Consider the following 144,179-nt stretch of genomic DNA (forward strand, 5'->3'; position numbering starts at 1 on the left):
TGTAAATTTAATTATTCAGTGCAAACATCTTCACCTGGCAAAGCCTCTTCACAGCCTCCTCTGTATGGGCAACCTCTCGTGCTTTCTGCTTTGTCTATACGCACACAGCTTTGTATCGTGGTCTCAAGCCAGGAACTGTGTCTGTGTACAGCTCCAAAGAAAATACAACCAATTTCACAGCAACAAACAATAATTTCCCTATCCTGTTTACTCAGAATTAGCCTCTTGGAGTCGCATGTGACAGGAGTGGAGCAGGGGTCTCCATTGGTTAAGTACTGAGCTAAATATGGAGTCTTTAATGTTTTTGCATGCTTAAGCAAGCCGTGATATGTGTTTTTAGAACCCTTCTAATAAATGAGCTCACTGTGTTCACAGTGGCTGGTTAATGTTTCTGATAAGTTATGGAACTGGAAGTGTGTCACTGTTTAAATGGCCTATAGGCTATGTCACTCGGACTGTAATTGAAATCATCATTATTACACTTTTTTTGCACAAAAAAGTAATAGTTTGACCATTTGGGAATACGTCATTCAAATTATTGATGACAATTGTATGAGAAGAGGCATACCACTCTCACATCTGTCCGTTAAAGCTGGCTAGCTAAGTAGGAAGCTACAGCCGGCAGCTTGTTAGCTTAGCTTAGTATAAAGACTGTAAACAGGAATAAACAGCTACGGTAGTATAGCACACTAATAAACACATTCTTGCTCGACTAATCTGTACAGAAAGGGTAAAAACAACAAGTTGTGGTTGAATGAAGAGGTGATTGACTTCACATCCTTCCTTGTACAACCACAAACTGTCATTGTTGCACTTAGCGGTGCTGGTAGGTGGACTTTGAGTCAGGCTAGCTGTTTACCTGTTTACAGTCTTTATGCTAAGCTAAGCTAACCAGCGGCGGGTTGAAGCTTCAGCTGACAGTTACCAGAGTGGTATCAAACTTCTCATCAAACTCCAGTCAAAAAAAACAATAAGCACATTTCCCAAAATGTCAAACTATTCCTTTGACAATGATATCAGAGTAAGAACTCTTCCGTGGTTGTGAAGCTTCAGCTAGCCTTAACTCCTCTGATAGAACTCAACAACACTTTCTATTGAGTCCCTTGCCTTGCAAATCCTAGGACACCAGGTTATTGTTTACCACCAACCGCGGTGACATGTCACAACTTCAGAGGGGATTGTGCTCATTGTAGCCTGGCACAATGACTTGCAGTCCCACTCCACCAGAAATAGCAACTTGTCCTCATTTCGGAGTCAAATGCCAAGAGCAAGAAAACAGCATTCCTGTAAAACAATAGCATTCCAGTCTTGCTTCATCATGCTTCTTTACAGAAGGACTCTGCTTAAAGACGTGCATGTGCTGAGCTCAAACGTTATAAGCAACCTTTAATCATGCTCTCAGAGATGCTCTTAACTTGGCAGCAGAGTGAGTGTGAAGGACATGCTATGTCAAAGAATGCAATTCTTTCTTCAGCTGTGATTGCAATGCCTCGTCTCCTTTCCTGTGTATCCAAACACTTTCCTTCATCAGATCATGTTCAAACACTTCTTTAATTACAGCATAACACATAGAGGTGGTTGGACTGGCAACCCCTCACACACAAGCAACGGAATTAATGACTGGAAAGTTTGCTTTGGAAACGTCTCAACGGCAACATGGTAAAGCAAAACTGCCACTTGGAAACCATTGCAGGCAAGTCAGTCAAATTAAAATGGACAATCCATTAAATTCAAACACAGAACTCCGTGTGGAAAACATGAACGTGTTGTAGGAAGGAAAAAGGACGTAATAGTGAAACTTAGTATCTCGTATGTATTAGTAAGACTTTGCGGTCATACAGCACACTTTTCTGTGTTTCAATGTGGAGGCTGCTTGTAGCTGAAAAGAACGTATGTTCAGGCAGGTGGTTGAAAGTTGCCAAAATGCTATTTTTCCTATTCCTGTGACTGAGTATGACTTAGGCAACAGCTGTTTCTCATCAGCAAAACTTCAGCCTTCTCTGAGTTTATAATGCAGCGCAACCCCACAGGGAAGACTGTTGCTTCTACTGTATGAGCAAGAGTAAATCATGTTGCTCAAGGGACGGTGCTGCAGATATTTCCCTCATGTAATAAATAAAATGAACGTCAAAAAGAGGATTATGCCAGAAGAAGAGCAGCAGATCCCTGCATGTCTCTCAAAATGACATCACACATTGGAGGCCTCTTCACAAATCACTTTTCATCTAGAAATATGCTAACTCCATCATTAAAAGTATGATCGTCCTGCGTCTGCTCTGAACCTGGGAAAGTTGAAGAAGGTGTCCTGGCAGGGGATCAGACACAATTAAAGGCTGTTCCTCCATCTGATTGGCTTCACATTGTCTGCCAAGGCCAGCTACCTGCAAGGTTCTGCTGATATCAAAGGCAGGTAACCTGGTCTGAATCCAGCTGTCACTGAGTTTTCTGTTCATCTGGCCCGAGGGAACATCTGTCCCTCTCAGTGAACTGAATCCAAAGTCTCATTAAGGAGGAGTAGGGGTGGTGGGGATGGTGCTTAACTCATTCTGGCAGTCAGGCTCATTGAAATAACATATTCTCTGAATGTCTGGTGCGAAACCAAACCTAAACCTAGGTTTGGGCATGAAACACCAAAACCATACGCACTGAAAACTGAATTCAAAACTGAGCCTTCAGGTTGCTACTCTGTTTGCACTACATTATTAGCTCCCAATTGTTCATCATTCTTTTCCAACATTCCAGCCTGCATTGCACCATTTGTCTTGGTAGCTTCTCTATTCACAACCTACAGGGTTTTCAGCCCATTGTCGACCTGAAGCCACAGTGACTGGAGGATAAAAGCCCCCATAAAGTCCTCTCAACACACTCATACCTGATACTGCACGCAAACAAAGAACTGCAGATTCCTCAAGCCTCCAGCCAGGAGGGCTGCGAGCGCACAGTGAGGACATCCTTTGTAAGGATTTGGACAACATTTATCAGAAAAGACACATTTTAGTGTTTTTTCCCCTCATTTTACAATTGTCTTGTGTAGTTTAAAGACCTCCCAGGGTCCAGCATATTAATGAATAATCCAGAGTAATTCCACTGAGGCTCAGTTTTAGAGAACAGTAGTAGGGTCACACTAATAAATCAAGTCACTTTACACAATATAAAAAGAGACAAATGTTGATTGTGTGCTTGGAAAGATTAATACACAATTGCCCTTTAAGCACAATACTGTCTTCTTCTGATTGAATACATCCTAGTGGACAAAAAATATATCTTACTTTATCTGACATTTAGTCACTTTCTTGCCAAGTGTTGGATGAGAAAATTGATACCACTTTCATGTTTGTATGTTGTATGAATCTACTTGCCAGCAGCCAGTTAGCTTAGCTTAAGACTGGGAAGAAGGGGAAACAGCTAGCCTAACTCTGTAGGTAACCAAAGTAGCATACCAGCAAATTTAAAAACTCACTTACTAACACATTACATCCAATGTGTTTAATCCATACAAAAGTGCTATGAACAGTTAACGGTTATATGGGGGGTTGTGTGCTGCTATTTCTTGGCAGGGTGCAGTGACTGACTGGAGTCTTGGCATCACCGTGAGGTTGCTGCACAACCAGTGGAGACTCAAGGAAGTTTTAGCTTTTTTTTGTGCTGGTAGACAGATTGTGTTACCTTGAGACAGAGCCAGGATAGCAGTTTTCCAATATCTTGTCTTTAGGCCAAGCTAAGCTAACTACCTCCTGGCTGAACTTATCAGACAGATAGGAGAGCGGTATTGAGCTCTGGGGTTTAGCCCGCTCAGAGGTTTTCAGAGGAGGGCCATGCATGTGGGTCACCCTAACAATGGCGGCGCATGTAGATGCAGCGGCCCGAAGTTTACTTTGCTACATTTTCGTTTTGAATTCAAGGAAGCGCGGGGATTGGATAAAGTGCAGCCCACCTTGAGACGATCACTGCCCACGGCATCTTCCGACCGCCCATCCAGACCAGCCAGACCAAACCAGGCGGAAACCTCTGGTTCTGTAAACTGAAGCCAATTAGGAAGTGTCTTAAACTTGCATTCTCTCTCCTGGCCATCCTCTGGTTGCAAAAACAAGCCTAATTGTATGGAAGTGTATGAGAAAATGACAATGCATTAAAAACAATACACTACAAGAATGCACTACTGCTTTTGTTTTATGTTTTTCTTGTGTAGCAAATCGGCTACAATTGCATTTCATTGTGTAACCCTGTGTTGCATAATGACAATGAATATCCTTGAATCTACAAGAGGAAATAAGCATATTTCCCAAAATATCAAACCTTCTTTCTGTGGAACTGTGCTAATGGTAGTAATTATTTCTCTCGACTATGTGATTGACATCCCAGTGGAAGAGGGATGACATGGCACCTCAGGGAATATGGATCATTGTAAAACTGCTTCAGCTTGTATGACTTGTGTGTTGTGGCTAATAACCTATGTCACTTCCAGGATAAAAAAAAACGAGGATTGAAACTTAAATGCCTAATCACTTGTTGGTGGAACAATACATCAACTGAGAGCAGAGGTGCAAAAGACAACTAACCAAACCAAACCAACAATTGAAGATTTACAAGTTCAGTAGTTCACATCACCCACATTACTATTCAACCCACATACCAAGTATACTCTCTTGTTCAAAGAATTACACTCCCTACATCAACTTTTCATTAAATATACATAAATCCAACATGGTTTAATAAAGTGGACTACAGTGAATCTGCCTTAAAATGCAGAATGATAAATACTCAATCTATATGTAAATATGAGGTACATAGGAGAAAAAAAAAAAAGTCACAACGCAGGAAAAATGCATTAGCTGCCCTATTTGATCAGAGCCCCAGGAGCTGAAGTTCTGATTTTTAATGGAATCTGAGGAGGGGAGAGTGTCAGAGCCGAGGCAGGGAGGTGAGAGTATGAAAGCGTTCACAGGAGAGCTGGCTATCTGAGAGGACACCGGATAACAGAATGGACCTGAAAGATTACTCGCACTGAGTGGAAATGGATTTATTGCATTTGGAGGTCTCAGCAGCTTTTCTGCACTCCCACAATCACAAAAAAAAGAAGAGAAAGTCATGGTTCACGTCAAATAAAAAATAACTTTCTCGTTTGACACTCAAACGGTGGTTTTCTATTATGCCTCGCAGCCACTCGACTAAAGCAAAGCCTATTGAAAGTATTAAACAACATAATTGGTTAAGTTTGAGTATTCTTCAAACACCTTAAGATGTTTTACTTGATTGAACAAAACACCTACCGACCATCATATTTCACCTTTTTATATTCTAACAAAGCCCTACATTATAAACATGTTTGGCTGTACTAAGCAACATGGTGTTGTTTTACAGATATTTTTACCATATTCACATCTTAGTTTAGCGCGTTGGCTAACATTTGCGTATTAGCACGCAGGTATTTGGGCATAAACAAAGTATTGGACTTTGTCTTGATCGTGGCGCTAGATGAAAAGTCAGTGGATCACCAAAGTAAGTCCAATGTGTGGATGGGCTTTAATGGCAAAACTTTTTACTCAAAACCACAAATGTCAATCTCATGGCGGCTCCAGAGGAAAACTCATCTTCAAACTAGCCTACTCAAAGTCATTTGGATTCATCCTCTGGGCGCCATGAATATTTCAGGCGGTGTTCAAAATGACTCCCTATTTACCACATTTTGCAGTATATTGACTGTCTGCCATTTAATTTCAATGTCTGAAGTCTGAGTGAGAAAATGTATCCACCATATAGTGCAAAGAACAAATCCACAAGGTCCACGGCATGGACTTTCTGCGAAAGAATCCCACAATGCAATGCTCCGCATTTTATAGATGAGAAAATTACCCCTGTGGGACTCAACAGCTGTCAGTGATGACACAAAAGGAGGACGATTCGCAAGTGTCTGAAATCTCAATCTCAATTGAAATGTAGAGTTTGTAATCTTCTTCAAAAACAATTTTGAGATGTTTTTTTAAATCTAGCAAACTCTTACAAGTTTCAAAAAATGACGTACCCTAGCTTTAATGTCTATTATATAAAAAGTAGTTATGATGCAGGACGGCTGATTATCTGCTGCTGCTTTCAGCAAAATGTTACTTGTTTTAAAAGGAAGTCCACGAATGTAAAGATATTGACATCAGAATGTGATGGGGGAAAAAAAAAAATCAAAACAGCCGAATTGAAAATCACATTGAGTGAAACACACTAAATATTCGAGGTTAAGCAACGAAGTTGAGGAATGTATTTGTCTATGGGGTCTTATTAAGCCGGGCTGTTACAGGGTGGGTGTGCCTGTCACCATCTGTCTTTTACAGGGTGCAGAGCAGTAAGGGATGGTGATGTGTGCCATGCAGCTCTGTATGAATCATGTGACATTCCACACATGGTGATTAGTGCCACATTATGGTCCACACTGGGACCTGGATGAAGTGCTTGCAGATGCATGTCAATGCTAAAGCTTCAAACCTCTAATCCCCAAACTATAGTTTAACAACAACTTATTTACATCTCATAAAACAGAGGCTTTTAATTTCCCCGGGACAAATTACCACACAGTTTCGCTCAGCTAAAGACAGCGGTGCTCTGATGTCATCGCTGTCCCAAGAACAAAGACGACTCGCTGGCAAACAACGACAAGAAAGCAACTGACTGCCTGGGCCAATGAGAAATCCTGTCTTAAATATGAATGCCTGTTTTCATGCCGCACATATGTATTAAAACACAGAGAACACATTATAGAGCTTTATAGAGCTCCACCCACGCTTCATTTTAGAGTCCACCAAGTCAGGCTGCATCTGCTTTGTAATTCTCTGCTGAATTTTAGATTTAATATCTTGCTGTTCAAAACTCCTTCTGATACAGGTGCTGTAAATCAGACGTGAAAGGACCTTCACCTTGAGAACCAAATGTTGGCAGCTTGATGGGTTTAGTGAGATGCTCTGTGGGTGCCCTGTAAATGCTGTGTATCATAAACATTATGATCTTAAAAGTTTAAATGCTGGAAGTAGACTAAAAACCATCACAGGCCTGCCTGGAAGATATAAAACAGTTTATAATGACACAGGGAATAAGAGGGCAGAGGAAGGAAACGGGGATGCTTCAGCCTTGATAGAGATAGCACAATAGTTACTAAAGCGCCCAGTGGGCATGCTAAACAAACCCAGATGCACACATGTAACACATACAACATTATATAATCTTCGATTGGACAGACAAACATTTTCTCACTGTAAAAAAAAACATCCCGGTGACTTACACGGATAACAAGGTGACACATCTGCGCAGGATGTGTAAAACAAATGATTTTAAGGCTGCATAAACTAGGTGTTGTGTGTTCGCTCGTCGCCGTCAGACGATGGAGCAAAAGTAAAGCACAGGCTTTCTACACCGACTGCTGAGTGAGACTGTCCAGGGCCGTTTGCTGGAAAGAGGGGAGTGAATCAGCCTAAGTAAGCGACAGCAGCTTCAATCACGAACCGTTTATGTGCATTAGACAGGTAGGCGTTCTGCAGACAGGAAGCTGAATAGACGCTTGTGGTGTGAAACAAAAAACAAAAAAAAACGTGGAATATTAAATCAGAGTAAAAAAAAAATCCCTGTTAAAAAATGAGTTACATCCTCATAATCTAAGACGCCCATCAAGGTTTAAGAGAGGATTTATGAAGCCAAGGGTTGTCGCAATTAAACAGAGTGAAAGTGATGTGGGAGTGAATCACGTCTGCACAAATATTCTATAATTCAAATGTATAGCAGCCCTTGTAATTTTGGTGACGAACGGTCATTCACAGGACTGACCAACGGGTTTGGACATTTAGGAAATAGCAGAGTTGTGACAGGTGGTATAGGTGCAAAACATGTTGGATTACCTAATGAGCCCATTGGCTCGTAATGGAGTGGAACTACATTAATAGTATGTCACGCCTTTGGGTCTTCTCCGTGACCTCCTCACATAAATCCTTGTGGCAGGTTTGTAACCACCACTTAATCCCTGGCGGTCGTTGCAATTGTAAACCACACACATACGAATGTGAACTTCCCATGCGGACACACACACAGAACACACGTCTCAACTGATGGAATTCATCGGATAACACCTAGATCTGTCCACACGTTTAAACTACTGCCCTGGCGTACTCTGAATGGCAGCAGCTGTTCATTAAAAAAAACTGCGTTTAAGAAATAAGATTAATTAAGGTGTTCTTGCTTTAACAGCACAGGCCTCCTCTCTCCAGCGGCTCGGCGCTCCAGCTGTGAGAACACGGCTCACTTTATTGCCCCCTAGTTTGTGACGCACTCCCCGGGCCCGTCTTTAACATTCTGCTTAGCACAGTGTTAGATTTCTACGCATCGTTTTCTGCCAAGAAACACTGAGGAGGTGTTAATCATCCATTATGGGGTCTGTAAGTAACAATAGCTGCTTAATGGATATTACAGAACCACATCTATCCACGAAGGTAGCACCAAGTTAAGCCTGAATAATAAAATGGAGTGAACAGTGGGTGCATTTAGGCTGCCAGATGAGCAGCTCCTTTCGCAATACTTTGCGGACGAAGGTGCTGTGAACTTTCAAGGCAAGAATTGGTGAGGCAGGAGGTTAAAACTAAGCTGTAATCACTCATACACTCGGTGCAACTCTAAAACGCTTACCATTGACATTTGCCAGGCCTGCACCAAAACATAACCCTACAATAATCACTGCGTTAAGAAAAGGGGGCTAAAGCAGGTTTATGATGCACCGAAAGAGAACTTCAGGTTAAACTGCAGAGTTTTCAGTCTGCAGAGACTTTTAAGCTCCCATCCTTTACTATTTATTATCCTTCCAAAGTCCTCTGCTTCCACCTAGTGGGGACTATCTACATTGACCACTGGATGCCACACTTGAAAACCTTAAAAATAAAAACAAATTTATTAGCAATCAGAGGGTGGGGGGGGGTGGGGGGGGGGGGGGGGGGGGGTGCATACATCTACAGGAGCATTTGTTGGAATAAAAATGCAAAATCTTATTTACAAAGTCTGCAATTGAATGTGAATAAGTTCAGCACATGCACATACAAATTGCAAATAGGCTATATTATTATTATTATTATTATTACACAGGTAACAAAAGCTTTCCCCCCAAAATAAACCACACAGTTACCCACATTTTAAAGCCCCTCACTGCTGCTGTGGTCCAAACGATCGACATTTAGGATTACTACGATCGCCGACAGATGCAGAACATACACAATGCTCTGCATCTGTGTGCGTGACGGATTTGTAGAAAAAATTACAGTAAAATGCAGAAGCGATGTAGGTCTACGTAGAGCATTGTAGCAGTTATCAGCAACACTCACACACGGAAAACAAAAAAAACTAAAATGCTTAAATTGATCAGGATGCACTGGCCAAGCAAAGGGGCAGATTAATATACAGCGATACCGTGAGGAATAAGTCCCGTCGCTGAAAGGAAATGACATGTCAATCGCCTTTTGAGGAGACTGCGTCGTCCTCGGGCTGCTAAGGCTTCTACAAAAAGACATCAGGATTCAGACAAGGGCGTGGCAACTGGCAAGGCATTTATGACATCAAGCGACGCGTTGGAACTAATGGATTGTCTTCGGTTCTCCGTGAGCTCAGGCTTCACGACTAACACTGGCTTTCTGTTATCCAACCCGAACAAAATAGGGATTATCCAACAGACACTTTGGGAAAACCCATCGCTGTGTTCAGACAACATTCTTAAAAATCATTCAACAACAACCTGAGAACTGCAAGAAAGAGTTTCGAGCTACATTAAAGTGTCACAGGCTACAGGTGAAACCGCATTCAAATCACCCGTCAACTAGGAAAAAAACAAACAAATGTAACATTTTCTCATTCACCTCGCATCATCCACCGCTTCATTCCTCATTAATTCCATTGTTAGTACAGTGCTGTGTTAGTACAGTACTGTCTTTTCTCAAGACATCGTAAAGCGTTTGTGCGATTACAAAACATAAAACGAGATCGTTCGAGGGTTTTGGCGTTAAGAGTAATCAGGGGATTTCTGCTGCGTCTGGACCAAGTGTTTCATAATAGTGGGTCAGAAGTGGCATTGGGCAATAACTGGTTGGAACGCTCCCTCAGTCAAAGGCACTTTAAACTCTGCTGACCCATCATAGGATTTTGCCTCAGACAAAACAAACACTCACAGTCTGACCTTCTATTCATCCTTACATTATGTGTAAACTTTGACTTAAGTCACATAATAAAATCGATACTTCCAGCAAAATAAAAAAAAAAAAAAGCAGCAGGGTACATTGCAAAGATCCCATCAGGAATTTACGGTTTTAGCACAAGCTAACCATCGTCATTTGGCAAATAACTGTTAAAAACTACAATCGCAACCTCGTAAACCCCGACGGAACGGGTGTCTACATGTGGGATTAGGAGGAGGTCCGTCCTAGTGTAGCTGGGGGGACGGCACACCGTAACATCATTAGATTGTTGTGTCGAAAGGAACAGAAACCCATTTAAAAGAAAAAGAGAAAGAAACTCAAGACAGATCATGTTCATAGTGACCAGCGATAAGGCATGACGACTGAAACAACTCTTCAAGACTCCGGATAGCTGGGGTTGGCGGTAGTGCTGTACAGGGGTGGCTACACATCTATGGTAGTGTACTGGGGTGGTGCAGGTGGTGACGGTAGTGAGCAGATAGCTGGAATACTTCACAGAGGCAGTGGAGAGGATGGCTGTCGAGGACCCATGACCATTAGGGGGCTGAGGCCAGAGCTGCGACTGGGGAGGGCTTCAGTTTCAGCTCCTCCGTGACTTTGAATGCTGGATGAGCCACTGCAGCGTGATATCTACAGAGGGAGGGATAGTACGACATTTTTGTGAGCTCAGCAGGCCCACATATCACTAAACATTTGTATATGTATATATATATATATATATATATGTGGTAGGATGTAGAATCATTTCAACTGTGATCTGCTCCTTGCCTATATTGTCCTTCTCTTTGCAGGAGACGGAATAGCAGCAGATCTCTCGGTCCTGAATGCCAGATAGATTCCTGGGAAAAGGAAAGAAGGACACATGAAACCTTTAAGTACACATTAGAGTCTTATGTTTAAGTGGATAAACTTTACTGGCACATGCAGTGAAATGCTTGCATGGTAGGCTGTGTTAACTTAAAGCAGAGCAGTTTTGCAATGCTAGCAAGCTGAAGTTGGGGAAATACAGTAGACCGCACAAAAGGCAGGATTAGCATTTGATTGGGTGTGTTTTAGCCTGTTCTGATCCAATAAATATGCAATGAAAGGCCCAAAATTGATCCCAGTTGTTCCCCTGATACAATGATTCACCTTCACTTTATGGCCAGAAGTCTGCGGTCTCTTTCCAGATCTATGGGCATTAATATGCTGCTTCCAACAGCCTCCATTCATCTGGGAAGGTTTTTCTTAATATCATTTATTTAAGTATTTTAGATTTACCAGTTAGTTTTGGTCATGCTGTGTATAATTTAATGTATTGGAAATGCCCGATATCATAACTTTCGGATCACCACCGGGATGCTTTACATCAGAGGCAAGTCCGGAGGTTTGTGCAGGATTATCAACAGAAGTACTGTGGTTTTGAGTGCCTCACATTTTTTCAATGAGCTGCTTCTCATCGAGTGCGTTGGGTAGGTCTCGTTTGTTGCCCAGTACTAGAACCTGAAATGTTGGGAGAAAAAAAAAAGGGGCTGATCAATATCCAGCACAGTAATGTATCCCACAGTGTGAAGACACAGAATCCTTACTGTTAGGATCAAATAAACTGTGCGTGTGTGGCGTCAGGTCACAGCACCTATCGATTTAGCACATCAAAGCCTGTCGAATCAATTAGCCCGTCAGCTTAGATATTGAAAACTCATTAAATAGAATCCTGGCCTGGGCTCAAATTACCACTTTGTGTTTCATCAAGCCTGCGTCACTGCAACCCATCAGTTACTAATTACGACTTTAATCCCCGCTTGCGATCAGAGTCGCTACACTTTCAGTAATCGTGAGTTTTTTGGACTAAAGACCACAAAAGCGTTCTCTTACGGGAATTCCTTGTAGCTGTGGTTTGTCTAAAAGGTTGTGCAGTTCATTTCGGGAAGCTTCTATCTTCTCTTGGTCTGCTGCATCCACCATGTAACTGCAGAGGGGAAAAAATAAAAGAGACTTAGAGTTTGGTAACACTAAAAATACCCATTTCACTGAATCAAAGTTGAAAACCAAATATTTAACCTCTTACGACAAAGTTTGTAATGACACAAATATGAAATGCATATTACACATGTATACACATACTGAATAAGCAGAGTGTTGCATTAGTGTGTGTGTGTGTGTGTGTGTGTGTGTGAGATGGTCGTTCTGTTTTTCAGGATCCCAGGAAGCCAAATAGTAAACGTGTGGTCACGAAGGCCACCTGCCGCACGTGGTGGTGTCCCCAAACTTACACAATAGCATTGACTCCTCGACAGTAGCGCTCCCACATGCTTCTGAAGCGAGGCTGTCCCCCTATGTCCCATATCTGAGGCGAGAAAGCACAGAATCAAAAATACACATCTTAAGGGAGACAAAGGCCGGTTTAAAATAGAAACAGTGAACGCATCCAGCTGGACGTTTTCTGCTCATTAACTGACCTTTATTGTCACGTTGCCTTTAGTGACCTTCCGCATGTTGAAGCCGACTGTGGGAATCATGTCCTCGCTGAACTGGCCTGACTGCACGAGACAAAGAGGCCGCATGTTAGCGATTACTGCAACTAGCAACTGAAATATTAGGGGATGAAATGCATTTCCATTTTGGTGCTATTTCATTTCTACCATTTGTGTCCTGACACTCTGTACAAAGCCAGTGTCTCTACATCACCAAAATAAAAGCTTGTCCACGTGTATTTACGTCTGTGTAGTTTCTTCGTATTCAGAAGTCGCACGATAAAGCTGAGCTGAAGTGAATCACTTTGATGAAAACAATAGTTAATCAGCTGCTTGTTGTCCTTTTACTCCATGAATCACTGTTAAGATGATGGCATCTACACATCAGCCTTCAACGGAGCTTTCTGCAACCAGCCAGCGCTTTGTAACTTAACATTCCACCGGCTTAACGTGCCGTACAAGGCATTTCATCCTAAAAGTGGCTCTACTCTAAAGCCAACGGGGTCGGCTTTGATAAGAAAAATGTCTGAAAGAAATTCAATAATAACTTTGGCTCTATGGCTCATACACCAGTCCAAAGGTCCCACAAAGTGAAGGAGATGGCAGTTTGTTTGTTTTTCTAACGTAATCACCAGACTTGACCACTACAGATTCAGAGGAATACAAATTGTAGTCTTGAGATGCATCCAGGAGAGGAGGAGCAGACAGTGCTGTGAACTACAACTAGACTTCCTAAGACTACAGAGTGATCTGTCACCTAGATACACAGACGTAAATAACAGTGGACGACAGGATCTAACCCTTTACCACACACACACACAGACACACACACACAGACACACACACAAAAGGCTGTGGCAAGCTAGACATGAAAACACAGTGCTAGCTATAAGACAACGTGCCATAAATGTAAACTTAACAACAGAGGAAGGGATGAAGAATTAACAGGACCCGATGACATTAATGCATTTAATTATGCAACGTTGACATACAATAGTATATCACACGCATATACTATATATCTAATCACGCCATAGTTATAATCTATTCATAATAACACAGACAGCTGACAGCTATCATGGCTCCAGGCCTCGGTCGCGAGAGGACACAGTTATGACACGAGTGTTTACAAAGTTAGCTCGTGGCAACTGCATGTCGTTGATGTTGTGACACACCGGCAGCTTTCTACGAAGCTGCGACAACTCCGTTCACATGACCGGTTTCATAAGTATGCGCACAGTCATACCGACAACTTCGTCACTCTAGCTATAGCCAAACAACAAGTCACTAGAGACGGTCACCAGTGCTCCAGCTGTGCCCCAATGTTTGGAACAATAACGTGAATGTCGCAGCGAATATATTTTATTCGTAATATATTAAAGAATAAACCTTTCCCCAGGTAGTAACGTGAGCCCGGGGCCCCAACACTGACACTGCTTGTTTAGCGTCACTTACTGCAATCACATTGACGAATGTGGTTTTTCCGGAGTACTGAAGTCCCACCAGTGTGAGCTCCATCTCCTCTTTCCAAAAGATGGACCGGAACCAGTCCAGCAGTCTGTTAATGAGGGCCAGCATCTTGGATGACAAGGTGGTCGCAGTGCTTCTGTAGTCGTCTGGACGGGAGCTTGGCTGGCTAGCAGCAGTCTACACAGGAAGTAGCTTTGCTGCTTTGTCATATCATGTGATCACACTGAACAAGCGCATGGACGGAAGGTGCACGCGTGCCTGCTGAGAAGTTCATGCACCTCGCGGGAGCGCGCGCACTGAAAGCGGAACTTGACTGACATTGAGTCACTTTACTTTTGAGAGGACACGTTTGTGTTTTTAGACAGTTACTAACCTTCAGGGTTCTCCGAGCAGCTCGCAACTGAATCAGGTGTCTGGACAGCAGAGGCTTCAACACAGGACAACACACAAACTGCTCAAAGACTAAAGGAAAAGCCTATATAGTCAATGTAGAGCAGGTGTATACTTCTTATTGGATAATTGATTGAGCAGGATTTTAAATCTATTGTACAATGGATCCAAAGGTGGGCTTTGCCATAGTCAATGTCCAAGTGCCACACCCACCGCTGATTAGTAATTGTGTTTACTAATGCCACACTGTAAACACACTCTGTTACAAGTAAAAGTCCTGCAATGAAAAAAGTAAAATGTATTTAAATAAGAGTCAAACTGCTCAATACAGAAAAAAGTTAAACTATTATAATTATTATTACTTGAGTTTTAATGTATAACCAGGGTTTTACTGTTAGTTGGTTGAGGTGAAGAACATTTTTAACTGTTTTGTATAGAAGTGTAACTAATGTGTATTTTTATTCGACCCATGGATTCATCTGCCGATTCATTTCTTGATCAATAAATTGGTTGTTTGGTTTACAAAAAAATCGGAAAAGAATGTCACAAGTTCTCACAAGGTATCATCTTTACAAAAAAAAATGTAAATTATAGGGCTCTGGGATGGGTAGCTGGGAGGCACGGGCCCCTGCTGAGCTGGGAGAAGGGGACCTGGTGGTTTGAAGCTTGTGGATTGGGTCAAGAGGGAGTGGGTCAGGACTGTCCCATTGTCTTTCAAAGCGACAGTAAAACGTTCAGCTCGTTTGCCAGGCGGAGGTCATTCATGGAGTGGGGGGCTGTGGTTTTTGGGCTTGTAGTTGGTGATCTGTCTGAGACCTCTCCAGACAGAAGCAAAGTCACTCGCTGAGCGCTGGTGTTGCAGTTTCTCAGAGTACTGTCGTTTAGCGTCTCTCGCCGCCTTGCTAAACCTGTATTTTGACTCTGTAAACAAGTCCTTGTTTAACCGTAGATTAGGGTTTGGTTGTGAACCAGAGTTTGTTGTTGTTATAACTCACCCTGGTGCTCGTTGGAACACAGCTGTCTTCACAGAAGCGGATGTCTGACGTCACCGCCTCTGTCTCACCGCCTCTGTGTACTCATACAGACTGTTGGTAGCAGTCCTGAAAACATCCCAGTTTGTACAGTCCAAGCGCAGCCGAAGATCCTCCTTAGCTTCACTGGTCCACTGCTTTGATTTCCTGACAACTAATTTCTGCCTGTATGCAGGAATCAGATGGAGCACAACATGGTCAGAGTGTCCCAGTGCAGCACGAGGGACGGCATGATAGGTATTTGGGGAGTTCATGGCTGAGGTTTCCTTTGTTAAAGTCGCCATGGACAATAACTAGAGAGTCTGGGTTGTTCCGCTCCACACACAGTATCTGGTCGGCGAGCATGCACTGTGCCTCCTGCACGTTGGAACTTATTATTTTGATGTGTAACATACTTATTAGGAACATTCTGTGCGTATTAATGGCACTGCCCCATTGGTTTTGGGAGTCAAAATTGTTCCTTTGGGAAGTAAGCACAATGCAACTTTTCTTTTACCTTACCAATCCAGTACGCTGACTTCCAAAATCAAAAATATTGATTTTGGAAGTTATTATCTATCAGTGTTACATAATCATGAAGAACACTGTGTTTGTATAGGGGAGTTCCACAATGGTTTTGGATGTAACATATTACCTCTCCAAATAACTATGCTGATTTCCAAAACCTGTACTTTTACTTCCACAACAAACATGAAAGGTGTGTATCCATTTCGCAGCATTGCTTATTGATTTTCTATCAGTGTAACATTAAGAGGAACATTGTGTGTATCCATTGGTTTGGAAGTTACATTACATTGGGAAGTTTCATTATTGTTTTGGAAGACACATTTCTGTGTCTTTCACCTTCCCAAATTACAATGCTAACTTTCAAAACCAATACTTTCACTTTCACAACCAATATCCAAATTTAGTTTCAAAACTATTCTCTGTAAGTGTCATACAGTATATTGGAAACATTGTGTGTATAAGTGGCAGTGCGCTTTTGGTTTTGGAACTACGCATTTTACTTTGGGAAATCTCCTCCCAATCTAGTATGCTAACTTTCAAAAGCTATACTTTTACATCCAAAACCAAAATGAATATTCTGCTTTCACTGTGCACCATGTCAGCTTGAATTTGGAAAGTATTATCAATTGGTGTAACTTCATTATTTGGAAACGCATCTGTGCATAAACGGCAGTATCGTTTTGGTTATTTAAGCTAGCTAAGCTTCCTCGTGAGCTCCTTATTTGTGAAAACAAATCTTGTATAACCTGCATGGCTAATTTGACCGTTAGCCCGCTCAAGTGAATTAGTAAATGGCCTTCACAAAGAGGAAAATGTGAACCACAAAGAACAGTCAGTAACTCAAATAAGCTTACCAGAGAAGTGGTTCACCTGAGACCCGAATAGGCCCAATTATCATCGTACTTGTAGGCCTGTCCTGGCGTTTCCATCCTTGTTTATTCCAACTTGTGCCATTTTTCAGTGTCATTAAGAAATTCTGTGTCACTCAACACTTCATCAGCTGACTCCGGATGGTAGCAATCAAGTAAACATTTTATTAAGCTTGACATATAAATTCCAGTTACAAAAGGTGACAAAAATGATCAGAGCAATTTTTATTAGCGACAGAAAAGCACCGTCACCCTCACACTGCTTGAGTCCAACTCCCTTCTAATCGTTGATTATTCAATCTCCACGTGATCGTGAGTCTACAGGTGGACACTGCAGTAAAACATCTGTGCGGTGTCGAGCGCTCAAGGCCCGTCAGTTCGGTGGGCAGCCCTTGAAAGAGATGAGTGAGAGAGGGCCTCATTTTCAGTGAGACATCACCACTTCATTGCTTAATATTAATATATATGAGACAAACAAATAGATGCATTTAAGATGTAGTTGTGAAAGATGAAATTACCTGTGGCCTTATTAGTGTGTTGTACTTCTCGGGGGCTGCTGCACTCATTATTGTTGTGTAAACCGTACCTCTGGGGATTATCAACATAGAAGACAATAGATACCATCAAATATCATGCAATGTATAAACTATAACAACAAGCTATGTAAAGCTTCCTTGAAAAAATTGGCATATAATAATCATTAATGTGCCCAAAATATAAAACCCTCAATGTTTTCATAGAAACTCAGCTATTGCTGTTCTACATTGTACTTGCTATGTGCTGAAGCCTGGTGTCAAACAAAGGCCGATTGACATTATTGGTGGTATGCACACAGCTAACCCATCTCAGCAACATGAACAGTCATGTGACTCCTTGAAACAAAGAATGTGAGCATAATGGACGGGTAAAGTTTTCCTTACCCATTACACACCGGATACAGCGACAGAACCTATAAGGAAAGAGGAGATTGTAAAATGTGCTGTACGCGATATTTCTCAGTATCATGTGTACTTTGGTCCCCTGAAGTATTGATGTATTAGTGCACACTTGCCTGATAAAGGGTCTTCATGTTGATGTGATCTTGGCCGGTAGCATTTAGTGCTTTGTTGGCTGCGTCTCTACAAAATGAATACATAAGAAGAGCATGATAGCAGCGACAGCAACGATATCGGGCGAGTATTCATCGTGCGTAATGACTCACCTTCGGTGGTCCCTCGCTGGTGGCGGGAGCCAGTGGTCAAAGTTTGTCTCCACTCTGTACCATCTAAAACGGGAACGCACCATTTTTACGTTTCGGGTTCGGTTGTGCAGTCACACTGAACACACACTTTGATATAACAGATTCTTGCCTACCCTCCGGTCAGGGGATCCAGTGGCCAGATATCAGCGGCAACTATTCGGGCTCTGGTGATGACGACCCCTTCTCCTGCTCGCACCCCACCCACGATGTAATACACCCCGGTGATGATGGGAATCTTGGAGAGACGCATCACGGCATCCTGAAAGTCCTCTGCATTCTCCAGTGTCTGCAAAGGTTACACACGACCAGACTGTGTCCAAAATCATTCACTCATTCACTACTCCCTGCACACTATCTATAAGGCTCTATGTAGAGGACTATATAGTGCGCAATATACATCGGTAAAATAAAGAACAACACTACTCGCGTCACTTAAAAAGTTTGCTTTCACAGGCTTTGGGGCCTGAATTTTTCACTTGTATCTGTAAACAAACTCTCTTAACTTTTATTTTAATAACTATTCTAATTATTTTATGTTACTTATTGTATTTATTTCTCATATGTTGCTTCTTTGCTCAATGTTGTATAACTTCTAAACCATTTAAAATCCTTTATCATTGTTTGTCTGCCATTTATAACCTTTGTTTTGAAATGTGCTTTATAAATAAGGTTATTATTATTATTACTAATTACTAATAAATACATACTGTAAGCTATTTTGTTGAGTTGCCACTTATCAAAGTGCTCTGAGTAAATGTAAGTTCCCGGTGGATAGCAGTGATGCAACGTTTACTGTATGTCTAGGGCTTTTATTGTGAAAGGTAAAAAACGGAAGAAGTAAAGTATGCACATGCAGTTGTGAATGTGGGGGCAACAGGTACTTTGTGCCAGGTATTATTTTCGCGCCATAAATCATGAATTTGTCTCAATCGCGCTGCTCTTTCTCCTCTCGTCCGTCTGCCATTTTTCCTCAACCAAAACGGCGAACTTGCTATAGTGAGTAGGAACTGATTTTAGACGCAGCCCTAGTAAAAGTTTCAGTTCCTCATGCAGTAAACTTCCTCACACTTAGTTCCGTAACATACTGTACTCACCTCCCTCACCAGCCAGCTGACTGGGGATCTCCGTAAAATGAAAGCCGACACCACATTCTTCCACCAGTTATACCAGTGTTCACTGCCTGATGATCACAAACGCACACATGAAAACAAAAAGGAGCAATAAAATCTGAATTTTGCAACATTTCTGGACGAAGAAGTGAGGTTTTACCTCGCTGGTCGCCAGAGACGGTAAACTTGTTAGGACTCTGTCCCGTCCACAGGCCAATGTATCCAGCAAATGAAGTTCCACGGTACGCCACCTAATTGGGTGTGTCAAAAAAAACAACATACAGAATTGTATCACCTCATCATGACAAAATAAAATTGAAATATAACTTCCGGAGGTACAAAAGTTATTTAAGTGCTGTGGGTGCATACTGTACCTCTCCATTCTTGAGGAATATTACATCCATAGTCAGATTCCTCAGAACAGGATGTGGATAATCAAGGTTCCTGCCGTGGTACACGTGCCCATTTTTGTCCTGCGCTACGATGCTAGTGCAAAATCTAGGAATGCACAAAGGTTGTTCGCATGCATGAGAAGGTCGTTCGCGTTTAATCCAGCGTACCTGTAAGGCATTGTAAGCCGCTGCGTTGTACACACGTTTCTATTATAGAGGTGTAATTAGGTTTAAAATCACACATACGCAGATATTTCATAGGCAAAGTTGAGAATGATGACATCTGAAATGTTTCCCAGGTGTGAGGCCAAGCCACGGATCTCCCCTGCATACGGCTGAGGAATGAACTTTTCCAGGTCCTTCACCAAAGGTGCAACTGCGTGATGAAGCCATTTCGGAACTGTAGTGCTGACAACAACAAAAAAAGAAGAAAACATGTTTGTGTCAGCACTGGAAGATAAACACAATAAAACAATGCAGAAGTTAGGTCACTGCTGATTCAAGGCTGCCATAATGTAATCAATATTAAGTGAATATAAAGAAAACATAGTGTTAGCATGTTTCTACCAGAATTATTTTCTAATATTTGTGGGTAAGTCCCTGATTATCACAGTACTGTACCGTGTTGTTTCCCCTTCACACTGACACAGTGACAGTTGGGCATGGCCCAACGCAGTAATGTCAAATATACTCTTTTACAAAATATCTGTTCACGTCTCCCATTGGACTTAATAGACTCAAGACCTGCCGCTTGTCTCCTAAACGGGCCGTGGCGGCGGTGAAACCCACATGAAATAGAAACAGGAAGCTGACTCTCACTGCAAAGTCCAAGCCCTCAGGAAGAGCGCTGGGCTTTGAAGCTATCACACGGTGGCCAAACTATGGAATTATAATTTCCCAGGTCCAGCGCCTGATGCCCTCGGGCCCAAAAAGACTTTACATTGGGAAAAGAGACGTCTGTTACTCAGCAGATAATTTTTTTGAGTAGAATTAACTCCCCAGTACTAACACGTGTATAGCCCTTATATTAATTATTCGGTCCTACAAGTTGTAAAATGCACTAATAGCCGAATCCAGAGTTATTTGTCTGGGCGTGGTTAACCCAGTAGTTTTACGAAAATCAGTTAGCTAGGGCATTCGCAAACTTTTCGTTGTCACAATGTCACAATGTCCGGACGATGAGTGGCTTGTGAAAAATGGGTCCAATATTTACTTTCGTGACTATGGAGCGAAGGAATCGGTCATAATTTATGTTCCTGTTAACTTCTCCCATATAGACCCAGGACCTGCAGTCAGTCTCCTAAAAGAGGCGTGGCAGCGGTGATACCCAGGTGAGACAAACACAGGAAACGGACTCCTTCCTATGGTGTCTCTGGTAAAGTCACAGATACAAGTTGTTCATCTCTACTTTACTTTCCTGTAACTTTTACAATATTAGTATTTATTTATGTTCCTTAAAAGGACACAGAAGGAACAGTAAAGAAAGTATCTATCTTTCAGGACCTTCAGCCCTCCTCAGAGGCCGTCGTTACCATAATAACACACCTTCAGGAACACAATTCAGATGGTTGGTGTCACAACAACAACACCAGTTTGTTTTTCTCATAGAATTATGACTTTGTAAAGCGACAAATTTGTTATTTACAATTTTGCAACTTTAATCTCAGAGAATAAGCTATTTCTTCTCATAAATGTACGACTTTAATCTGGTTTCTTCTGAAAATATTGACCCCCTCCCGTGGCTCCGTTTATATAAATGGACCTACAATGGCTCTAATGCTCCGTAGTAGTCGTCTGTTAACTAAGAATGTTTATAATTTGATCCTAATAAACTTATTTTCAACACCCTCCTCATGAATCATCAATAGGTTAGTTATGCACCGAGTCACTCGCTACTAAGTTTCTGCAACACGTGACACACGTTGAGCATTACATCGTAATAAACAACCTACTTTCTAGAGATGAAACAAAAAGTAGAACTCGGAAACTTACTCGATAACCTCCGCGGCGGCTTTCCTCAGGTAGTCTACGTCAAAGACTTTGACCAGAGGGTTCCATCGCACCTCTGGATCTTCATCCAGGCTGATGTTCACTGTGGGGGGGGCGACCTGTGCCCCGCACGAGACCACCGCGAGTCCGAGCAGCAACTCCACAGCCCGCAGCATGATCATCGCGACTGGTTCCAGTCCGAGCCAGGCGGAGCCACGCGGAGACGCTGCCGCCGGAGACGTGCCTGTGTTTTGCAGAACAAGGGTGAGACTTCCGATCCGAGTTTTTCAGAGTAAGAGCTGGTTAATAGACAGGTTATAAAACACCGAGCTTACGCAAACCAATGGCTTTTGGCTTTATAATGATAATAATCATAATAGCAATGAATTATAAGACAAATGAAGAAAAACACAGCGAAAAGGCAACACGTTGTACCCGAAGTATCAAAAGTAGACTACTCTTAATGTAGAATGGTCCCTGTCAGTGTTACGTTATTGCATATTTGTTATTAATGCATTATGTGAGCAGTATGCTGGTCGAGGTAAAGCTAATTGTACTGCTTCATTTAATGTTGGGTAGTTAAATCTATAAAAATGCAACATGTTCCATGAACTGATAGTAAAATATTCTTGTGAAAAGTCACACATAAATGTAGCTGTTAAATAAATGTACTGGGTGAGTAAAAAGTACAATAATTCAATTTGAACTGCAGACGGGTAGAATTAAACAGTTGAGTACAAGTATCTCAAATCTGTAGGCCTACATGACATCGACTAAATGTATCACTTCCCCCACACTAAATAACTGATGGTGTACTTTTCTTGCTCCACTTGTGGAACTTGAAAGAGTTCTAAACAGGAAGTCCATAAAATAAATCAGGGTAACTGTTGACAGAGGAACTCTTTGGTTTGGTGTCAACATATTGATACTTTTTGGTATTCTGCATGTCACGATGGTGTCATTCATTCTGGTGGGTTATGTTTGGGATGGGTTAAATGCAGAGGTCAACATTTGTGTATGTGTATATGTACATGACAATACAAATACATTATTATTATCATTATTTTAAGCAGCGATGAAACAGCAAATAATGTGCATTTGCTACTCAAACTGTCACAACTGAACAATCAAAGGCGGGACATTTAATGGATTAAATTCTGGATGAAGGACTCTTTGGAATAATGATACATTTGATTGTAGAATACTTTGGACTCACTGCCTGATGATCACAAACACACATACAGACATGAAAACAAAAAGGAACAATAACACCTGAATATTGCAATGTAATTGTATAATACACATTGTGCATAATGAATAATGAAACATTTGTGAGAGGTAACTGGGCTAAAGTACACTTTTATTTTAATAGAAATCTGACTGCAAACCTTATTGTTCTTGCCAGTGGAATGGAGTAATGCTGGTTGGCTCTAATCTGCCAAACAGGATTGCTGTCTTTGTCAAGTGAGCAAGTGATGCACTTTTCATGTCTATGCACCCTGTAATGGTGAGTGTGAGCGGTGTTGTATGTGTCCAGCTTCTAGTAGTAAGAAAGGGAAACATTTTATATTATGACTGCATGACGCTGGTGTAAACAAGTGACCTTTATTCCCTGCTTGGTAGATCACCTACTGGGAACCTGCCCTGCCGCACCCACTGGGGAACTGTGCACCACCAGCTACTTGAATGAAAGTGCAGTTGAACCTGCTAAATTATTCATGTGGGTTCACCAAGCCGTTGAGAGGTAGTTTGAATGTCGAAATAATATCCTATAATAACAATTTATTGAGTTTTCCACAAGCACCCCACCATTAAGTTGTCATAAGCTCTTCTTATACGTTACTTGAATCAAAGGGCCACTGATGCACCATGGGTATGTGGTACACGCAGGCACAGGAGTCCATTGTTCATGTAAAGTTTCTGTGTTTCTTATGATTTATTTATCTAATAACAAGCAAGCAAACGAAAGAACAAACAGATTGTGCCTATCGCTGCCTCTCCTGCTCATGTTTAAAAAAAAACAAAGCCTACCCCGGTGCATGCTGGTCCTATACCTGCCTACTCATAAACATAAACTGCAGGTGCCCATAGTATTACCCAATGCATAGACAAAACTAAAGTATATGCTAATTATGCAAAGAAATGAATTAATAAATACACCAAACAACTAATTAGACTAAACAAATAACCAACAATTTTTTATTTTTTTAAAAGCTACCCAAAGAAAAATCAGAAAATCTAACCCAGGAGATCCAGCTGCTCCTCCTCCTCAACAGTACACACCCACACACACACACACACACACACACACACACACACACAGCTGACAGTGTCATGTGAACCAATAATTTTGTCTTTGGTGACTGGAAAATTGAAATGAATGGGAATGTGTTATCCCAGGCCTCATTTGGCCAGACAACGCCTTGGGGTCCTTCCGGAAGAGTCTCGAACACCCTGCTACGTCTGCTGTCCATGAGAACCAGCCGCTGATGAGTGGAAAGAGGATAATGGACGGATGGACAGTTTAAAGTTTAGAGTTTAAACTTCTGGTGTCGCATATTAGGATAACATAAAACAGTCCTATCTGCAATTGTGTGTACTAGAAACTGAGCAGTCACACAACAAGTTTTATGAATAACAAAACAGTGCGACAAGCAGAGATATCCGAATTGAAATGAGCTAACAGTAACGTATTGTCTCTGCAAGGTGCAACTTGATACAGCTGATGAGCTTCTGCATCAGGCTCTTCTGAAAGCATCTTTACCTCAGTCTCCATGTGGCTGCATGAAAGGAGGTTGTTCAACCTTCTCTTTAAGGTCATCCTGATCTTTGATTAGCCCCCCCCCCCCCCCCCCCCCCCCCCCAACGCCCCCCTCACAGTGCACACTCTGTTCCCTGCAACAACAGCCACAGAGGCCGAATCATCGCACTCAATTAGCTCCTCGGCCACCGTGTGCTTTGTGACACCACGTTTTCAAGTTAGACATTTATCCGCCTGCATCTCAATAACAAGGTCATTCATTTCTGTGTTTCTTGGAAGCCAGTCTTGATCTCGTGTTCAACCTCTTTTTTTTCACACTGGTGTCAGTGTTTTCTGCAGCGGTTTCCACCTCAGGCGGCGAGGGCCCATTCTGCCTCAGCTCAATCACCAATTGCCTTCCAGTCGGTCGTAAATTCATTTAGATAGGATCGTGAACCGATTGAAGATGGCATAACAAAACAATATGAATAAAGAGATTCATTCAAAATCCTTTTGCTCCTGTGGTATTTTAACTTAGTTTTTTTTTTGGTCAACGGTAAGAATAGAGTTTAATCACATGAAGTCAAATACTGTTCAGTAGTTTTAAACCCTTAGCAATTTATTTGGCCACTTGGGGGCAGCAGGAACAAGTTGTAAACATAACAATGTCATTTTGTTTGCCATATTACACTGTAAAAGTTAATAGGGGGGAAATTAGCTAGCAGACAGTTGTTGTTTTTTATTTATTTTTTACATCTAGTTCACTATACAAGCAACATTAGCTTTGATTTGGAGTCGGGTCTCTTTCCAGTTGCTGCATGTAAGTCCAGTATTTCCTGTCCTTTCCACTCTGGTCAGCTTTCAATCAGCTCATGATATGAAATAAATACTAAATGCTCCACTGTGTTCACCAGCTGGCTGACAAAATGTGTCGTTTTGCTGCTTGGTGCCGAGCAGGTAGTGTACAGTCAAACCAAAACAATGAACTGAAAGAAGCTGAGAGGAACTACAGAGTCGGGTGATAATAGATCATTCACATTGTGAATAGACCGACAGTTGTATATTTCTATTACATTGTTACTGACGTAGTCTAAGTTGGGGCTCCTGAAGGCGTCACGTAAGGAGGATTCATTCTTTGGTGTGACGCACTAATTCCACAAGGTGGCGCTGGTACTGTATTTATGAGCACACCGGCACCGTTAGCAGGCCTGTGTTGGAATCACTTCACTGGTCTGCTGACCAAATTACAAAATACTGTTGTGATTCCAAGAAAAGAAAGAGGAAAAAAAAAGCCATTTCCACATTTCTCAGGGAGGCATGGTGGGTGGAGAGCATATGATAACGGCCTTTTCATTTTCACTATTACGACAACTACAGCAGTGTTACCGCCCAGGAAACAGGCTCCCAAACACAGCAGAAGGTTGGGGGGAGACTGGAATTCCATGTTATTAAATCTGAAAGTAAATCAAAGACATAAAGTCCTTTCTCCCACAACCTCAAATACCATTTCTATCCTCTGTGGTGTCAAGTTGCCAGACACATTTTCGGCTCCTACTCAGCACAATTTCAGTATTGTTACAGTGGCTGCCATACGTTATATAATCCTGATTAACTGTATGGGAGAGAACTGACTAAACCACAAAGTAATATACAGATAATTCAGTGAATGTGTAGTTTAATGTCTACATTTCTGCAGACAACCAAAACTGTATTATCTCTAGTTTAGAAATCAATAATGTAGATTACATTATACGTTTTTATTCGTGTATAATATTCAGGACAGTATTTAGAAAGCAAACTAAAGCCCACAGTCCAAATTGTGATGTGCTGAACGTTGTGCTGTTAAAGACTTAGATTTAAAAAATGTGAAAAAAACAATCAACTTCCCAAATTAAATTTCTTAGAAAGGGTTTAGAATTTGAAATGTTTACAGCCAGTAATCTAAGACACGCTATTGATTTACAGAGGCAGCGCTGCTTTGTGGGTTATGTAAGCGTTATGTAAGTGCGTGTTGTTATGAGGAGCTGTCAGGTTGTCTGGCTGCAACACGTGCAAGCCGTCAGTCACTGAAACCCAAATTCCACGGGGTGGGAGGAGGAAAAGAAAAAGCTTTATTAATATTTTAATATATATCAATAATACTTTATATACAAAATATGTACAACAAACAACCTTTTGTTACATTTCAAAATAAAAATCCCAAGTACCTCTCTCTATACAAAACTATTATTTTTCTTTGAACTTTACATTCACTCTCTTTGCCACGGACATTTAAAGCAAAAATACATTGAAACACCTGCCAATGGTTTGTTTGTGTGTGTGTCTGTCTGCGTTACGCGAGTAAAGGCAACAGCATGAGCTAAGATCAGGCCTTAACTTGACTGGGAATTTGCGGGCGAGATGCAAATCTGGTCGAGCACGACGCTGCAATGCTGCACACCTTTGTGTTGGCACACAGCAAGTGCCTTGCCTCAACCTTCATCTATCTGGTGGCGATGCGAATACACTCAGCGGGTCACGTATCAAAAATAGAGATGTACGAGTAGTATAAGCAAAAAATAATAATTACAAGACATTACTTCACAGGGACTCCATCTAGATGCACAAATAGTCATGAGTCACAAATGAAATTGTTAAAAAGCGCGCACGGCCACGGCACTTTTTTAAAAATAGACGCGAGTGGCACAACTCGTACAGTGACAACACCCTGAATTCTTTGAACACCGGAAGCGCTGTTCATTTGGCCTCAAGGTAATTGAGGGATCATGGGAGCAAGTGTCTTATGTGACGGCTCTCGTGAACATTTTCTTTTTTTTTGGTAACATTCTTGTCTAAACAATGGTTTGTTTCAGCTACAGGAAACACTTAAAAGTAGATCCTCCATTCACAGATCCGCAGCAGGTCAAAAATAACTCAAGCAGCATCTACAAGGGGCTTTTGTTCAATCTTTACATTCAATACAGAGTGGTGTGTGTGCAAAACAGTAGGTCCAAATAAATTTTTTTTGGGGGGGTGGGGGGGCTTATCTGTGCCTTACATTCTGTGTTTACCTCTGACATTCAACACTGAGTGCAGAGAAGCTCACTGACAAACAAACAAAAATAAAACAACTCTCGCGATCTCTTTGCGCGCTCATCGTCTTTGAACTGATCTTCTTCACAGTGTTTCAGAGCCGTGCGACAGGTGATCTCTGCGCCTTCACGTGGGCACTGCGGGTCGCCCCCTAAAAGTCCGGTTTCAGTGTGTGAGGAGCCGATGATAGACGACGGTGACCCCTTTTGGGGTCGTTGCCGGGGGGTCAATGTTCTGATGGGCCAAACAACGGCTGTGGTTTGAAGGGATACCAGTGCGTTTGTGGGGTTGTTGTTGTTGTTGTTTTGACCCTCTTTTTAACCGCATCAACATTCAGAGGGCACGATTCCAACAGAAACACATCTGCTCAGTCTTTGGTTTCCAGGTTCAACGGGGGGACCTGCTTTAAAGCTTTGTGCAGAGCAGGGGAGTCCATGTGGTTCTGGTAGGATGCTGGAGACCCTGCCCTCGGGGACATCACCAGAGATGAGGGAGACGTCTCCTGGGGCCCGTTCGCTGCAGAGCCGCTCATGCCCGGGTACATAACAGGCAAGCCCCCGTGGTACCAGCGTTTGTCCAGCATGGGCAGATAGGCCGCAGCCGCCGCAGCCGCGGGAGGGAGGAGGTAGAAGGGGAGGCAAAACGGGGCCTGGTTGGGGGAGAAGCTCATGTAGCCGCCGGGGCCTCCTGCCACGTGACCGGAGAGAATCTCGTCCTCTGAGGAGTCAGACTTCGACTTCTTGGCCCGAGGCTCGTCGCCCTCCTGCTTGATTGCACCGGCCGTCGCCTCGGACGCGGCGCGCCTGCGCTCCCCCTCCTTCGCGTGGCTCTCTGACCACTGGGCTTTGGCGTCGCGCTTCTCATGCTCTCCCCCGTAGCCGCTGTCAGTGTCCGTGTCACTGCCGCTCTGCTCCCCCGCCACGTGGGGGTAAGTCCTTTGAATGACGGGGACACAGTTCTTGGCCGAGCCCTCGGACGTCCTCTTGGGCTCTCCGGCGGGCTGCTTCTTCGGGTTCTCCGAAGCTTGAGGGACGGACGCGTCCGCGCTGCTCTGATGATGCAGGACTTCAGCCGCGACCTTTTGGATGTGGCTGATGACGTCGGAGGGAGTCAGGTCCCTGCTGCTTTCTTGGCTGGCCAGATAGTGGAGGACCTCCTTCGCACACAAGTGAAAGCCGGAGCGGAACATCTCCTCACTGCTCTCACCGCCATGGTCACCTGATCGATCAGAACCACAAGGTTAAAATGAATCTTCACAGCACAATTTTCTTTGAAGTGGCTCTGATAGAGGCAACAGATCGCTCAGTGGACGACAGCTGTTTGTAATTTGACATACACACAACATCAAACTCACCAATCTGCAGGTCGTTCTGTAGCGCCATGATCTTCTGCTGTTGCTGCTCCAGGATGCCACTTAGGGCTTTCACATGCTTGAGAGTGAGTTCCAGCACCACAGCTTTCTCCAAATGACCCAGCGTCTAAAACAGGAAGACCTTCGATAAGCATGTTGATCTTTCTTATGTAACACATTCTGCAGCTGAACAGAGGACAAATCACCGAACACCCGAGAAGTCAAGCAATCCGCACACAAAAAGACAAAAACTCTCGACAAATAAAAAAAAAAATCTAAAACCTTGTCAGAATTTTAAAAGATTTACCTTTTAATTATAAAAAATGACAAGATTACATGGGGAAAAAAAAATAACTCTTAAAATGCAAAACTTTTTTTATTCTTTGAGACTCTTAAAACTCAATCCCGAAAAAGGCTGGAGCAAACAAAACTGCTCAGCAGAACCATGTGGCGTGTCCGATTCCCTGTCTGTAAGCAGACATGAAATACGGAGAAGATAAGACTCACCGTAAGCTTGAGGTGCTCGGGCAACAAATCCTTCAGCTGGGCAATGCATTCGTTGATTCTGTCGCGTCTTTTCTTTTCGATCAGTCGGTGTGGCAACTTGTACGTCTCCTGGAGGGGGTAGAAAATACGGTCAGTGAAATCCAGGCTGCGCGGTTGAAACCAATGAAAGCAGGAATATTTAGAATTTGGACTTGAATTTACCTTGCTGTCATCCCCGCGCTTCATGCCCCTCCTGGGTTTGTACACATACATGGAGAAATCGATTCTTTGGAGACAAGATAGAATTAGTTAGACTTCAGTTTGGTAAGGATTTGGTAATTCAGTATTAAACGCGTCATGTAGTGAGGATATAATAGAAGCAGAATAAAATAGAAAATGTTCCTTTTACCCTTGCATGTCAGCTATATCCAGTGATGGTGGTGGTTGCGCGCTGGTAATCCTCTCCATGTTGCTCAACTGTGAAACCCGAAGAAACGAGTTGGAGAAAAAAACCTTCAAAACGTTCCAAATGTATCTCTGCGGTCGCACTTCAAACCCGAAGAAATAAAATCACACGCACACAAAAAAAAAGAATAATAAAGAATAATAGTATCTCCTGTTATCCGGTGTGTGCGTGTGCGTTCCCGCTGTGAGCTGGAGTTTGGGCAGTGCGCAGTGTTGTCACCCTGAAGGTCCGGACTCGGCAGTAGGTCTGGGGAGGATCCGCGCCCGGCTGAGTGTGTGAGAGAGCTGGGTGGGTTTTTGACTACGTGTTAAATAAACCCTGTGACTGCAGGCACGTCTCTCGGCTGGAGACACAGACTCGACACCGTCACATGAGCCTCACGTGTTGGACGGCGCTTTCAACTCCTCACCCTCCCCGCGCCACACACGCAAGCGCGCACACACACACACGCGCGCGCGCCACCCCCTCCCCTCCCCCGCGCCCTGCTGCTGCTGGAGTACAACCCATTTCTGTAGTACTCCTCCACTGGGGCCGAGTCCCGTGTACCTCCATGCTCCTCCGGCTCTCGGGGCAAAACCGTGTTCGCGGAGCTGACCGTGTTTACAAAGAGAGAAAGTAGAGCGGCAGCTCCCTTGTCGACAGTTAAGAAGCGGTGAAATATTAATCCGCAAACTGCAAATATGGCAGCCTTTCTATTACAACATTAATAACTGAAAACACTATAGCTTCTAGAGTGACGTAGCCTATGACAATATTTATATATATATGCACACTTTATATATATGTAAATATATAAGTGCACATATATATTTATATCAGTAATATATATATATATATATATATATACACATTTTTAGCATATATCATTAGCTTAAGGCCTGTATGTTAACAGCAACACAGTGATACCATACGAGATCCAAAAAAGTGTGATCAGGTCACACTTTGTTTCCCCACCATGTTTGTTATATTAAGATAAAAACCAGCCCACGGCCTACAACAACAACAACAACAACAACAATAATAATAATTATTATTATTATTATTGGTATTATAATCATAGAATATTTCCAATGATTTGGTCTGCTATAAATACTTATAATAGCGGTTACACATTTTGAAAAGAAAGCTTTGACACATTTTAACTATTGTAATTATAATAATTAAAATGTGTCAAAGATATTTTATATATATATATATATATATACAGTATATATATATATATATACATACGTGGTGTCCTATAATAAATGTCAGTGTTTCAATGCGGCCAACAAGGCAGACATTTCTACTTTCATCATTTGTTTTGTTGCTTGGCATGTGTCACGCGCCAAGGAAGGACACCGTGTAATTTCACACTGTACCCGCTCGCTGTGTGGCACGTGCACCTGCAGCGGGACACTGTCGCCGTGGCGGAGCGTTTTCCTTTTTATACCGATAGTATTAAAACCTGCCTCTACCCACCAGCGGGGCTGTCACGTTGAGCTCCTCATGGTTCGGTGAGAGAGCCGAGGAGCAAATCCCTGCCGGTGACGTCAGGGGCGCAGACAAGCCGAGGGTTCCCGATTGGTCGCTCGGCTCCTCCCTCCGACGTCCTGAAGCAGCCGGAGAGACTAAAGATAGAAGCAGGCTGCAAAACAAATGAGCGCCAGACAGGAAACGAGGGAGCGGGAAAAGGAGTCAACATTTGATCGAAATCCTGATAAGATCTTGAAAATAATGAAACAGTTCACTCTTCTTTCTGCTTTTGTTGTTCTGGCCAAGTCAATCACACAACTGTAACATCTGGCCAAATCAATCACACAACTGTAACATCTGGCCAAATCAATCACACAACTATAACATCTGGCCAAATCAATCACACAACTATAACACCGTTACTCTGTTTGTTTGGTTAAATCTTTGCACTACTGTTTAGTTAGTTAATTTAATATTCTATTTCATTGTATATATTGTGCATTTTTATATCTAATATTTTTACTCTGTTATTTAATTTACTATTTATCCATCTATCTATCTATCTATCTATCTATCTATCTAATAGAAAATAATATCGATGTTGCCGGGAGCTTGCTCTTCCCGCGTTTTTTGTTCTTCATCATAGACCTACAGGTACCATTACAGGTTTTATTTAAATATGAAATGATACACATAAACGTAACATGTTGACATACTGCATACATTACTATGGTACGGTTGCAGGTGTTTTCTGAGCTATTCCATGCCATCGTTCATCAGGCCACTACATATAAAAAGATTTTGTCCCCAATATTCAGTGGTGGACAAAGTATTCAAGTCATTAGTAAAATCAATAATACCACACACAAAAATTACAAATATATATATTTTTTAAATGAAATCAATTTCAATAAATCTAAAAGTCCTGCATTCAAAGTGTATTAGCAGCTAAATGTAGCCTAGGCCTTCCAAAAAACTAAAAGTGCAAAATGGCTTCCGTCAGTGGAGGAACAATGTTTATGTCACAGAGTAGAGATATGACGTAGCATGATGATTTCCCCGATAATGGAAATAATCGAGTAAAGTACAAGTAGGCCTAGCTCGAATTAAGGTCTACTTGAGTACTATATAGTAAATCGTTACTTTCCACTACTACATACTCACCCATGTCGTTGCTGTAAAGTGTCATGAAAAATGGCCTTTCATCAAGACTACATCAAAGATTCAAATGGAGACCGTTGACTCTATGCAATGTTCTCTGCTGAAGCCCGACTCGCGAGTCCTCGAGTGGAGCTCCGTTGTTGCTCTGATTCACTCTACATTTCAAGCTGCAATAAGTTTGTGAGTGATATTATAGTTATGAGCAGATTTGATCTGACTCAGTGTTGTTTAAATGGAAGCCCTTGGGAGGATATGTACAAGTTTGAAGAAAGTCATAAAGTCATGAACTGATCTTTGGTGACCCGCTGATTAGCAGCATAATGCGTACGACTACTTCAGTTTTAGTCTGACTCAACACTAAACACTCGACTCCAGCTGTAAGGCAGATCAGCATCAGCTCATCTAAAGACGAGTAAAGCTTGATAAATACTCAGCATGTATCTGTTAATGTATTAATTCTGCTATTTTAAATCCGCCTGCTTACACACATTCCACTCGTACTGCAGACATATGCTGGTTTCATTGACGCACGTTTCCAGTCGACAGAGGTAGTTTCTCTGAAAGCCGAACCTGATTAATTCAGGACATGGTCTAGTTTTATTTCCTGAAGTGGAAAACGCTGGCTGAAATTCCTCTATTTGACTGGCATAAGATATTGTATATTGTCAACCGGTGGCATTTATAGTTGTGACTAAAACAATCTGATCTGGGCGAAAATCTACGAGGGTTTATAAATGGAGTGAGGCAATAAATGTCCTATAGAATCACCTCAAACAATAAACACACACAACAAGAAGTAAAGGATAATTACATCAATTTTAATAAATAATTCTACTTTAATATACAAATTGACAGTGCTTAGATTTCTAGTTAATCTTAACATTCATGGGTAACAGTTGTTTTTCTCCATCTCACTTTTCTATACAAAAGCAAAGATATGCAACAAACTTTATGTAAACATAGTAGTCCAAAAAAATAAATAAAGATCATTCTAAACGTAGCATGAAAACCAACTAAAACATTTCAGTGAAAAGGAACATAAAAGTTAGTGACTCTGCACAAGCAGCAAACACGTATCAGACTTTAAACAAAGACAACAAGAGAAAACAGGCACAAGTGGAACATGTTTGCTGCAAAACAGGAAATTGTGCTAATGACGTTTATTACAATAACAGACTCCTGAGCAGATTGTAATAGCATGAGTGATACTGAATAAATTACACAGTATATTTCAACATTCTAAACGTCCTTTAGAACCCAATTAAATAAGAAAGCAGATTGATAATAAAACAAGTTAGCGCTGAGACATTGGATTTGCACAGGTAAAAGAAAACTATCTGTATATATTGCCCTCACACAATATACTATCTCTATGGAAACATTTAAAAAAAGGAAAATTGAGAAGGCCAGCTTATTAAATATTATCTCTATATTTGCGTAAGTAAAGAGAACTACTCCCTATTTCATCCAGAGACACTAAAGTACAAACAGAGAAATTGGCCCACGCTTTTAAATAAGACATGACTGATGGAACTTAAATCCACACACCAATGAGGTTGCATATTTAAGTAAATATATTGCACGACAACATACAAAAATAAGACATTTAATACCGCTTGTTATGCCAGAAATATAAATATAAAACATTCAAATAAAACAAATGCGACTAATTCCTCCTGTCCAGTCAGCTTCATCGTGTTTCAAGTTCAACCAGTAAAGGCCATGTGTTGAGAAATCCAATTTATTTTATTACGTAGAAAACATTTGGCACCAATTCCAAACCGGACTGAACCGAACGAGGTGGGGCAGAGCTACACATCGCCTTATGACTACCTATGTTACAGTGTTTCCCTACCGTTACCAATTACACTCAGTGCAGTATACATTATGTGCAATCTCTGAGGGAGGAACACCCGCACATACACACACACACACACACACATACACACACCGTCCGTCCACACGGATGCTGCTGTGAGCTGCTTCGGGGGTCCGCGTCACCCGACCCCCTATGCAGGCTGCTGGGGGTTGGCGTTCATGTGCTGTGGGTGTCCCAGCAGGCCAATCCGTTGCTTCTGCTTCCTCTGTTCGGTCATCTGAAGAGCACAAAAAAAAAGAAATTAAAAAAATCATTCCACCTGTAGCTCTGTTGGCGCGCACGTCTTCCTCCACAGAATATGCTGGCCGGCCTCCCTGGTCTATAGTCTTCATCGATTTATTCCCTCACATCGCTTTACAGAAACTAACAAATGCCGCCAAACAAACTCTGCACAGCACTGAACTAAAAAAAAAACGGAATCTTTTGAAAATCCAGCCCGCCTCGTCATCCACATTGTCCTCTGACGAAAGCAGCAGAACACAAACTACTAATACTGAAACTCAGCCAAAAGAAATTTCAGAGATCAAGCAAAGCCCATGAGTCATAACACAGGTGCTAACCTTTATAGCAGCAGGAGCAAGACGGGCTTTTCTGCTAAGAATTGACTTTATTTAACACGAGGGAGCGATTTGCACCTCCACACTGAAACGCAACAATATTAACAGTGAGAAGACAAAGTGGTCTTGTGATGAGTGTTCCGGGAGAAATACTTCTGCGCAGAATAAAAATACCATTAAAACACAGCAAGTGGACAGTCTAAACTCAGGTAGCAGCAGAATGCTGGCCTTTTTTTTTTCTCACACTTTAATTATGCCAATTTCACAGAGAATGCTTTTGCAGCGCAATTCTCCCGTTTGTGCTCTACTCTGAATGGAGGCCAATTTCTTCCTGAGAAGGATGAGAATTGACACGTTTTCCATGTGCAGTCGCACTTTCTGAACCGCTTCTTAATAAAATGAGTGTAAACGGGCCGCGCACACACACACACACACACACACGTTGAGTTTGGGCTGAAAATGTGACCGGTGCTGCCGTGCCCTTCACAGCGTGCAGCAACACGATAAATCGTTTCCCTCCTGTCTGGGTCAAAATGTCTCGGTGACATTCACTTCCTCACAGATGGTTCTCATTTCAAGGGTAAAGACATTTTTACAATTCTGTTTACTAGAAAGGCTGGATTGCAGCAATTGTGCAATCCAAGTCTCATTTGTACACAACATCAGCAGATTCTATTCTAACAGGACTTAGAAGCACCAAGTGTTTGTTTATTCTCACATTATACATATCTTATTAACCAGTCTAATGTAAGGCAACTGTTTGAAGAAAATCTCTTTTTTAGTCCTGTGCTCTTCTACATATTGAGAAAGGCTTTATCCAGCAAACCAATATAAAGACCAATAAAAACCAATCAAATAAAAGCTGATTGAGAGCCATGTGAGGTGTGTTGTGAACTATGACTCATCGACTTTTGCATTTTTAGTAAGCTCTGTCTCTAAAGGGCAAAGAGCGGCAAACAAGCGAACCTAGAGAAACTTCTCTCTCACCGATCGTGTTTCCCCCCCCGAGATGAACGTGTGCGTCTCTGTCAGTGTTTCGCTATAGTTCAACCCACCTGTTCTTTGAGCTCCGTCAGCTGGCCCGATAGGTTGGACACCAGTTTCATGGTGGACTCCAGTTTCTCCTGCAGGCTTCTGATCTCATTCTGCTCCCCGTCCGCATCGCTGCTGACCAGGGACATGGCCCGCATCCGTGGGAACCAGTCCAAGTTGTGATCCTAGTGAACACAGATGTGAGAGGTTATGGCCCGGACAGCAACACAGTGAAACCGATCATAATCTTTATGGTACTTTCTCAGAATCTGCTGCAAGTTCTGCTTTTATTTTAGAAAATATTAGCGCCCTTTGAAAATGCTTCACACATAATAACACATCAAGTGTGAACAATTGCCAAGCCCCATTTGATTAATGGTTTTCACTGGAGGCCCCGTTTGGTCTCTTTGGATTTCAAGCTTACTCTAAAAGTGGACTCAAACTAATCTTGAGGGACTTTCCATCTTACAATTACATGGGATTTGGGGGAATTCTTGAAATCAGTTTACTTATCGGTGCTACGTTGCCGTCACGTTTAGTCTTGCAGCAAAATGTAAAAAAAAAAAAAGCTGAAACAACTAAGATGAAGGAAGAACATTTGATTATACACGCATCGCCTCACACGCAGCGCTGAGATGAACACACACACACACACACACACCTCTTGAATGCTCCTGTGAGCCACACACAAGAACTGTGTGAGGCTGTTTCACTAAGTGCTGAAACCGGGTAGCCAAGCCCCAGCAGCCGGAGGCGAGGAACTGAGCAGTTTTCAGTTGGACTTTGTGTGTTATGAGGTTTCTTTTGGAGAGAACACACGTTTGAAATATTGGCTGCAGCGGTGATTTCTACTGAGAATGAATGATGCCATTGAGAAGTACTAACTGGCAAACCGGTGTGAGCAGCAAACCAAGAAACAGACAGGTTTGATGGGTAGATCTTTATCAGTTCTTTCATAACTCTGAAGTAACTGTTGCAAACTCAGAATTGAAGGAGCTTCTAACTGCCAGTGAACGCTGTGAGTTTGGCATACTTTGTTCAGTATGTCTCAGGGTGTAAACTGATTACAACACTTGAGAACAAAAAGGCAGTTGTACATAGTTGGAGGTGTGGGATTATTCGAAAAGATTGAATCACTGTGTGTGTGTGTTCTATATATGAAGTACTGAAGCAAAAACAAAAGTCTGTAAAAGTTATAATCATTAAGATTTTCATAAAATCATACCCTGTTTTTGATGTGGTCAAATTTAAAAGCATTCAATGAATGAAAAAAATCAATTTCTTGCAACTTTAAATGGACTTAACTTGCATTCATGACATGCACAAGTGGCAGCGGCACGACACCCCGGCAACTACCTCGGGGGGTTGCCGGGTTCAAACAGGGCTGAGGGCCACTCGGCTGCATTCTTTCACGCTTCCAACTCGTACGGCACTTGACTGCCACATGCCATTGTTATTGTGTGTGCCCGTCTGAACCCGCTATTCCAAAATAAGCCCCAGTCACGGGAACACATTTGTGTTTCATTCATCGCAACACGAGCATGCCACGTCTCTCTGTCATGTGTCCTCAATAAAGCGTAACCCATCGGTCCTGATGCTGGCACGAATGAAGAGCGAGGATGCTGCGTATAGCCGGCGAGGTCACTGGCTAGAAACGGGGTTCTGGAAAAAGTCCCGTAGGTTTTGGCGGTTGCTTCGGGGGGGCGTAGGGGGCGAGTGAGGTGGCCGTCCGAACAACAAACCGGCCGCGGGTCAGACGGCAGCCCGAAAGGGGAATCACGCAAGACGAAAATAATGAGCAGCACACACTCATTCTGAGAGGAGGAGAGGGCTGCTGTGAGCAAGTTCCACTTCCTGAATGCGAAGGCTGTGTTTACCTAGTTCTCAACACTTATTCTAACAGAGTCATGCTTATGTTCCTGGCAAAAATTGTAGCGTGCTAAATTAAGTAAGAAGGTGTTCTTTTTGTCGTTACAGCGCTTTCATTTATCTACCAAGTCTGTCTGTTAGAGAATAAACAACAAAAAGGTCTCTGGCTTTTAAAAGCATTTTTCTGTCCCCAGTATTTCTCACATTGAGTTCTGCTCATAATGCTGTCAACACGACAGAGGTCACTTCCCCATTCCGGATCGGCGTCGCCCCCAAAAAAGGCTCACGTGTGTTTTGTTTGATGACATTGTCGCCAGCCGCCCGGCCCTCTTTTCCATCCCCACTGTTTACAAATGTAAGCACTTCCAGTAAACTGAGAAGAAGCGGGGCCTCGACATTAAGACTCCGCATCACGCCGGTTCAATGGAAATGACGGAAGTAGAGTTTTCATTATTAAAACCGCACGGCCATGAGAGAGAAACAGGATGCTGTGTGGTTAAAACAGCAACAGAAAACGTCACAGTCACGCCACAAGCCACCTGACGAGCCGGCAGCCCACTCAGCCAACAAATATGCAAAGTAAATGTCCCCGGAAGAAAAAAAAAAAACACATCACACATCAAAACAGCATATTTTGCTACACTCGTATCTTTTGTGGCTACTGATGTTTCAAAGCACCCTGCGGTGCTGAATGCATTAGAAATGAGGGCAATGAGTGCGAGCCAAGCGTCATCTTTCTTCTTCTTTTTTTTTTTACACCTTAGTTTTGACACTTCACTCAGAGACCTTCACCATTGACGTCAGTCCTAGTCATTGTCGGAGTGATCTGACTTCTAACACCCCCCCCTTCTGTCCTGTTGCTTCTTCCACGTTACTGCAGCATCGGATAGATCGAAACACGGTGGGCAAGACGCAGCATAGATTAAAGGAATGTGGCCTACGCAAGTCATGTTCTATAAATAGCGTGGGATAAATCAGCTAAACATATAGGAGCGTATGACCAATAATTCATTTGATCGCAGCACAATGTAAATAGTGGTTTCGCAGTTTGTTTGATTACGACATGTATTCGGCTGTGTGAACCTTCGTATGGTTTTATAATCGTAACTCAACACTATGCTACAAATAGTGAGGGTCAAACAACATGTACAAAACACATTTTCAATTAGTAAAATGCAACAAAATCTGTACAAGCGATATAACCACAGAACATAACACGCGGACACTAACAAACAGGATGGATGAGGTTAGTCACAAATGCTGCTTAATAACAAATACGAGTCTTAAATAGAGCGTTTTCATTAAGAAGGGCAGAATACATAAAGAAACAATATACGTTTGTGATTTCCCGCTCTTCCAGTACGACTGTACATGTTCATGGTACAAAGAAAACAGACTTCTTCTAACTTAAAGCAACATTAATTATATTGTTTCTGATATATGTAATGATGTACATGACAATATTATGTACTTTATTGAATGTGTAATTGCTCATGGATGTTTTTTGTTTTGTTTTGGATGAACCACAGCCGCCACCATGGAGCTCGTTTGCCTGTCGGCGTGCATGATGTATAAATACCGGTGTGGTTTCCACGTTTCAAACATTCTGCGCTGACGAAGATTCGAGAAGTAACGTCGAAACGTAAACATAAATACATTTTCGTGGCACTAAGTAGTGTGCAGGTGCATTTTTCATCTTGCATTTACTTGATTTATGTATGATTATTCTTCAACAAAGAGCATTGCTGCCGAGTCTGCAGACCTAATGAATTCAATTATTTAGACATTGTGCATTTTATTTTTGCACGCACACGTATGGTTTTTAATATTCACAAAATAATATAAATAAATAACTGTTGTAACACGTGTCTGCTAAAAAAGGTAAATAAAATAAAACCAAAGAAATAATCTCAGAAACAAGGATCTTTGTGGACTACTCAGACAACAAGGAGGCCATGCATCACACAGTCGCATGTGAAGCTTAGAGTTAATATGAACGATGACTGGGTCAGCTGATGGGTCATCGAGGTCTTTCGCACCATGTGTGCCCTCGCCGCTCTGCCTGCCCCCTTAAACCTGCCGGTCAAAACGCAACCTTAACAAACTCATTCTGGCTCAGTGGGGTGTAAGGTTAATGGCAGAGAGGATGGGGGTTAATCCCGAATCACGTGGGTTCCTCACAAGACCGAGTGCAGCACGTCGAGGCAAAAGGCAGCGATGTGTGCTGAATGGTATCTAATGAGAAACCGTCTCAGAAACTGACAGCAGCGCAAGTGCGTCAGGAAAGCAACCACTTCAGAAGAAGGGGCTTTCCTGTGGCAGTTAAAAAAACCTTTCTAATTGCTCACAGGCTACGAGTGTGATGCAACAATCAAAACAATCTATTGTCTTTCTGCTTTTTATTTTTCGCAAATGAAAAAATTTCCAGAGTTGGTCTGGTTGAATCGGTTGTGACATGACAAGCTGACTTGTAAGCGCGCGTGTGAATCTGTTCCTCTTGTTTCGTATTTTTAACGTAAAACGCAAAGTCTCTCGGTTGGGATTTCAATCATTTTGGATGATTTTTATTATTATTTAGTATAATAATACACATACCACAAATCTATGTATGTATGTATGTATGTATGTATGTATGTATGTATGTATGTATGTATGTATATATATATATATATATATATATAAATAAAATAAAATAAAATGAAATAAAAGGAATATAAAGCAACATAAAGCAACATAAAGCTCTAGATTTGGTGGTTGATGGTGAGACATCTTCACACTGCTGCTTGACAAAACCATGAGTCTGCGTCCCAGCCTGCCTATCATGAGGTTATATGCAGGTTGAGGCCGGAGTGTGTTTAATGATTAAAGCAAGGCATGGCTGCTTTGGGGGATTAACACATTTTATGTTAATGGAGGACTTCGCCTGAATGTTAATTCTCCGTTCACAAAGCTGACTGATGTGATAATACTTTGGAGGTATTCAAGGTCACGGAGGCAGGGATTACATAATGCAGTTCTGGGACTCGGGGACAGATGAGGTGGTGCAGAGGGACGAAAGGACTGCAGCAATCAGCTCTGTTCAAACCCATATAAACCTGATCGCTGGAGCCTCAGCGCCTACGGTGTTGCTTCGGAGTGAAGGTTAACCTCAGCGAAGACCACAACGGCAGCTGATAACACTGTTGCACGGCACTTTAGCATTCGAGTCTCTGAGGCACATGAATTGTTACCCGCAGCTGCCAACAAGATGGATTTTTGAAAGGAGGGGAGCTGGAAGAATCAAGGATTTGTTCGCAGCAAGTGTATGCTATTTATTCCAAATACACCCTTTTAATATTAGGCCTTGCAGTGTAGATTTGAATGCATGATGACATGACTTACCCTGATCATTTCGGCTACGTAGCTTTCTGGGCCGGTGTACTCTGTGGAATCCTTCACCTTCACCAGGACGATGAAGAACAAGTAGTGCCACATGTTGTGCTCGACTTTGATGTGCTCTTCGAAGGTAACCGTCTTGTTGTCAAACTTGTCTCTCTCCAAACCTAAAAATGAAAACAACCCCAAATGGACCGAACACACACACACACACACACACACGCACACACGCACACACGCACAGGCAACCACACACACACCCCAAATAAACACGGTGCTTTCATTTCTTTGGAAGAGTGAAGAAATACGCTTTGTGTGGAAACATGACTTAATCATTCTTGTGACCTAAATGCGGATGACTGGCTGAAAAAAACAAAGAGGAAATGGGTTCACGAGGGAATGGGCAGACCAAACGGGTCAGGTGAGATCTGCTGTTTGTTTTTTCGCACCAAATCCCTGTAATCCAGTTACATTCGTGCAGTTGCATTTGCAAAAAGAGGAACAAACACTTAATCCTGTTGCCCGCCACATAAGCGGTAAGAATGACCAGAGCTGACCACTGATTGTTCGTGACTGTTTGGTGACGAACGAGGCCACAGTGAGTCTCAGTGAGTGTACAGTCTAACATGGTCAAGACCCATGTGGCAACAGGAAGAAACACTCCTCCTCCACAGCAGCACCTGCCATGACTAACCATTCATTCTGGGAAGAGGAGGCGTTTCGTTGTTTACACTACCAAGAAAAACAGCCCCCATTTTGCTGCAACGCCAGCAGTCACACGCTCACAAAAGAGCAGGCTCGGAGCAGACCACTCATTCGTCTTGATTTTGTCATTATCAAACCTCGGCATTCACACCTGCCGACTGTACTGCACGATAAAATGCTGTGTCAAGTATCGCTTGCAGCTTCGACTCGAATGGAACTGCAACGCATTTCCGCCCTATTAAATGAACTGCTGCTGCTGCTGCTAACTGCTGGGTAAGCCGAATGCCTTTAATGGTAAAAAATAAATTAAAAAAAGACTATTAAACAACCATTAATTAACAAAACTCGTACAATATCATCATGCAGAGCAAAATAAAAAAACGGAATCTTTATTTATTTCTTTTTTCTTTCTCACCACAAATAAAACATGTCGTCTTCAGGATTTCCTCTTTTTTCTGCTTCTCACTCCTCAGGTCAGCAAATGTGTCGATGATGACACCAAAGATGAGGTTGAGGACAATAATGATGACCATGAAGAAGAAGAGCAGGTCGTAGATCACCCTGGCGGCGAAAAGGGGCTCCTGTTGAAGCCAAACGGGAGACAAGTTGTGAGGAATGTCACTGTCGCAGTGGGAGCAACGGCCCAGTTCAGAACTTTAATGTTGCAGAGAACCCTACTACCCTACCCACCCTATTCAACTATTACTCAAATATTCACAAGCGTAGGTATGTGTTATCTAATGATCACAAAGTCTGATTTGACCAAGAACAACTCATAGTATTTATTTTCTTATTAAAGACAAAGAGAAAAATGGATTCAACTCATTTGCAGATTGTTGAGGCTGCCTTCTGTTCTTATGTAAATAAATAAAGGTGAGTGGACCATTCATGTCAAATGTCACCGGGATAACAGATTGGACTGACTCACAGTAACCCCCTTTTGCATACAGTACCATGTACAGTACATGGGCAGTCTTTGTGTGTTGAATGCAACTGAAAACACGACAAAGAATTCACATGAGCGTTAAGCTAACTGAGGTTTATATGAGTCATGCCCTCATTCTAGGGGTCAAGCTGCAGATCTAACATGTTGTGGTCGCGCACAAGCTTGTCTTTATCCTGGATAAGTACCATTAATGCTTTTTCTGGCATGTTTGAAGTTATGAAAGTCCCCCACGCAACCTCTCTCACCAGCCAACGGAGCAAGTTTCAAGTCAAGCGACGTACTGCAGCTTTTTACTTCTTAGAAACCACCGCATCCTTTGGATGGGGAATTAACCAACCACTCGATTTTCTTTGCTTATTGGGGCAAATACGTTACGTAGAGTACTTCTATATGTCAGAGTTGATTAAATAAAATGATGTCCTCATTAAAACAATCACATTTTAAGATCTAATATCGGTTTCCTCCATCCACTCTAATTTAATTCAATTTAATTTAATCTGTGTGTGTGTGTGTGTGTGTGTGTGTGTGTTTGGCAAGGGATTGTGCAAGCATGAACGTGTATTGCATGTTAGTAAGTGGCAGAATGTGTGCAACTATTTCAAGGCGGGCGAAGGTACTTTAATGATGTTTTATAAACTCATAAATCAAAACTCCGGCTTGGGTGTGATGTCTTCCTTGTTCTTGTGTTCCTGTGCTTTGTACCTCTTTGGATGGCTTCCGCAGGACGTCCCCGACACCTCCTCCACTCCTGAGGCCGTGACTCAGTACTGTGACAATGCACATGAGCAGGGAGTCACACGATCGCTCCTTGTCCTCGATCACCACCGCCGACGGCTGGACGGCAATGGAAGCTAAATGGAGACACACAGATACCGTCAGATAGTCATTCTTTGTACAGGCTGAATGCAAAGCGCTGTCCGCTCCGTCAGCTGCATTGCTACTACCAGTCAACGATGCCTTTACACCTAAATCCATGAAGAAGAGAGGCCACTAAGATAATGGATACACTAAAAATAAAAGACTTTAGATCCAATATACAACCAACTTTATATACTCTTCTATATATACTACTATCAGCCTCAGCGTAGGCGGTCTCTGAGGACATAACAAGTCTGGGAATTTTCTATCCACACAGAAACAAGTCACCAGACCGTCGTAATTAGACAGCCTGGTGATGACGGATAGGGAAGCCGAGACAAAGTCGCACCAGTGTGAGGATTCGACATGGTTGGCCGGTCGATGTGAAGGTGGTGCATGTGTTCCTCTTTGATTGGAGGCTTTTCCACATCAAGGTCAGTAGGTTTGGAGGAACTCGTTGTTTGCTGTGAGAAGCTCTCGGCGCCAGCAATGGCTGCACCCATCGACCTGCTTTGTACCTAATGGCAATTAATCCCTGACCTCATAACCCTGAGCCCCTACATCAGGTCTTAGGCGAGTCTAAACCCCTTCACCCTGCTCCCTGAAAGCCCCCACTTGGCCCGACCCGGTTTAATCCCGTGACCACCCAGCCGCCCAGACTTACATCTCGGTGGAACGAATCTCCTCTGGCTGAGTCATGGAGTCGTCCGTGAGGACATAAAGACCTTCGCATATTCACACATACGGGCTTGCACTTAAGCACACACTTGGGAATCTCTTGAGAGCCACGCATGCACAAACTCGTGGCTTCACATTTACAAGAACCCTCCGACCCTAGCGGCCCATTCACACGCACAAGCAAAGTTTCCGTTCAGTTTTGTCAACCTACCCTCCATCACGGCCTCCGTGGAACAGTTCTCCCCATTTTCTTTCTGGCACACTCCGCCAGAGAAGTACTCTCCCACCATACTGGCCCCATGCTCTATTCAATTGGTGGAAACAAGACAATGGTTTTTTTTCCACAATGCATGTAAATGGTGACATCCTTTACACGCTTGTTGGTGATGCTAAAAGAGAGATAAATATAGACATAAAAGTAAATGCATTTACATTAAACTGAACACACACTTTTCTATTCCCTAGATTTACTTTGACTACATGTGTTTTCATACAAAACGACTGTGTGTGTGTGTGTGTGTGTGTGTGTGTGTATTTTTGTGTGTGTGTGTGTGTGTGTGCTGAAAAAAAAAACATTCCATTTTTCAGTCTCTTGACTGTCTGGGTCAGCGAGGTTAAGCTATTTATGTGCGTCGCAGTAAGAGAAGTGAGAATTAATCCGCATTTCGACGTACCTAGAGTTTTGTTGGGTATCCTGTCGACAGCCAGAATGAAATCGTCTTTGAAGAAGATGTAGCCCACAATGGAGAAGAGGTAGACGAGGATGAGAGCCAGCACGGCTGTCAGAACAATGGAGCGGCCGTTGCGAGTCACACTCTTGATCACGTTGAGCAAGGTCTCTTCTCGGTAAACCAGATCAAAGAGCTGGAAAGAGGAAGGATTCAGAGATATGCGTGTCCAGAGTGTGCTTTTAAAAACGGAAAACGGACAGATTTTTCGATTTACATAAATCGCCATGCAAACATCTCTTGGTTAAATGATGTTGGTGGAGAATAGTGAACCTTTATGGCCAATCAAAAGGCATTTAAATCCATTTTTATCTCATGTTACAATGTAAATGCTTTTTTTTCTTCAATTCAGGACAAGCTGAACACTGTTGTTTGTACACCATCACCTTGGGTGTCTATGTCTACGTGTGTACATGTGTAATAATGGTTTATTTAATATGTCTCGTGTGTGTTCACGTACTAGCAGGCTGTAAAAGAAGACATGGACGAAGACCCCCAGGCTGCAGATTATCAGGTACAGCAGGTGGTACAGGAACTCCACGTCCATGATCATGGCTATGTAGCCACGCGTGAAGGTTCCCCGGTTCCCAACGAAGCTCGTCAGGAAGATCACCTTGTTACACAACTGGAGAACAATGGACAGCACAGAGACGACGTGTAACGCAGAGACTGTGGCCATGGCATGACAGTGCACAGTTCGAACTGAGAAGGGAAGGTTTACAGCAGCTTTGGATAGGATTTTCAAACGCCTATTGCTCGGGACTAATGCATCAATCAGCTATGAGTGACATTTATATGAGCATATATTTATATCTGCAATGCTCCCTCAACTGTTAAACCACTGCGTGCACTTGATCGTGGAATCAGTCTTACTGCTTGTTGTTGTGCTACGCTATCAGGAGATGTGTGTCCCTGCATCAATGCGTTTAATGTTACATTAATGTTTGCCATGTGACTGCGCCGTTTGCCGAAGGCATCCACGTGCGCAATAAAGCATGATCTAAATGGGACGCCGCATGTGAGGTCTGAATAATTGCTCAACGCTTTCTGAACACACGGACACACACACTTACGTTGAAACCCCCCAGCAGAAGCAACGTGGGCTCCAGGCCCACGGAGAAGATCAGACGCAGGATGGTGGAAGCAATGAGCGCCCGGATACCGTGAGGCTGAGGCAAGACGATGACGATGGCCAGGGACACCAGCATGGCCATCCACAGCAGGGCAGACAGATGGGGCTCCAGGGTACCTGGAGGTCACATTTGGGAGAGGTGTGAAATGAGTGTATTGTTCTCTGTTGACCTCGTCAACGAGAGGCTAATTCAGTTACTCGGGGGGGGGGGGGGGGGGGGGATATGCTATTCCTCTGCATGTGTATCTGGAAATGTAACCATAAAACTTGACAGTGACTCTAACTCATCCTCTCTGCATATTTAGAAAGAATTGTGACGTGTGCATAGCTGCAGTAAAAGGTATGCGGTGCGGTATGCTCTCTCCAGCACGGGCCCTCTTTCATATTTACTTCACATACTTTCTTTTCCGTGACAAGAATGTTTCCCAGAGAAGTAGAAGTAGAAGTAAAGTGGCCAAACTGAAGCGGACTCATCTGTCTCGTTTGTGTGAATGACGTGTTACCGGAACAAAATGTATCCCCAGAGCTCTTTGCCTCTCTCTGTGCGTGTCTACGTTGGCTCTTACACAACAGTTCCACATCAACCATTGCAGGTCAGCAAAGCGTTATCAGGAGCTCACCAGACACTGACTCAGTGTGAATCTCATTCCTCTGTGTTAGCACACAAATGCATTTATCAAGTTGAAAAGGTCACTCAGGTTCTCTTTTCTCTGCGGCACCAAGAACGCCACTCTGAGCGTCTCCCTCCCTGCTGAGGCCCCCGTCTTCACGCCTCTCTGTGTACAGATCACATGGCAGCTACTTGTTACATAACCTCCGGTTGGCTAAAAATACGCTCGGTTCCAGCTAAATTCATCGGGATGGTCCCGCAGCCCTACGCTGCCTGGGCGCTTGGACTCTGCACTGCACCCGACCCAGACACAGCAGCTTGGACGTCACACACACACACATCGGTCTGTTCATCTAGCTTACTCTGCAGCTATAAGAAGATAGAGAGACTGACCTTTAAGCTACACCACTACACTTCACCGAAGTGAATTCTACACACAGTTTGTTACATGAAAATAAAGAAGTGCCTGTTATTGTTGGAAAGTGTCTGCGCTATAGCTCCAGTGTCTACTCGTCACGTAATGGAGAAGTGGCCTGTGACAGGGTGGAGACTCTGGTACTTTGATTCTACTGGTCAAGTGGTTGGGGAAAGACCCCAACCACAGTTTCTCTTCAAACAAACCGCCGAGAGGAAACATCCTCTGACGGACATGTGAGTGAGGTGTGCAGCTGATATAAAAATGTTAATGGGGATTTTATCATGTGCTCTATGATATCTGCAAATTAAAAAGGTGCAAGAACTGAGATTGGGAGCATTTAGATTGCCTCTCAACGGCTCTCAACATGGCTGCGGTTCGTAGTAAATGCTGCTAATAGCGCTGATCGTGCAAACTACGGCGATAGTGCGGACAGAGCCGACAGCGTTTACCTGAGGGGGAACGGGAGGGTGGGCGCTACGCTTCCGTGACAACTCGGTCGATCGGGACGGTGTTATCAGCTGTGAACACTGTATGAGAGATGTGCAGAGCTGCGGCCGTGAGCTAACCAGTGGGGCATGCTCACGTGCACAGACGTGCACGGCTATGTCAACAAAGAACAGAGAAGCTCGGATAACAACAGACAGAGCGAGAGAGAGCGAGAGCGAGAGAGAGAGAGAGAGAGAGAAAGACGTCATTCTCTGCTCAGGTAGACAATATGCTAGTCTATCTTTGCAAAGCAAAAGGTGTTTGAATGTTAAATACCGCTCCTTTGAGCATACACGTAACGATATAAAAGTGTGTCAAATGTCAAACTTTCCCAAATGAAGTTCACTGGAGTAGCTCGGCTTATTGAAGGTTTACGAGCAGTAAACATGAGAACCACCTGAGCTAATATTAAATCCAGGAAACCGCATGAGCATGTGAGAGTTTTTTTTCTTTTGACTTGATAACTGGCTTCAGTTCGTTGCCAACATTGGCGTGTCCTGGAATGAACTGTTAAGCTCCCAGAAGACCTTTGACACTGGAAAAACCCCATGGAGTTTCTAAAGCTAAGCTAACAACGTCTTTTTTTGTCTCTTCTGCACCACTGTGAGGAAGTTCAAACAAAAGGGAGCTCGCCGTTTGACCCCAGACAGAACAATTGAAAGTTTATGCGAATCACAATGTGCGTCTTCTCTCCGCTACGCTGCACTGGAACAATGCCGGCCTTAACGCCTGCGGCTTTTCACATCCCCACTAATACTGCCCTCGAGGAGAACGGAGTAAGAGGAATAAGAGACAGCAGAACAAACAAAAAAAAAACATTAAAACTGCTTGTAAAAACACGCTCAGGTCTGCCACTCATTCCTTTGGTTTGTGAAAAACCTCCCGTCATGCAGGAGTTGGTATCACTTAGACAAATCCCTTTGAATGAATATTTTATTTATTAGAAATCTGTCACACCTTGTGACCAAACACCAGACCAGATTTTCCCAACCTAAATCCAGACATTTAGGCCACATGACAGAGCCTGACTGATCAGAGGTTAATATGGTGTGGGCAACGAGGTCAAATATGTGGCTCCCACAAAGGAACGGAATTACCTCTTGTTTTTTAGTTTTTTTAATTCCTGGTGAAAAAGCTGATTTAAAACAAAGATTTCGGTTTGTTGTCTATTGTCCACACAGTGTTGGAGTTCTATGCTGTTTGTACATATTCATTAGGTTGTTTCGTAAATGTTTGTTGTGTGGTTTTGGTTCTCTATTTTTACTCAGAGACGTGCGTGTGTCTAGTAGCTGTAGTCTAGTAGCTGAAATGCTGCTATCATAACCTCCTTCTACACTCATGCAACAGGCAAAAAAACATGGGATCCATAAAGAAAATGCAAGTTTGAATCTGGGACATAATTTTCAGCAGCTTTGATGCAGATTAAACAAAGGATGTAAATGTCGCAGATTACGTGAGAGTTTGCTGTGTGTGTGTATCTACCTCCTAATCAGGTACTGTAGGTGTCACTTTCAGTGGTGTATTCCACACAGCCAGTAGCAGGGTATTATGTTTCCTGCTAGAGTTTCTGACCTTACGGGGAGACCACAGTATTTACGTAAATCCGCACGCACATACATGCACAAGCACACGCACACACACACACACACACACACACACCTGATTACCAGAAGTGACACATATGGAGAAAACGACAACTAAAACCGAGACCGGTGTGAGAATGAGACTAGAAGTCATGTGTAAGTCTCAAGCTCAGGAAATATTTTATGAAACCGGTTGGGCTGTAATTAAAAACAAATCCATCTTGGTCTTTTGTGACGGCACAACAATTTAAGATGCAAATTTTTCTGCTGGAATTACATTCTCATCACACCTCCACTTGTGGTGAAACTCACTTTGGGAGGTGTGAGGCTACACCCAAACCACAGGCACGAGAGCACACCGTGTTCTGTAAAGTCCTGTGCCTACTGAACACTAATAATGCCTCGTGCGTGTGAGATATGATCACTAGCCAACTGCTATAAATACATGTGCTGTATGATCTTAAATGCCCCGTCAGGAAGTGTTCAAAGATCCTTGTGTCCAGGGGGAAGCAAATGTTCTCATGAACTGCACTCAATCTTCTGTTTTCAGCTCTCAGATTGAGAAAGATGGTGCTGTTCATGATTATGTTGGATTCTCAGTTCTTTTGAAGCTGAAAATGAGTATTCTTCAGATTTAGCACTGCATGCCTATCACACTGTCAGACTCAAAGAAAAGAAAGAAAAAAAAGTCGATCAAAGTCGTCAAAATCGATGCAACAGAACCAGAGATATTGTCTTTTTTATTCTACACGTTATTCTTCATTGTCAAAACCTGGCACCGACATTACCCAAAATGCAACAGCAGTGCTGCAGTTCGGTCAGAGATCCGGCTGTGTTTTGCTCGTAAGCAGCTAATGATGCGTTATGCCTAATTTATACTCAAAGATTAGAATCAAAGACGACGGATTTGAAAACCACGGGTCCAAATAAAAAATGAATGACCCAATCCCCCGCAATACTATGCATGTCTGGCGTGTGCGAGAGGTGCCCTCACCAGCCCGCACAGAGCTCAGAGGCACACAAGAGTAAATCAGGCCACTGGCCTCAAACAGAGATGATGAGCGGGCTACAGAGGTCTGGTGAGCTCACTTCGTTTAAACTCCACACCCCCAGATTTGTTTTATTTGAAACTGGACGTCTGACGCGGACTCAAGTGACATCCCTTCAGGACATTGATCAGATTCCATGCAGCTCCCTCTGGAGCCACTAAAGGCTTTCGGGCCCTGATCAGACAGAATGCGATTCAGCAATCTGTGGCGGCTTTGAAGCGCTTTTGCACGCTGCTTTTTTTTTTTGCATTTTTCTGCTCTATGCGCCTCACGTTTCTGAGTGGAAAAAAAAATTCAACTCGGAGCAAAAGAGCACCCAAGCTCATTAGTTTGTAGCTGTATGACTTCATCAACTTTAGATACCATGTTCTGAACAGAAAACAGCAGGAGCCAAACTAGTGCTAGTAAATGTAAACTGAACAAATAATGATTAGATAGTGGGCAGTTTATGGTTTTTGTTAAGCTTATGTTGGCACTCATCCGGTGGTTATAATAAAGTAACTTGTACAACTCCCCAGCACGTGTAAACAGACTCTGATTTGTAAAATAGGTTAAGTTCCCCTTTCAGCTCAGATCTGAAGGAGAGCGAGCCCTTTTTTAAGGTTATTATGCTCTGTGGCTGTCAAAGTATTCGTTTCAGAAACCTTTGTTGAGTTAGACAAATAAACCATCCAACACAACACCCCTTCCGGGCACTCCTGCGAGAGTGCACATTGGCCCTACCTTCCCTATCACAAGGTTAGTCGAGGACAACGTCCTCCTGTACATGCTGAACCAGATGTTTTGTTACCTGGCTGTTAAATAGGCTGTTAAAGAGCTGCACAGGTGTAGCACTTTACGGCCTGTAAGAACAAAGCTCTCGACAAGTTGTGACCCAAATTCTCATAAACATTTTTTGCCATACAGGTTTCTGATCAAGCACAATGTGGATTATATGCCTCCTGCCGCTCACTCCCATTTCCTAAGTGGTAATAGTCACACTCATTCCGTTTAACACAGTGTGCAAACAAACAAACACAAGATCACAACCGCCTGTTGCTCTCCAACAGGAAGCTTAAAAAGGTGAAGACTTTTAGCAGACTGACCTCCACGGACTCCCTCCAGAGGGTAGAAGAAGGCCACGAGCAGGTTCATGAGCACGGCCAGGTTGAAGGAGATGCTGCTCCAGAACGACATGTTCCTGGAGCACCAGTACAGGATGGGCTGAGCTGGAGGACAGGGTATTCAAATTCACACAGGTCATTGTACTGCAGCGAGATCCTGCAGCCATCGTTATATCAACTCATCAAGCACAATGCATCCAGGGATTTCAAAGAACACTTAATAAGTTCACAGTAAAACACACAATGGCTGATCAGTGTTTCACTCCGAGGAGAAGCAAAACACAGAGAATTTGTGCTGTTAATATATTTCCAATTAATCGTAGTCAAAGCTAATTATTATGATTATTTCCTACGTTATATAGTTACCCTATGTAGATTCTCGTTCATCGTGTTTCTCCACAGCAAAACAACGTTTTCATCAATTAGACTTTAATTTGCATCACGCCAATTTTGAGTGGGGAGTCATTTGAGTCATTTGACAAAATCCATCAAATTTGGGGTGAAACACTTATCAAACCAAATATCTGTGTAGTGCCATTGTCAGCACCACAACTGTTACCAAAGGATTCACTTTGAAGGATAAAAACAGGCAAAACTTAAAGCTATTAGCACACAAAAACAATGGTCATGAGTATTTTTACACACACACCCCCACACACACACACACACACACACACACACACACACACACACACACACACACACACGCACTCTTCTCAGACCGAGGTCAGGAGATCATTATGGTGCCATTGCTATTTTGAGCCTGTTTATTTGAAAAGAAGAACTGCGGGTGGGGACTCTAAGCACCAGAAGTCCCTCTATTCACCATGACAAGTGGTTAGCACCAGCGGAATAACATGGTTCACATGGTTCTCCAGCTGCGCCGATTCATTCGGATAGGAGGAACCATCCTCGCTCAGGCCTGACCATGAGACAACCTGCCCTGCTGAAGGGGAAACTCAACGCAGCGTTCAGGCCTGCACGACTACGGTATTTAAGATTAGTGAAACGAGTTGCTTATTGTGAAAGAAAGAGGACTCATGAGGTTTCTATGAGGATCTTATTTCTGGATCGCCTGTGAACAGCTTCTCCCGCCTCGGCTTGCTGTTCCTGATCTGCCACCTGTTCATTCAGGAGCTATCCTGCGTTCCACTACCGTGCCTTCATTTTTCTCACCGAGGTTGTGCCATGTCAGAGGTAAAGAATGTGCGACTGAGCGTGACCTCAAATTGGCAGGTAGATGAAACAGGTCGAGCCATTAATCCCATTAAGACGGGGCAGGCTTAAAGCATCCTGCCAACTCAGGATCTTTCAGCCAACTGTGTTTACATCTTTATCACGCCTTTTTATTGTCCGTGATTAATGTCCTAATTTCGCTGATAATGACGCAGGAATACCCCCCAAAAAACATAATAAATAAAAAACTGGGGGACCGGCGTCACGCTCCATTGATAGTTATTTTTAATCTATTTTACCAAAGACAAAACGTTGGACAGTCTTGTGACCTGTTAAACACTAGTTCACAGTTTAAGCTCTAAATTCAGTCTAAAGATTAATACTCTGTAGCACCAAATCCTGCCGGAACATTTTTCCTTTGAATTCACCTCTCTGTTTTTCTGTTTCCAGCAAGACTAAATCCAGGAACCTGACACTCTAATCTTATAAAATAGATGATATTTTTTGTGAATGAGTTTGCAATCAGCAACAATTTGCGTACCGACCAGAACGTTTGCTTTGACCGTGCACCACATCACACTTACAGAGCTGACATCACTCACTCCTGAATAGAAAACATCCATTTACATCGTTATAGGACATATGTAGTCATCTCATCTTAGCCTTTAATTATCTTATATAGTTACTAATGTAACTTAGCCTTTAACCAACTCATATACTGTAGTTACAATTGTAACTATATTGCAATTTAAAATAACATTCTTATCAAGGTGTACATGCTCTCCACTTCCATTCCTCGAGGCCCTTTAGAGTTGGGGGGGGGGGGGGGGGTTCAACCCAACAGGTTTGCATTTAATGACGTATGTTCTCAGCTGAGAATCTGTAATGCTCATAGAGAATATTGTCAGGAAGCCAACAGACATATTCTGTATCTAAACACTCCCTCTTATGAGTCTGGCACATGGGTCCAGGTACTCTTTTTATAAACGATTTCAATCAGAAACTCGTCCGGATCCAAGTTAATTGCATAAGTCACCATGGCGATCTAGCCAGGTTAAAAAAGAGCAACCTTTGTGACAGTGAAAACTCTGACTTTAGGCTCTAACCTCGCTGCGTGGTACACCCCTCTGGAGTGGCCAGCACTGAGCGTCTGTAGTTGCTCTTGTTGCTGGGTGCTCTTTAACTCGGCTGGTATACATGTTATCTCTCTGGTCTCAGAAAGGCAAATCCCTCCCAAATCTAAAAACTCAAATTTGGGATGTCTTTAAGTATAAAGTGTTGTGCTTCTCCATAGACAATGAATTGGGAAAGATTATAGATGACAGTGAGAGCACCCAGGAGGATGTTATGTGTGTATGGGTACTTTTTCTGAGAACACTACAAAAGAATAAAACTCTTTTGGTTATAAAAGAGAAACAAAATCCCCAAACCACAAAATCACTCATTTTACCGTCTATGGATGATATATACTTGATGACATCACAAGTTTGGGACTTGCTGCTCTGGTTTCTGATATGAAAGAGACTAAACAATGACTTTTGATTACACTAGAGGTGAGTTCGGGAAATCATTTTAGATCTTGAGTTGACAAATTGCCAAAGTGAAGTACAGTAAAATGTTTTCTCCAGTTCCTTCTCACATATGATGCCAACAAGCTGAATTAACCCAACATTTATGGAGTGTATGGGGGGGGGGGGGTTCCTCAGGGGCCTGGAGGGGTGCAAAAGGACAGCGTGTAAACCAGGGACTAAGAGATAAAGAATTGAGGGAAAATACGCACAGGGAACCGTGTTTGTGTCACCAGTAGTCTCTTGAGTACCTCGCAGCTTCTTCTGCCAATTCATCTCATTGAAAAGGTCCTCAGAACTCAGGAAGAAGTCATTGATCTTACTGCCTTGCTCGTCCCGCTCTGTGGTGTAGTAGACACGCAGCTTGGACTCGTGGGTGAGGAACTCGCAGATGTTGGGCACGGGAAAGACTATCTGCTCCATGGTGCGATCCAGCCGCACAATCTGAACACAACAACAGAAGCGGTCATCAATCACACAAAAAAAAAAGTCTTAACCCCTGAACTGTCTTCTTTAAAGCCAAGTGGTTATTAGATCATTTATTCATTCAAATGTCTGGTTGTTGTCACAAACTGTACTTTGCAATACAAATAAAAGGGTTGTATTCCTTTAGAAAGCGGCTGATAAACTGAACAAACAACTTCAGTTCAGAACACTGTCAACAACCAGCATTCCTTCTCCTCAGGAAAAGGTGACAACATGCCAAAGGTGTTTGCCATCCTGTTTAGGTACACGATGTGACGGCCAAGAAAAACATCGTCACATGCCTCGAGTCAATTGTGATGCATACGTGTTGCAATCCTCTGCAGCTCACGCATACTACTTAAAATACATGTCAGACAGTAGGCAGGCAATAGTTTTAGGGTGCTCTCACAGTAAAACTTTATAGATAACAATAAATAAAGATAAAGATCCAATATGGCACAGTTTAGTCCGGACACCGACCGAACCACTGACCTCAATCTGAGCTGTGTGTTTGGCGTAGAACTCCAGGGCCTCATCACCCTCTCCATAGGTCCCCCCTGGCTTCAACATTGCCTGCAGTTCCTTGTTGTGTCGGGCTAACTGAAATGACAACAAACACCATGAAACCAATGCTAAACAGATCAATGAATCATCAAAGAAGACACGCATAGATGTTTCTTTGTCTAATGTGTGAATATGGCATGTGCGTCTGGGATTTCTGAGCCAGCATTGCCGGAACTTAACGACTGGGTTCAGTGCATACATGCTATTTATTCTTTCCTTTGAAGGCACAATGTTCCTTCCAATCAACCGCAATGAGGCTGCAGGGTGTGGATTGACAGTGGGTGTTGCACAACTGTAATTGAAGTCGTTATATGTAAATTATGTTTTGTGCAGACACTCCGCTGTTGAGCAGCGCATAGCCCAAAGGCAAAGAGGGCATGAGTCCAGAATGGCAGGTATAACACGTCTGTAGTAGGCCGACGAAGTAAGGCCACTGAAAGTCCATTGGCTACATTACACGTGTGCTACGGGTGTGTCTGTATCCGTGCCGATTCTCACGGACAGTTGGCGGCTTACTTGATGTGCCAAGATGTAGATATTGTGACCGACGTTGCGTGGAGACGCAGAGTGCTCCTCCTCGCCGCCTTCGCCCTCCTGCGGCTCCTCCACCTCGATCTCGCCCTGCATGTAGGCCTTTTTGATCACTTCCACCTGCAGGAATCACAAGACTGTCACATAACGTCCACTCAACGCTGCGAGATGATGTGCATGATGTCACACGCACCAGCTCCTTGGGCCTCATGTTGTACAGTATCCTCTCAGCGTTCTCACTGTCATGGCGACTCTCCATAATCGCAAGAAGAAGCTTGGAGGCATTATTCTACGGAGAGATGAGAGCACAGATAACAGCACAAACACAATCGACTCAGGTTCATTTTTTCGGCATTCCAATCTGTACACAGGGAGATTAAAGAGGAAAGCCAACTGTAAATATTCACATTATGTCATTTGTTGATGGAGTACTTAATGATGATGTTTTGTAATAATATATTTTGGAACATCTAAATTAAATCAACAGCTTCAGGATGTTCTTCAGTCAGTGATTTCCTGTAATGACTTGATAGCCTCTAGAGAATGATGAGTCTAGACAAGTAGCTCATAACACCAATGACTGTAATTATTACACTCGTTTTGTAGCATCTGTGTTTGCAAACTCTGACAAATTTTAATCAACCTAACTCTCTGAGCAATAACAAACCTGTACCATCAAGCAGCAAAAACAAATACTACTATGTTATGCAACACTAAAAGTACTACTATGTTATGGAACACTACAAGTATTTTAAAGTGTTTTTTTCCTCTCCCTTTTTAATCGAGAATCACTCACTTTGAGTTCCAGCACCAGATCCATCCTCTTCTTGCCGAGGGGGTTGATGTCATTGAGGATGAGCGCGATGATGATGTCAATTCCATTGCATTCATGAGTGGCGATGCAGTTCTGAGGAACCAAAGACATGAAGATAGAATGAAAGTTTAGACAGGAACAGGAGAGCTACCGGTATTGAGCAGTAAGAAAGTTATTATCATTATTAAAAAAAGGTAAAATTCTGATTGACAGGACTTTTATGTAAAACAGCAACAACACTCGACAACAATCGCATGTAATAGTGAATGTATTCTGATGCTGCTGGTGTTTTTGTTGCCAGCATTTTCAGTTATGATAACATAATACAATCTGTACTCTATCTATCTAGAGCTCTTTAATTGTTTTGTTTTTCAAACCCACCACCTACCAGCCCTGGAAGAGTCTTGTGCTGATGAGATGGGTCACAGTTCATAACTATTGTGATTCACCGAAGTCACTCAATAACACAAACTAACCGATCGAGGCAGCAGTAGAGCAGCAACTTCTGTGCTCTGCAAGGTACGATTACCGTTTTATTTCAATGGGATCTGGTGGCTTAGAAGAGAGCATAGATGGATATAAATATTCTAAATATAGCAAATATTCAAAGTGATGCAGATATTTGTTTTGCAGCTGCCCCCGTCCACAGCAGTACATTGCTTTGCTCCATGCCTGTACGCTTTCTCTAAACTGGGGGCGTGTCAATGGTTAAGTACCTCATACAACCCCACTGCAAAACATCCGAACTCTCCCTTTAATACCGCACAAACAAAAATAGTTCAAGCACTTGTGTCTCTCTCTCTCTTTTCCCTCTCAGTAGAAACGAACAAAGAGCTCGGTTTAGTCTGGCAGTCGGCCCTTCTGGCGCTCTTTGAGGGAACCGAAATCAGTTCCAGCAGCGACTGCATTCAGCCAGTTGCTTGTTTACTCATGCCAGTTTCACACATGCCATGAACTGACCCCACGGCGGCTTTAACAGAGGATGCCGCCATCATGTGAGAAGACCAAGCAATGCTGATCCATACCAGAGGACAAACACAGGCACGCCGCCCAGTCTGCTGCAGCTGAAGAAAGACTGAGTGGTGCTGGGCATGAAAAGACAAATGCTCAAGACTAATGACAGTATGACCAAAGCCAAACCACCAGTGAGACTACTAAAAATGAAAAGGTCACTCTGACATGAGCAGAGGCTCACTTGATCAAGTATTTGATAAGAAAACTATATTTAGACATCCAAATGAAAAAAGGCTCTATATAGTGACAGAAAAACGTTCTGCGTCTCCGTGTTATCACCTGGTTCTCATGACAGGGACCTTGGCAGTACTCAGTCAGGCTCTCCACAGTCTGGTTGATGAGTCCTACGTTCTTCTCATTGATGTAGAGTCCCAGCAGCCCCAGTCCGCCCGTGGTGCTGCCACAGATGCAGTCCAGGAACTGAAGTGTCTCACACACCAGATTGTAGTTGTTCTTGTTGTTCTGGTTGCGCAGAAAGTTCTGGAGATGGAAGGAGATAAAGAATACGCTAACTATGGCACATCCTCGGGACCCATGTTATCTGACTTTGGCCAATGCAGTATCTGTCATCAAGGCAGTGTCTCACTTTATACTACAAAAAAGAAAGTCCAAACTGTGGGATCTGATGTTGAGCATCATGGTCTGAAGAAAGTTCTACTCAAGGTATCTAAACTATTTTTTTACCAACATTTTCTGTCTTTCTCTGAAGTGAGAAATACAAATATCACATTAAGAGTTTAACTGTGTTTTTTAAGCACGTTAAGCCTATACAGCCGCCAGGCAATTACTCCATCTCTTTGGAAGGAACCGAAATATCTGAAAGAATCGATCATCTGTGCTGCGTGGTTAGCAGTACATCAATATCTTGCACCCACGCTGGGTCACGATGGACGAGACGGAGTGATTCAGCGCTGAGCCGACTGCTATTTAATGACGGCCTGCAAAGGTTCCTGGTGCAAAACAGAGTCAGTGCAAGAAGGAAGTCTTCTGTCTGGGCTGCAGGAGGCTAGCCATTATTAACACCAACACACTCCTCATAGTGAAACCAGACCAAGACACGCCAGATATGGAAACAGCTGCATCAGGAAGTTCTGCAAACGGTGCCTATTTTCTACGCGGTTTCGTTTCTGTATAATCGAGTGTGGTGATAGAAAGTCGGAACAAAGGTCAGGGGGCGGCGAAGGGGAGGGGGGGTGAGGGGGGTTGTTCGGCAAAACAAACAGCGACGCAACACAAACCCGGTGAGACAGCTCACCTGCAGTTCTCTGTTGTGGTTCTCGCAGAGCAGCTGCATGAGGCGCAAGATGGGCTGCATGATGGTGATGATGACGCTCATCTCGCCTTCCTCCTGGCTCTTATCGGGAGTCGGGACGGGAGCGCCGTCGGCGGCCGCCTGGTGCTCTTCGGCTTCGGCCTCGCGGCGGTAGGTCGTGAAGGCCTTCTTGGTGACGACGGAGGCCTCCACTAGCTGCTCCTTCACCTCCTCCGTCACCACCGCCACCACCAGCACGTCTTTCACTAACCACAGGGAGAGGTGAGACAAACACAGACCACTGGAGATGAGACACGCATTCATGTGCGGAGTCGCAGAAACATTTACATGCGGGCAGACTTTATTCAGGGGAATATAATCAGGTCTTAATTCAGAAACAATAAGGCTTTATTACTTGGATCTGTATGAAATTCCTAAAATAAATGTCCACAGAAAGTCTGCAAGTAGTAATAAACTAACTAAATGATGTGGCAGTTTCTGTTTTAACACACAGGACATTTAGAGACTGGGTATTCAAACAGACTAAATGCCATTTCCACAGAGGTTTGATAATCTCATGTGAATATGATGAAAACATTTCCAGGGGGCGACCGAGACTCCGGCCCCGTCACCTTTCTTGCGTGCTGGCGTGTCTTTGTCGGGTGGCTCCTCGTCCTTCTTCTTGCTGCCCAGGTCACTTGTGTTGACCGTCACGGTGGCTTTGATCTCCTGCTGGGCCAGCTTCATGCGCTCATTAAACACCTTGAAGAATTTTTCCGACTTGTTGTCCCCGGTCAAACGCTCGAAGAATGACCGCTGCAGAAAACAAAATAAAAATAAATAGAGGACGATGTTATTTGTACTCCACTCTTTCTGTCTTACACCAAAGAACAGTTCCTTGTCAGAGTTGTTACCCACCACTTTCTGCTCTTACTTTTTACCTAAATGCAGATTCCAGGTGGCCTGCTTTCAACGTTGGCATGTTACCAGCAATGTTTCCTTTCAAAACTCCCTTTGATCAGAGAACAATGTCTTCAAGGTCTAACCTCCACTTCTTATCATTGTTCCTCTTATAGTTCCTACGCAGACACAGCCAGCCAGAGGTTCTGTTAGACGCTGTTACATAAACCCCCTTTCCACAGTGCAAGACATGCTGCAAGGCCTCACCTTGCACACCCGATTTCACACCATCTGCCCCCTTCTGAAAAACATGGCCCTGGCACCCTTAGGACTAGCGCTGGGCGGTAACACAAACAGGCGAGCAGGGGCGAAAAAAAACAAAAAAAACAAAGACAAGATTTGGAATATTGACATACTCAACTACATGCGCACACACAGAAACACAGCTACACACCCAGCTGACGTCACTGTCCAGTGTGCAAACACACACACAAAGGTGTGCCAGCACAGCACATGCAGGTAAAAGCACACACAGCTGTGGAAACACTCACAGAATTTGCCTCATTTGATTGCGTAATACCACACATTTTTGCATTCACAGCTATGCAACAACAAAAGTGAGATTCAGCCAGAGTAAGTGATTTGTGAGGTCGAGGTTAGGTTCCTGCAGAACCACACAGAGGGCAATCTTTTCTGGAAACCTTGCATGCATGGAGCTATTGTTTTTCTGCATGGTGTTCTGTCCCATTTTCCTCTCCACAATCCCTCCTTACATAAGACCTGTAATCAGCTGAGTGGTTACAGTGAGGGCACACAGCGCCTCAGCTCTAACCCTGTTACATCAGCCCGCAGAGGGCGAGCGGTGGAGAGAGGAAAACCCTGCCCTACTTTTCAGTGCCAGAATGGCACGAAGCGAGCGTGCGGTGGGAGAGCGGGGAGGGAGGGTCCGAAAATGGGAGGGAGAGGTGGCGGTGTTGGTGGTGGTGGGTTATCGCATACATGGATTCTGGTGCAGTTTTGAAAAGCCTGTTACATAAGACTCTTTCCAGGTTTAGCTCAACCAAAGAGGGGAGGGACATCCAGTGAAACGAAATGTAAGTGACTTTTACCTGCATGGAAAATCCCCCCCCCCCCCCCAAACAAAATATGAAACCTAGCTGATAATCTCTGAGATGACCTCTGCAGAATCACCTGACTCGAGTCCTAAAAGGATGCAGAACACGTAATGTTATAAAGCAAATCAGAGTTCTCGTCCTCTCTTTCATGCAACAGCTTATCCGTGCTTGTTTTTTCGAGCTTTAAACACGGTGTTGTTTACGAGATCGGGTCATCCACCCATAGTGATCTGATTAAGAGTGCGCAGAAGACTTACGCAAGCACTCCTCCAGACAAACAACGGCTCCAGGGAAGCAGTTTTACGAGATTACCATATTAAATGGACCTCATGACTATGGCCATAAAAACCTCATTTCTTCACCGATGTGAAGGGAATCTTTTTGTCAACACTTGTCAGTCAAACACGCCGCGGGCAAAAAGAAACAGCATGCAACCGCTGTGGCCCCGTGCTCTGCTAGCAGAGTCAGATAAAGAAGGGCTGGGTATCGAACTTTCTTTAGTGTCTGAAGCACAAGAGTCTGAAAAACGGCCAAATACTAAAAGTTGGCATCAAATGTTTGCTCAGATCAGTACTCCTCGTACATATTTTCACACAGATTTAAATCACAATCAAACAGACTGTAATTCATTTAGAGTTATTACATGGCATTGCATCGATAGTTGTTGTGGAAATGTAAAAAAAAAGGGTTTTATAGATTGAATTTCTCAAAGTCAGGTACTGAAATAAGTTTATTATCTGTGCTGAAGGGGATGAGACTTAAGACTGGTTCGGATTTTCAGAAGTTAGCCCCCTCTTCTTCCCGGGAACTGCTGAGTCACTCGTTAAAGGAAATGGTCACTCAGCCAATCAGCGACGGCTTTTCTCCCTGAGGGGGCTTTGCCTTTTTTACGTGTCCCACTGCAGAGCCATTAAGCCTCCTGAGAGCTCTGCTGATCCTGCGGCTGTCACTCATGTTCAGCACAGCAGCTTTAGGTCGACTCATAATTCCGTCTCCGATTCTACAGATTCAACATGGTGGCACAGCGGGGGGCCTCCTGATGATCACGCCGCCCTCCTTCCTCTCCCTGTCAGCTGCCACCCCTGCTCCTGGCATCAACACGGGCCAGTTACGTAAGGCCTGTTTATACCACCAGCTCGCCCCTTCTTTTTTATCCCGTCTCCCGCCTCTCCCGCCTGACACCTTGGCGAGAGCGACAAAGCCATCCCTGTGCTCATTGGAGGGCTTTTTGGTGGCGTCCTCCGCCACCGCCCAGCTGGTAACCACGGAGATCTGCTCTTTGAAGCTACGACGAAGAGCTCCAGACAGGAGGTTGAAAAAATGAAAGTGAAATGCATGCGTGAGCGTGTGTTCTCAAGATTCTGCGCAGGCAAAAAGCCAAGCCACAGCACCCAGTGATTTAAACAACAACCCAAAATGTGCACTAATCTCACTAAAATGCTGCACCGGGCAGGATTAACATACTTAAACTTCTACAAACTATAAACTGGGTTTAAGGGGAGAATCCCCTGCCCACTCCGTAGTTAAAAGAGAGCTGGTATGTTGATGACACTGATGCCTGGAAACTCACTTTGCAGAAGCTTTTTAAAGCTTTCCAAGAGGTAGCTGTAATGTGAACATGAACCGTGCAGAGGGGGTGGTGTGGGTGAGGGGGGGGGGGGGGGGGGGGCTGAGGGTGTCGGCGTGCCACAACAAGCCTATTGTGTAAGAGTGGTGGCACCTGTTGGGTCCTGTAACAGTTACGGATCTGAGGTCACAAAGACAGTGTTGAGTAGATGGATGGTGGGCTGGGAGGAGCAGAGCTGCACTTCTGCTCTTACATAACACACACACACACACACACACACACACACACACACACACACACACACACACACACACACACACACACACACACACACACACACACACACACACACACACACACACACACACACACACACACACACACTCTCTCTCTCTCTCTCTAAGGGCTGCTTTTGGAAGAAGCTCTGCAGCCTCTAAATATATATCCAGGAGTGTGTGCGTTTGTGCATGTGCTAATAGTTTGCACAGATGAGTATGCAGGAGTGTAGTTTTATGCATATGATACAGTCTGTGTGCACTATGTCTGCTGGAGTTTCACTATCTCACAGTATTTGCTGCTTATCACTGAACAACAACCTGGAGGGTGTGAGCATACGTGTCATTCAACATGTTATCTGTCTATGATGATCTACGCAGGCTTCGGTTATTTATGGGAAGTCATGTCAGGTCAATAATTCATGTGTTGCCAGATTTCCTCAAAGCCAAAATGTGCCAATAAGTCAGTACAGTATTGTCTGCCAATTACTTACTTCACTTATGTATTTTGAAGGTGTTGAATATACGATTGGGAGCATTTTACTTGCCTCTCAACAGCTCTCAACATGGCAGCGGCAGGCTCGCTGCTAACAGTGCTAACACAGCTAACGGTGCTAACACAGCTAACAGTGTAAACGATGGCAAATGTGCTGACAGAGCTTACAGCGTTTACCTGAGGGGGAGAGTGACTTCAGTCTCTGCTCAGGTAGACATTGCTCCACTAAATATTTACATAGCAAATCATTGTTTGCTGCTATATTAATGCTCCGAATATTGCACCTGGATTAGCTGAGCGTGGATTGCTGCGAGGTGACTGCTGAAGGTAAGAAATGAGCATGTTGCTTGTATGACGGATCGGTTTTCATTGGTTATAGCTGCACACTTTCAAACAGGCCTGCATTTGAGTTATGACGTGATAAACGAATAACAAAATAATAATTTTCAGCGTATGGGCAGATGCTAGGGTGAGTTTAAAGAAAGTATTGAGATTTCATCAAAGAACAGTTCTTGTTCATTGATGTGGGGAGTACATTTTTTTGTAGGCCTTAAACATTTAAATGTATAAACAACTGCCATTAGTTGTTGTTTTAGTACAAGTAAATCTGCTATCACAGCCCAATGGAAATCTTTAAGCAACAGGTTTGTGGCTGTTAAGGATGATACCAGACAACCCAACAAATTCAGCTATTAGGATTTATTAAAATAATAGTTAAAAAAGGTGTCTAGTTATTTTGGTGAAGCAGTGGGGGCCTGTTTAGTGCGTTACTCTTACACGTCATGCAGGGGGGAAAGGCTGGTAGGACAGACTTTGTCCTGACACTAACACACACACCAGGGCCCATGAATTCATTCTGAAGCTAAGTAACATCTCTCCATCTTTCTCTCTTATGCTCGCTTCGCCCCCCCCCCCCCCACCCACAGAACGTTTGTTGGCTAGGCTACGTCCCTGGTTTACCTCGCGGAAAACAAATAAAACAGACTGCTTGGAGCAATCAGTGGGCATGTTTTTGTCCTGCTTTTCATTTAGAGTACAAGAACCCTTCTGTCCTAACGAGAGGCAGGCGACCCATCATTATGCAACACAGGGAAATGTGGTGCATCTGCTGATATGTTGTAAAGTCACTCTGGACCAAACATGATTGCTCAACAAAGCTCACTTGTCCCCCGGACCACGCCAAACAACGATAAAAACGCCCAACTTAAACTCTGGAACAAGCTGCTTCTTTATGACCGTGTCTCCTCCTCCTTTAAGCCAACAAACTGCAATGCGTATCAGGTTCACTTTGAGGTGTTTTTCTATTGGTAAAGTAGGAAAGCTGCCTGGTTACAGTCGGAGGTAGACATTTACTGTAGAATAAATTGGTGCTACTTCCCTGTAACACGAGCACATTCACTTCAACAAGACAACGGGCTTTGCAAACATTTACGACGGCCCGGGGTGCACAAAGCAAACAGAAAAAAGTTCCACATCCTGTTCAATATGCATGCCACGGGCTACTTTCAGCGGGGGACACTGAGCTTCTTCATTAGGCCCTGACCTAGAAAAGGCAAGTCAGCACATGAAATGACGGTTAAGTGGACAAGTCGGCTTCGTTGACGTGCCCTAAGGGAGGCCGCAGGGAGCGGCTTCTCCTGAGGTAGCACCAGAGAGCTGCTGAAATCTATCTGATCTCTCAGGAAGCCTCCGAGGGTTCAGGCCTTCTCCTGCCGTCTTTCCACCGGCAAAGCACGACCCAGCTATGGAGTGCGGTTGGAATGTGAGGAGGTCTGTTGTTCTGGCCGTCATACACCCGGGCAGCAGAGAGGCAGGCTGCAGTTTATGTAACGGGAGCCATGCAAGAGCCTTTGTGTACAGAGACATTCGACCAGAGGAGTAAAGTACTGACTGTAACCTCCTTCCAAATTAAAGCAGTTAAAAGCTGCGTACTTTTCTTCACGTTTTCCTGGTTAATCAGAAAGACCAGCTAGCGTAACTGCCAGTGATGTTTCAGAATTAGAGTAAATTCAGTAGAGTGAGAGCCGGAAAAAAGTGGACCCATTTTTCTGCTGGTGACAGCAAGAATGGGAATCAAAAAAATCGATTCCCACCCTTTGTAACAACCCTTTGCAAATAGATGTATACTATGCAACTGGCCTGTTTATGCAAGAGAACACAAAAGGAGCACACGTCCAAAAAAACCCACAAAACCAGAATACACCGACAGACGGCTTTCAAGCGGCAAATACATGTTTTCTACTCCGTGCACGACATGAAGACACACACGTGCTGAATTGATGCAGTTGCAAACACAGCAGCTCTCTCTCTCTCTTCTCCACCTGCTCGCTGTGAGGTTTGCAAAGAGTTAGCGTTCCCTTAGCAACCCCTGGCTGGCTGTGTGTGTGTGTGTGTGTGTGTGGGGGGGGGGGGGGGGGGGTGACGACGTGTTTGGCTGCTTTGACCTCTCAGCAGACTACTGTTCCTCTTCCCTTCTGACTTCCCTTTCTCCTCTACATGGCCCAAACTCACTTTCCCTTTTTTTCTTTCTTTCTCATCTCAAAACGTCCGTAAGTTCAAACGATGTCGGGATGCTTCGTACACGCGACCGTGAATTCAAGCTTCTTGAGTGTCTTGAATTCTTCCCGCCACGGCTTTGAACTCTTGGGAGATAACATCTCCTTGCCTTTTCTGAGGCGAAAGCTTTTTGCGGTCCCATTTATTCGCAGGCGACACGTGTCCTCATTAACGCCTCACACCCGTCCCTTCCTCTGCACCGTTTGTGCTCCTGAACCCAGGAACCCACATTCACCTGGATGACCGTGTTTCCACCCTCCAGCAGAGCGATGGCCAACAGGATGCTCTCCTGGAAGATGCGGTCGCTGGTAGCGTTCATGATGAGATCAATAACCAGATCGGAGGCCCCTTCTCTGTCCAGATGGCACTGGACCTCCGCCAAGCTCAGCTCCCCTCGACCTCCGACCCCGGAGCTGACAACTGTGCACACGGAGGGGAAAACGAGTATCATCCACGTTAATGTTGATGTATTCAGACAGGTTACATAATAGAACATGGGTCACTGTGTATAACTAAATGCATGCTAAATGCAATTTAAAAGTTTGACCGTTTCCATTATACTGCGGGCTTTAAGCAGTTTGATGGATGCCTTTATCCAGAAACTAAGTCAACGCATTCATATCTAACCTGTGTTGCAACAATATGAACAAATTAAGTGTTATTGCTAGTTTTAACCAATATCAATAAATTCATGTAATACACAAGTGTAGTCATAAAATGTCAGGAGAATGCTAAACTAGCTCAGCTAACAAAGAGAACAGGATATTGAACATTAATGCTAGTGATCACTTATAGCATTTAGTGTTCATTTTTTAGTGCTATTTTATTTAGATTATAAATGTTATATTTAAATTATGTTTAAATCCGGTTTATAAAGGACGGCATTTGGTAAAAGAGAGTTTTGTGCTGCGTGGAGTGAACCGCAGGTTTTCATTTCTATCCATAGAGCACAAATAAGATCAGATGTGTCTGTAATCCACGGAGATCCTTTAACTCCTACTGCTGCTGCCGGCTACCACAGCCAGCCAGGGAAGCAGTGGTGAGATAACAGCACCCATCAGAGCCATCTCTGGCTGGGCGAGCCACTGAATCAACAACACATCCCATTCTAGACGGAGCTCGGCTCGCTGGTCGCCTGGCAACAACACGGCCCACGTTATGCTGAGGAGAGAGCCAGTATGCTCGGTAGCAGAGCCGAGGTCCAAGGGCTTAAAGGAGGACAAGGCCATGGCTGTGAATACCACCCCCCCCCCTCCACTCTAAACCATTATAGAGATGAACGGTGAGTCATAGATGTGGTGACACGGAGCGACTTGCTGGGAAAAATAAATGCCCATTACATTTGGGAATGTCAGTCTCGATTGAGCAAAGATTGAGAGACAAGAGCTTTGGTTCGTAATAACAACTGTTTTCTCTACATATGTCTGTAAATGTGTTGTTGTGAACACGATGCACATGTGCCCAAATGTATAGCGCTGTGGATCTCCACTGTGTGGTCCAGGTGGGCGTCCACATAACAGCGATCTTGCGTTTATTGCTACCCATTGGAAATTGTCAGTGTCACTATGACTATTCTTTGTAATCTGTGTAACAAACATTTCCGACATGAGAGGAACTTCCACATCCTCTGTAAACACTTTCCTGTGAAATTCATACAATGATTTGAAATAATTGTTTAACCTTTGACCGAATGGTCACTTTCTTCCTACACTAAGAAATACAGATATTTTAGATAACAGCTTTTATTCATGAGTAACTCATCTGACTGATCATAAAAAAAAGCCATAAATACAGTGTATGGGTTGTCAAGGAAGCTCAGCGCACACCTTCCGGTTAACACCGTTATCTCGGTCAGTATTGTTGCCGTCGTTCGCACTGTTAACTCTGTTAGCCGCTAGCCGCCGGCTCAGCCGTTGAGCTGAATTTAGCTTCTTTGAAAGCATATATACGAACAGAAAAAGTCTTACATTTGATTAAATTATCATGACGATTATCATCATATCCTTAAATGTTCTGATGACTTTGAGCAGATTCCACATTAGCAATGGTCAAAAGATTTTCATGGACAATAAGTGACTCTGAAAGATTGCAAAGCTTTTGTGAAGTTTATTATTTAGCTAATAATTTAGCTGTTCTCTTTGAATTTTAGTTCAGTAAAAGTTTAAATGGTGCGACTAAAGCTGAAAGGTTTCATGTTTTTTCTTTATTAACATCTAAAATGATTGGTTTGTAACATATTCCAGCTGGCAGCTGTAAATCTTTGATTCAACTTATTTGTGTTGTGTGTCGAGCTCGTTGCAGCAGTGACCCAGCGTCCCAAAGTAAATCATTTCAAAATCACATCATCTTATCTCTCTGAGCGTGACCATACAGACACACAGATAGCGTATTGTTGTACACACACACACACCTGTAGGGGATTTCCCCTGCGCTCCAGGAGAGAGCGGCACGTTGCTGAAGGCCGTGATGCTCTCTCTCCTCGGGCCAGGTTTCACGTTCCCGTAGTATCGATTGACAAGGATCTGCCGCAGAGCTTCGCCCTGTCAGTGAAAATGAATGTTAGGAGATGAAGCCCCGTTTGAGGTTTCCATATCACAGAAGTGGAGCTGGAACCTAAAGTCAGCGTCACTGTGCTAATGTAGCGAGACCAGAACATTAATGCAAGAATACACTTAATCACAGTAATGGTTTGAAATCAAACATCAAAAAGCCGACAATATAAAGCCGTGAAAAGTTACACGGTTACATGGTCACCTCTTTGTAAAAGTTAAAAGATGGATTCTGAATTCCTTTAAGAGATGTTCCTGGCAATTAAATAAAATAAAACAAATACAAAGATACAAAACGGAAAATGAAGAGTAAGAATGTAAAAGCATCGAAGGCTAACCATAATAACATTTCCCCCTTAGAAGAACTCAACACCCAGCATCTTCCTTTTTGACATTTACCCTCTGACCTCAGTCAATGATGTTTAAAGGCGACGCTGTGCCCTCTCCCATCATCAACATATGCTAACATTCGGTGTTTTCCCCCGATTGGTTTGATGTAAATCAGTGCAGGGCAGTCACCTACACGACCCCTCTGGGCCCAACATGTCACAGGCCGAAGAGAAGAGAGGAAGACCCAAAGTTAACGTCCATCCGTCGGTGTGCCTTACGTGTCGCGTATCGTATAAGTGACAGGGGAGTGAGTGAGTGCCATGCAGTGGAAGCAGTGTGACCGTGAGGGCATCCCAACGGTCAACCAGTTGTCGACCATCACTAAGATGGAGGAGGAAACCAAACTCGGTACCTACCCTCCTCTGATCCTCCAGTTGCTTCTGCGGCTGGTTGGGATCAAGCTCCTTAAAAGGTGAGGTGAGTTAGCAGAAAGCAATAAAAAAATAAAAAAAAGGTCGGAAAGGAAATTAGAAAACAAAATATGTTGTTAATACAGTGCAAATTAGTTACTTTACTAGCATGCAAGGGATTGGGTGCCAATTAGATCATGCCGTTAAGAAGGAAGTGGTTGTGTCAGGGAAGATCAAAGTCATGCAAGGCTTCGTGCCAGAAAGGACTGATGTTCATTCTAAAACATATACCTACATATGAGTTAATCATTCAGAAAGAAAAGTTAATTTCGGAGCTTATTTATGCCCAAAGTCCGGTGGGGGAAATTTCCAACATTTTACCTTTGGCCTACGATGCCTCTCATATTATTTTATAGTCACAGAGGCAAATTATTTACATAAGAGAATGACAAGCTGCCAGAGGGTGATTAACACAAGCCATGACAACAAGAAGGGAGAATAAAAAAATAAAATAAAATAAAACTGTCCAGGTTACATAATAGAGCCGTGAGCTACTGACACACAGTGTAAGCACCAATCCGGCATGGAAAAACACCTCACCCATAACTCTAACCCCCGCACCCCCCCGGAGGGAAGAACAGAAAACTGAACTTTGCTCAAAAAAACCAAGATGTGGAAGGAAAGATGAACGAAAGGCAGGAAGGAGAGAGGGCAAAATGGATGAGCGGGTACGGCGCTCATACATACACAGGCGGATATGGAGCAAGTTACACGGGGGGGAGCGATATGCAGCATGGGGGGGCTGCTAAGACTGAGGACAACTGCAATGGGATGAAGTTAGTGTATAAATATGACAGATCTTTGATCAGCAGTGACCCATATCAGCGGGCCAGTAGGGGTCTTAAACACACCTCGTCAGGGACTTCAGGCTCGGGTGGAGGTGCCAGCTGATTGGAAATAAAAGGATGATGTTAGTCAGAGTTTGAAGATGTTGAATTAGTTACGTTGCCTCCAGAGAGTAGCACCCTCACCTAAAGACTCCTCGTCCCTACAGGCTGCCATCCGCTCATGTCTTTTTCTCTGTATCTGGCCTTTTTATTGCTCACTAAGATTGCCGGTCACATGCACAACCGCGCATCATACATGTGTGTGACTTAAAGAGCCGGGGGCAGAGAGAATGCGGAGCAAAGAAAACGCATCGCTCTCAGAGACCTTGGTGATAATGGATTGCTCACAGCATGTGAGAAATTGTTTGATTTCAGTGCGTGTTGGTGTTTTCATGGAGCGGATGTAATGGGACAGCGCGGAGGAGAAGCACGCATCGGCCTATTGCAGCGAGAATGCAGAAACTCTGTGTTTCGACCTTCACCACACCCGGAGACCTTACGCAATGCTGCACTGTGGTGTGTTTAGTATTCTGTGGTTCACTGTTAACCTCCTGTTGCAAAGTGTTGCTGAATGCATATTGGTTGCTATAAAAGGCCATGTGACTATTATTTGTGGTGCAGAAGATTTCTACTGACACTTTTGACAAAGCTTGTCTTAGCAAAAAACTAAGAGATACGACAGTGGTAAAGATACAAAATTATACCAAATGTCACTAATCCCGTAACATTAAATGTTAAAAAAACGAGCTGCAATGGGTTTTAAGAAAAACTCAATTTCAATGTTGTTGCCAAACTACTGGAGCCAACAAAACAGGTCCGACCATTCAGTTAAAAAAAAAAGTAACAGCATTACCATTTAATTTTATGGGTTGCTGTTGCTAATGGCATGTCAGTTATATAGTCTGAAAAGTACAATCAAAATGATTAAATAATAATAAAATTGGTGACCAAATAATAAAGCACAATTGAAGTCTCTAAATTCACAACATTTTATTTAAAATGTATAAAATTAAATTTGATGATAGGCTTGGGCATTTAAATTCCAGTTGTTCAAGAAAGTAAAACTACTTATTTAACTGACAAAGCTTTATACCTCCACACACACACACACACACACACACACACACACACACACACACACACACACACACACACACACACACACACACACACACACACACACACACACACACACACACACACACACACACACACACACACACACACACACACATTCAACCTGACATGGGCATACATCATGCCACCCTCTGTAACACAAGTCATGCTGGTTTATGCTGATTCATTGTGCTACTGGACAGGAATTCCCCTTTATCAAGCCCCCTTCTACGTCTGCTCACTGATTTCCACAGAAAAACGGTGACGAATCACGCATGCGGCCGAAGCTACAATCAACACTATTGCTAACTTCTTCTAATTCAGTTACAAATTAAACCGCCGGCGGGACACGATGACCGCCGTTTGTGCAATCTGACCTCATTTGCCGTTATATATGTCAACAGCTCGCCTGTGATGTTTCTGGGTAATAAAATATGCATCAGCTGGACAGCGTGACGCCATAGTTGTCAGCATCACTTCCGTTTCTTATGCTTCCAAGAATGTGTGACGAAAACTCGATGAGGTTCGGAGCGTTTTGCGGTTAAAGTCGTATGATCTTGCAAACCAGAAAAATCTGTACACTCCTCCAGTGGACGAACCATCTGTCTGTTTACGATAAAGCAACAGAGAGGCTTCGCCATATCTCAAAACAGCCAGACCCGGTGAGCACTGCTTCACCGCACCTCAATGGTAAGTCACGAAGGAAATCGGCTGTTCATAATCAAAGAAAACAAGTCTTCAGTGAAAAAGGCCAGAGTGATTGTTTAGTATAGCACTGGCTTAAGTGCACGCTCACCACCTAAAGTAAATCCCCTCCCTGCACCAATGCTACTGTGTCCTTGAAGACATCTCTGCAGAACTTTTAATGCCAATTACCAGCGAAGGTCGCACATCAGTGGAGAGTTTAAATATTCCAGGAAAACGGGAGGAAAAGAAAGAAGAAAAAAAAAGGAGAGAAAACTGTTGGCTGTTATGTAACTGCTTCCTGAGAGCTGGCTGGATCCCAAGAATCGTGCAGCATTAAGTTCAGGAAACTGGGACAGCTGCTGCGTGCTGGCGAGGCACGTCTGCAGCGCCCCCTGTTGACCGAGAGAAACAAAACAAACAACAGCCCAGAGTCTCCTGACTTCACCCACAGTCACAGGCAGCAGGATAAACCAGGACAAGCTGGAGACTATCTGAGGGCATTCTGGCAGTGATGGGAGTGGCAGCTGGATAGATAGCACACAGAGGGGGGGGGGGGGGAGCACAGCTGAGAAAGTGAAAAGGACAACAATAATATTTGTCATGGGTGCGGTACGGATGCGGTCAGACAAAAAAAAAAAATGGAGGTAAAAAGAGGAAACCGTTATCGAGAAATCTCTAGCTAAACAGAGAGTAATTGGCCGGGATAATGTGGAGATGATGGAGAGCTTGAGGAACACACTCACACACATAGACCACCACCAGTAGCATAGAAATAGTCCCTTACATAACCCTCGCTACATGTATGGGTAACGCGCTCAGCACCGTCCTCCTCTGCAAACCGTGTTACATCACCAGAATAAGACAAGAGACATCGTCTCCATCTGACCGCTCCGACCTCCCACAGTCTCACAAACAAAGACGCTCACGTGCACGCCAAGGGAAAGACAAACACATGCAGTAAATGATATGATCGGGGGCCCCGACGATGAGGGCTGCAGGTCGATCCTGTCTCGTTTGGTCTCCTCCCTCCCTCCGGGCTCGCATTTGATCACGTTTCTATTCCTGGAAGAATGTGATAACCTCTGCTAATCGGCGTAACCGTCGCTCCGCTTTATCCTGCCCTCTCTCATTAGTCTCCCAGCACGCACGCACACACACACACACACACACACGCATACTGGGCATGCAACAACTAGAGGTATGATGGGAGTCTGTCAAACGGTAGTGAAAGTGACAGCTGCACTCATTCCTAGAGACCTTTGGGTGGGAGTCGGGTGTGTTAGGGTAGGTCAGAGAGCTAAACGCTGTGGTTACATAACGTCCATCATGCCAGTTTATCTCGCTCCTGCTCGGGGGAGGAAGTTGAGGTTTTTTGGCCTGCCTCTCTCCCATGTGAGTGATATCCGCACACATGCTGCCAGCCGTCAGTCGGGGCACCGTACGCTGCTGTTAATACGAGAGAGTGTGCATGAATGAGTGACATGGAGCATGTGCTGGGGGTGAGGGAGTGTTTTGTACATTCTTAAGATGCATATGGGAGGAGTTTCTTAAGATGCATATGGGAGGAGTTGATGAGACAAAAAGTGCTGGTCTCTGAGAACAGCCCCGTTTGTTTTTGTGGAAGCCGGGGATTTCCAGTGCTGCAGCAGCGAGCGGCACGCATAAGGAGAGAGGGAAGGAGGGAAAATGAGACCGAGAGACATAACAGAGAAACTGAGAGCATATCGCTTCCTGGCAACTCTGGAAAGACCCTTTCCGACAATTTCGCCATTTCCCCTGCTAACATTATGTTCACTTCCTTTGCACTCAACGCAGTCTTGATTAAGTGACTAGTCTACTGTCTTGAGTGTTATTTTCCTGCTGGCACAGATTCCTCTCGCTCTGACAAAGTGTGCTTTCAGTTTTGACAAATTTACCGATTTCGAGAGAAGAAGAAGGCACACATGAATATATGTTGTGCTAAACACACGCAACACGATATCCTCTGACTAGCTTTTCACCGGAGCATTCAGTATACAATATGCAGCCCTCATCAGAGGACGCAGTTTGCTCGGTTGTCATTGGGATGAGCTTATAGTAGCGGTCTCCATAGCGCATTCAGGACTGCTCATTTAAAAAGGCTCCAAAGGTTTTGACAAACTATTTCCGAGGACAAGAGTGGATGAGATGTCCTACAAGTGCTACAAATGAAATTGTAACAGGTAATAAGCTCCATCTGCCGATGAAGACCTTTTGGTTGAAAGCACCAGAATTAAAAACAGAGGACTTAGGGTATAAGGACTGTTCTCATCAAATTTGATAGTCCATTTCTATTTAAAGTAACAAAGTAGGTGCTGTACAATAAACATGACAGTTTAAAGATCAAAGCAATCCAAATATAAATGACTAAAAATAAGAAAAATACAACAAATAAAAGCTATATAGGGAGAACTATCCTTGTTTCTAGCAATGGTCAATGGAACAGTGGCTATCTTGAGTAAGATAAAAGGTGAGTGGATTGACCTCCGGTCTGAATAAAGACAACTGTTGCAGTGAAAATGAGAGGAAACTGAAGTGCTACGGGCTACCTTTTAAAGATCTCTGGGTGTTGAAAACGATCTGGTCCTACGGTTATTTTAGTGCCCTAAAACTTTGATAAAATCTTAAAACAACAACAAAAAGCAAACAAATAGCTTAATTAAAAGTTTAGAAAAACAAACCTCCTATGAACTATGAATAGATTTGTGTGTGGGAGGTCCCATCCTGTGATATTCATCAGTAGTCATAGATCATATAGTTCCTCTGTATTCACACCCATAACCCCCGTGACATCTACTCACCATCACAAACAGAAAGGAGAAACCTGTTTTATCCACTTCCTTAAGGCCACAGGTCACGACCACACACATATTTTTGCAATGCACACGCATGACATGCACACCGCTCCGCACACAGCCCAGCCCCCATCTGTTAGATGAAGCATCTCCAGCTATATATAAATATATATATACACACACGCGCTCACACCTGCTCATGTAATGGTGGCAAAGGGCTCAGAACATGATCTCTCACCACCAACCATCATAAGGGGGCTGTGCGGCATGTAGATTGAGTGACCAAAAAAATAGAAACATTGCATTGGTGTTGATAATACTTATGATCATTATGAGGATCATCAACTCAAGACTGAAGCAACGGTTTACCCCAAAATCAAAAATACATAATCTTACATGTAGTGCTATTTATCAATCTAGAGTTGCCTAGTTTTGGAGATATCGGCCGTAGAGACGTCTGCATGAGCAAAACGTGTGACAGTTTCTTGATCAAAAGATTAAAAAAAAGAAATCACTCTCTGTCCCTCCACGGAAATTCCGAGGTCCAAAAGTCGCACACAATTTGTGATGAGCAATCTTAGCTGCATAAAGACGCTGTAATGGCCGTGCTGTAGAACTGTTCCGTTACAACAGACATAATAAAGATTTCGAAAGGGATGAACAACAGTAGCACACCTAAAATCGGTTGGTGAAAAGCTGTATCCCTGCATTGTCCAGAATGTATTCAGTAAAATAGAATTCTTCTAAAAACTAATTTCTACCTTAAAGAATGCACGTCAGTACAGAAAGTTAGTACAAGACCATATACAGGGCAGAACACACAAGCATATTGCATAATGTGAGCTAGACATGCTAGCAGTATGCTACATTATAACATGGAGATCAGGAGACACAGAACAGGGAGGGATGGACTGAGCTACTGACAGGTATCACTGATGGGAACGTGATGCCAGAAAAGACTACGAGCAGCACAAGCATGTCTATGTTGTTAGTGGGGAGACAAATCAGATGTAACATCACAAAAGGAAGTAAAATGATCAACCTCAGCCACATCCATTTCATCATCAAAGGCAATCAGCTGCAAGAGAAAAAAGTATAGGGGGCAGAGAGTTAGTATAGAGCCAGATTAATGAGTTAGAGCTCCGTCACAAGTGTGCAAATGTCAAGCTTGTCACACAGTGATGTCAGTGGTTATGTCAATGAACAAAGTGTGAAGTGCTTTGGAGACCCACATCACAGGCGTATGTGTAGTTCAAAGCTGGCTATCACTTTCTATGCAGATGACATAGTTCTAATCTTTAAAAACAGAAGAGAAATATATTTACTATTCATGTGGATAAAACAAAACGGTTCAGTATTATAGAAATGTATTTACTGTATCTGTTAACGTGCCTCGTCATTAGAAGACGTTGGGGCCGATCATGTTTTGAATGTGTGGTTGCTTCACACAATCATCTGCCGAACAGCGGAAGTCACGAGTGATGAGAATGATAAGAACATGCTCTCTCATTGGCTTCTCGCCCGTCATCACTGCCAGTTAAATTAGAAAATGGAACTTGGGTATCTGCAGTGGTGAGCATGTGTTTTATTCCCATGCGACACCTGGTATGTTGCAATGTGAACACAAAGCTTTGGACTCTATAATGGCTATAAATAAAACTACAGGTGCTCTTCCCTTTAAAAGCTTTGATAAAAATGTGTGATCATTTTGTTCTGCCACAGGTACACATGTCGATGTAGTATATTCCCGTCTTCTTCTTGACTTTTCCTGCACATGGGTATAATTAAGTGTCAACTTTCTTACTTTAAAAGAATCCCACAATACAATGCATATTTCTTAGCTCTGAATATGTTTTTGAATTCTATTTTAATTGGTTGTCAGTGATAGTCATCTTTCTAACACAAAAGGCTGTATGTTGGGTTTTTGTTATTTATTCTAGTTCTTTTTTGTAAACAAACTGTTTCTCAGTGTTTCTCCCTAAAATACAATGGGTGTCAGAGTACCCATTGGGTTCTGTGATTGTTTGATCTTCTCTTAGGTAAGAATTTTTTGGTCAGGAACACTCTTACCACCATAAGAAAAAAATATCTTGTTTTCACAGTCCACAAATTGAAAATAATGACATCAATTTCATGAATGAAAATCCTAATTCCAGTTGTGGGTTGACTTTGTTTCTACCACTGAACTAGAACATACTGCTATTGTTGCAAGCTGCAAACAGCGAGAGTTGAAGCAATCAACTAAAGATTAGTTTCATTAGTAGCCAATGAGGTCATTAGTAACCGATGAATGTTGTGTAAAATGGTTGAGGGTGATAGTCGAAGCAGGTGCGATGTTAATAAGGATGTACAGTTCATTCAATTATTTGAACTTATTGTTTGTAAGGCTCTTTGGGCTATGAGGGAATTGATTTAAAAAAATTAAAAAAAAAGTTTTTGCCAAGCATAGAACTAGACATTAACAGAGAGTATTCATAAACTGCCCTGGCTGCTGTGATTTCAAATAAAGGACTTGATGACATACGTATGGTTTTTTCTGTTAAGCGTGTTATATGTTCGGGCTCCAGCGGCTACCGAGGAGAGCTCAGCCTCTTCTTTTATTTCACCGTTTTTCAATCTAATGTCTTCCAGTACGTTTGTTGCAGTGGGACCGGGAACACAGTATCCTGAGATGTCAGTGAAGTGTTTTATCTCATGTGTGGGTGATTCTTGGGCACGACAACAAGCAGATGATGTAAAACAGGAACGCAGAGGGTATTGTACCTTCTCCCCATAGCCCCGGTCTTTTGTCATCATTTCCCTCAGTGTCTGCAGCACTTTGATGCACAGACGCTCCTCGTTCTCTTCCAGCAGCTGCTTGGTGTGTTTGATCAGCCTGGCCAGGAAGAGAGAAATAAAAGTGAGTGCATACAAATGGTTCGACGAAAGCAGCAGTTCTCCAACCACCTAACTCCACCGCTGAACACACCTCAACACTCTACATGTTATTTTCGCTGATGCGCACAATGGTCTTCTTTTAGCCCAGAACAACTGATTTGGAGGATAAGATAAAATACAGCATATCATTGTCCATAAAATAAAGGGAAAGCCCTTGTTTTAATCAGTCGCAAGAATATTTATCATATTTAATGCATATGTTTCTAAACTACTAAGTATTTCCACAGCATCTCTCTTGCATTTGTTAGTTATGTATTTTGTGGAATTTTTTGAAAATCCTTGTCAATAATGACAATTAGTATTTAGAATAACTTTAACCTATTGTATGAAATGTTCCTTTCTTTTATTTGGACCATTGTCTCCATGATACCTATTAGCTTGCCCTTTAAACAATTATTTATCAGCTAACGTTACAGCGACCTGGCCAGATCCATGCCGCGTAGCTAAGTCACAGCTAACCGGCTAACCGTAGCTAAGCTTATGCTATAGTTAGGTAGTTGGCCGCCCCTGATTTGCATCTTTCTTGGATGGTAGAAAGCAAACATTTGTTATACACCTTTGCTTTGTATAGTCATACAATTTCTTGTTGGCTAAAATCCCCTTAATTTGTCTGTGTAAGCATCATGGATCATGTTAGCTGGTGAAGCAATTTGGCAAGGTAGCCAACGGACATATCCCTCTTGATAGTATGTTGCTAGCGATAACGTTAGCGAGCAAGTGAAGTAAGATTAGTCCGCTAGCTGTAACTTAGATACGCTGCATGGTTCTGGCGTTGCTTTATAACGTTAGCTGATAAAGTAATTGGCAAACGACAATCTAGCCAATTTAGTCTGGCTGAATTAGCTGATGTTATTTTGCTACTTTATCAAACATTTTCTGCGCTGTAGGGGAAGAGCGGCAAGGCACTCGGGAGCGGGAATTGGAGTCACATCCTTTGAATTTTCCCGGTAAAACCGATGTGAATCCTTTACGTAGAAATCAGTCCACAGGCAACCAAGAAAGTTGGGGAAGTTTTTAGATTACAATCCGTTCACACATACAATACAAAGCCATTAATACATGTAAATTGTTATTGTACCTTTAATTATTACAGCATAAAAAACGAATTAAATGTTCTATGCATCTCTGTATCCATTACGGTGAATATGCGTTTTAAACACTGCATACATCCCATGTTAACCGGCAGAATAAAACTTCAGTGGGCCAAATTCTGACCTTTAGACTTACTTTGATATGAATCCTCCACTTTCACATTTCTTGCGAGCTTCTGTGTTCTCAGGGAAGAGCAGCTCCGGACGATGCAGGACATCGACCAGCACTGAGAGCTCCGCTTGGACCAGCGGCCTCAGTCGGTCCTCCAGCGCCGATACGATGTCCTACAGACAATAGGGACACACAAACAGAGCTGCAGTAACTGACTGTTGACACAACACAGCTTTTATAAATGATTTATGACATTATATCTTTGTATTACAAGAGGAGTCGTGACTGAATCCAATGGAGGTGATTAAAAAAAATCAAAAGCTTATTTTTCTTACGTAACCTGTCGGACATACTATACTCTCATATATTGAAGTGTATTAAATCATTGAGAGTCGGATTAGATTAGATTACTCGTTCAACATTTAAGCCGCTGATTTATCTCTCAACATCTCCCCTACATGCGTCCACATCACATATTTCCTGCGAGCAATCCAGCTGCCACGAATCAAAAAATGTCTGCGACATTCCTTTATGAATGAATGTAAGAGAAGCAGAGGGCGTGACACATCCACTACATACTGTCCTCAAACAAAGCAAACCATACCTATAATGCACCACCACGCCCCACTTCTCTATGCACTTACTTCCTGTCACACCTGGTGATGATTAGTGTGAAAATATGCAAATAAGTGAAGGTGCATCATGAATACTGCTGGTCTGGCGTGGATTACAGCACTGTGTGGGCTGTCTGGTGAGTGGCAGAACAAAAGGGCGACGAGGAGGTGAAAAAACACAACATACAAAGAATGGCATTGAAGCATGCATTCTGAGAAATGCTGTTCCCTAAATAAAAAGCAAAAAGGAATAGAAAGAAAAGCATTTTGAGAACCACATAACTCTCTGCCTGGGAAGGGGTTGGTTAAAAAACGACTTGGCAAACTCTTTGAAAATATTATGCCTAGGTTGGTCTCGTGCTTGGAAAATATTTCATTAAACATCAAATACACTTTTTAGTTGCACCCTTACCGATATCCTGTGAAAGTAGAGATAAGAGCTGAACTGGACCGGATTTTCCTGCCTTCCAGTGAATACTGAGTCATGCATTACAAGAAAATAGGGTGTAGCAGCTTAGCCTACGACTAAAATTGGGCTGCAATCAGAAACCACTTTTTCAGTTTTGTATGCAGTCTTGGCATATTACCATCACACACACACACACACACACACACACACACACACACACACACACACACACACACACACACACACACACACACACACACACACACACACACACACACACACACACACACACACACACACACACACACACACACACACCACTTTTGTATATACAAATTACAGTCAAGATGTAAAAAAAGCTTACGCTAATCATTGTTTACAGAATCAGAGTCACAATCTGAAACACGTTGTGTACACATATAAGGAATTTGACTCTCACTATAACACACGGTTCCAAAAGGGTTGAAAAAAATAAACTGTTAACTATAATGTACATACATGTAGGTGAAAGAGAAAGTGTATGAATATGAATAAAAAAGCAACAATGAACAACAACATAGAATGTCTACGTACAAGTCGAAGTGTTTGCACAATTACAATCATGTTTACATGATTACAATCATAAATTTACACAAAGAGTGCTGGAATAAATACTGAATGGCCAATGTACTGGATTACTTTATTTACATGTAGATATATATAAGTAGACACTTACACTATATATTAGATTCATATTTAATGTATTATAACTATGTCTTAATATACAAATTATAAATGTCTTATATTCATAATTTGTAGACATATATTTTATAGTTAGAATACGCATTTAGTTGAGAGATTATTAACTGTATTTCTTTTTGTGTATTTAAAAAGAAATGTGGCTACTAGCTGGTCGTCTATCTAATCAAAACCACAACAACGTCGGCTGCATATGCATGCTGTGCAGGAGGCGGTTTTAAAGTACTTGTACCTTCTTTATTCCAATTCAAGCTCATCTCTGCCAGCCTGACTAATGGCACATACGACCATCTTACCACTAATGAAAGAACTTGATGTCCATCAGATGTGCCACTAATGCACTTCGTAAAAGCCATTGCCGCTTTCTGTTCTCGTCAATAAACTGGCCTGCTTTATACACACAGCTGACAGGAAGATATCCAAAAAAATATCAGTTGCTCTTCGAATTATTTTACTTATGTTTTATTTAACCAGTGTTTTTGCTTCCCCCCCCCCCCACACTGTAATAATAGCAAATACAATTGTACTGAAAACGTAAGAAAACAATTCAGCATGTTATGCTACCAACCTGTAGCCTCTCAATGATGTTTCTGTAGTCTTTGGAGGAGGTCAGGCCGGAGTCTCGTCTGGAAGTGTTCTTGGCAGAGAGTCTCCAGCTGAGGATGGTCTTCTGCACAACATTATTGGACTTGACGAACAAGTTGTTCACCTGGCTGTCCAAGTCCACTGGAATGGCAATGGCTCTGCTTTTAGCTGGGTAGAGGTAAATAGTGAGGATATTTCTATTTAGTGCCTTTATCGTGTGCCACAATGCCATTTTGAAATTAATAACAGAGTTTGTTGGTCGGCGTTGGCCCGGTATCTTACCCACGTCTGATAGTACTTTAATGCAAGCCTCCACGGAGGCCTTCTGAACGGGGTTAAGCCAGTTACAGTGGTACACCCTGAACACTCCCTGGAGCAGTTGTACAAAAACTGGCTGACGAGTCTGAAAGACAGAGAGCGAGCAAGTTAGAAGAGAACAAATGAACACAATGAGAGAGAGGAAAGAATAAAAGCAAAGCACATACTGCATAGGATATATGGAGGAGAAAAACTGTGAATAATAATTTAATAACCAATTGTGCTCCCTGATTAGGTTGAACCCGTAACCCAATATGTGCTAGAGATGTTCGTGTGAGGATACTAGAGCACCTATGGTGGAAAGGTCTACAGCTTTGGGGCCAGTTGGCCAGCTGATTATGATCACCAGACCAGTGTTTAGCAGAGTTCATCTATCAGCTGGCCACAGCCCTAGAGTACAATAAATACCTCAGTTATCTTTCCAAAAATGGCAGCCTGTTGCGAGAGAAAGAGGGTCGTGATGTCATCATATATTGGTAAACCTCAGCAAGCAGAATTCTCAGAATGTGCAAAGGCATACACAAAAGTAAATCAATCATTTCTACTGGGGGCCAACTTGGCACAAAACGATTCCAGATAAACACAGGGAGTCAAGAGGGAAACTGTCATAAAACTGTTATACTACACCACAACGTTACCGTACGAGGGATTGGCTCTATGGAGGTAACGGTCAAGTTTAACTGGGGAAAAATGTGGGATGACGGGACACCAAAAAAACATCAAAGTCTAAGAAACGGAGTGAATGCATCATCTGCACCATGTCCCGGCAAAATCTTGTGCAACACACCCACAGATCTGGGAACAACAGAGTAGTCTGTGTGCTGACTGCTGACTAAGCCATGAGAACGTGAAAACCCACACAGTGGAGATACTTCTTAAAATTCAGAGCCCGTCGACAAACACCCAAAGGGTTGGGAAACAAAACGTGGGGGAGGGTTACCATTACTTACATACATACGGCGAGCCATCTATGCAGAGGGAAGAATCGCGTTTAACAACTAAACTTTAGCATGTACATGATTTATAGGCTTTAAAATTGCAATCGCAGGACTGCTTGTGATATGGACTTTAAATGCTATACTGCAGATTACCTGCAGGCTTGTGCTCTGGTCAGAGAAAGGAGAGCTAAAGAAACACGTGACAATGCTCATGACTGTCTCAGTCACATAACGCTCCAGGATGGTATCCGCATGCTTCCTGTCACTGGTGTTGTTGCACACCTAGGCAAGGAATAGAAAAGATATTAGCATGACGCACAGCCACTGGATCACACTTCCTACATGTGGGCGACAGGTGACACATGTTCACTGCATGCTGTGTTGAATTATAAATTAAAGCAGAAAAGCACTCTCCCTGTATTGATCGCATTGTCAGCTTGATGTGGAATACATTGTGGCTTACCCTACAGATGTCCACCAGGAAGTTCTCAAACAGCTTCCACATATGGTTGGAGGTATAAATCTCCTTCATCTCCACCTCTGTGTCGACGTAGCAGTGGTTCAGGAAGTTGATGTAGGCAATCTTCACCTATTGGGATCCAAACAAACCAACTTTAAAAAAGGCACATTAGTGATGGGTGAACTGGTGATCCACAGACTGAAACTAGCCCTCAAACACCTACTGTAAGCATGCATGTCCGGCATGTTCCTCAGAATGTGAATAACAGCGTCAGAATCCACAAAAGTTACACATGCTGTGTCCTTGTATATACATTATCGTCATGTACTGCCATCTGGAAGACCTATCTTATTACCAGCTGCGACAGCATGTGGCTGGTATTGATTTCACCTACTGTAACAGGAACTACCACAGAAGTGATTTTGAGTACATTGCCATGTGTTCATAGAGTATGTCTGTCTGTGGACAGATTTTGTCAACGCGATAGCATCAGAACCGTGCCAGACGCAGTCAGGAAACTTATAGGGTGTGTAGTTGGGATCAAAATGAAGCCCGAGTTTGAAGATGGGTGTGGTCCGAGCAATGGCAGCGAAAGTAGGGGGGTAGGAAGTAGGGAAGGGAGCCATTTCCCCTCAACTTAACACACAGATTCACAAAGTGAAATCAACACAAATAACGAGATGTTCCGGCTGACAGAAATCCGTTATTCATACCTCAGGGATGCAGTCTTCATGGGTGACGACCCGCACGATATCATCCAGGGGCAGCAGGGAGTTACACTTGATCTCAGTGTAGACGTTCTTGCCTTCAGTGCAGACAGCCAGCAGTTCCACCAGGTGGATGTGGTACATCAGAGGGCTGTTTTCATCCATGCGGTCCCGCTCTGAACGCATCATCTGGACTAGGGTCTGGAAGGAGGCGCGGTCGTTGTAGAAGACCAGGATGTCCTCGCCCGAGTTCACCAGCTGAGTGGGGAAGAGTCACAATCTTGTAATCAAAAGATTACACTACATCTGTCAGTTTCCATTTGTGTCAGCATCATAAAACCCCATAGTACCATTAGTATCACCAATCTTTTTATTCATATTAGCAACACCTCTGTGATTCTGCTGTATTCTAAATCGCTATCTTCTCTGTAGTAGGCATTACTGGCGTTACAAAATGTTATTTTGTCGGGTATAAAGATGGTAGAACGGACCTCAGCCATGACGGTGTCCTGACACTTCTTGATGAACTTGTTCTCGGCCTTCACAATGGTCTGCAGGAACTTGAGATATTGGACATTTCGACCGTGAGTCTCGGTGCAGTGGACAAAGTGCTGAACCACTCGTTCGTTGATCTCACTGCACAGCTGGAAGTTATTCATGAAGATGTGCTGCATGGTGACTGCCTCTAGAATCTGAGAGAGTTGGAAAAAGATTGAACAAGGACAGTCTGTGAAAATGAATAAATGTCACATGTGAATTTCAGTATTTGTTTTTTCAAAGAAACTGTAGAAATCACTCCCTGTGAGTAAACTTGAGATGCCTGCACTACTCACCCCGGGGTTGAGGAACAAGTTGATATGCTTGTGAAGAAGAACCTGATTCTGCTGATTCCCCGCACAGAAATTCTGCAGGAACTCGTGAGCCAGTTTCATGATCTCCTGCATTTGGACATCCTCACCCTAATGCAGATAACATACAATGAGACTTTGCCTTTTCATTTACAGTACATTAAAAGGGATAGTTCGTATTCTTTGAAGTGGGGTTGTGTGGTGAGATACGTATCCATAGTCAGTGTATGTCCTACTGGGGTAATGAGAGGTAAATTTACAGTTTTCCTCAAAAGGAGTCTTGTGGCTTTGAAGAGAGCATAGATGGATATAAGGGCTTCAGTTCCCTATCGGAAAGGCCCGTCTGCGAGGAAATTATTGTTAATACAGCGTACACTTTTAAAAAAATGGCTTTTCTCCTGTGCTGGTACTCCTTTCTGTTACTCTAAACCGGGGGCGTTGCTGACTGCCGTCTACTGTAGATGATACACTGAATATGGATAAGTACCTCATACGACCCCACTTCAAAACATCCAAACTATTCCGTTAATGGGGAACTGCAGTGCAATATGTAAAAGCTATGGAGGGCTTTAAATATTCCTAATTATTCTGCAGCGATACAATATTCATTTGCAGTGTTGCACCTTCTCATAGGGGATCTGCAGGAGCTCCAGCACTACACTGTGAGCTCCCATGTTCCTCAGCAGTCTCTGCTGCTGTTTCCTACTCTTCTTCCCGGAGCTCCCCTCCTGGACACACAGCCTACTGAGACGCAGAAGAATCTGAAAACACACACACACAAACACACAGACACACAGACACACACACACACACACACACACACAGCAGGAGGATTTTAATTGCAGGCTACAAATCACAAACATGAAAATACCTGATTATATTTTACAAATGGGCATACCTCTTTTACAACCCTGTAGTTGTAACTGCTGGTGCTTTCTGAATTCTTCTTATCTGAACCAGGTGAGTCTCCCTGTTAAACAAGCAATAAGGAGAAGATGTCCATTAAGTTTTATAGCATAAGTCTGATATAATCTATATTTAGGCAAATTAGTTTTTATGTTCTCCTACCTTGTTTTTGTTGTCAGACTCTGAAGGTCCATCTCCGTCCATGCCATCTTCCCCTTGCCTCTTATAAACCCACAGTTCAGACTTCTCTACAATGGAACGCAGCTGGTCCAAATCTGACTTGATCTGCTTGTAGTTGTCCACATCCTGACTGGTCACCAGCAGCTGGACCTACATTTAGGTGAAGAGAGGTGAGGTTTAGATATGCATCCCCTTAAAGTTAATTCTTGGAAATCCCTACATTTGTAAATGTTGCACTTTTGAATTGTCACATATTAAAAGATAATGTTGAGGCCTACTTGTTTGAAGGCCATTAGGACCTCCTGCCTCTGGCTGAAGTGTCTGAAGAGCAGGTGAAGCGCTCCAGACACCAGAGGAGGGTAATCGTGCATGGTCAGGTGCAGCAGGACCCTTAGGAATGTACGACCACCGTGGTCATCCAGGTCTAGCGGAGTGTTCTCCTCACTACAAAGTCATTGGGGCAGAAATTACATCAACTTCCTCTTGCTTCATCTTAAAAGCAAGATCTTGCTTTTATCTCAAAATAGCTCAAGAAAGAACAGCAAGCTCCGGATTACCTTCCTCCAAAAATCCCCTCTGCCTGCTCTTCAATGTTCTCAAAGTCAAAATTTCCTGGAGTTATTAAAATAAAACAATCAAAGAGTCAATATTTCAAAGAAACCGATTTCAATATTTGTATGAGGCAAAATGGTAAATAACAATAAAATGAACTTGTCATAGCAGGAAAAGCAAAGGTTAAACTACGTTTAAATACGATGGCTCTGCTCCATTAAGTGTCCCAGTAAGCCAGCATGCACAATACCATGTCTGCTATAAAAAACTAAATCCATTAAATGAAGGGGCATCATTCCTTTCATCTGACCTGGGGCGTTGTTGGCAGCGTTGTCCACTTGTGGGTTGTTCTCATCAAACTCTCGTTTGAAAATACAAAGCAGGCAGGAGATCCTGTAGTCCAGCCGCACATTCAAAATGAACTGAGGAAAAATATTTATATAAAAGTCATGATACAAATTAAAAACAAAGTGTTTGCTGACAAGGAAGAACCGGTTCTCCTGATGTCCCACCTGCAGAATCTCAATGACTTTGAGCTTGGTGTCCATGACCATGATGTCCTCTCTCTCCGGTTCGATCTGTGTTTTAGCCACATCTCCCTCCGGCTGATGAGTGGGTGTGGTGGGCAGCAAGCCGCCTCCTCGCAGCACCACCTGGGTCATCAACTCCCCGACTCCGTGAATGGACTTCATCACATTGCTGCCAGCTACAGTACATGCAGAAACATTCAAATCCACACACACATTATGAATATTTGTGTGGATTGGATAGGAGACACACCGTGAATTAACAGTTGAACAGATTAATAATATGTAGGATGGTTTAAAAAGCCACTTTTAAAATATATATTAAAAAAATAAAAAAATCCTGCCTTACAAAACATTACTTTAACCCATAGTTAACAACATATCAATCATATTCTTTAATATAATACATATTTAGCTGTGATCTTTAAAGTGATAGTTCAGACTTTTTGAAGTGGGTTTGTGTGAGTACTTGTACATAGTCAGTGTAGATGGTAGAGTACCAGCATTGAAGTTAAGCAATGTACTGCATTGTTTTGGCAGCAGCAAAAAGCATTTGAGCCAACAAAAAATGTACACTGTATTTATAATACTTTCACCGCTTTACCTTGCCATCCGGACAGCCCTTTCTGACTGGGATCTGAAGCCGTTAGATCCATCTTTGCTCTCTTCATAGCCGCAAGACTTTATCAACAAAAACAGTACTTTAACCTTACAGAACCGGGACGTTGCTGAACTTCTGCTGCCTCGCCCGGTTAGTTCGTTTGTGTGACTTTGGTCAATTACTGTTTTTGTCAAAAAAGGAGTCTGGTGGCTTTGAAGAAGGCATAGATAACCGCTTTAATTCCCCGTCAGAAAGGGCTGTCTGATGGCCGGGACTCCTATCTAAGTAATACAATGACCATGGATAAGTACCTCACATACCACACTTCAAAACACCCAAACTATCCCTTTAAATTACTCGCAGGTACTGTATGCGAAAATGAGAAGTTGATCAGAATTCAACTGAATAAATCGGTGCTTGAATAATGTGTTTGACACTAAGAGAAAGGGAACTAACAGCTACAATTACAATATTGACTCTCTTTGTGTGGTGATACAACATAAAACCTTCTTCATTGATCAACATGAAGTACACAGTTAAGCCTAAAGGAGCTGGAGGTTTACCTTTGTTTTCCTCTCCCTTCTCTATCTTGTTAATGGGGTAGATGGTGTTTACGTGGACACAGTCTAAAATGTTCAGCAAGATCTTCGTCAGTCGAAGCAGGTCGCTGAAGTTGTAGAAACCAAAGTATATGAGGTTCCTTGCCAGGTTCACTACCTATGGACAAGAAAGTTTAGAACCATGATTTACAGCTGAATTAAACCAATGTGACATCTCATCTGTTCACCCACAAAGAGGCAGTACCTCAAAGGTGAGCTTGTTTTTCTCCTTGTCAGTGAAGGGAATGTTCTGTGACACCACCTCTCTTAGGTAGTTCTCCACAAAATCCATTGTGAGGCAGAACCGCTCTTTGATCTCATCTCTGGTGGTTCCATCGTTGTCATAGCTGGATAATTAGAGGAGAAATGAGCAACGGGACGTCTTTGGAATGGTAAATTAAAAAGAATATTCAAGGGATGAACTCACTCATCGATGGCAATCTGAGAGGGAATCTCAGACCAAAGACGGGCATATTTGACGGGTGTGACCTGCTCCTGGGGGTCACGGTCCACATGCATGTGCAGCATCAGGCGGCAGAAGGACGCCCGCAAGTCAAAGGGCAGGTCCTCATCCGACATACAGCGCAGGATCAGATCCACATCCAGCTGACCAGAGATCTTGTTGATGGCCAGGTACTGACGGTCCAGACACATCCGGGCAAAGAGGTTCAGCTGGCACCTGTGAGGCAATATTTTACGAGGTTCTTAATTATTAGCGTCGTCTTTTTTGTCATATTCTATATCCGTTAAATAAAATAGTATACGTTTTCATACGTGTATAATGAAAGAAATCTCACCTATAGTAGCTGACCACCTCCTGGTCCTCCTTCTGGCCCTCCTTTGCATCCTGAGCCAACTCCCTGACGCTCTTACTCCGGATCTCCTTACAGTTGTCTTTCCAGAAGAGCCAGACCTCCTCTTCATCCTCCGGCTCCAATGGACTCTCTCCATTTGTCGTTGTCTCAATTTCAAACCTCGACAGGACCAGTCTGGTGAAAGGCATAACTGTCATTTCTAAAAGCTCATTTCAGTTTTGCAAAAAAATCAAATAACAAATAAAAATGAGAGGCTAACTTGGTTTCGATGAGGATGTCAGCATTGGTAGGGTCCAGTACTGAGTTGCAGATGAGCTCCTGAGTCACAGGGATGGACTTCTGCATGGACACGCAGAGATCTGAGAGGTAGTCCAGAAACCTGGGGACAGGATACAATAAGTTACATTCTTCGTAGGCACTGGGGGATTTAAGTATGGAAGCCCATGTCCGCCAATCTGATGTAAAAAAAGATCCCGCAAGTCATTATAATGACACACTTTCTCGAAACAATGACTTCATTGTTGCAATACCAAGTCATTATTTTGAGATATTAAGTCATTACTTTGAGGTAATATAATTATTTTGAGATACTAAGCAGAAATGGGCTTCCACCTTTAAGAGATATGCATGGTCAATTGAGATTATATTACAGATGTGTGTTAGGAAGTACAGGAAATACTAATGCCTTTTTTTTTTCTCACATTTTCAGTTTTATAATATTTCATACTGTGAGGCCGTCCTTTGTCCAGACTTCTGGATCGGCCTGATTCAGAAATCTCTAACAGAACTTGACAGGACTTTTAACACAACACAAGCACACACTAACTGTCAGCAAATTACTCGCTGTGCCAAGGTCACGCACAAGCAGTTCCACTCATACTCCCCGGCACACATTTGAATACATTTACATAGATTTACATTCCTCAGAAGCCGCTATACGAACACATCTGACCAAAATTGGCCACAGACAGTTTCTGATACCAGCCAGGGCCCGTCCCTTCCTGTGCGCCTCACCTCGGCTCCCGGTTCTTCCTCACTAGGGTCACGAATGTGTCTATCTCAGCAGCAGTGATGTGTTTCTCCAGCAGCTTGCGGTTGTTGTGGAGCAGAGCCGTTATTGTGTCTTCTGCCAGCACATCGTATCCTATCTGCTTCTGCATGAAGCGGAATTGTTTGGCTATGTATTCCTGTGGCGGCAAGGAAAAGAGGGGATGATTACTGCCAAGATAAGGCCGGAGCATATAAGGGGGTGTGAGTGGAGTTGTTGAGTCCACCTGCCTGGTTCTTCCTGTAATCCTGCTGGGAATGCCGCAACACCCTGTAGCACAGCCTGCAGATATGTCGGAACGGAGCGTGGCGCTGGTCTCCAAGCTCCTCCAGTCGCAGCATGGGACCATCGCCGCTGTCTGTGAACGGGGCTTGGAGAAGTTTGAAAATCTGAAATGGAAACAGAGAATTTGAATACCCAGAAATGTAGTTAATCATACATTCTAAAGAAAATTAGTGCAGTTACAGTCTTTGAGGTTTAAGGCCAACCTGCTTCAGGATATTCTGCTCTCTCATGAGTTTCTGTCTTTCTCTGTTGGGTTTGTTCACCATGATCTCCAAAACATCCTGCCCACTGTTGGGGATGTCCACCACAAAGAAAACTAGATCCTCCAGGAGCTTGGTCACAAACCTGAAGAGTGTACATAAAAAGGTGTACAAGTCAAACACAAACGGTAAAACTTTACAGACCAAAGTTAAATATTTACGGATATACACATAGTAACACTGCTGTACCTTCTTTCATTTTGTGTAATGGTGCCCTTTTCAAGCTTGCCAGCGATGGACGCCAACACTTTACTCGCGTCGTTGGCAAAGTCTAAATCACGCACTTCTGCTGGCGGCACTGGTACGATGGCAAAGGCTTCCTTGTCCTCTTTTACTCCCGATGTTCCAATCTGGAAAATTTCTGATGTTTTTAGTAAATCCGTTCAGGAAACCTCAGCCGTGCTGTGCGTTTTCACCTCCGCATGACAACTACTCACCCGTAACATAACAGGTTTCTCCTCCTCTTTGTCGATGGGGTTGTTGGTGCTGTGAACCCACGTGTTGGTGCACAAGTGTCTTAGCCTGACATAGGAGCTCCTACAACAGAGCGACAGAGGAAATTGTCTGAGACGATGACCAGGATGGACCAGAATCTACGTAGTTCTTTAGTGAGAACACTAGTTTCTTAGTTGTTCTTATCAGAGCATTGTTTTAGCACCATTTACACCTGTGTTTGCGTGATTCTAGTCAGAACACAATTTAAGGAGGTTAAACAGGCTCATGAAGAAGGGTACCTCCATTGTAGGGTTGATATTGAGTTTTTTCAGGGGAACCTCAGGGAATGAAAGTGAGAAAATATTAGGTTCTACCTAATTAGCTTTCAAAATAAGAGCATATAGAATAGCCTAAAGGTGTGGGATTTGGTTAAAGAGATACAATACTTTTGGGAAATGTTACTGTTTTTCCCAGATTCCCCAGAGTCAGAAACTAATAAACACCTTAGGACAGACCTTTTTTTCACATATTTGGTGTATTCTGAATTATGTCAAACAGCAATATTAGGCTATTTTGGCTCAATTATTGAGCAGCTATGGGATCAAATAACGTAATCATGATCCCATAAGCATGCTGGGCAAAACTAAGCAAGCGGGTAGCAAGGAGGCGTCTCTTTCCGAGCTTCCGAGGGAAGGAACACAGAAAACCCCCAGTTTTGGGTCCAGGTCCACTAAACCAGCTGCTGGTCGTCAAACACCAATGTCTACGTATCTGTCTCTCAAAGGTCAGCAGCTACAAGTCTTGACAGGATTGATTGTATTTATGGAGTAAAACAAAGACATGCAGCTGGGACGAAGAATGACGATCGTCTCCACTTGGTTTAAACAGCGTCACGAGGAACGGACTTGATTTGCTCTATTTTTGACACAATTAACTAGAACATGATGACTACCCCCATAAACATTCATGAATGAGACCGAATATTTTGACACAGTCCAACACTCCACCACCATTTTCTAAGGTCTCATAAACGATGACAGTAAGATTGAACATCAACACCTCTTAGCTGGTGGCAATAAAGTCAGAAGGATATAATCACCAAGACAGGATTGCTTTCACGTTGCATTAAGACAGGTGCACCTAATAAAGTGGCAAGTGTACATTGGTATACGAGTTCCTATCCTTGCTACTCAGAAGTAACACGGTATGTAAACAGACTTCCGTGGTAGGGAAGAGGCTGCTTACGAAGGCTTCCTCAGCCAAGTGTGTGGCATTACAGATTAGCCAGTATTGACCTGTACAGTATCATCTCCCCTCCATTAAGCACTAAACCTTTACACGTAGTAAAGTCTGAGCCAGCTACGTCATTCATACCTGCTGCACGTGTGGAAGAGCAGGTGTGTGTGTGCGTGTGTGTGTGCGTGTGTGTGCGTGTGTGGGAAGCTTGTTAGCCCTTCAGGACAGACAGCAGACAGTAGCCGTATTCTTGGCAGGCATTACGTTAACACCTACTGAAGCTAACAGGCTTACAGTTTGATTAGCCCCCAGGCTAAAAGGTCGGAATGGGCGGAGCACGGAGTCGCAGCCTGCGGCACGCAGGCACGCACCTGACTATGTGACTGTGGTGGCGAGCCTCCAATTTTATCCAATGAGCGGTGACGGGTACAAGTGTACCATTGTGATGTCAACAAGAATAAAAAAAAGGAACAGACAGAGGGTTTTGTTTTAACATTGTCAAATATATAACTCAGTAGAACTCATTTGGATACTAGCCCAGGAATAAAGAGCAGGTTTCCGATTAAACGTTTATCTGCCTGATGATGTGCGAAGACATGCCCAGTCTTTACACAACGTCTAGTTTGTGGTTTCAGCTCAGACACGTAGCAAACGGCCTTACACGGTACTGTCCATGCCTACTCTCAACCCGATTACAATGGTTTCCTGTTCCACGGCGAGCTGGGGACTTTCCTTGCCCTCCTCAGCTGGTATCACAACATCCAAAAGGGTGACCAGTACAGTGACATTCTCTCTCTCTCTCTCTCTCTCTCTCTCTCTCTCTCTCTCTCTCTCTCTCTCTCTCTCTCTCTCTCTCTCCCTCTCTCTCTCTCTCTCTCTCTCTCTCTCTCTCTCTCTCTCTCTCTCTCTCTCTCTCTCTCTCTCTCTCTCTCTCTCTCTCTCTCTCTCTCTCTCTCTCTCTCTCTCTCTCTCTCTCTCTCACACACACACACACACACACACACAAACAAAGGTGTGAAAACACAAGCCCACAGACTTTCCACTTCAGTGGCATTACATCTTAAGAAAAAATAAGTAATACTAATCTGACTATACACTGGGCAAAGTCTACATAAAAGCCAAAAAATATACACAATAAAGACACACAAAGGTAATACACTTTTGATCCCTGTAATAAAAAATAAAAAATGGCCACTAACATTGTCTTTTACTGGCATCTGTGATTCAACCAAACAAGTATTGGGCAACAATCTCTGCCATGTCAAGTCAATGAATAACCAGAAAAAAAACAGAGTTGGTAACTCAGACAAAACAGACCAAACATAACAAAGAGTCCTTGTTCGTAGTTGCAAAAGCAAACAAACTCTCATCGCCTCGGAAACTGCCTTCTTAGGAAGTCTCCAAATTCCCCTTCAGCTTCACACGAGTCAAATCATGACTACATCCACTCTGATTTGTTGTAGTCTTGACATCACTGTGGTCTCGTGGCGTTGACATTATTTGTCATTCCACCCATTTCCCTCCCATATGTTCCAACATCCCTGATGGTATTTTTTCCACTGAAGGGCAGAAACATGGTTTCCCTTGAGAGCTTCTCTGACATTGTCTCTGTATTGAGTATCACTTCCAGTGCATGTTTGCACACTGGTGCGGGTATTAAAACAGCCTTGAGCAATACTTTATACAGCAATACAAACACAATTTACATAAACAAACCAAATGTTTTTTTTTCATTCTGTTGATGTAGGTAGAGCGAGTGGTATCATGTTTGTATCCTCAGATGTCCTTCAGTCGTGTTCTACCACTGTGATATTTGAATGTACATTTTAAAAGGAATGTACCCCCCCCCCCCCCCCCCCCAGTAGAAGTTCTACTTGGCGTGGGGGGGTGTACTCTGTATTATACCTGGGCACCATGGAGTCTCCGCCTCTCAGAGTGGTGGGGTCCAGCTCAAAGATGGAGGAGATGTCCATGCCGTCGGGAACCGGCACCAAAGTGTACATGATCTTCTCCAGTGGAGCTCGCAGACGACCTCGTAAGGCTTCGTTATCCACATCCAGCTAGAGCGAGAAACCACGCAGTGAGAGAGAGAACGAGAGAGAGACAGGGAGAGAGACAGAGACAGAGGGCAAAGCACTGGATACAAACTGCAGTGATGTTTACACGGATATAAAGCCGATCCTGAACCACTATGAGGCAAAGGAGGGTGCATGTTTTCACTTTAAGCTACTAGTCGCCACTGAAGCCGATTCCTCACTCTTGAGTGAAGGAGATGAAAACCAGTGAGCTACACTTCAGTCATCACTGCAGACTGTTGGGCCTTGCTGGCACGTCGTTGAGAATTACAGGTGAACACATCATCCCTGTTTAGGTTCAGAGTGGTTTGTACAACACTGCCACCTAATGGTGATTTTCACATGAGACATACATCAGCTGAGAGATGATGCCTTAGTGACACCCAGTGGGGATCTACTGCCACTAAAAAGGCACACGCATCCCAGATGAGAAGAGCTTTTGATGATCGAGGATGCCGAGAGAGAAGCTGGATGGCAGAAGACAGCGCGTGCAGACATGACAATTACTTCTTTTTTTTTGCGCTAGGTTGCAGCAGCCAAGTAAAGATTTCGTGACAGTACCTGGAAATTAAAGGGTGTAAAGTCCACCACCTGGAGCAGAGAGCAAAGATCCAGCGCAGAATTAAAACGGGTTCAATCAATAGAAGTGAGGCAACCAGCGTGACGTTGCTAAGCACTCGGGAGGAAAAGAGAACGAGTCTTACCGAGGACCGCTGCTCAGCGCTCTCCTCCTCAAATTCTGCGTTCACCTGGGAAACACACTCAGGCGTCAGTCATTTCACATTGTGGTCTCTGCAGCATTTCATTTACCTGTCTTAACACCACATGGCTCAGTTAATAGTATGCATGGGTACAGAGATAAAAAGGTAAAGAAGCTGACACTCACCTCACCCATCTCAGCAGCCAAATAACACCCAGTGGCCAAGTGTTTAAACCTGAACAGGCTGTTCCAGTAGCCTGCACCCCCCCTACATGGGTCATGGTGGACCACCTGGCAACGGCAAAAGAAAGAATTAATAAGTCTTGTGTCAAATTCCTACAATGCTGCATTATTAGTGCCATCTTGTTTCTACTAACTTACTAACACAAACAACTCTATGTTTTGTTACATTCTGTTATGTAAGGGAAGGGTGCTTTTAAAAAAGTAGGCATTTAAGTTACCTAGTTAATAAAAGGACAATGACAGACACCAAAGAGTGAAGTGGCTTTTTATCCAGGAGAAGATGTTGTGCTAACCTCTACTTCCCACAGTGCTTTGCTGCTGGTGGCAGAAGTGGCAGACTGCCGGCCGGTAGTTCGAAGGAAAACGTACTGCTTTTTCCTGTGGTCGTCACAAGTGAGGAACTTCTCTTGCTCTGCATGGAACAAGCGGACGACATCACCCTGCCATTACAAAAAAAAGACACACACACACACAAAGTGTGTAAAGGATTAAAAAGTAAAAATGTTTTATTGCTGTTTATATTCTCTTGCAGATGATTGATTTTTAAATTCATCTAGAAAACCGTGTGTTCAATGTTTATTTTATTTTTTTACAATGTTTCATGTGTTCTAATGTGTAGGCTTTGAAGATGCATTTCAAAAAAGGTACTTTTAATGTCACACAAACACCAGAGGTACCTACCCCTTTGAGTATTGTTTCCTTGTTGTCACTCCATTTCATGAACAGAACAACTTTCCAACTTGTGTTGCAATTAACAGAATTAACCTGCCAGGCAGAGGAGAGGAGCGTGTGAACGTCGTATTATACATATAATAATGGCTTTTAAGCTGGAGTTTCCTTTTCCACTTTAATGAAGCAGTTGTGTCTTATTGACCTCATTGCATCCTGGGTTGTCAACCAGCTGGTGGCTGCTGGCATGCAGAGGCTGACCCGCATTCACAGGGTTAAGAACCACTTTATCTCCAATCACCACCTGCAGGAGCAGAAAAACAAAGAAAACAGAACACAGAGCATTTTCAGTTTAGATGCTTTCGACAAAATCAAGAGGAATCACCTCCCGTTACTCAGAAACAAGACGGGATACCGTGGTGCAGTAAGGACTAGAAAGCAAGTGACAATTAACGTCCTTAAATACAGACTCGGTCTCTAAAAGTGCAAAAGAAAATCTTTAAAGAAGATTAAAAACCTGCTGCTCTGAGGGCCACTGTGTGCGACTGAGCACTCCATTTCATTTCCAAACCAAAAGTATGTCACGTCCCAAGATATCAGCCATCATTCTTCAATTCCTTTTTCTTCACAAGGTGAACATAACGCGCGCACCAACGGGGAGATCGTGCACGCCTCCAGATAAGCACCAGGGGGAGTCGTGGACCACATTGTGAGTGAAATGAGGGGGTCATGGTGAGAATCATTGAGGTGCAGCCCTGACACTGAGCATCACTCAATAAGCACAGTAAGCATCGATACAAAATAAGTTTTGTTCTGACTGCAATCATCACTAACTTATTGTCCTTTGAGTGTGCACGCTTTATGAGAAACTCTAGAAAGAAATCCACAGAAATAATAAAAATATTACCGTTTGAGAGAGGGTTTTATCTAAACTCTTGTTTCAGTCCAGTGACCTCATTGGTCAACGTGCACGTGAGGCAGTTATAACCAATGGCAAAAGAAAGTGCACATTTGAACTTCAAACAGAAACCATTACAGAGCATGTTAGCGTCTCTCTCTCCATTTACCATGACCAAGCCACTGGCCTCAAAACTGGAGCTGGCCCCTGCACATTGGCTGCCCTTGTAATTAAAAAGGTTAAGATGGTCAAATGCAGAAGATGCATTTCCCCGAGGGGATTAATAAATTGCGACTTAGTTGGCAAAATAGCCATTTTAACCCTTTCAAATTCCATAAGCCACTAGCAGAAACTGTGTCAATGTGGCGCTATGTCGACAGCACCATATCTTACATCGTGGCCTGACCTGGTGCTCGGATTGGGCTAATTTTCCTCCATCTTTAATTCATTCTGTCAAATAAAAACACGCTTCATGCGAGCTCATGCGACTTCTGTTTTTCTCAAACCCGGTGAACAGCCTTATTAAAATACCTCCTTAATTTCCCCTAATGATCATAATTAACTGGCATCCCACACCCCGCTCTACCCACGCTGTCTCCCAGGGATCGCAGCTTGTAGAAGGGCTGGATGTAGAACCAGGAGCCCTCGTTTCCCGCCGAGTCCAGAGTCACTCTCATGGCGTTCTTCTCCAACAGCGCAGGTAGTCGCTTGTTCACCGTCAGGTATTTATTGCTTTTCAAGTGCAGCAGCTGTTGGCAACATAAGAAAACAGCATTAAGACACAAAGCTACTATCTAAAACATAAAGCAGAGAGATAGAAAGATGTCAGTCTGACACAACTGGTGCCAAGGGAACACTGAAAATATGAGTCTCTGGAACGGTTTGGTTTCTACATTTCTTACTACTTGAAATCTCTTATCCTTAAATGCTTCTCATGACCTCTGTTGGTTCACCAATTTAAACAGTTCCCACCCTGTCAAAAATAATCTACTACCGACCGGAATCATATAAGCTCTGTGTAGTTTTTGGGCCCACGGCAGACTTAGCTAAAAGCCCAACTTAATCCTACAGCGTGATGTAGTGTGTTAGAACCGGTGAGGCCTCGATGCAAAGTGCCAACCGAACCTCTCTGTGTTAGCTAGTTGAATAACCAGGAACCGATTAGTGGTCATTATTACTAGAACTGGGACATCCCACACTGTACAGAATGTACCGTCTCGTGTGTGTCACTGGGCAGGAATGCATGACCATTCTTGGTTTCGGATGAGCTCATAGCTGTGTGCTAACCACTCCCGTGCAACGAGCGAAGCCCGATAAGACATTACAACTGACAACATTGTAGCGCGCCTTTGTGCTGCAGCAACTATTTAAAACTCCTCTCTATAGGCAGTATTACCGGGCACACATTGTCATATCCAGTTGCTGCAGAGCTGTTTAACCAAAGCGCCTTATCTCGCAGGTTCCTGAACACACCTGAATGACATTTCCATACTGGATGACTGATCCCAGCAGCTTGCGGTTTTCAGACTCGTTCTGCTTCTTCTCCAGGTCAGCGGCATGCTAGAACACAGAGCAGGGAAGACGGGGGAAACGGACGGCGGTCACTACTATTTCTGGAAGGAGTGATGCCGCATATGCATTTCACACGAATACAAGGGGCTGTAGCTTTGTGTCACTAATACACTAATACATTCTTTTCACCATGACGAAAAAGTCGAACTAAGGTGAAGAGGACACTTACGTGAAGTTTAGTGAGGAGGAGTGTGTCAGTGGTGCTGTTGCCGCCAGGCTTTGCCGCCTTCCAGAACTGTTTCTGTGCGGAGTATCTGTTCATAGGGCACAGTTTGAAAAGGCAGTCTACGGGAAAGAAGACAGGAAGAGAGAGGTCAAGAGTCAAACGTCATCCTTTAGTGTTAGTTCTTCTTCACTAAATAGCAGACTGCCTGACCTCATCGTAAAAAAAATTTTAAAAAGAGACAACGGCAGCATTTTGGGGAATTGGTCCACTGGTAAAATTAGTAAATGTATCTTTACAGTACTTTAGCGGTCCACATTAACACTTTGGCATCCACTATATCTATCTGTAACAGCAGGCCACACTGAACAATTTAAAGTATGTGTGATTCAGTTTGCGATAAAAAGCAGTACATCCTGCACAAACTCAAACAAGAAGATTAGATAAGGTGGAATCAGTCAGACCCCATTTACTCTTTAGAATAGTACAAATATTTGACTCATTACTATCTGGACAAACGGTACTGGGTCATATTCTCCCAGGTTTCGACAAGATTTACTTCAAATCTATATTACAGGTAGGAATTATAACAATTTTGTCCCTCTAGACTGGTCCGCCAGTCTTGACAACTAATGTTCATGCTTCCATGAACTGTGCTGTGGAGATTAAGTCCATGTGTCCATGACTTCCTCATGGGCACTACCAAACAAAAATGTCCACCTCTACACAAGAAATATCAAAATCTAATGGAGATATTGCACTGACATTTACTGAGCATTTTCATGCTCCCGACAGGATGAACCATTTAAATTTGGGGCCCTATGTGGTCTCTCCTCTTGTGCTTCCTTCTGACTAAAAACAGTGTGAAACACATCGTTCTACTCGACCCTATGATGTAAAAATTGGCAATGAAATGGTGCAGATCTGGTGATGTGGCCGTCAAAGGGCATCAGGGATGGACTACCTGCTGGGCAGAGCAGCCGTCTGCTCTTTGGGGGGCCAAGAAGCTGGACTGTCAAAGGGCAAATATTTGGACCACCTAGCAGCTTCTTTCCATTGAGGCCAATGAGGGGCCATTCATGCTGCAAATGAACTCCGTTTGTACCATCTGGCAATTTTTTGCATTGGGTTAAAATTATCAATTTCTTAATGTTTATTTTTCCTTATCAATGATTTAAATTGAGCGATAATAGAAGATAAGATAGCAACATCTCTGATGAAGTTTGATGAACCAAAACTTTTGAGGCTTAAGCAGGACAGCTGCTGGGTCACCTAATTATCACCGTCAATGCTTTCAGACAGAAACTAGTCTTTACATAAAACTAGTTTACTTGCTCGGCTGCCCAACAATAATATACTGTTTGAAACAAACGGTGTCAGAAAGACTTGAATTTTGCTAATTTGTCCTCGTTGCGTAGCTCTGCATCCTCTGTTCAAACTGGAAGAAAACACTTTATTGAAAAGACAGAACTACTAGAAATCCCAACACAGAATATGAAAATGTTAAAACGGTTTCATTATTAGTAGACGGTCTGTTCAAGCACATACAGTATAGCTTTATGTTAACTGGTACAGGGGAGCCGATGAGTAAAAATAGCCACTGTGGCTGCTTCCGTTCGAAATGCGGCCAACACAAGTGTCTCCAGTGGTTAGCCGTCATGGACCATGAGGTGGAGGACAGGCAGAGAGGAGGCCAAGGACCAATGTAGGAAACGGGGCGCTTATGGCGCAAAGAAGAAAATAAACTGGGACGTATGTGAAAAATGTAGTTCTGTCGACTGCGTTAATTTCATTTTACATTGTAGAAGGTTGCAAATATAACTTATACAAAACACTTTACAAGGAAGTACACTGCCCTCTGCTTACGATCCCAGAATATATTGTATTGCATTTTCAAAAATCCTATTTATTTCTGGTGACATATAAAGATGCAGCGTGTGACATTCTCTGCTGCTTTTGTTTCAAGCATTCCTTGAATGAACTCCTGCAAAACTGATCTGCCAAATTTCCTCAACAAGGAATTGCAGAGATTAAACTCACATATTCTGAAACCAAAAGAAATGATTCAGTCTGTTGTCCGCTCATTTTGGTTTTAATCTATGACAAATCTCATCAGATCATTTTATTGACTTTTTTTATGTACATTTAGTGTAGCTCAAACACCTAATAAATGAAGGGTTGCTTCACAAAGAGAAATGATGTATGTATGTGGTGGTATCTAGCCATGACACTCGTTTTGGTTTTATTTGTCCACATTTTGAGAGATCCGTCTGTGAGCTTTCTGCCACCAGGCTAAAACAACACAGCTTTGAAAAACTCTGCAACAATATCTTAGTAACTCTAGACAGTAGGGATGCCGATCGTTATCGTGCAGGAGCTGCACGTGTGGTCGCTCAGGCGTGCGAAACGCCACGAAAACAAAACAAAACATGCCGGTGTGCAACACTAGTCAACACAGGCTAAATAACGGAGCTAACCGCTAAGAGAAGTTGCATTGAGTTACATTATGATTCCTTAATAATCTCTTTGAAGGAGATGTTTTCACAGCAATATTAAATAGATAGGCCTACTAACAGAGGGAATTATGACCTGTACTCGATGATAGTTCTGATGAATGTTTTCATTTAAACTACTTTATACTTTAAACTACTTTATACCAAAGAAAATAGTCCATATCTTGTGTTTTACTTTTAATGCTAATTTGAGTATTGTTTGAATCAACAGTTTCCATCCTTTTGCACAAAACTAGCAAAACACTCAGCAAAGGTCCCAAAATACAGTGCCAACAGTCTGAAACACACACAACATGCATCACAGAGCAACGCTGAAAATGTAAATCCTCGGCTAACACGGTACCTCTATGATATTTATCAGTTTCTGGATGAGTTGAACACTGCAAAGTAATATTACTACAAACAAAGTGATGATTTGGAGCACACAGAGATCTCCTGCATGTTCAGTCTCACTTGATCTCTCAGAGCTTTGTGTGCAGCCATAAAAAAGGGAAACAACGTAGTCGACATGCAATCAACCTGTATTTCTCACACACACACACACACACACACACACACACACACACACACACACACACACACACACACACACACACACACACACACGGTGTAATATGCTACAGCTCCCTGCGATACACACTTCCTCGCTTAAGTGTGCTATTAATAACCAACAAGGGTGCACTTTGCTTCTGTTATAAGAGGTGCGATTGCAACCAGTTCAGACATTTCCTCACATCTGTTTAATTCTACATTTCTAAATGCGCCATAATAACGTGAAAACTATGCTATTAAATAAAACTGCTTTTTATAATAAGAATAATTATTAAAAGCAATAATAATAGAAACAGTGCAATATGTGGCGCCATGCATTTTTTATTATTTGGAGTTTCATATCTGACAGGTTCTACTTTTGCTTTTGCATGGCGATGGGTTACTCTGCTTTGAATATGATTTGAATAGCTCAGTTAGAAACGGACAAGTGAAGTTGTTTCATTGCCTTCCCAAACAGGAGAAGCATAATCTATCTACTGTTCATCCGATCTATAGAACTGGTCCTGGTGCGTCGGCCTCTGTATGCACAGAGCCAGTGCAGCTGGCAGCAGAGAACAGTGAGTAATAGTTTGCATTTGTACCTGGCGTGCATCAATCGTACAGTAGTAGAGAATACATGATATGGAAATCCAGGGCATTAATTAGCAACTAGCATCTGGAACCTAAGTCAAGAAAAAGTGGATTTACGGGAAGGGGGCCTCTATTGTTTGGTACCTTTAATGCTGATCAGTGCTGTTCTGTCGCTGGTAAAGTCAGTCAGCTGTTCCTCACAGAGGTTCAATAGGTTAAATCAGCTGTGCTTGAAAACTGGCACACAAGTGCATCAGTCAAAAACATTTTTGTATTAATCATCTTGGATGTCTAGAGGGGAATAGTCTTTAAAATCCCAATAAGCAGTGCAAAGAAATATAAATTACACAAGGTGTAAGATATCAAAGTCAATTTCTTAAAAATAAATTAAATTCAGATTTCACAATCATTGGGCCTTACGTCATTCATTTTTCTTAGTATTGAATCCATATCTCAATTTCAGCATAAACATTTCATCAGACAGAGAAAATAGAATCACTCAGATCAATCAGATAAAAAGATCAGGATTTGACTTACAGCTAAAAGGTTCAGACCAGGAGGGCATGTATTGTATGTGTATTAAAGAACAATCTGCTGTTGTTGGTTTTTAATTTTAATTCACTAAGTGGACATGAAAATTACACTCTTCCATGAAACCTAACATGGCCCCTGTTTCCAGTAGAGTGTGCTTTAAATTAACATTTCTTTTGCCCTCGATTTAATTTGTTGGCTTACTAAAGAAAAAACAATTTGACTGAACAAAGAAACGCTTCTCATTTTAGGTAATGAAATCACCCCAAGATTGTTGAAAATAATGTTTACAGCTGTGTCGCTCATGCCCTGATCAAGTGTTGTCTTCTGGTCTAGCAGCCACGCGAGCGTTGCCTCAGTTCTAAGAAAAATCCATGCTTCTGATGAACGGCCATACGCCGCACCTGCTGTGACCCGACGAGCAGCGCAGTGACTGGAACCGCAAAATCACATGAAGAAGTCACACACTGACACACTGTCACAACAGACCAATCAACACAGCAGCTGCTCTGATAAACAACCAATTCCAGATGTGCATGGAGCGACCAGCGATGTACTGCGATGCGCTACAGTTCAGTGGTTTGTGTTGAGCCTGTACTTTGAGGTAGTGTTGTACTAGACAATATTGAAACGTGCATTCATTAAAATACCCAAGAATGTGCTGTGATCCAATAAAAACACTAGAAACACACTAAATATAGCATCGACAATTACCACAAAGGTTGCATTGTATTCCATCACTCCTGCTATCTTCCTCCTTCCCCTCTGTTAACACAGTGTCCGTTTGTACAGTACATCATCCATCACTACATGTCTGTCTTGAAAGCTGCATTAATGTTACCCGCTGATGTTTATCTTTGACTGCTGGTTCCCAAACCTGAAGGGCGGGACCCCCTCAAGGGGTCGCAATATGGGACAAAAGAAGGAAAAACATTTCTGACTCATAAGTAGTTCATTTTCTCTCAAATATTAGCATTTGTTCTTCATATATAAAAGAGTTTTACCTTTTGGGGTTTGGATTAATCTCCAAATGAAGACAACTAAGAACTCGTTCAACAACTAGTCACAGCTCGAGACTTTACAAGGGGTCTTGAGTGGTCCCTGTGTAGAACCGGTTCCTTGAAAGCTGGAAATACATTGTACAATTTAAGACCGCTTTCTGAACCGATTCTGGAGCAGCAAGACTTATTTTAGAGTCGGACCGATTTTCCACTTCGTAGGCCGTCGATTGCCTTGCAGCGTACAGAGGAGATTTCTGAAAATAACAACCATAGATCACAATAACTAAATAAAAGATTACCTAAAGAATTGTTGACGGTTTACTTTCACTCTGGGATGGTTGACATTAGACCCTACCTGTGATTTCTACCCCTTCAGAGGCAGTTATATTGACTTTTTAGGAAAAACTAATATGGTCTCAATCTCTCGTTCCAAGTCATCTTCAATACAGTCTGTAGATTACGGTTCCATTTAGAGTCAAATAGAAACAGAGTATACTTTGGGGCACGGCAACCTTATGATGAAGTCCTCATCAATTGCAATGCACATCCCTCCTCAGCTCCACCCTCTCGTCCAAATGTTGACCATTTTTTATGACCAGCTATCACACGAGTAGGTCACCAAGCCCCAAAAAGCCATTCTTCTAATCAGTCCATACTAAATACAATACATGCTTATCGTGGAGTTCGATAGTTTAAAGAAGAGCTGAAGCAACTCAACAACCGAACTGCACCTGGTTTTTGTATTTTTAGCCACGTAGCTGCTAGCTGATCTGTGCAAATGTTCACGCCGTCAGGTTCGAGCCTGTTATTAGATGTTAAGATGTAATGGCAGGTTGCCGTCATGGACCTGATGCTTAACTCTGAATCGCCTGGCACTCTGCCTGAAACTACAAACAAAAGCACAACATGTGGTGGATACCAGGCTGTTACTTGTTAGAATCCTCCGAGACGAGACAAACTCAATCTACAAATATCTTCGGTTCACTGTGGGCCATAATCTAAAACTGGACAGTAAACACATTAGCAATGTTTCACAATTGCATTGCAATACAGGGTAGCAATGATAATTTATGTTTTTATTTGTTATTACAGACTTATTCTGACGGACCCATTTAAATAGAATTTATATATACAGAGTTTAGAGCAATTTCTCAAGAAGGGACTACGTGGAGTTTTGAAACATATCCCACTGATATTTACCATCTATGTAAAAGGACTTCTCTTCTAAATCACTCTCTTTTTTTGGCCTTTTCAAGTGTTGAATGTTACATGACATCAAATTATGTTCAAATGTATCTATGGATCTATGTTTCGGTAAAATACACACAAAATACAAAGTCTTTGTATGTAGAATCCTCTTCTCTGTTATACTCCCTCATAGACGACACCCAAGAAAGCATAAATGATGATATATTTAATAAACTTCTGCAGTGGACACAAAAGATCGATTGAATTCAGTCAGTTTGGACGCAGCACTGTTCCGACTAAATGGAAATGAATTTGGCAGTTGTGTCATTTCACTCTCAACTAATTAACCAAAGTCGTCCTTTGGAAACCGGCCAAAACTAGAAATGTATTTGCTCGGAAGTGGCAGCCAATGTCAAACACTTAGTGGCTTGTACATTAGCTACACCCGTCGTCACCTGATCCTCCGTTTCTCTAGTGATTGATGACGGAGACAGAATTGTGTCCATCCATCCATCCTGTCGGATGTGTGCCAAATGTTCTCTGAGGCCCCTTCTTCCCACGTGATCTACAGTCAAACCCTTTTTCAAACATGCTTACGAAAAGATAATTTGCAAATATAACCATAACCATCTCCACATGGTTTCAGGAACACAACAGTGAAAGGTATAGCTTAGTGCAGCTCTAACAGCACCAGAAACCAATATATAAGGAGATAATTATAACATAATATACACTCCTGCAACACAAATGTCCCAAACCACTTAACAGATAATCCAAAAACGGTTGGGAATCATATAGCAGACACTTGACAAAATAAAAATACTGTTTAATATAACACACTTCCTGCCAAGTGTATGACTGCCAAAAAATACTGACTTCATTAAAATATCATTAAGTGAGAAGCTTAAGTGATTCTAAGGCCTTACCTCTGAATTTCTTGGGGGGGTTGTTGAGGTCGCCCGTGTCTGGTTGCACCACACAGCGGTCATCCACAAGCCTGGAACACAGCCATCATTGAGATGAGTCAATCACATGCAACTTTAACACACACACTTACAGTGTAAGTAAGGTATTGAGCTTCTATCACGTTAATCTCAAGTCATTTTGTTCACAACAATGTGTCAAATTAAAAGTCAGATACATGGACATACACTAGTACAATAACTATGGACCCATACATCATACACCATGGTCACAGAGCACATGTTATAGCAGGACAATCACAGGTGTATGTGACTTTAATGGCTGCATTCCATGTAATTAGGTCAGTTCCAGGGTCCTGGCATTCACCCTTGCTTACTAGGAAAACTAAATGGAACAAAGCTATTATTAACAGTATTACTAACACCTGCGCTTTTCCTGCCAAGTCAGGTCAAAATGTCAGCTGTTAAAAAGTCCAATTGAACGTAGAAGCTGCCTGATTTAATGAGGAATGTCAACTCATTCTTAGCACATGAATAGCAGGATTAAGACATATCAGATTGGAGACATTGGGAAGTTTGCATGTTCACTATTTAAAAAGGGAACATGTAAGCCGTTTGTGCCTTTAAATGAAAGTGTTGCTCCTCATTGTGAAAGAGGAGCGCTGCAGACCTGCTTCAGGATCCCAAAGATGAACTGGAAAAGACTTCCAAGACCAGCAAGGCAATCTAGGGCTATTTGTGTCAGTGTAATTTTCTGATTGAATGCTCTGCCTCTCAAGAAGAGACCCGCCAACGAGCCACTGCAGCACAGTATGAAGAAGACGGTTTTGATGAGTTAAGTGTGTTTTACGATGAAGCCTGTCTTAGTTCAGTGTAAAGACAAACTTGAATACAAAAAGGTGTACAGTTGTATTTTTCTGTTTAGGTGTAAGACTATTTCCTTCATTGACATTTTGTGTGTTTATTTTGTTTATCAGACGAAGCGGACTCGCCGCTCGCGGGCAATGCATCCTGTTACATGTAGGCGCAGCCGGCACAGCAGGAGAGATCAGCTTTCTTGGTCAATATATCAGGCATTAGAGAATATATTTATTTTATATAACTTCCGTGGACTACATTCACCATGAGCACTGATTGGACATTCCCTCTAAGAGTTTGGAAATAACTCTCCAAGACATGAGTTCAAAGTGTTAAACTAAACTGTCAACATCTCTGCAACCCAATGAAAGAGTGGCAACCACCGTATGAAAACTAAGGCTTTCTGTCGCTTTAAATAAACAGAGCAGGATTAACAGGTTCCCTCTGCATTTCTTCCAGGAATTAATATCTTAAAGATTATGAAAGGAAGCATGCATGATGTAAATCAAGGACCGAGAGGATGAGCATAAAGATTTCTGGCCTGGCACTTTACCGGTTAGGGGTGTAAGAAAATATTGACTATTTCCTTGCTTACAGTATCGCAATATATCGTTGTTGTTTTTTTAATCGTGACCCCTCTATCGTGATACGTATCGTATCGCCAGTACACAGCACTAGTACCAATCACAGCGCTACCTCATCATAATCTACCTTAGCACCATTGTTCCACCTAATCTTTCACATAATCTACTAAATATGTTGGTAAAACATGTTTTTTTTATGATAGCTCCATCATACATCATCTAGGGAACCCCCATTGGAATATTAGCGGATAGTAGAGCAGCACATGTAATAATATTCCGTAGGAGGCTGTAGTCAGTCCAGTCAGTTGCATCTTTTTATAGATCATGCGGTATACACTCTGCACTGCAGGAGCACTGAAGATGAAGGAAGAAAGCACATGGTGTGAGAGCTTCCTCTGTAGGAATGAGGAGCCTTGATCGATTGGCCGAGGTCCAAAGAGAACATGAGTGTAAAGGCTCATCTGTATCCAAGGTCAAGAAGAAGAGACCTCCCGTTGCATTCTGGGATACGGCATCGCGGCCGTGTCCCATCTCCTCAGCATCAAGAGGACGTTGGGTGCCATCCTCTCTGAGCCAGCAGTGGTCCAAGTGGCTGCGGCCATCTCTCAGGGGTCACATTCGTTCTGCTGACAGCTCAAGAAACACCTAATACAACGAGGCTATTTATAGCCGCGTCCTCTAAGCTCTTCTCTTTAACGGCGAGCGCTCACAGCAGCGGTGTGTGGGGTGGAAGGGGGGGGGGGGGGGGGGGGGGGGCTGGGTGATTACTAGGCATAACAACGCTTGATGGGAAATTTGACAAACGAGCTCTGTCATGGTTGCATTCATCAAAGCATGCTCGCACATTTGTTGCCATGGCAGATGACGCATAACGCCGGGCCGTGAGAGAGAGAGAGAGAGCGTGGTTTCAGAGAGCTGACGAGGAGGAGGAGGAGGGCTATACGCGGCCTGCGGTGAGAAGGCAAGTGGAAGAGTGACATGGCAAGAGGAGGAAGATTGTAGAGCGACAACACAAAAGGCTGTGATCATTTTCACCTCGGGAGAAGAAACACAAACGAAGGAAGGAAGAAGAGAGGAAAGAGACGGAGCCCAACGTGTCAGATATGCTGTCAGATAGTCTAGTCTGATCTCTCTCTCTCTCTCTCTCCTCTATTGTCTTCTTTCACCTTTCTGTTTATACTGCGACTTTTAATAGCATGTCAAGATTTGCTCAATTTGCTCATAATGAGATGTGCGCTTAACTCGTTGGCTACAATTAGGGAGGAGGGAAGAAGTCAAGCACCAAAGTAAATGGTGCTCAGCATGTAGCAAGAAGAGAGTAGACTCTGAGGAAGTAAAACAAGGAGAGCAACGACTTGAGCAGGATCCACCACTTCTCAAATAAGATAACCGTGTTCTTAAGACATCTACATAGTTTTCTGCTCTGTGTTCATAGATGAGACAAAACCATCAGATTAAGGGAAAACAGACATTTTACTACATTCAACCCTATTCCTATTTATTAGCGGATCGCAACTGCAAGAAGTACATATACGTGGGACTCATTAACTTTAAAGTTGAAGAATCAAGGTTCATCTGGTTCAGCTGTAAAAGCTTCCATTTCTTCTTCTATGGCACAGAAGTAGTGAAGTTATTTTCTACTTCTGTGTCAAACATCTGACCCCATCCCACGTGGGATTACAAAACAAGACATACGTATATGGAGCCGTCATCTGTGTTAAATGTGAGCTTCTTACACAAGACAGGGCCAAGAATGTTATTTTTAAATGAATGGGACAAATTACAGCAGTGCAAATTGTCTCGGCCTTTCATTTAAATTTTTTTTTTTTATTTATATTAATGCAATCTGTACAGCATACGACATCCTCTGTCGCAGGACCATCGCATTAGAACAGGAAAAACTAAACTAACAAAAAACACTTTAACAGGGAGAAAAAACAACAGAGGAGGAATCAATCTCCCATGGACAGAAGTGAAATATATAAAACACATTTAATGCATATGATATGAATTATTCATATGCATTAAATGTGTCATTATTGTTTATGCGATTCAAAATAAGCTTGAGGCTAGAGAGGGCTCAGTCCAGATACATGTTGAGCAGGTGGCTCTGTGTTTAAAGGCAATCCTTCATTTCCCGCTCTAGTTGAACTATTAGTAAAACTTCCCTTTGTTTCACTGAAATCAGATAATTTATTATTCACCATAAACTGTAGAGGAACAAACAGGTCACTCTTCTGTTGACAGTAACTGCCACCAACCAAAGAGGGGCATTAAATCCATCCATTATACTCCCCGATCACCTCAATAACAGCAATCACATGTAACTGTGTTTATTTTGTAGCCTGTTCCGTTTGATCGTTGTGTATTCTGCACAGACGGCAATATATTCCAGCTCACCTGGAATCCTGCAACAGGGAGGTAGAGAAACACAAAACCAGGCAGACTCACCCTAAAGTGCTGATAAATCCATTGGTGGAGCCCTCGGCATACAGGGAACAAACGTCCCCAATATGGAGGAAACTGGACATCTTGTCCGACATGGCTCCTCAGGGTTGATGACACCTGAAAAAGATGGACACCAAAAGGTCTTTAGAGCGGTCGAACCAGTGATAACTAAAATAATCCATCACTCAAAAAATACTAATGCGTCTTGCAGCTCCATGTTGCTGCACACATAGGTTGTGAATCGCTGATTAAGTTGAATAGAATTTGTAAACAGCATCTGTTATGATCATCTCGGGGATCCATCGTTACTTTTATGACACAGACTTTGCTTCTGTTAGAGTTTGTGATCGATCCAAAGTGGTTTTTGTTTTGCCATCCTCAGAGCACCACCTACTGTAAGATCATGAGTGACAATTTGCAAGAAGAGAAATAACATTCAAATCATATCATTAGACATAAGCTATAAAGCTAATCTTTGTTCTTCTATGGATGTGGCCTGTGTATTAAATTAGTATGCGATCGGTCCTTTTAAAGCATAGCCTACATTTATAAGACAAATGCCATGACACAGTGGTAGAGGCGATACACTGCTCAGCGTTACAGCTTTTTCAATTTGGACACATTTGTGTAAAACACAATGCATAGAATTCTTAGGACTGAAACAATGAAAAAACACCTGGCACGAAAACTAAGCTTAAGTTTGTCTGTGCTAATGTTAGCTGTGTGGCACCAATCTTAAATGTAGGTCACCTTTCTTCAGTCTGTGTCCAGGTAGAGAGAATATAAACATGTGCAAAAGAATGAAAGTTAAGGGGGCAATGTGTTTTTCTTTTCTTTCTCGGTTGACAATGATAAAAAAAAAACACAAACACTCAACTTAACCTTAATTTTAGCTTGAAATTGTGCATAAACGTTCAGTGTGCAACATTGTAACAACTAACTAACACGTCTTGCGAGGAGGAATGCACAAAATATGACATATGTCATTGCATAGACGTCTATTTTTAAATTATATCGATTGGTCCGCGTGAAGTTGAAGGTCATATTTACCCAGATTGAGGTGTCCCACAACACTGCGACACACAGCAGTGTATTTGTGTTCAATTAGAGCTCATTGCCACGACATTGTAAAGTGATGTGAACGTCTTGTGACACACTTTAACTGGTTTTTATGAGATGCCAAATGGGACACACACACACACACACACACACACACACAGAGAGAGACACACACTTCAGCTAAGCTAAACTAAATGTCAAGGCGCCTCACTTTTCAACGCACAGAGCTGCAGCAAAACAACAGCAACAAATGAGCGCGTGGGCTACTTCCTTGACAAGGGATGCTCACAGCTTCAGATGACAAAATGAACAACGCTCGAGCTGGAAACCTACAGACGGATGAGGACTTTTACCTGGCAGAAACGAAAGGAGGCGTCAGCGATAGAGAGCGAGAGAGAGAGAGACGCGTGAAGAAGTGGGTCAGCACAGGATAATTTCCACAGCGCTATCCTCGGTTAAGTCCATGGTGGTGAAACTCCAGGTACAAGAGCAGGCTGAGCGGCGTTATCTCTGACAGCTGAATGCGTCCTCGGCAACAATCCGCTTCTTACCTCCTCCACATGTCACTGTGGAAACGCCCCCTTTCGTTACTATTTATATTGCAGCAACAGAGCTCTCTGGGTAATGTGGTTCTTTGTAGGAATAGGTAAACCGCTTTCACACGCAGCGCTCGTATCTGATACTCCAACTTGATAGAACCAAGCTTGTTTTATTTTATCATTCACAACCTATTTTGGAGATATGAGATTTACTGGTGGCCTTATTCAATTACATTTAATTAAATAGCCTACTTTATCCCCAGCAGAGCACACATCTCATTAAAACACAAAATTATACAATATAAATTAAGTTTTTCTCAGGTGACTAACTAGTATAATGAAAAAAATAATAATAGTAATAACCAGTAATAAGTAATAACCATAGTGGTGTACTGACTTTGACAACTATGGCTTGCCACGAAATTATGTACAGATATTCATGCTCCCCAGAGGATGAGTCCCACTGTCTCAGGTGCTACCCTAACGTTGGTTCCATTGATTCTGTGAAACATCTCTACATCTCCTAGATTGATTGACTGAGGTGATCTTTCCCCTTAGTGCCATCATCAGTTCAAAGTTTCCATTGGTCTAATACTTTGGTTCATGGCCAAATACATGCACAATTGAAATTAGTATCACACCATGTTGTGGTAAACACACAAACTAAGATGTTAACATCATCTCTGCGAAACATCACGTCAACATGTCATTGTGACCATGTTAGCCTGCGTAAGCATACATCAAAGCACCACTGTGCCTGAGTTCAGAGCATTTAGTGTGGCTGTCAGCAATAGGATAACTCCCTGGTCCGTTAGATTGTGAACATCATGTCTACCACCAGCTCCTTGAGGCGCGTCACATGTTGTGGACTGTAGTGAACATGTCTCTGACTGATCAAATCCATGTGACTGAAGGGTTTTGGGGTTAATGTCTGCATTACTTCGCGAATATAATGTCAAAAACAGAAGCACACATACTGCCGTTACAAAGAAGGGCTCATGCTGTGCGTGTCAAAGTGTGAAAGGATGTGAGATAAAGACATCGGTCGTGTGAGCAGCGTCCTGTCACAAACACTGACTCGACCAACGGCGGTCAGATTTGCAGGTTTGTGACGAGGACAGGCCTGTTTGTTTAGTTGAGTCCATGTTTGTGTGTTTACTGATTCTTTTCTTTTTATACCATACCATACTGTTAAAGATGGTTTTGCTGACGGACCACCATGGTTTCCAAGTTTGTAACATAAGCTTTGGAAACCTCAACCTCACAACTTTGAGTGATCTGGTTTATTTGCAGTTGACCCATCTAAATCCCACGGGGACATTTTCAGCGACTAGAATTGGAACACACTGGTGCGCTGAACTATTCTGAATTATCATTGTGCGATACTGAACTCATGAATAATTCACCATGTGCATTAAATGACCGCCCTCACAGTAATCCCGTAGTAATTATTCTGCAAACAAGGGAAGAGGCTCACCTCCAGTTTCTCCACGAAAGCCTGCACACACACAACGCTTGCATTTGCAAATGTGTAAAAGCTTAATTATTCCTAATCATTCCTAATTGCAACCTGAATGAGAGGGAGAGAGAGAGAGAGAGAGGGGGGGGGGGGGGGATCAGGAAGAGAGAGAGCACTTTCATCCCTAAAATGGGCTCAGTGGCATTAACCAAACCCATTGATGAGCTGTTCATTTGGTTTCTTAGCTACAGAATCTAGAGGGACGATAAGAGGGGAGTAAGTGGGGCTACACAAGTTAGCATTACCATAAAAGTGCTTCTCCTCTTTTTCCACATGCACATCTGCTTCTCATCGGGCACAGAGAGGTCTTTGAGATGTAAATGGATGCAGATTGCTATGTTGTAGTCTGACCCCCCCCCCCCCCCAAAAAAAGAAAAAACACTTTAATGTGCTGCATTCCCGGCGTTGACTTAAAGCCCCGGCTCTGATATGATGGAAAAAAAAGATGTATTATTCATGCGAGTCTCTGTACTGCCAGCCTCTCAAGGGTGCAATCTGTGAACAAATGATATCACAAATGATATCAAAAGAGCATTCAAATCCACTTCAGTTAAAAAAAAATAGCCTAAGCTACTCCCTTTGTGGAGTCGTTATCAATGTGAAAGGAAGAATGAGGGAAAAGTGCTTCGACTTCTCTGACACCGTGTCTAAATGCGATGGTGTCGAAGTCACAACATCACAATATCTACGAGAATAACCTTTTACTCCACTGAAAGTATTTCCAGGCTTTGGATAAATTTGACATTAAGTGAAGTTGAATGCAGATCACTGAGTACTCAGTTGTCATGGATACAGTGTACAGACGACTGGCTACCGTTCTACCACAGAGCAACAAAAAAAAAAACACGGTTTGTATATATACATAAAACTGGACACAACTGCTGCTGTGTCTGTGGATTGCAGCTTTGGTTTGATTTGTAGCTTGATGCTTGACGCTTCCTTTTTTCCTCCCAAGTGTTTTGGGTCGTTATAGCACCTTTAATGAACGCGGAGAGCTCGGCTGCTGCCAGAAGGCTTCCCCAACACAATGCACGGCCTCGACAGATTTGTTTTTCTTCTCGGAAATACCGTAAGGGTCATGAAAAGGCCGGCTGACTTAAAGGCAAAGGGCCAGTCTCTCTGAACAGAATCAACGCACGACTAACAAACGAGTGAATGCTCGGAAATGCACCAGCGGCGGAGGGACGGAAAAATGCAGCGGCCATCAGCGTGGGTGCACAAGATTGCGAGATTCGCCGCTGTGCATGTGTTAGAGCGTGTAGTCTCGTGTGCAGATTCCAGGCCTTCCCAGAGCGGCGATGAGTGGGCACAATGGTTGGTGGTTTTCTTGTCTGAGGCTAGTCCTCTGTGTGTGCCATCTAATCCCGGCATTCATCAGAAATGTCAAGAGCACATACATCAGGAACAAAGTGTCTCCTGTGTTCTCCTTGTTCCTCTTTGGATGGAATATTAAATCTCCATTTCATAACAGAGGCCATATGACTTTGTTAAAAGGAGAGATGGAGGGCTCTGTAACTCTACAAACAACATGGTGGCCTCAAACTGCTGCTCTGGATCTGGGACAGTGAACCACTGAAGACATGATGCCGCTGGGGAGCGCCACAGATAATGACTTATTAACGATTTCAAGTTTAATGTGGAATATCTTTCAACTGATATCCACAAATATTCTGTTCGGGTTGTTCCATTTGACAATGTAAGCTCTATTATTGGAGCGCCGACAACTGGAACAATGAGTCAAGGCTTACAAACAAAAGTCTATTATCCTCTCTCGCTCTCTCTCTCTCTCTCTCGCTCTCTCTCTCGCTCTCTCTCTCTCTCTCTCGCTCTCTCTGCCAGCCCTGTTTGAGCCTGTGACGTCTATGCAGACCATACATCACCTCCCAGGAGGGCCGGGTCAGTCAAAGCTCGAGGCGGTTTACCATACATCAGTTTCCTCAGACCACGGCACAAGTGTTGCCACAGTTATCTTCTTCTTTTGCAGACCACAGGCAACCGCCCGGCAAGAGAGCGTACAGCTGAACGCATCAGCGATTGACTTTTTGTGTTCCTCATTTTTTTTTTTTTTAACAACTTCAACTTGTCTGCAAGACAACAGGTATCGGAACAGCCCTAGCATAAGGTAGAAATCCACCTCACTAAAAATAAAAGACAATTATGCTGGTGTAATGGCCTGCATATTCCCAATGGAAATAGTCTGATTAGACCAGCTGCAGAGATAATTAGGCCTTGTGGTTTTGCGGTAGAACTTGGTTCCAGTGTAGGAAAAACAAGTTGTATGCCACTCTGCGTGAAGAGGTTCATTGACAATAACCGTGTTAATGGTGACATTTCGTGTATGCATGTTTTCAGATATTCATTTTCAACAGGCTGGTCCCCTCTTCATGAGCACTGCGCACCGACAGGAGGATCACTCCAACGCATCCCCTTGGTTACGGCATAATCAATATGCCAGACCATACACAAATGGCGGGGGGGGGGGGGGGGGGGTTATCTGACAGAGTTTTGATTTGTGGCGACAGATACTAGTAGACTTTCCTGTTTGAGCTAATCCCGCTGAAGGAGAGCGACATCCAAGCAGGCGGTGGTCAGAAGTCACCTATTTAACCTGCAGAACATGTTCTGTAAGCTGCTTGGACTGCACGTAATCCATTAGGATCAGCAGGGTTGGCCTCACTTTCACTACACTTCACTATAACCTACCTGGTTATCCAAATCAGTTTTTTTTACACATAAGTATTAAATAGGACATATAAAACATGAAAAAACAAATAGTTTTGACTTGATTGACTTTTTTGACACCTTTAATTATCAAACAAATCGAATATAATGAAATGTACCTCCTTCACATAACAGTTACTTCAAAAATAAAATGATATAATTAAACGTCACGCTACACATTTCTCAAACGAAAACAAAGCCTAGTACTGGATGCTTCACAGGTGAGACAGGACCGGTGAGGGGATTGTCCCGGCTTAGTTGGCACAGAAACACTTGGGGTTTAAACACAAAGTGTGATCCACAGCCTGACATGCACAGTAAGTGTCTCAAATGATTGGATCACCATTGTGAAGTGCATTGACTCAGCGGGATCATTTGAGGTAGGATTGCGACAGCAGTGGTTCACAATGGTGGATATGTTGTTATCTGGTGGTTATAATGGAAGCTATCATTACCAGGTTTTTAAATAAAATAATATCTTATTCTCATTCTTACCTGTGTTTCTCTTTTATTTACATCTGCTAATGTGCATTTGAAAACTGCTTAGTTAAGAATGAGTGTGCTGTAAATGTATTGTGTAGTTAACATATGCATGAAGAGTGTGTGTGTGTGTGTAATCAGTGGTGAGGGCAGCTGTGGAGGTGGGTGCTTCTCGGGATCCAGAACTTCCTGCTAAGCCTGCTGCAGGTGTCCTGGGCCAAATATAACTAAACATCTGTGATGGGAGGAGCCAGTTTAAAAAAAACAAAAAAAACATTGGCATCCCCTTCCTCTGACACTGAAGTGAAGCTGCAAAATACAACCTACTCCACTCGGAACATGGACAGGTTTCAGTTCAAACAAATCAGATCTATGTTGGTGAGTGAAGTGTCACTTTAACTCCAAGTAATTTGTGGCAACTGAGCGACTTAACTAAAGGTTCAAAGACTAATTCAATACGCTGTTTAATCTGTTCATATCTGTTCAAAACAACAGAAACAGGAACAGATCATTGAAAACAGCAAGCGCCTCATGGTTCAAAAACATATTTCATACATTCACAACAAAGTTAAACTGGACTTTGAAATGTTTTTTGCCAGCTGAGGCCCAGCAGATAGCTTCCGTTTCTTTTCTTCTTTCTCGACTTGGCTGAAGGATTCGAGGCAAGGACATCTGCTCCCTCATCAGAGATGTGCTCTATTTTTGAACAAATGGACTGCCAGTCGTATTTTCTCCACCGGTCACTCATCCTGAAATAGTGTCTCCTTTATCGATGCGATGCATGGCTTCTCATAAAAGTGTATCTTTGTATCTTTTGTCCTTTCAAGCTTCACTTGGCAAGACGTTTAGGCAGAAGACTCATTAGCCCAAATGAAAGTGGGGCTGCCACACTGCTTTTTGGAAGGATTAAACAGACAATGTATATGGAGTCAATTTGTGAGCTTTGACGGTGCTGATACGCCGTCACCTTTGTACCGTGTCTGGCTAGCCAGTCTTCAAATATGCTAAGATAAGCTAAAGAAATGCTGGCTGTAGCCTCGAATTTGACCGACAGACGTCAGACGTCAATCTTCTCATCCAACTCTCCAAAAGAAATATGTCTTTAAACACATCATCACGAGGCAACCTAACAAGAGCCAGTGGAATGAGACCTCAAGCAGTAAAACTACAAACATGGTGGAAATATCGGCCTTTTTGCCCACAAAGGCTAAATCGCTGTCAGACCGAGAGCCAATGAGTTCTGAGTTCGCAATGACCAAAACTCAACGAGGTCCTTCTAAAGGACTGAATTAAAACATTTGATCTATTTCCTCACTTCTTTTGCATGAAACACCATGTTGCAATGTTTTCTGGGTGTTCCTATTTTCCAAAACAAGTCGAACCCTCCACCAAGACTTATTGTCTGAGATGCAAGACCCACGGTCTGCTTTCTTGAAACACGGTGCTCCTGCACTGTGAGGCGTCATTGCCGTGTTTGCTCTCGTACGGAGGGGCTGCGTGCAGCGGGGTTTCGGGGGTTTGTTCACCTCATGTGATTAACTGGTGGTTGCTAGGTGACCATCCCGGGGAAAGGAGCCGCGTTCATTTGCAGCCCGGCTCTTCCAACAGTCGGGGACTTGAGAACAGCCTCCGTTGCACCTCCGAACCAACCGCTGCATCCGTCCAAATCACCTCCTGTACGCATCGCCGGTTGCCATAGGGATCCCAGGGACGTCTGACTCACTATTGACACGAGTGATGCATTTTTTATACTCGTAGTAAGGACGGTGGAATCTCATTTGTCACAAAAAGGCACAACAAAATTGAGGCCACACATTGAAAGGATGTTTTCCTGGTGGCAGAGGTAGAGGCCACTGCACACTCAAGACGATGGTGGAGAGAGAAACCCTGACCCAGAACCTTCTACACATTTCTATACTCTGGTTTGAGAAATACCGGGTGTTTCACCCCCAAGGCCACAGACACAGTGAACATCCATTTCCTTTCCTGATAATATAGAGCATCTATTTGAAATATATGTATGTTCTACTGCTGCTCTGGCTGTTCTCTCTCTCAGGTTGTATCATCGTTTTTTTTATGCTTGTACAAACTTCAGAGTGGGGTCAGTTCAATCATCGAACTCTCTGCAAAACTATTCCTCTCAATTGAGTCTTTTCGGTGAGTGTAGATCAGATCCTGTACAATGCAAAGAACAGCCCATTTTGAAAAAAAAGAAGAAATTCTCAGGTAACCCTCGTAGAGGAAAGAATGTAGGTCAAAATAACAACAACCTGCGCCGGTTGCTCCATACTGGTTGACACAAAAAACACTCAACTTGACAGTCGTCTCCGATCGGCAGAGGGCTTCCATCTCCCCCCTCCCTCCCTCCCTCCCTCCCTCCCACCACTGGGTCTCTCTCAGGCCCAGTGTGGCTGCAGCACTGGTCCCATTTCTGGATGAAACACGGTCTCCGTCCTCATTAACCCAGATGTGGATATTTATAAGATGAAAGCAGGTCTAGACTAGAAACGGGGCAGATTGAGCAGAGCAAGTCCTGGTTTCAGAATGGTCACACTGAAGTGGGACACCTTCCCTCCTCCTTTTGACATTTGGGAATAAAGTCTGTTTCTATATTTAAAAAGACCCCCGCGGCCCTTTTTAATTGGTCCCACCTCTCTGGAGTTTTGAGCGCAATGACAAGCTGAGAATATCTACAAGGAGAGGGCTGCATTGATTGAAGACAGGAGAGAAATGGCAAGTTGATGGCAACATTGTTTCTTTAACTGAGCATTTTGGTGATATCTTCTTATTGCAAAAAGCTTCGGCAAATGTAAAGGTGTGCAGATCAATTCTGTTGCCTATGTGGCTATTAAAAGACACCTATTGAACACTCCTTCAATATCTGTCAGTGCAAATGATGCTTCTGCTCCTTCATGTGTGTCGTGAGAAATGGGATTTAAATGTGCCAGGACAAGCTGACAGCTGCAAGACTGTAAATCTGGTGGGAAACGTCTTATACAGAGCAAACATCCCCCGGTGGTTGAAATGACAGGAACGTCAACAAGTTTACTCTCTCAGAAAAATAAAACCTTTGTTTTAGTTTTCACTGCATCACCTTACATCGAGTGGGGGACGCCGGCGGGACCAAACAGGAAGCGATGACGGGCTCAGACATGACTCATCCGGCTCATTGTGTACGTGGAGCCATCAACCTGTTGCATTGTCTTGTTCTAATGAGTGATTGGATTAAGATGTTGGGGGGAGGGGGAAACTGCAAAACAGACAACACTAAGTAGAGATACGTTTTAATAGAAAATCTTTTCTGCATCATTTAGAAAAACACATCCGTCTCTTGACATTCAGATAAAAACACACGTGATATCAAATGAAACTTAGTTCATTCCCGGTTGATAATAGATAAATCCAATGGCAGGACGTGAACACAGTCGTTGGCCCCGCAGTGGCACTCTTTCCTTTGGAGTCCATCTGACCTACTGGCCCGTATGTCAGTGTCCCTCTGTGTGGACAGCAGCTCTACGGGAAGGTGGTTCCTGTACCCCCCCGTGTAGTCAAACGTCAGCTCCTCTTGAGCATCAATGTTCCGCCCGGCAAACAGCGCCAGCCGGGGAACCAGGGAGTGTACGCGGACCGGCTGCATGAACAGGTTGGGCTGGCAGGAGTGGTTGAGGAAGCGGCCTACGTTTCCCACCGCGGCGGGGTCCACGAACGTCTCGGCGACGGCGCCTGTGCCCGCGTGCTCCCTCACGGCAATGATGTAGTTATTTTCCTCGGAGCTCTGGGCAAGCTGTCTGCGTCTGGCCTCCTCCAGACCGATCACCTCTCCCGCGTACTCGCACACAAACGTCCCGCGTGGGATCGCCTCTAGCGTCCGCACTCCCCACCCCTTGTTCTCCGTGCCGTAAACCTCCAACCCGAGCCTCGGCCCTGCCTGCACCACCCGGTTCGAGCAGGCGTCGCTGCAGGCGCAAAGGGCGTTGCACTCAAACACCGGTGAGCAGTAACCAGAGTCTGTTGGGCCGAGGGTCAGCAGCGCGCCGGCGCTGTCGTACGCACGGCCGCGCGTCCGCAGGCAGGTGCAGTTCTCAGTGCAGCAGGAGCGGGAGCGGCACGAGCATCCAGGAAGGGTGACTTCAGCGGGGTCAGCGGTGCAACCTGGTCCCTGAATGTTATCTGTGGAATACTGAAGAGTGACAACAGAGAGCAGTTAAAGTTTAACTTTAGAACTGTAAAGAACAAAAACATTCACAGGCTCCAGCAGCTTCTGCTGCTGTCTTATGTTACATTAAACTGAATATATTTGGGTTTTAGAAAGTTTATCAGGCATCTTTATGTTAAAGACAGTAATGCGTTAGTTGCAGGCCTAGTTTTAGATTACCGGTCTGAATACTTTTGCAACTGCCAACATGAAACTACTCAAACAACCACGTTACCACATGCGATAGTTTCCCCACATGCAGCGGTGAAGATGAACTACATGTGCATACAGAGAGTGTAAACTAGGACAGAACGGTGCTGTAGTCAGAGGACGTGTCTGTAATGATCTGCTGCCATCTGCTGGTAAAACTGTGCGTTTCATCTTTTTTTGGTTTTTTTGCCACAACCAGAAGTTTTCTGGACAAAAGCCGACGCAGGACTTTGAGATTATTCCTTCAACATTGTTAACATAAATAAAAGACATTAACATCCTTATGGTGTTTATTTCTTTTATATAAAACAACCTCCTCAGTACAAACATGTATATGGTCACAATTCTTTAAATAATACATATTGTTTGATTATCTGTAATGGCTGGGCTGTAGTATCTATTAGTTATTTGTTATCAGATCACATCAGAGGGGTTTAAAGGGGAGTGACACTGGTGCCTGTTCTCATGTTGTCATGCAGGTTTATTCTCTGGCTCATAACAGATACAGATGGGATGAGGTCACACTGTCAGATGGCCTAACAACAGGCTACTGCACAGAGACACTAGTGACAGAATAATACCCTTTGACATGTCGCAGTAGGAAAAACACAAGTGTAAATAGAGAGAGAGAGAGACAACGATACCAGTAGGAGAGAGAGAGAGAGAGAGAGAGAGACAACGATACCAGTAGGAGAGAGAGAGACAACGATACCAGCAGGAGAGAGAGAGAGACAACGATACCAGCAGGAGAGAGAGAGAGAGACAACGACACCAGTAAGAGAGAGAGAGAGAGAGACAACGATACCAGCAGGAGAGAGAGAGAGAGACAACGACACCAGTAAGAGAGAGAGAGAGAGAGACAACGATACCAGCAGGAGAGAGAGAGAGGGAGAGAGAGAACGACACCAGTAGGAGAGAGAGAGAAATAGAGGAGAGAGAGAGAAATAGAGAGAGAGAGAGTGAGTGAGGACACCAGTAGGAGAGAGAGAGAGAGAGAGGACACCAGTAGGAGAGAGACAACGATACCAGTAGGAGAGAGAGAGAGAGAGAGAGAGAGAGAGAGAGAGAGAGAGAGAGAGAGATGCTACGTAACGTTACCTGAAATTCAGGAAACGTCATGACGGCGGAACTCCGCTTAATTAAAACAGGAACATTCTCGAGGCCGTTGCTCAAATCCACACGTGTGTCAACACTCATATCCGAAGTTTCTTTTTTTCAAATGAAACAGCAGCTGGTCAGCTGGGATGTGCAAAAAGAAAACAACTCAAACTCAGCTGTAACTTCCGGTAGTTTAATGGCACGCTAGCTCCCTCTATAGGCGTGTTTGTGTTATTACATCGCTGTAATTATGAACCGTGGGGGTTTGACCATCTGGTCTCAGTCAGGACAAAAATGGGCAGCAGCAGCTCATTAAGGACAAATACTGCACAGCACGAGATAAGTGTTTCATCTAAACTACTGTGAGGGTGAAGCCATCTCACAGCATCACACCTCTTTATTCTGTTTTTATTTTACAGGCACAAGCAGTATTATAGCATTCAATAGTGTATTCAGACAACGGCAGTACTATCATGTGGCCTGCAGATGGCAGGACCAGTTAGGCAAAACACTGGTCCTCCTCTTGTGAAGCCACGACTGAAACGAGAGAGAAATAGATGTTTGGACAATAGGCATAATTAATTAAAACAAATGCCAGACACTTCAAATAGCATTAAAGTGGATACGATATGCTATCCTATCCTTCCGGTACACTCCCCTGCACATCCCTTCTATATTTCTTTATTTCTTTATTTAAATACACCTGACAACTTTTACATACACTTACATTATACTTGTTTATAGTCCTGTTATCTGTTTGTTTGTGCACTTTATTTTATATTTGATTGTACATTTTAATTAATTAGTTAATGTTATGCACAACCCGCCATGTCAAAGTCCTTGTATGTGCAACATACCTAGGCAAATAAACAGTTCTGGTTCTGATTCTGATCCTCTTAAAAGGCTATACCCAAGTCTTCCTTAATGACGAAGCCCCCTTTCTCAAGATGAAGCGCGTTACATGCCAGGGGAGCATATTCAGACATTGAAACATGGCCATGTGAGTGTTCCTGTGGGAAGCTGTGGGTTCATAGAAGCCCAGACTGAAAGAAGTTCAGTTCCATAATTCAGCTGTGTTCGTTGAACTGTGGCGTCTATACTGTCAGATGATTCCTGACTGGTGTCCAGTGATTTCTGCACTGCATGGTCTCCAGAGTGGAGAATGAATAGTCATCTTGTTTGAATGTCATTCTTTTTTGTTTTGTTTCACAGGGGGACACTGAAAGTTATGTAGAGTGCGTTTCCATGCCTAACCTTTCTATGATGTTGTGTAATTCATATGCAGTGGTTTATTCTCTGGTGGCTATCTGAGGCAGATGTGGGGGGAGGTCACATTGTCAGCTGGCATTTCCACGCTGAACACAAGTGACTGAGGATTTTCCTTTGAGAATCATCCTTCATCTTCGTCCTTGGGCAAAATGAGAGCTGTCAGTTGTTTGTCCTTCGGCTGGGTTTCTCATTTTGCATACTCAATCACAAGCTGAACCGTTAGAAGAAAATGATACAAGTATTTGACAATACACTTGACTGACAGTTTGTTCCACTGATTTGACAACAGCAGAGGTTGGTGCTGGAGAGAATGTGGGCTTCATTACTCAACTGTTGTGCCGCGCAGTCAGATCTTCCAAGATGAAACAGCTTTCGAAATACGTACAGACATTTGTACCATCTTAGTTTAGTGTGTTAGCATTCAAACTAATTAGCACTAACACAAGGTACAGCTCCGGCTGACAGGAATGTGATTCGTTTTATCTGATCAAAAGGTTTCGGACTAATTCAAATTGTGACCTAGCGGTGGCGCTAGTTGACAACTCAGGGGATCGTAAAACTATAAAAATCTGTACCAGATTTCATGGCAATCCATCCAATACTTGGCAATGTAGTTCACTCACACCTGCAAACGTCAATCTCAAGTTGCTGCTATAGAGGAATAGTCAGGCAAAAACCTAAGCCATTCAAATTCATCCTCTGGGAACCATGAATGTATGTACAAAATCATTTACAGGTCCCTAGTGTAGATATTTTACAATATAAGTAAACACTTTGACCAGCTGGTGGTGTTACAGGAAAAAAAGTAAAAGTATAAATAACTAGGATTCATCCAATGGGGATCAAGAATGTCTGTACAATGTCTGTTAATAGAAATTCATCCATTTTGAAACAACGGTGGTGGAGAGATTGACTGACTGATATTAAAATGTAACACGTTTCAAGGGGGGTGCCTGTCAAGATGGAAATAAAAAGTTTTCATTCTCAGTCTGTATGTACGAAGTGAATGAAGTCAACATGACGTCGCCCATTAGTTTGTGAACCACAAGCAATTTGACTGTTGCCATCTTGATTTTTGGTCGTCACCATCTTGTTTTTTTGCGCAACCGGAAGTGACATGACAGGTTGGAGTACAACCGAACGCTGAATAAGACATTTTTAGGCAACCAAAAAGGTTACATATAACTTTCATGATCTAAAACAATCGACACACACAAAAGGTTAAAGTTCTAAGACAAAAACACGAACAACTCCCAGACCGGACAACGCCGTGGTAGCGGCCTGTCAATCACGCGGTAGCCCCGCCCTAAAGCATACCCTGCTTTATGGTCTATTTGACACTAAATGGGACCATAATTTACTGGCCTTTAGAAAGAATGCAAGTTTAAAGCACTTCAGTATTGGCTTCACTTCAGAAGGTTGCCGCCTAATCAGATTCGAGTTTATACATTCAGCAACTTATAATTGATAAATATTGAAAAATGCATCTACCATCAACAATTTACAACATTTCTTTGTGATAACTTAAAAAAAATGATGGGAAAATAACATATTTTTAATTGGGCTCGGGGAATGAAACTTTTCCGGCCACATATTCTTGTGTTCATTAATTTCTTTGGGCCTTTAATTAAGGCCTGAATACTAATTCTGATGAGTGCATTTTTAAGGATTTGTTGAAAGAGTTGCATAATCTGCCTCATGTGCCCTCTATCTCAGAGCGCTGATAACACACTGTGTTTTCCATTGCTCAATCTAAACATTTATGATGTGATTTTAAACCGCATTTTGAAGGTTTCAGGTTCATTTCGGGTGAGTCCTTTAATTGAATAATCTAACATATGTCCACTTGTTTTCCTGTAGTCTTTAAAATGGCCTCTCCCGATGTATATAATATGACTTGACATTGTGGTACCCATTGTGTCGTCTGACAATGGGGTGAAACAGCTTCCCTTGTTCCACACAAAGGCAGGTTGTTGGGGGTCTTTAATAGGCACCGTTGTCAAGGATCCTCTGGCTTTAATGAGAACACACACGCACACACACACACACACACACACAGAGGAGCTGAACTTGCTGGACTACAATTGGTTGGGGAGTTAATGAACCAGAGGCATGATAGAGCATGTTCTCTGGGGAGATTATCAACAACAGTCCAGCACTCCCTGTGCTACTGTGCTGATTGACTTGGCCTCAAATTGGCTGCGATGCCTCACACAGCTTGTGAGGAGAGCTGCGCTGCGGCCTAGCGGATGCACTCTTGTCTGGTCCGACAGTGGGGAACAAAGGAAATTTCAAAGGTTTCCCTCCTCTGCCTTTGTCAGCCTGAGTAGGCATGATTATAATGAGTTGACCCCAGAGGTTTCAAAGGAGCTGTTTTTCTGACTACTCCACTGGGTTCATCAAAGGCCATCAAAGGCCATCAAAGGCGGTGAAACAAACAGGGAAACAGAGAGGATCGGAAAAACTCAGGGATTGCATTTTGAAATCAAGGTGAAAAAAACTCAAGCGAGAAAGATTCAAATACACTAGCAAACAAAATGTCACTGTGTTCAAACTTTTGAGTGAAAACAGGACGCGCCCCCTGAAGCAGTCGTCCCATGAGACTCTTTTGGGTGCCTTGCTTCGCTGCCAGGCAACTGCAGTGGCAGTGTGATTCGCTCACATGACAAGATCTTGCGAAGCAATTAAGCGAGGACTCAAGCCTCCCGAGGCTAAGCAACATATTTAGCTCTTCCTCTCGAGTTTGAAGAATGAATGACGTTTGATAGAAAGGACCGTAAACAGATGAAGAAGATTTGTATTTCTTTATTGAAACTTTTAGCTTTTCTACCAGAGCTTGTGACAAAACACGGCACAGTTATAATCACGTAGATTCTTGTTGGCATATGATTTTAATACAGATGATCTTACCTACTAAGCTTCTATCTATTTTACAACACTTGTAATGCAAACAATAATCTATGTGAATATGAGTACAGTGGGAAAATTATTTAGAAGACACCACAGGATTTTTGTTAAAAAACAAAACAAATATTGAATGAGATCTGGAAATTTTACTCACTGTCTTTGTGTCATTTGAGATTGTTTGTGGGTATTATTTCAAAAGCTTAAAATCGTATTGGTAAATGGTAAATGGACTTGCATTGATATAGTGCCTCCCCCGTACACTCAGTAGTGCTTTACGCTACATCGATGGCATAGCCTTCGGGAGAAATTTGGGGTTGAGTTTCTTGCCCGAGGACACTTCCGACTCGTGTGTTGGAGGAGCAGGGGAATCTTCTGGTTCAAACAAGACTACAAATGTTCAGGTCAAGTTCACGACTTCACATGTTTTACACGGTATCACATTTCATGCTTCGTTTTCCTTTTTCGCTCTCACAAGTACAACATGCAGAAATACAAGTCTTGCAACGTTTTACAGAGTAAAAGGGAATAACAGCAGTGCATAATCTCCAGCTTTCACAAACCAAGTCAGCCAGGTGCGTTCCCTGTAAAGATGTTGACTCTCTCAAGAGGTTCTGCTCTCCCGATCCAATCAATACCAATTGTCTGTTCCCACCTAGCCAGCTATGGGTCAGCGTCTGTGTTTCAAATGAGGTGTAATAATCACACGTTCTCAGCGGGACCTGTCGTGCTGTGGAGAGACAAAAGACTCTCTCCCCTCAGACAATCTGTTTGCTTTCAGCTTTGTTTAAAAGACATGTTCGCTGTGCCTTGTCAAACTCAGCTGGAACCTACGTTACATCGGTGAGAACCGTCGTTTTCATTTAAATCTTGCTGCTCAGTTCAGGTCTAGCAGCAGCACAACATATGAATAGAACATGATACCCCTGGATCACTGAGGTATAAAAACACAGGTTTCACATCATCTGTAACTGTCAGCAGTGGTAACAGGAAACGCTGTGTGTGTGTACTCACTGTTCACTGCTCACTTCCAGCCCCTCATCAGTAATGATCACGCAACTAAACTGGCTGCATATTTTTACGAGCTGTCGCTGAGTTCTGCCTTCAGCATGCATGAAATGGGCTGTCTATAAGAAATCTATTTGTGCCAAACAGTATAGAATGATTACAACGCGCAGCAATGAGCGTCTTTTAATGACAAGTCATCATCGTGGAAAATGGAAAAAGCTTTTGAACTACGGAAGGCAACTTGTTTTTGTTCCCCGCATGAAATGTAACCTAGTTAATGTGCTCATTTGTGCAAATATTTGCATATAGTCGGAAAGAAATGTGTTATAATAAAGACATTTCACTGTTCTTGATACATTTTTAAATCTACTTCAAAAATATTTGTCTTTGAACTTAAACTGAATGGTTGCATGTTCCTCTACAAGACAAGAGTCTAATGCCATGCTGGGTCTGAGCTATGGTGAACTAAATGCATATGATTAGGAGATATAATGTTTAACATATTTACATGTTATAACCAATGTATTGGAAAAGTCAAAGTGTTGACCCGATGATAGCGCTCAGAGGATCAGAGGTGGCGCTACAGAAAAAGTCTGGGGATCACCAAGTCATTGGGGTTCTGACTGGAGGGTTTGTTCAAGTGCCTAAACCATGTCATCTGTTAGCTGGTGGCGCTAAACAGAAACTCGTGGGATCACCAAAGTCACGAGGAACCATCACCTGGGCACTATGTGTGTCTGTACCAAATGTACATTTAATCCATCCAATAGTTGTTGAGATACTTCAGACCAAAGTGACGGGCCGACCAACTGACAGATCGACGTTGCCATCCCGAGGACCTAGCTGCTGCCATGGCTAATAGAAATAGTTTAAGCCTCAATCCTGACCAATCCATTCATAACTCTAAGCTCAGAAATGCCTGATGAGTACAAATCGAGGCCTTTTGTCTCAGAACTTAACTCTTCCGAGATACTTTGTCGTATCATAAAAGTTGCACACTGTCTTCCCAACAGAGCATACTCATGTTTTAATGTAAATGAGGGGCAAGACCCGTTTGGATTTTCTAAGTCAACAGATGGTCGACCTTTTCTGACCTGCTTTCTAATGTCACCTTTGTGCTGGAGGAAAAGTCAGAGGCAGCTTAAGGTCACGCCAAAATGTGTTGAAAATATTGCGATGCAAGGCTGAAATCTGGCATCTTTCTTTGGTTGTAACAGTGATGCACGAATGCAAACATAGCACATGCATGTGTGTGGCCACTTACTGTCAGCACACACACACACACACACACACACATTAGCACATATAGGAGAACATTCGGTACTGCTTTAATGACCAGGCAATCAATAGAGGAATGGAGCGAGGCCACCCATGATTGAATTGTCTCGATATTGTTTCAACCTTCATGACAGACTAAATGGAGTGTTGTCGGGAAAATTGTTCTCCCATTGAAACCAGAATGAGCGTGCTTATTAAAATAGTCTTTTGTTTATTCTGCAGACTTGTATATTCTTGTATATGTTTTCCATGGAATGTGACTTCCTGTACGCCTGTTTGAATAAAGACAGCCGTGACAGTAGGAGACGGAAATAAGCGCCAAGCCGTTGTGTCAGCAGTGAGACTTAACACACGTTCACATTTACAGTATGCTGCAGGCAAAAAGCGAAGCTGTTTAATTGGGCCCTGGGAGAATACACCAGAACAATCGGTCCAACAATTCATCACGCACTTAACAGATGATTGAGACTACCGAAATGCATTATGTCTTCACTCGTCTGTTGTGATACTTCCCACAGTGCGCCTCCATTATTCAGATAGTACAGAAGCAATAATCTTATCACAATGAAGTCCTGCGAGTAAAAGAGACACACAACAACACGTAAAGCTAACATTCGTTAAAGGCTAAAACAAGCAACAACGTCACACGTCCAATCAGCTCCAACTCTGGATCAGATTCTCCAGACTGTGGAGAGACGTCCCACAACTCTCCAACGAGGTAATTCATGTTTTGTTGACAGCGGTGGAACTCGTTGCCTCATTGCCCCCAGAGAGACTGCATTCCCCCCCCCCCCCCCCCACCATTTTCATAATCGTTTCCACTGTTCGGTCACCATTCCTGGAATGCGCTGATTGTATTCTGATAGAAAAAACGAATGTATGCGCATATCTTTTTATAGATTGGTGTTTACCTTGCCGGGAAATGATGTCCATGCCTTCAAACCTGAGCCGGGAAAGTACATCTCCCAGAAACATCAAACATATTGACGTCCTGCAGGTGTTGACACAACGGTCTGAAAACCCATGAATACATAATTCATCCACTAAAGTCTGACGCACCAGGCCAACAGTCGGCGGTCGTTATCTGTTAAATAAGCTATTTAGTAGTTTCTGTCAGAACAGCTTCAATGACAAAAGGAAAAGAAACGGTTGACCAATAAACCAGGTGTGTAAGTCTCTGTTTTTATGTTCCATCTTAAATCTTTAATGACAATAGTTTTATGTGAATCCAATATGCCAGGCTAAACACCCATGTGCTTTAATCATTCTTTATTACCTTTTTTTTTCATGCACATGGGCTTCCCCTGGGAAACCCGTCGTCACAACGCTATGAACTGTGGGTAATTCCCTCAGGCAAAGTCTGCAGAAATGCGAAACTCGTGGAAAGGGCTTCATTAAAGGGCTCAATATGTCTTTGAGAGAGCCCTCAAACACTTGATGATTTGATGGCGGGGCAGCCCTAAACCCCCACGGACTTTGAGTTGCGTCCCTTGCAAAGTCCGTGAGTGTGGGGATTACAGGATATACAGCATCAAACACTTGATTTCATGCCTATGGGTTCACCATTAAAAGCTCATGGTCCAGCTGATGTCGAGCGCGAACCCAGCAGCCTCGACTTCACCACCTTCTGCACGGCGTCAACCATCACATCCTCGCTGGGTAACAAGCACTTTTTGTGAGTAGTTAAATTTATCTCTGTGTGGGAGTTAGTTAATAATAACAGAACGGGCTCACAGGTGCTGTCTCTGCGGGACAGCGGGTAGCTCACAGGGAGAGGTGTGAAGTCACACCCACACTCTCCCCACAACAATCAAAATAACCGAGGCAAGGCCATGATAACTTTGGTTATGCATATCTCCTCATTGTCTTGGAAAAACAATCTATGTGAGGCGACCTGCAGTTGAACCGTGTTGGTGATCACCTCTTCTTTTCAGAGTGGACCTCATTCAAATACAGGTAGCAATGAGCCAGGGCACTCAGAGCCATCAAAAGCTGAGTGCTGTGTGGATTACCAAAGGCAGGGAAATGCTTTCTGCCTTTCTCACTTGCCGACTCACGTACTTAGCTGCCTATAACAGCACTCAGCTTTGGAGGAGGCTCTTGTTTTTTCTTTTTTAAAGTAAGATTACGATTTCAACTTCAAAAGGTTACAGTGGAACTATTCGTGCAAGGGCGCACTGTGCTGAAGAAATACATACACAACAATGCTTTCTGCACAGTGTAATTCCTTGTAACTGTGAACCTCAGCAGGAAAAGGTTCAGATATTTTTGCCTTTTGTGAGAACTCCTTCATCAACCTATATAAAGTCTCCCCAATACGAAGAGAAGAAAGAGTGGCGTCATCACCGCATCATCATCATCATCACTTCACCTTCCCAAGAGAGCGTGATCTCGCCTGAGAGAAGAAGCACCTGTCCATTAGGGAGAGATAGTACATCACCAGCTCCGCTGCCAAAAGTGACCTTGGTGGAAGTGGCGATTCATGTCATTGGTGTATTCAGAAGAGGATATTTCATATTTCCTCTCCTTTGAGTAGGAGTCATGCAGAGTGGCTTTTCAGAGGGTTTCACTTACAGTGGCTGGTATTACTTAATACATTTTAGACATCAGATTGTCAAAGTTTATTCCAGTGTGTGGGATTCACTCAGCTGCTGACTGGATCATATGAAGGTGTCTACGCCTGTGAATCTTATAACAAGAGGAGTGTTTGTGTTAATCACATATTTTCTAGAACGTCAGTATATCCTTTTTTTTCTTGAGTGCCAGACCATTCTAATTACAGTCCCAGCAGGCACCACATGGTTTCCCCTGCTGGCTGCAATGGTTATATTTACCACTCTAGGACAAATGTCCTTCTTGAAACTCTCACTTAAGAAACACACTAATTGGTCATAAACAACTTGATGTTTGAAACGTCATTGTGTTGTGCTTCACTGACCGTCAATATTCACTCTAGCAGGATGTTGACTTTCTAACTGACTCTAACTAGGCACAGACACATTGGTGTTGAATAATGCAAATTGAAGACCCAATTTCTGCTTGAAACAGCTAATAAAATCTGCAGGCGACAGTTATCACTGCAGCCAGCAAAATGGACTGGCTGGAAATAAGAATCTGCTTTTGTCTCCCTCTTTCTGAAGTCAAGGACCTCATTGAAAACTGAGTGGCAATTATCTCTGTAAACTACATGGTTTGTTGTTTGTTGTTTGACAAAGGAAGGCTTAGCAGGCATAGCAACAGTAATTTAGGGGGGCGGAGCTCAGCAAATGGTCAATAACAATCATATCAGAACCTTCACTGTATGTCAGGAGCAGAAGAGCTGCGTTGCCAGCAGTGTATGCAGGTTAACAGTGACGGATTTCATTTGAATGCATTCTCCCGTGCTCAAAGTTCAACTACTCCTTCACCCTCTCTCTGGTTTATCCTCTGCTCTTTAAAGCGGGCACTCAATCTTTTAGGCTTTAAGTGGATGGAGAGCTTCAGGTTCTGGCTCAGACTTGCCTGCAGCCTTCTCACTGGGCAGAAATGACATTGCGATTCATTTTTTCCCAGCGACTGCAGCACGAATGTTGGAAATCAGCTGAACATTGAGAGAAAGCGTCCCTCTGGAGGCTGTTAGAACCGTGCAAATATTTGCACGACGACATCTTACTTCACGTAAAGTGTCCGTCCCGTCTTCAGCTGCAGTTTTACATTGTTCAACTGAAGCATGGCGGGGAAAAATAAGAGGCATGAAGCCATTCTACTTCACCTTCAGTGCAAAGATGCAGCTTTTCTCGCTCCACACCTTTGAAAGCGTACATGACGTTTAAGTGGTTTCCCACCTGCGGGGTGTTGACCTTGTCCGTGTTATTTCAGGCTCTGGGGACTTCTCTGTTGGCTGCGAGCACCTGCAGGAGGATGGAGGGAGGGGTTGTCATGGAAACAGGCCACTGGGATGGGACACGGTGCAGGCTCCAGCACACGCTTTGAAAAGCTCTCATTGATAGCTGTCCCAATGAGCTGATTTCCGGTCTGTTACTAGGCTACCCACTGAGACCGCGTAATGGCTCGTCCGTTTCTGTGCAGATGAAAGGACGGCAGCGGATTTTTCAAAGTATAGCAGTTTCAATGTGCAGGTTTAACAAATGCCAGCCTGCTGCCACTTGGCCCTCCGCTGTCCATCATTCTCAGCACAGGACACAGGTCTCCCTAAAGGGTGCATGACATTCACTGACATTTTTGTTGGAGCATCTCCTAACATCTCTATACACGATGCGAAGCAGCAGAATGAGACTTGATGCACAATGCACACTAAGCCTTGTAAGTTACTGACAATAGTGTGACATTAGGAGTCAAGAGACTTCATCTGGTACGTATAATGTGTATCCGTAACACATTTATTTGAACCACCTAATTAGTATATAATTTTATAGCATTTATGAACAATTAATACATTGTTTATAAGAGACTATGATGTAGCTTTAAGCAGACTTTTTAAATGTTTATAGTTTTGTCAACAAATTATGAGGTTGGGTTTATAAATGTGTGTGTGAATAAAGATGTCATTACCAGTGTTATATTATTTGTACATTATGTCGCTAATCATTCATTAACTGCTTATACTACAGTTACTTCACAGGAGACATCGTGCACGAGAATAACCATGTTGTCAGGTTAGACTAAACGGACATCGTTTGATTGCACCACAAAGCCCAGATCTGTCAGTCAACATCTGGGCCACCGCTGGAGATCCCCTCTTCCAGACAGTGAGCCACTGAGATTAGGATTTGCATTGTGGCGCACTCAACTTATTACTGCAGAGAAAGCGAATGGTTTCATGTCATTTTAAGGAAAAAGTACTGTACATTCTATTCCACAAACAATACACAATTATGAGAATTTAAAACATTTGGCCGATTAGAGCATTGTTGCTTGGTGCCAAATATTGCTGCAGTCTGTACTTGCTGTAACTGTCTATTATCTGTAATCACCATTTCCTTCAATCATGTCTCAGCTGAATTATACTCCCTGTGTTGCTTCCTCTCTAAAGCTTTGGAGATACAGAGGTATGTCTGCAATAATTAAACAGACAATGAACAAATCATGCTGGCAAAACATCCACTGTCTTGGTTTTGAGTGACAAATTTCTTTGTTTTTGAAGTTACTGTATGTACTCCGAGGCATATTGTGCAGTGATTATATTGTACTAGAATTTAAATGATTCTGTGATTCTTTCTTTTGCATAGGCAAACACACTGCAGTCTGCATCTTCCAGTCTCTCTTTATCTACAGTAAGGTTGTAACCAAACACCTACAGCTACGCTCAACACACTGAAATTAATAAAATCCTAACATTAATATGAGATGATGGTTTTCCTCTGCAACAATTCAAAGCTTTTAAATATTTACTTTCAACCTCTAAATGTCTGTTTCTCCAAAGCATATTTATTAAATATACAGTATACACTTTCTATATGTAAAAATGACACTTGGTGTTGAAATCATTGTTTAGAAAATATGAGGAAAGAAGATTTTATTTAACTTGCTCCCCAATAAACAACATGTTTGTGTGTGTAAACCACAACAAAACCAGTGATTGTAGACATATTCTAGCAAAATAAGAAAAGAAATGTTTAAGAAATTGAAAAAGCCTTACATCTATTCACCTAGTTCATAACATTCATATTTCTATTGCTGGTTTACAGTAGCTGATCTGCAAACTTAAAGTCTAAATCAAACATACTTATTATGTTATTATAATCATTTAATGTACAAAAAGTAAATTAAGTCGTAGCTGATACAACGTTACAGAGGAATTGCTAACATTATTCAATAGACAGTATATCAAGTCTAAACGTACTTTGTCAGCTTATATTTCAGTTGATAGACAAATTAGTATATATATTTCAGTGCACAACAGTCAACAGTGAAACTGTTTTACAAGAGGAAAAAAAAGGCAGTTTCTAACAGTTCTGCCATAGAAACATGTCAAAAACAGGTTGGATTTCAGCTCTTCCGTTGCTTGCGTATACTGAATCCGTGACAATGCTCATGCTGTGTTCATTAAACGAGTACTAAAAATAAAGCACAGTGACTACTAAGTCCAGGGAGCTAAACAAAGCTGCCATATTGTGTGTCAAAATGGGCGAGAGGTAAAAAGGCAATATGCTAAACTAAAGATGTGAAAATCTCGGTACGTCAATTGCTTTAAAGAGCAAGTCTCAGAGAAACGAATGAAAACAAATTGGAAACATGAAAGAAACAAAATGACTTAGTTCAATTACACAAAGAAGCAAGTATGTATATTTGTGCTCCTGAAAGAAACATGTCTCTGTATCTCCCACTGGGTAGTAGCTCTCACCACATGTAATAGCTGCGTGTGGTATCCACCTGACTGGGTTTGGTCTCGGATGAGCCCTCTTTCTCCTTCTCACTGTCTACCTCCCACAAGTTGATAAGAGGAGGGTACAACTCGTTTAGCGGTATTGATGAGGTTTTCTGCATGTACTTTTTCAGAGAATGGTGATAGTTTTTCCTCTTCCACCTCCTGGCAATGTACACTCCCAGAAAGGCCAGACTGATGATTGCAAACATCGTTCCCATGACTGCCGCAAGAGCGGTGTTGGTCCCTTGGTCAGATATTTCCACAGCGAAGGTTGCCTGCTTCGTCGTCACATTCACGCACGACTTCTGTGTTTGTTGGTGGATGTTGGAGACGGTGAGGCACACCTCGTACTCAGTTGCTGGTTGTAAATGCGTAAGGTTGTACTCGTGGACATCAACGGGTACCCTGGCAGTGTAAGTAATATGTGGGTTGTCTATTTTCATGGTGGCAGATGACCACTTGAGGTTGGAGGTCATTACGTTGGAATTTATTTTCCAGGTGACAAGGATAGAGTGAGATTCTGTTTGTTTGACGTAGATCTTCATTAGCTGAGCGCTGTCCAACAGAGTGCCGTTCACCCGTATGGCTGTCACTCTTGTGTCAGCTCCCTCTGAATTTTGAGCCACACAGGTGTATCTGCCAGAGTCTTCTACTTGAATATGAGAAATTCTCAATGTCCCTTCATTGCTGAGGCTGTACTTGTCAGATAGGGTGTCCATCATTACCTTGTTCCCCATTGGTGTCACCCAGTAGATTTCAGGCTCAGGCTGGGACATGGCTCTGCAGTCCAAGTCCAGGGTCATGCCGATGTCGAGGTTGAGGTGGCTTGGGAAAGTATCATGGGAAATCAAGGGCAGGCACTGGTTTGCTAAATTATTCTGCAGCACCTCCCGCACATGCAAACCCCTTACTTCTGTTGGCATGGCACAAAACATGGACAGAGGCTCCATGAAACGGACGGTGGTTTTGTTGGAGCTCATCCACTGAATGACGCAGTCACAGCGCAGAGGATTGCTGTGGATGCTGATCTCACGCAAGTTGGGGAGAGAATCCACAGTGGATTGATAGAGGGCATTCAGAGCGTTGTTATTCAGCATTAGACTCTCCAAGGCTGGGACATCACGAAAGGCCTGACGATTGATGTAAGATAACTTGGGATTGTTTGTAGCCTCCAGTTTTGTGAGCTCAGGAAGATTGTCCAGCGCGTACCGGTCAATAGAAACCAGCTCTCCCATGTTGTTTATACCCAGCTCCTTCAGTCTCAGCATGTTCTTGAAATCTCCTTCCTGAATCTTGTGCACTGGGTTTTTGTTCAAATCCAAGAACTTGAGGTTAGGTAGTTTCTGGAGGGCTCTCTGGGGAATTTGGACCAGCTTATTGTCATAGAAAGAGAGGCTTTCAAGATTGTCAAGTCCCACAAAGGCATTTCCAGGGACGTCTGTCAAATCCATCCCAGCCAAAACCAGACTTCTAAGATTTCCCAGTGGCTTGAAATTAAAGTCCATTATTCCAACAATAGGGTTCTCCCCAATCATGAGGATCTCTAGGTTGGGTGTGGGTTCAAACCACTGGCTGCTGATGGTCTTAATTTTGTTGGAGTTGAGGTGAAGCCTGAGCAGGTTGTGGAGCCCAGTGAAGGCATTGGCAGAGATTGTGTTGATCTGATTGTGGTTGATGTAGAGCTCCTGCAGGTTGCTGAGGTCCTGCAAACAGTAATCTGGCATTTCCATGATCTGGTTCTCCTCCAGATGAAGCGTGGTGAGCTGGGACATATTGAAAAGGCCAACATCTCGAATGCTACTGAAGTTGTTCTGGGACAAGTCCAGCTCAGTTAGGTTGAAGAGCTGCTCCAGCTCATCATTGGTCTTGGCAATGTAGTTGCTTTGCAGGAGGAGAACCTGAGTGTCACTGGAGAGGTTTCCCGGAATACGTGTTAAGCGAAGGTCATTGCAGTCCACAGTGATGGCCTCTCTGTAGGTGGACTGGGGAGTAAACCAGGGCCGGATCTCGCATACACACAGCTGGGGGCACTCATTGTTCTGGACGTAGGATAGTCCTATCGATGCCAGCATCAGGCCAACAAACACCTGGCCTAGAAGTAAACAGTCTAACCTCCGTCTAGCCATGCTGGGGTAGGACAGGAGGAGGGCCAGATGAATTTGGGAGAGAGTGCGTTACAGTCATCAACCAGACTGTTGGCTGATTAGGTCTTTTAGTCCAGTGAAGTCCAGTAGGGGGTTGAAGGAGGGTAGAAATTTACCTCAAGATCTTGGAGCCCCAGAGTAATCTGGAAAACAAACACAAAGCATATATGTCATTGTACAGAAAACAGTGTCAAACCTATTTTTATATTGAAAAGAGTACATTGCTAGCAATGCTCGCAGCACGGCTTAAGGGATAACAATGTTGGTCTGTCACTGTCGGTCCACCACTTTGGTCCAGACTTAAGTATCTCAACAACTATTGGATGGATTGCCTTGAAATTCCGTACAGACACTCATGGTTCTTAGAGAATAAAGTTGCATAACTTTGGTGGTCCCTTTAATTTTTTTCTTCAGTTTGACATTTGTGGGTTTTGAGTGAAATATCTCAGCAACCTTTGAATGTACTGCCATGAAATTTAGCCCCACCATCATGTAAAAATATTAATTTGTCTAATACTTTGGTTTATGAACAAATACCTTAATAACATCAGCATGCTACCACTGTTATAGTGAACATGTTTGCATGTTGACGTTACCATTTAGCTCAAAGCACTACTTTGTCTAAGTACAGCCTTACAAAGCAGCTAGCATGAGTGTAGACTTTATTTCTGTATGTAACAATTACTGGATGATAACATAATCTTTCATGTTTCTTGTAAATGAAGCAATTACGTAAGACAACAGACTGACTAACAACAATTGCTTCTCCACTATCCTTGTGAGACTGAGTTATGTGCAGCATCAACAATTTTAAGAAAATGCAAGTTCAGCTCATTACAATGCCTGCACAAAACACTGCTCTGAACAACTTGGAAACAAATCAGATTCCACTGAGGGCTTTCATCTATCCAACAGGCCCATACGGACTTGATCATTAGCTTCTCCGAACATCATTAAACACGATGAGATATTTGTATGTGCCATGCCTCAGAGAAAGCAAAAAAAGAAATATGCACATCTTCATTTTTAATGCAACGTCTTCAGCATTTTGAATTTAGGGCAAACATGAAAAAGAAGTTTTCAGCAGGCCTGCGATTTTTTTCTGGGATGACTGGGTACAGAAGGAATATTGTCAAAACTTTGAGAAGCATTATTTAACTCTTAATACTTGTGACTACAAAACGGGATTTCAGCAGTTGGCTTTTGGAGGACTAGAATCTCTGGTCTAGCTCAGTAGCTTTGTTCATCAAATACAAGCTCCTGAGAGGTACAATGGGCATCTGTTTAGCACACTTACTCCAGTAACTGAAGATAAAGAGTTCCTTCTGGAAAACATTTATATTATACAAAATATATTTGTGATATGTTTCGGTTTATTATTGTCTCTGCACTGCCAAGCTTTGGGATTTATGTGTTTTTGAGAGGATTCTCTTTGTGTACCTAATTATGTGGAGGTGTTTATTGGGTTTGACAGTTAACCACACCTGCCATCACAATGCTTGTGACCATTTTTAAACATTTTGATTTGATGAAGATCTGTCTGGGATTGAGACATTTAAAATACTGTGTGGTTTGGAGTCAGTGTGCAGATTTTACTCTTTACATCGATATTTCCCTGACATTCATGGTCCCCAGCCTCCTGACTTTTCCTCTAACTCGACATTTGTGGTTTTCACATGCAATTTCTCAACAACCACTTGATGGATTGCTATTCATTTTGCTACAGACATTCATATTCCCCTCAGGATGAATTGTGTTTGACAATCTTTTAACTTTTTCAAAATCTTAACTTGTCCTGTTTGGATTATGACCAATATCTGCCAAACTATTAACATTGCCATCAGCCTCAGCTGTACTTTGTGTTTAGTGCTAATATGCTAATGTTGGCATGCTTACATGCTAAAACTAAGGTACCGAACATGGTAAAAACTATACCCGCTAAACATCAGCATGCTGGCATTGTCATTATAAGCATTTTTGCATGCTGACAATAGCATTTAGCTCAAAGAACCACTGTGCCCACTCTCAGTCTTGTTAGGAGGATTTGGAGTACACCATGCCTTTCATGTGCCTTTTATCTCATTTACATGAGATATGTGTCTCAGTGACTCAATAATTCAGTTTACATGCAATTACTGTATATAGACATACTGTTTCCATGCAACAGTTTTATCCCTCACCATTGTTTATTAACAGGATTAGGTTGCCAGCATGTGTTTAAGAAGCCTGTGCACTCGCAGTATCCTACAGCAAGAAATCCCAATACTCGATGAGGTCTATTTAAGTATGGAGGCAACCCATCCTGTGCTGAGCCATACGGCAGCACCCCAGTACCACGGCCTTCTCCACCACACAGCTTTATGGTCAACACCAGCTTAAGAAGATAGCACTTAAGAGGCTTTCAAACAAGAGAGCTAACTAATTCATCTGAATGCAAACTGCCTGGCAACAGCACCAGGGAGCGAGAAAGATGTTTCTCCTCCTATACTGGGGATTCCCTATGGGAAAGGGCGGAGCATGGGTGTAACAGGGATAGCACAGTATCTTGTCTTTAAGCTAAAGCACTGTATATTGTGACGATCGCCGTGCCAGTCAGGATTAGTGGATGGAGATACTGAAGTGGAGATTAGCTTGAGGCGGTGTACTGGATTCAAACCCAGAGGAGAGAAACAGGTCACTTAGCACTTTAATTAAAAGCAACATATCAGTGAAATCTGAGACACATCCAGCATAAAGATGGAGTGTTAATCCATTGGTAATCTCATTGTGAAAATAATTCCTGACGTGTTTGTTTGTAATTTTATCAATAGAAAATAATATAATATATGATATAGTATTGACAGAAATGTTTCAACATTCTTAGTCTGTTCTGTCACCACAGCCATCCCATTCAAATAAACCACATTAGCTGACTGAAGTCAAACAAAAAGGCAGATTCAAGAAGTAAATAATTAACAGAAATTATATAACAAATAAAAATATAACAAAATGATTGTTTTAAATGAAAAGATATAAACTGTGAATAAATGCATTTGAGCACCTTTGGACTTTTTCTTACATTGTTGGTTGAATTGGCATTAAAAATATACAAGGCATTAAGATTGTAAGGCAGACATATAAATGTACAATTTTCTGCTCTCACAATCTTCCTCATCAGTAGATTGCTGTAGGGACGATATATTTTTATAGGCCAACCCAGAAGTTAGCGTCACACTGGTTCTCTTAACAAATAAATTTCCATTTGGTTTTTGGATTATTGCAGAAAACAGTCTCTGTGGCAAATGCAAGTTCATGATACTTACACGTTTTGTGTTGAGTAAGATAATATTCATAAATAAACACAACTTTTAGGATTTTTGAAGTGTGAAGGTGATCGGCAGAAGTAGAAAGTTAACGCTACGCTATAAACCAACTACACCACGGTCACATGACTTTCTTTATTTCTTTATTGGTTTATTTGGTTATGGACAGTGCACATTAATAAAACATTCCTGTAGCAGAGTTAGCCAAGAGGCTATTTTTCATCTGCAGGCCAATGTTCACGTCACCGCTAAGCTAAAGGAGGACTAGTGTTGGTGAGGATGTTTCGTAGTCTCATTTAGCTACTTGTTAGCAAACGCCACATAAAAGCTTCAAAATTCCCCACAGGGGTATTTATTTACTTATATCGTAGATCAAAATATTAAAATCTCTTAAGCGTGTGTTAACCACAGACCCTATTCCAGGCATATAACCAAAAAACCCATTGACTTTGAGACGAGGGATAGGGAAGCGTCAAAGTGCCAACTCATTTCCGTGTTTTGGGACTCATTTCTGCAGCCCACTATTTACCACAAATGGGGTTAATCTTAGATTCTCCCCATTTGGTAAACGCTAACAGCTTTGTCTGTGCTCCCCTTAGTGCAGTGTAAGATTAAGAAGCTTCCGATCCCATTAAATACTGAACACACAAACTATGACACACTTTTCAAAGTGAAAAATAGGTTAGCTGAAAAAAATAAAAAAATAAACAAAATGCTGTTCTGATGTAACTATGAGCACTTAAAAGACTGAAAACCCTGTGTCAACATCCTGTTGATACTGGTTGATTTTTTAACAACAACTAAAAGCTGTCTGGGACATCCTGACACGCAGGCTTCACAGGTCCATTGTGATCGGAGTCCCAGAGCAACAGGAGAGCTTAACGCACACAGCAGGTGGAAGAACACTCAACACAACACCAAAGGCAGGAAACAGGAAACAACCCAGAGGTTGTCACCACGGCCACCTTTGAAGCTGTGAATGGGATACACCAACAGCTCCATTATGTTTCCTTTGAAAATCCATTGGTTAATAGATGTATCCTATGTGAAATATCACACTGGATGATGTCGGTGGTGACACAAAAACACGGCAGACCTCATGCAAACTAGGTACAGACGTTTTTTGAGTGTGCCGTTGATGGATACTATTCTCACACAAGCCAAGATTACTCTTGATAATCTAGAGCCGTCACTGTTAATTGGGAACTATTTCCTACTGAAGAATCACTGCCTATCGTCCATAGCTATTGTATAATGTCATGGTGTTTAATGGCTGCAGGTGCTACATACACAATGCTGTCAGTAGACTACATTTTTTCCTGAATTAAAGTTGCAAACATGTGGATTAAAAATAGTAGATTTTCCTCCCAAAGCAACATCACTAAACAGCAATGATTCAGGCCTCAGGTTTTTGGTGTTGAATTTGGCCAGAATTGCTCAACAGTGGATCTTAATTTAACGGGCTACCTCCAAAGCTGGGAAACTTTTCATGGAATGAATGGATAAAGTTACTGTGATCACACATACACACCAACTGGAGGCTGCCATTTCAGCCCTGAACAAACCTGGCAGCCATGTAACTGCCCACTTTCATCGCATGCCTGATTCCTGTCGTGTCCACTTGAGAAACTGTCACTTATGGTGATCCAGCTTGTTAATTGGCGTCCTGACGAAAGTTCAAAGGTGTCACTTCATCTAGACATGGCCTAAAAATATCCAAACAGATTGGTGACACAGTATCAACCATTTTCTTATTACTTGCCAGTACAACAGCCTCATTCTACTTTTAAATAATAACTAATAATAATCGTTGTGCCAGTGTATGATAATGGTTAGCATCTTTACCAGAAGGAGAGGGATTGAACATACAGTTTTCTTCTGAACTATAGAAAAACATGTGTGTGATGAGTACTAATGAGAGGACAGTCATCATTTGCTTCTATGTATCAAAGTTAAATAATCCAGGTTGAAATGTTAGGGATGGTAGATGTGCCTTTAAGTCTCCATCTAAACCACTCTGATTGTTGGTATGTCCAAGTCCAAGACACTTTTTGTTTTTTAAATTCCTCTCCGTGTCAGTCTGAGGACACTCAGGGTCATCGTAAAGGAAATCCTTCCTTGAATGCGATAAGAACTGAGAGTGACATGAGAAAATGAAAATGTGATTTCAACTGGATAACAAGAATCTTGCATTAGGGCTCCATCAGGAGACGCGCGTATAACACCGCTGGCCCTGGTTTGCCTTCGAGCTTTAGTCCGCGCGTCTGTACACACATACAAAAATAATAAAAAGAGATAAAAACAGAAATGAGGGAAAACAAATTACAGGTGGAGCAAGTGAGATAAACAACCCCGGGGAGCCTATCAACACATCTTGTCACAAATTGAACAAAATAAATGACAAACACTCCTGAATTAGATGACAGAACCTGAGTGACAACAGCTCAACGAGGGGGAATACGCAGAACAGACTGGTGCCGTGACAAGAAGGCTAAATGAAGTGAGAACTCAACTGCCTCTCTGATTTCTTTATCCGTCTCCATCTGAACACCAGAATGGATAGAGAAACACTCATTTTACAGCCTCTTGGGAAACCATGTATCCAATCAGACACAAACAGTTACACCTCGCATGAAGCCATATTATTATTCCTGCGGACGACGAGGGAATCGGGACTTCAATGTGCCCCAAATGGGTTGTCGTGATGCTTTTTTTCCTCACACCTGCCTCTAACGCTCTCCCTTTCTTTTGTGTGAGTAAGTGTGAGGTGTGCATGCTGGCTGCTTTCACATTGGATGATTCACGTCTCTCCCGGTTAGAGGAACTGGGCCACTTGGTCATCGGGGAGACACTCGCGGTATTGATTTTACAGCTGCTTGTTTGCCGCACCTGTCAAACCAGTTCACGTTGAACCATGAAGCATAAGTATCAACGGAATTATACAACAACGCCTGGGTGGAACAACCGCTAGTAAAGGTTTTATGGTGAGAACATCAAACTGCAGTGTAGACGTATTCGAAACACTGCTATCACTCCTAAAAGATCATTAAAGATAGAGGCCTTTTAAAGTGCAAAATAATGTATTGATTTATTGACAAATAATTATTTGTCATAAATTTCATGATTAGGCCACATCTGTTGTTTTTATACATGTTTTACCTTGTTGCTGCTGTACTGACTGATGAGTCGCCAACTTAAGTTCTTTGTATCTTTTTACGATGACAATAAACATCCTTATCCTTAACTTTGAATGCCGAGGGCCATTAAAGTTGATTTTTTTAATGCCTAACATAAGGGTTGAACTGAACCAGATTAAATGTGAATGGGTAGAGCAGTTATTTTCACAAAGGACGCTTTGTGCATTTAGATTAAAACAATATAAATTGGGGGAGCACTTCAGGGCCCAGTGTCTTGGTCGAGGACACTTGTGGACTGGAGGAGTTGGGGATTGAACCGCCTGAAATAACCACCAACCAGCATCAATAAATGGCCAAACGCCTCTTCCATCTTCTAGCATTTGCACGTAAACTAACTTGCTGATCTTCCAGTATTTATTGCGTTTCACTGGTGTTTCAGTGAGGTAAATGTCCTTCAGGGTTGTGACGCAGGCGGTTGGGCCTGATCCACTCCTTCTTGTCCGTCACCTTTCTGGGTGTTAAGAACCACGGATAGCCGCCCACGGGGGGCTCCTGCTGTCCAACACACACACAGACAAACACACACAAACCCCCGTTCCCCATGAGCCGAAGGTGCGGCACAGGTGTGTCTCTGAAATATCTGTCCGGTAACAAATGTTATAACAGCAGGGTGAGCTGAGCTGTTGCTGTGTCTGTCTGGAAGCCCACAGAGGACAAAGGGTTAATGCCTCAGCCCTTCTTCTAGGAATAATGGTGCGAGAGGCCTGAGCTCAATAACCCACCCGCCCCCTCCACGCCATGCCTCATACCCTCGGGACCTAAATGTTGGTGTTGGTGGGGGTGGAGCCCTTTACCCCCCTCCCATGAGCCCTGCTGTCTCATAACAACCCCCCCCCCCCCCCACACACACACACACACACACACACACATACACACACACGCCCTATTGTCACACTAAATCGTCATGATCAAGTTCAAAAGAAAATAGACATCTTGAGTGTGTGCCTCTGTACGCAGTATGCCGTGTGTGTGTGTGCGTGTGTGTGTGTGTGTGTGTGTGTGTGTGTGTGTGTGTGTGTGTGTATGCCTACTTTGTCCATGTGAGGCAGGATGGCCTCTTGTTTGAAGAGAGAGAAAAATCAATCAGGTGATCTGCCCTTTTCTTGCTCATTCACTTTTAAAGAGTGATTTAGTCTCCTGCTGGCTTAGAGATGTGCTCTGGGAGGAGACAGCAGTGCAGCACCAACCAAGACGAAGTTTGAGAGAATTAAACAGCTTCTGATCAAATGAGACAGATCCGCGGATTTGGCTGCAACAATCTTAAGAAAGTCTTAATATGAGAAACAACCGAGACTAAAATGAGACTAAAGCGGTTTTATTTTTTCCTCTTTATTATGCTGTGAGGCATTTTATTTGACCCAGAGGTCCACAGAGGAAAGAGGACTCTCAGCACTTGTGTTGTTAAAAAGGTCATAAACAGAGTCCTGTGGGCAGACACATTAAAAACAAATCCCTTTATCATCCTAACCTTTCCACAGTGTGTACCCTCTGCCCGAAGTTGAGTGATGCAAGTCAGCAGTCTCCCCATCACAAAAGCGCAACAGCTGCAGCGTCGGTGAACCACAATGAGACCCCCTGCCAACGCAACCCCATTCTCACCGCGGCAGCTCCTACAGAGGGCCTTGTGTCTGTCTCAAGAACTCGGCGACTTTTTGCTCGCGGGACGGAGGAATCGAGACATCTGCCGACACACTTTAACATTAATATGCAAATCACACATT

The 144,179-nt window shown here is 43.0% G+C and overlaps 6 protein-coding genes across 6 annotated transcripts; all 6 read right to left on the bottom strand.

Annotated features, from left to right (window-relative positions):
* Window positions 1-8,891: 8,891 nt before the first annotated feature.
* On the bottom strand, window positions 8,892-14,314 carry LOC306715309 (ADP-ribosylation factor-like protein 8B). The gene is made up of 7 exons (XM_079185626.1): window positions 14,114-14,314; window positions 12,644-12,724; window positions 12,458-12,531; window positions 12,060-12,153; window positions 11,620-11,687; window positions 10,974-11,044; window positions 8,892-10,835 (listed from the first exon to the last, which is right to left on the bottom strand). The coding sequence occupies exons 1-7, from the start codon at window positions 14,234-14,236 to the stop codon at window positions 10,786-10,788; spliced, it is 561 nt and encodes a 186-aa protein (XP_079041752.1). The 5' UTR covers window positions 14,237-14,314; the 3' UTR covers window positions 8,892-10,785.
* Window positions 14,315-17,078: 2,764 nt separating this feature from the next.
* On the bottom strand, window positions 17,079-21,889 carry LOC306693832 (N-acylethanolamine-hydrolyzing acid amidase-like). Its single transcript, XM_079156476.1, has 11 exons — window positions 21,659-21,889; window positions 19,913-20,074; window positions 19,649-19,772; window positions 19,435-19,525; window positions 19,260-19,345; window positions 18,279-18,451; window positions 18,127-18,189; window positions 17,977-18,043; window positions 17,846-17,874; window positions 17,444-17,513; window positions 17,079-17,316 (listed from the first exon to the last, which is right to left on the bottom strand). Exons 1-11 carry the CDS (start codon window positions 21,835-21,837, stop codon window positions 17,299-17,301), a joined length of 1,062 nt encoding a protein of 353 aa, XP_079012602.1. The 5' UTR covers window positions 21,838-21,889; the 3' UTR covers window positions 17,079-17,298.
* Window positions 21,890-26,483: 4,594 nt separating this feature from the next.
* Window positions 26,484-30,110, bottom strand: bhlhe40 (basic helix-loop-helix family, member e40). The gene is made up of 5 exons (XM_079186452.1): window positions 29,714-30,110; window positions 29,527-29,590; window positions 29,326-29,433; window positions 28,822-28,945; window positions 26,484-28,685 (listed from the first exon to the last, which is right to left on the bottom strand). Exons 1-5 carry the CDS (start codon window positions 29,770-29,772, stop codon window positions 27,835-27,837), a joined length of 1,206 nt encoding a protein of 401 aa, XP_079042578.1. The 5' UTR covers window positions 29,773-30,110; the 3' UTR covers window positions 26,484-27,834.
* A 3,122-nt stretch (window positions 30,111-33,232) lies between these two features.
* On the bottom strand, window positions 33,233-109,263 carry itpr1b (inositol 1,4,5-trisphosphate receptor, type 1b; the record flags this gene model as incomplete). Its single annotated transcript, XM_079157133.1, has 58 exons — window positions 33,233-34,482; window positions 35,878-36,039; window positions 41,105-41,265; window positions 42,219-42,384; window positions 43,452-43,600; window positions 44,497-44,589; window positions 44,960-45,149; window positions 45,474-45,638; window positions 46,087-46,262; window positions 51,377-51,499; window positions 54,390-54,582; window positions 55,096-55,203; window positions 55,684-55,818; window positions 55,892-55,987; window positions 56,495-56,605; window positions 57,806-58,006; window positions 58,782-59,044; window positions 59,411-59,594; window positions 65,923-66,100; window positions 68,094-68,227; window positions 68,983-69,030; window positions 75,522-75,557; window positions 77,243-77,354; window positions 78,644-78,792; window positions 80,949-81,133; window positions 81,248-81,368; window positions 82,375-82,503; window positions 82,685-82,810; window positions 83,395-83,646; window positions 83,880-84,080; window positions 84,222-84,347; window positions 84,860-84,997; window positions 85,135-85,206; window positions 85,305-85,472; window positions 85,601-85,766; window positions 85,880-85,934; window positions 86,185-86,296; window positions 86,387-86,573; window positions 87,535-87,719; window positions 87,807-87,948; window positions 88,029-88,280; window positions 88,399-88,590; window positions 88,676-88,795; window positions 89,431-89,603; window positions 89,695-89,853; window positions 89,953-90,094; window positions 90,199-90,359; window positions 90,447-90,546; window positions 93,586-93,740; window positions 94,642-94,746; window positions 94,992-95,138; window positions 95,380-95,463; window positions 95,573-95,671; window positions 96,856-97,014; window positions 97,739-97,825; window positions 98,007-98,122; window positions 105,282-105,352; window positions 109,172-109,263. The coding sequence occupies 58 exons, from the start codon at window positions 109,261-109,263 to the stop codon at window positions 34,396-34,398; spliced, it is 8,199 nt and encodes a 2,732-aa protein (XP_079013259.1). The 3' UTR covers window positions 33,233-34,395.
* A 9,599-nt stretch (window positions 109,264-118,862) lies between these two features.
* On the bottom strand, window positions 118,863-121,129 carry setmar (SET domain and mariner transposase fusion gene; the record flags this gene model as incomplete). The annotated part of the gene is made up of 2 exons (XM_079186358.1): window positions 120,990-121,129; window positions 118,863-119,666 (listed from the first exon to the last, which is right to left on the bottom strand). The coding sequence occupies exons 1-2, from the start codon at window positions 121,086-121,088 to the stop codon at window positions 118,863-118,865; spliced, it is 903 nt and encodes a 300-aa protein (XP_079042484.1). The 5' UTR covers window positions 121,089-121,129.
* A 12,658-nt stretch (window positions 121,130-133,787) lies between these two features.
* On the bottom strand, window positions 133,788-135,941 carry lrrn1 (leucine rich repeat neuronal 1; the record flags this gene model as incomplete). Its single annotated transcript, XM_079157120.1, has 1 exon — window positions 133,788-135,941. One exon carries the CDS (start codon window positions 135,939-135,941, stop codon window positions 133,788-133,790), a length of 2,154 nt encoding a protein of 717 aa, XP_079013246.1.
* Window positions 135,942-144,179: the final 8,238 nt, after the last annotated feature.

The sequence above is a fragment of the Pholis gunnellus genome, assembly GCF_910591455.1.
Source record: "Pholis gunnellus genome assembly, chromosome: 3".
Lineage (NCBI taxonomy): Eukaryota > Metazoa > Chordata > Actinopteri > Perciformes > Pholidae > Pholis > Pholis gunnellus.

Excerpts from the sequence above, each read along its gene's own strand:
- LOC306693832 (XM_079156476.1), bottom strand. The coding sequence starts at position 21,837 with ATGATCATGCTGCGGGCTGTGGAGTTGCTGCTCGGACTCGCGGTGGTC. Across the intron at positions 19,773-19,912 it reads TTTGCCTATGAAATATCTGC|ATTTTGCACTAGCATCGTAG; the intron begins GTATGTGTGATT and ends GTGCATTCCTAG. Across the intron at positions 19,346-19,434 it reads CGTCTCTGGCGACCAGCGAG|GCAGTGAACACTGGTATAAC; the intron begins GTAAAACCTCAC and ends TGTGATCATCAG.
- LOC306715309 (XM_079185626.1), bottom strand. The coding sequence starts at position 14,236 with ATGCTGGCCCTCATTAACAGACTGCTGGACTGGTTCCGGTCCATCTTT. Across the intron at positions 11,688-12,059 it reads CACAGCTACAAGGAATTCCC|GTTCTAGTACTGGGCAACAA; the intron begins GTAAGAGAACGC and ends CCAACATTTCAG. Across the intron at positions 10,836-10,973 it reads CAAAGAGAAGGACAATATAG|ATATCACGCTGCAGTGGCTC; the intron begins GCAAGGAGCAGA and ends CTCCCTCTGTAG.
- bhlhe40 (XM_079186452.1), bottom strand. The coding sequence starts at position 29,772 with ATGGAGAGGATTACCAGCGCGCAACCACCACCATCACTGGATATAGCT. Across the intron at positions 29,591-29,713 it reads GATATAGCTGACATGCAAGG|AATCGATTTCTCCATGTATG; the intron begins GTAAAAGGAACA and ends TTGTCTCCAAAG. Across the intron at positions 28,686-28,821 it reads ACAGAACGACCTGCAGATTG|GTGACCATGGCGGTGAGAGC; the intron begins GTGAGTTTGATG and ends CTGATCGATCAG.